Source organism: Miscanthus floridulus, chromosome 12, assembly GCF_019320115.1.
Source record: "Miscanthus floridulus cultivar M001 chromosome 12, ASM1932011v1, whole genome shotgun sequence".
In the NCBI taxonomy this organism is placed as follows: Eukaryota; Viridiplantae; Streptophyta; class Magnoliopsida; order Poales; family Poaceae; genus Miscanthus; species Miscanthus floridulus.
The window spans coordinates 68,733,723-68,877,366 of NC_089591.1; the positions used below are offsets into that span (position 1 = coordinate 68,733,723).

The window sequence follows — 143,644 nt, forward strand, 5'->3', positions numbered from 1 at the left end:
GTGGGACTAAATCTAACAATCTCCCCAATCACACATCAGTCCCAACTCTTCACATCACACAACCGCATGTGATTTCCGAAAAAAGTTATCCAGGCCTCGAGTCCAACGCTACTTGTCACACACATCCTATGTGACCTCCAAGACATTAACAGGCTCCCTAGTCACCATGTGACCCTGAGATATTCTAGGTCTCCTCAAGCCCAGGTCTATCGGAGCCAACAACATACTAAGGCGTTGGGCCTAAGTCAACCCAAAAGACTAATCTGATAAGGTGAGGGTTGCTCTTGCCTTATATGTTATACTCCCACGCCATCAACTTCTAATGTGGGACTAAACCTAACAGACTCTAACTACTAGGTGCCATCTTTTCTTACATTTTTTATACAAGCTATGCATCTCCTTCATCCTGGCTAGGTGGATCCATAATCTGAGAAAAAAGTTTGTTTGGTTGTCTGTTGAGTGGATGCAAACTGCATGAGTGGGACCGCATAAGATACACTGCATCCACCCATAAGGATGGCAAGTGAAGCTCATTTTGAGCGTATCCACCAGCCGAGATGATGGCATATTTTGCTTTTGCTCATGCAGGTTGCATCCACTCAGCAAGCAACCAAACAGGCTTCTTTCCCAGAATATACGTACAAATCCACCGAGCCAGGATGAAGGAGATATAGGCAATGAAACACACCCTTTGTGTATACTAAATCCAAGATATGAAGAGACATGATAGGTAGATGATGGGAGCGAAGACACTGTGATTGGATAAAAAATAATTTTGAAAAAAAAAATCATGCATTGGAAATATAGTTTATATGTGTAGTGTCTATATTATTTGGCAAGTATAGAAACTATCTTGTAGTTTCTAGATTAGAGCTGCCCTAAGTGAGCCCTAAACAATGAGGATGTAGTTAAAGGAGGGATAGGAAAGGACCATCCTAGAAGTTGATTTATTTTGAGATAACTTTTTTGCTAGAAGTTAATCTATTTTGAGACAGACAGATCAATCTTAAGCACGTTGGTACTTAACTTTCTACTCCACAAGGAGTATTTGTGTAGTACATGAAGGAGTACATTTAATGCATGTAGTTTTTTTATGCCTGGCTAGATCTTTGGCATAGCATTATAGGCTTGTCTAGGACCACTCCGCTCAATATAAGGTTTTCTTCTTTGCTCCAAAAAAAATAACTGGAGAAAGTGAGAAACCCACCAGAGAACAGAATATGTGGAGCATTTTTTTTTTTTCTGTTCCAACTTTCTGCTGCATGGAGTTGACTGCTCCAAAAAAATGGTGAAGTTGGGGTGAGTTGGATCCAAACTGACCTTGTATTATTGTTGAGAAACACATGCGCTGCTTCTCGATCTGGTTCTTGAACAAGTCAGGTGTTTATTTTAGACTGCCTCTTTTATCTTAAATTTCTAAACCCTGCTAGAAATATAATATTGCACTTGTCGAATCAACACCAGTTTTCCATGTCCACACTGAATTCGTAGTTAATTGACATTATGTACGGAAGCACATACGTACTCAAGTGATGGATCGATCGACGGGCGCGTGAATTCCACACCACCAGCTCATTGATCGATCTGCCCGGCATGGGCGCGCGCACCGCACAAGCACCAGCCTGCCGCGCTAGCTCGAGATCTCCGGCCAGCGAGCTAATGAGGTGCCGTCGTCGTTCTTTTGGCCGTCTTTTGACCGGTCCGTTGGGGCGCGTCGTGGTGGCCGATCGATCGGTCATCGGTGGAGATGCCCTAGTAGCTAGATCTTGGGCAGCTAGCAGCTGCGACCAGTGGTGGTTCCAAGGACGGTGACTGGTACCCAGTTGCGCTATTTTTAATCCGCGTGACAACTTTATTATTAGCTTTAAAGAAAGCTAGCTTAGCGATCCGGCGCTCTAGGTAAGCAAAGCAAGCAAGGTATAGTAGCCCCGGCCAGCACCAGCAGGCTCAACGCCAATTGTTTAGTCGTCGTCGCTAATTGTGCGCGTCATGGTCCCTAATCCCGACAAGCACGTCGCCTTTTCCCCAATGGCGTGAGGATAAGCCCGAGAGCGAGGGCTACTAATGGCGTGATTAAACCTAGCTAAATCCCTCGTCGAGTCCGCGACTGCTGAGACCAAAGCATGGCAAACATACGTATGCATGCGCAGGAGCGAGCGAGGAAGAAGACAGACGCCGCCACTGACGCTGCCGCCACTCCGGCCACCAGGAGGCGAGAGGCCAGTTTGGTAAAGCTAGCTCCATGTCGAGGACGACGGAGGCGAGCGCGTTCATATGGAATTATCGATGCATGCAATAATTCTGCAGCAACAGCAGGGTTAAATTCTGCTGATTCACACATCAATCAAGCGCAGGTCATATAATTTGGTTTCGCGCCACTAGCTAGTCTGTGTGTATTGGTTGGCATGTCGCTGTTTTCCGGCCACACAAGCTGAAAGCAACACCGGGAAAGTCCAACCTCCGGGGTGGCTGGTAGCCCCTGCCCATGGTCGTTCGTGATTTCGGATATGTCACCGAGAAATGCTGTCGGCTAGCCAGCTTCATCCCTAGCTAGGCGGCTTGCAGGTTAATTTCTTCTCCCTTTTCTTTTATCGAGTAGTACTACATCAGCTTGGAGACACAGCACGCACACCACACGCAACACCCACACACATCCATGTGTTGTACACCTAGGAACGCCCACAATCACTTGGGCTAACTCATATCCTCGAGAAAAAAAAATCATATGATTTTTTTTAAAAAAAAAGACAAAAATGGGGTAGTATAGAAAAAAAAACATGTGAACATAAACGCTTGAATCATAGAAAAGTATATATGTGAGCTTAGCTTTTTACGAAGAGTTACCTTATCATTCTCTCTTTTTTACCGAATAAAATGTTCTAGCTAGTTGTTTTAAAACTGTTGGAGCTGCCCTTATACTAAAAAAAGTGAGAAAATAACTGATCTTGTAGTTATATAAGTATTCATACCGTAAATGCCAAAATTAGTAATATCTAGAGAGCACGAAGAACACATCACAAACAATGCACGTGCGCTTGTATATATTGATATAGAATATTTTTTCTTAAACATATGTGTACTCTTCGCTATGTTGAGCTATATATGTGTGGCTTATTAGCTAAAACAACATTGTTGTGTGTGATAGACAAAAAAATATATTCTACTCCTCTATTTCAAATTATAGATCGTTTTGACTTTTATGGCTATATATTTTACTACTATATATATCTAACATAGCGTATATCTAGGCACGTAACTAAAATAAAGTTATATACCTAGAAAGGCTAAAACGACATATAATTTTGGGCGGAGAGACTATTATGTGTAGGTTCTATCCAAACCACACACTAGACAAAATTTTAGCTACTGGTGTGTAGAACTATAGAAGGAGGAGGATTAAGACCGTGTGTGTGGAACGTATCGTGCCTTGGAAGTCGATCACCACAATAGAGGTCTTTGTTAATCATGGTTGGATATAGCTTGTGTTTTGGCAACTGATTATGCTAAAGGCAGACATTCTTTTTTAAGTTTTTTTTGTTGAGAACAATTAAATTTGACCGAAGTTTCCCCGCCATCTGTGTGCACCTATGGTAATAAGTATCAGCCATATGCATTCTTGGATGTAGAGGATGGGATATGTTTAATTCCATCTTTCAAAATTTGTTGTCTCTGCTTCTTAATTATATATGCGATGTGCGTCCTTTCCTACTGATATATACTCTATTTGTAGATGCCCAACGGATTGGAAGATTCTGTTGTTCAATCATCAATGATGAGGATACTACTGCATACTTAATATAGTGTCACCAAGAAAGTAATAAGTTAATTAAAGGTATAGAAAATTCTACACTAACTCTCATGTTGGTACTAAAAGTAACTTCTAATTCTAGTTTATCTCTTCTTTGCCGGTTCTTTCTGCTGGCTTTAGTCACTGTTACAAGTAACTAGTGCAAACAATTCAGCCACATGACCTAACATATAGTTTATGTCCATTAATTCCTTGAATTAGCAGCTAGCACCATGTGTCGACGTTTATAAAAACACCACAAAATCTAGCTCCAATTCAAGTCAAATACTAGATTATTGCCACAAAAGTTCATATAACCACGGATAACATTAGATATGAGAAGGGGTTACCCGTCAAGCAAACTGCATAGAGTTACAGCCTTATGTTTCCTTTTTAATTATATATATTATGTGTCGTTGGTGATACAATCTAATGAGTACACGAGCACCTTGTTTAATTTATGTATACTATGTGTGCACAGAAGTCTAGACAAATCAACTATATTATCTGACTGGGAAGGAAACATATGGAAAGTTGGTTATCGTTAGACGCTTTTGTAGTAGGCAGTACATTATATTAAATGGTGAACAGCAAAAGATCATTTTGTAGGTTACTAGTACTTAAAAATATGGTAAGTACTACTTGATTACAGCCCACCAACATCAACATCATTTGTTGTGTCAATCTTTATTTTGTGGTCAATGTGCAAGCCACTTTTTTATCACCTACCCCACTGTGAATAATGTACATATGAGGGTAAAAGTGCAACTTGCAAGTTCGTGTGTATGAACTGAACATATGTTTGCTAACATTGGGCAAGAGTTTCCTATAAAAGTAGTCAAAAGTCATATTATATGGTTTTATGGTTGAAAGAAGCCAATATACACTTCACTAGTAAGTAATATATATGCATGTGCAGTGAACCAGCAAATATATATATGATAATAATAGTTAAATGAAGTACTTAAAAGGCTTATTATAATTTGTTTTTGTTTCAGTGAATCTTTTAGACTTCCAGAGAATCATCACTAATATTTACTCATTGAATTTTTTTATGATATTTTTTTATCAAACATGTACTAAGGATTAATGTATACAATATGTGAATCATTGTTGTTTAGATTTATCGTTGTATTTATTTGTGAGTTGTATAAGAAATGATTATATATATGCGAAGCATTTGCGCCATGTAACGTAGTGGCCAAAGATGTCCACTGATTTGAGACTTACACGACGATGATAAGTAAACTGGAACGGTTGTTCAAAGATCGATGAAGGCGACAAAACATGCCCCTAATCAGCATGCGCAATAAGCATCACAAAGTGACGACGACGCCAAATGAGAGGAAAATGAGAGCTCGCGCACATGTACGCACAACAAACGGCCGGTTATAGTTTATTAGGCATTTGGGATAACCGAGATTAAAGAAGATGAAAAGATTCTGCATAGACTTTGTTTGCCCGGAGGCGCACCACCTAATCATGTCGCCATTTGAAGCTAGCTTCTCTCCCTCCCCCACACCCACTATTATCAAAAGCCAATGAGCGATTAGTAGCTCGCGATTATTTTAGGGTTCAACGGCATCTTTGCCAGGGTGGATGGAACCTTTAGCTAAATGGCCACTAAAGATAAGCACTACACCTATTAATGACCTAAGTATATTTTACGCGTAGTAGCATATGGACGACCTTTGATAAAGTGACGACATTGGACATGAAATGAGGCGCAGATGGGAGGATGGAAGCTTAGTGCGATCAAGGGTGTTGACCTGAAGGAAATGCATGCGTATTTTTTACATCTATATGGTCGACAGAAAAAATACTAACCGACCAGGAGTTGATTGTGTATGTGCACACCCCTTTGTGATTGATAATGATTGATTTGTCACCCCTTTCAACTCCATAATTTAGTGATATAAATAAATTATTAATATGTCATGTCAAATCTAGCTAGCTAGCTAGCTATATATGTATTCAGCCCTGTCATCTCCAGCTAGATATCCGATCCCTCTCCACACATGACATAGTTTAGATATGTGTGGCTTAGCTTGCGGTTGCTGCTAGCTGTGGACGATGGATCGATGCTTGATTCTGCAAACAGAATATGTGACCAATGCAAATAGTTAAGTGGTACTATATGCTCTCTGCATCCCTCTCTAATATTACTATATGGTTAATTAATTTCTACTCAGGTCATCTATCATGTTCAATCCCTGTTCCAAGTACAATTATTAGTTAATTACTCCAACGCAGAGCTTAGTTTATAACTTGATGAACCATAAACACGCAACGCAATTACGAATTACGTACTACTGGAGTACGTACTACCGACGATGTGACTCTTGGCATACAGCTCGATCTATACCTCTGCCGGATCCGAATCCCACAACGTTATTCGTGCTTTCGGTTGGTCCTTATATGAACTACTAGCTAGCTACCAGTCGATCAGGACCTGGCGGCCACTGTGTGCGTGTGATGAACCGGCTGGGCTGGCCGTCCTGCCGGCAGCCAGCTACAATTGACCTCAAGCTAGCAGTGGAGTAGTGATGAGCCACAGATCGATCGTCCTCCACCATGTACGCACGTGATGGCATGGCGTTTGTGCATGCGGTCATGTGCGCGCGCGCGTCCCATCTCCGGACCACGCCTCCCAGCTAGCTCCGCGCGCGCATCCGCGGCTGCCGGCCGGCAGCCCGGCCGGCCGGGCGCGGCTCTCTCGAGATATTCGAGCGCCCCTAGCTACGACCTAAACGCGCGCGCGCGCGGGGCCACCACAGACGCACGCATGCGCCTGGAGTGTCCACGCAGCATCATGGAGATCGAGAGAGGAGGGGGGGTGCGCCGCCGGGCCGGGCGCTGCCCGTCGCACGTTGCGCCGTGCAGCCGGCGCGACCGCCGAGGTGGGCGCGCATGTGCGTGCATGCTGCGTCGTTCCACAACAACCCCCCACGCCTCGCCATGTTCCGCGCACTCCATTGGCCCTTGGCCGTCGACGCGGTGGTAGAGGACGACGAGCAGCCGTGCCCGTGCGCGCTCGTTAAAACTGCCTCAGCACCAGCACAGTGAAATGATGGTTGGCGCGTAAAAATGCTGCCTCTCCTCCATCATCCCTTTGGACCAGAGAGCGCAACATGTGGCGTCCTCACAAGTCTGGCCCAGTTGTGCTAGAATTATCTGGCCGTAGTAAGCCCAGTTCCCATCCAGACCAGTTATTAAGTTATTGGGCCTGTACATTATGGGCTTCTACCTCTAAAAAAAACACATTATGGGCTTCATGTCATTCTGATAGATTACCTCTGTTCCTTTTTTTTTTTTTTGATCGGAGATTACCTCTGTTCTAAGCTAAGACAGCCTGGACCCTTCTTGATTTTTCTGTCTTTTACCGTATTTATTTAGTACTATATGTCTCCCTATATATATAATAACTAAGAATTGGGATACCGGTCGGTTTATGGCACCTTGGCCGGCTGGCGGCGGATACTTTGGGATGTTCGTGCCGTACGGACAAATTGATCCAAGATGTGTATGCTACCTGTGGATCTCAATCTCATCGAACGTCTGCTTATCTATGACGTGCATGATGACATTTGGTTTTGTGTTACCACATACTGTCGGTGAGATTACCTAAGTTCAACTCTGGCATATGCCTGGGACAGTGGCGGAGCTATAGGGTATGTCGGGTATGCACCGGCATACCCTGCAATTCCGGCAATAGAGCAAGAATATATATATATATGTATATATACACATATACACTCATCTGCTGTAGTATACTAGAGCCGAGCCTGACTGCCTGAGCGTGTGCTAGTGCGAGCCGCGAACGAGCGTGAGGCCCAAGAAGGAACGCGGCCCATGTGGCCAGCGACGGAGACGGGACCAAGCAACAACGCCGACGCCAATACGGAATTACGGATCGAGGCAGCGCGTCGGTTGGACTTCAGTGTTCGCCCTGTCCTACACCGACGCCAATACAGATCGTTCACGCCGTCGTCTGTCGCCCTACCCTACGACGGCACTGGCCACTCGCCCTTGTGACCTCATGTCCCGTTCGGCCTTCGCCCTATCCTCCGACGGCACCGGCCACCGGCGTCTAGGTGAATTTGTGATCGGAATTGTTCAGGTGAGATTCAATCTTTGTTGTTCGACTTTTTAAAAAATTCATGTGTACTTTTAATTGCTAATTGCTTAGCGCTAAAATTATAGAATCATCTATCCCGTGGCGAGGTGGAGGATTTTTCCCAACATCAGAGTCAATCTAGATTGATCTTTTGTTTAGTACTCGTATCATGTGAGTGATCCATAATCGCATGTGAGAGTTCAATCGTGCAAGCATAATTTATTTAATTATTTGGCACTGTGTTCTTTGTAATATTTATGCAGTTATGAAGAGAAACGGGGACACTGCATCTCTTTTTCAGAAGCAGGCAGCAAAGAAGAAGGCAGCGGCAGCTACTGCTACTTCTAATCCTGATCCGGTTGAACCTGTGGTGAAAGAGCAGACTCATAAGAGAGTAGTTGAGAAAATTGTAAATCCTATGCCACCGCCACTGCCACCACCACAACCGTCTTCACTGCCACCAGTTTATAACATCAATCGCCTTCCACATGATCTAGGTGAAAGACGTCATATTCTAAACTATCCTGTTAATGATCAAGATGCAATTCGAAGAGCATATATTATTAAAGGTCCATTCAAACCTTTTGCACATGATTTTTCAAAAAGAAAGATTTCAGATAGGGATCGGGGATTCAACTATTATTGGATGTACAATAATGATTGGCTTGAGTATAGTATTAAGAAGGATGATGTGTTTTGCTTCATATGCTATTTGTTCAAGAAGGGTATTGGGTCAGACACATTTACTGTTGATGGCTGGAAGAATTGGAATATAGGAAAGAAAGCACTTCGCAAACATATGGGTTCTAAGGCACATATTGCAGCTCAAGAGAGATACATTGGCTTTACAAATCCCAAGGTAGCAATTGATTATAATATTGAGAAGTAGAGTGATGACGATTTTATCTTTATAAGAAAATGTTGACTTATTCACTTAGGTGTATCAAGTTTCTTTTGCATCAAGGGTTGGTGTTTTGTGGACATGATGAAAGTGAAGAATCTAGCAACAGAGGAAAACTTCATTGAACTTTTAAAATTTCTTGCCGGAAATAATGAAGAAGTGAAGAAGTATGTTTTGGACAATGCTCTAGGTAACTGTATACATTTTGTGACCGGAGCGTTTGAGAACTTTGAGTTTGTTTTCTTTGCACACTTAATTATATTATTCTTGGATATACAAATGAGTTATCTGAGTGTTTGCAAAGAAGGGACCAAGATATTCTTAATGCAATATCACTTGCTAATGTGGCAAAGAAAAGAATGCAAGAATTGAGGTCTAATTGTTGGAATAATTTTCTTGAGAATGTCACTTCATTTTGCGATAAACATGGTGTTGAAGTTCCTGCTATAGATGGTGATTATGTTCCTTATGAAAAATCAGCAAGGAAAGCTTGTGCCCGAAAGCAAACCAATGATGACTACTTTAGAAGAGATGTATATATTGGTGTCATTGATCAAATAAGTCAAGAACATGATAATCAGTATGACAAGATTAATATGAAGTTGTTGTCTTGTATGTCGGCCTTCAGTCCTTCCAAGTCATTTGCTTCTTTTGATACACAGAAGCTACGTAGACTAGCTGAGTTCTACCTAAAGAGTTCTCAAATAATAATTTGCTCAAACTTGAATTGCAACTAGATAATTATATTGATGACATGAGACAGGATGATAGATTCAAAGGACTATACAATATTGTTGATCTCTCAGTTAAGCTTATTAAACAAAGAGGCACAAAGTGTACGATATGGTTTATGAGCTCCTCAAATTGGTATTACTTCTATCTGTGGCAACGACAAGAGTTGAAAGGGTATTTTCTATAATGGTTTTTGTGAAAACAAAGTTAGGAAATAAGATGGGAGATAGTCTTCTGGATGACTGTCTAGTCACTTTCATTAAGCGGGATATTTTCTTTGAAGTTGATGAAGATAATATAATCAATATATTTATGTCTCTTCAAAAGCGTCGAATAAAATAGTCACAAAAATAGCATTGTAAGTCTCTGGTTCTCTTTTATGCCTTATTTCAATTATCGGTGTGGCTTTTGAACTATTTATACTATACTTAATGAATGGTTTGAACTTAATCCATTAATTTAAGCCTTATTGTGTTATTTAGTGCATATTACGCATATACCGAATCATGTTGTCAATTTTACAATTATTATCGAATTACTGAAATAGATTTACCGAATTGTATATGAAAATTTTTGGACGACATACCCTTAGACAAAATCCTAGATTCGCCACTGCCTGGGGAAATGAAAACCCGGAGAAGATGCCCAGCTTACATATAGTAGTTCTTTTGGCTAAACAGTGACAAATTTTGCCCTAGCTTTAATTCCACCTAACATGCAGAAAGCGGGCAAAAATTATTAGTTACTTTTAATAACTGACACGGATAGTTCTTCAAGATGCTTAATATCCATCCACCTCAAAAGCAAAAATAGAGTAGCTCTTTCTCTCGAATAGAATTCCATTGTTAACCAATGGACGCAGCTGAATAGCTGGCCACCACGTTTTGCACAGCACACCAATAGGCACGCCACTAATAATGTTTCTACTTGACTCTGTCCACTACTGTTTGTGTGATTACTGTGTCCTTTCTTATAAATATGTCCGAAACGGTCTTTTTCCCTCGGATCAAGTGTTGCTAACCTAACTGATGACGCATTACATACATCATGCAGCATGTATCAATGTCAAAATAATGTCAGTTGATACAAACTCCTATAGTAATAAAAAAACTCGTTTTCTGCTAAAAAATTGGGATCTAAAGCGGTATATCTTCGAAGCATATCGTCCCTGTTCGTTTGGGCTGGTTTGGCTTATAAGTCATGGTTAAAAGTATTAGTTGGCTGGTTTGGTGTGAGAGAAAAATACTGTTCATTGGCTGATAAGTCATGGACTTATAAGTCAAATACGATCCAGCGAACAGGCTGTACTGCCGGCCTCCAAAATACAAATAAGACTTTACAGCTAGAGACGAGGACGACAAGAAGGCACAGGCACTAAGACTCTCTTCGCTCGACAGAGATATTTGACCTCATCGACAACGTAACCTTAGTTAACTAAGGACCACGACGCAACCTGCATACCGTATGTATATTAGATGCACATGTATTTATATATGCTATATATGTTATCTCTGTTCCAGGACATGGAAACATACATGTAAAGTTGAATGCAACTCCGTTGGAACAAGCTGAAACATACGTATGCATTCTAGAAGCTAATGTCTGAGGGAGTTCTTGCGAGGACATGCTGCAGGCGAAGTAACCAAAGATCTATCAATATATAGCTGTACAGGACACTATGTACAGCTTGCTGGATAAATTATTTTAAGAACAGACACGGTTCTGCCTGTGATTGTTATGTTAGCTTAGTTTGATTACTCAGGAAAGATTCACTCGGCTTGTCTGAAACTTTCAGTCCAATGGCAGCTCAAAAAAGTCCCTAGTTTAAGTGTACTATCAGACTGTTAATTTAGTATTTACTACTAACTTGTCTTGGATCTTTTTCTTGCAAGTACATGTTTGCAGGACAGGAGGTCATCGTTATCTTCGTCACTATAGTACTATTGTACAAGTGTTCCTTTCTACTTATCTGCAAATTAATACTGATATTCTGAAGCTGCTGCCCTGGTTCTGAATGTAGGCAGCATTATGCCGGACTACCGGATGCTCTAGTATCAGCTGTTTATTCCTATGCATTTTAACTTCCCCGGTTACATGCATGCGTCTACCACAGAAGGCACAGAGAAACCTTTTCTCTTTTATTTAGTTTACTTTGTATGGGGAAAACAAATAAATTAAACTGGACAGTCCGTCAGCAAACGAGAGTCCCTGAACATAATCAAAAGATGCTATTCAGAAAGAGCATGACTCAAGGAACCAGATTAAGTAAAAAGGAGCAAATCAATTCCTTTTAAGATTGTTAGTGAATGCTAACCTGAAATTTTAAAGGTGTTACATATTAAACGAGCTGCTTGTTAAAGGTGTGATTTAGGAGTAGCATTATAACAAAAGGTAGCCTTTGCAGAGGATGTATACTTCTCAGTTCTCACCCTTGTAGACTTAGTAGTTATTGCAGAAATTCTTGTCTCTGCTGATTAGCCATACGGAATAGTAACAAAAACATAGGGCATCATGCAAGAACAGCTGCTAATACTGGTGATTCCAGAACAGAATGAAACATGGTACTTCATTTTCACCCAGATTCTAGACCTCATTGATCCCAACACAGATGCAAAAAACGTACTGCAACCAAACCGAAGAAGGCAGTGCACCACAGCTGTGGCTGGAGCTCCTACCCTAGCTATTCCAACTTCCAACGGCTGAGCCCCCAGAATCCACAGGTGATACAACCCATGGCAGTTGTGCACAGCCTTCTGCGTGTCTCACCTATGCAGACAGGAACAAAAGCACATAACACGGTGACACAACCAAAGCTCTCCTCCTCTTGTTGTCTCTTGTTCACTCCAACCACCCTGTGCCAGTAGGATAAATACCCGGCAACGAAACCGCCCGCATGTCTCGTCGCCGTGTGAACTGAAGAAAGCACGAGAGCTAGCTCCATCAATGGCGCCTACCAGCAGCGTAGAGCATGCACACGTAAAGCACATCACGTTGCACCAGTTCCTGAAGCAGCAACAGCTGCTGCAGCACCGGCTGAAGCCCGCCGTGATGTGGGGCTGGCCAGCGACGGCGGGAGCTATCAGTCGCCACGTGCCCGAGGACGTCGCGGAGGACGACGACGCGCTCGGCGGGGCGTGGCCGCCGCGCTCGTACACGTGCGCGTTCTGCCGCCGCGAGTTCAAGTCCGCGCAGGCACTGGGTGGGCACATGAACGTGCACCGCCGGGACCGCGCCAGGATGCGCGGCGGCCACCATGGCGGCAGCGCCTCGGCGCAGCTGCAGCTCGGAGGCGCCGCGACGTCGCTGGCCACGGACGAGACGCCCCACGCCACCACGGGCGCGGCGAAGTACGCGGTGCTGTACCCGATACTGAACTCCAATGCCGCCGGCGCGGTCCTCATTCCCAGCGGCGAAGTGCTGCTCTCCGGGCCGGTGGCGCTGGCGCCCGCGCACGACCGTTGCCACGTGAGTGATGATGATGACGAGGAGGAGGAAGACAATGACGTCGACCTGGAGCTGCGCCTCTGGTGGCCGTGATCGGAAACATCATGGAGAGCTGATTTTTTTTTTTGGTTGTCTTCGTGATGATGTGTGATTTTTTTTCTGTCTATTTCATAATTATTTCTCATCGAATAATTAATGGCATGGGTTTTGCGAGCTGCCATTGATTGGAAACGAATGCCCGGCGTTTTAGCACAGGGTGTAAGAGAAGGACAAACAGGCCTCCGAATGGCGGAGACAAGAGGAAAGAGAGGCTGGCAGTATTCAAATTTTCCCACATAAAAAGGCCCTGGTTGCCTCGATTTAATCAGATATATTTATTTACAATAATTAATATAGTCATCAACAGGCTGGTGTGGTTGCATAGATTTCCGACAGTTTTGGGGCCGGCTGCAAACTATGAAGTCTAGAAGCCCAGCGCACCTTGAATTGTTTAACATTCATGTAACTTACAAACGGTATTTATATGTAATAGCTGTATATTTTTATTTCAATTTCACTTCGTGGTGTCATGGCGGCACACCCTTCGGCTCGGTTCGCTTCGCTGAAAAAATAAGCCAAAATATTATTTCAGCTGATTTGTTGTGACAGAAAAATAATGTTTCGGCTGAAAAAAATAAGCTGAACAAGACGGATTATAAGAGAAACGAACAACACCTTCATGACTCAAGTAACCTCCTATTCTATATCTATACATAATAATAAAGAGGCAAAATTTCTTGCCGCAAATTTTTTCGTCAACTCTGATCTGGATTCTGTTTTTTTTTTGTCCGCTTATCCGTATCTTTTTCTTGTTTCGTATCTTTTTATTCCTTCCCGCGTTCGTGTTGGGCCCGTTCGCCTCTCTTCGTGCAAGAAACCCAGCTCACTCGTAGGCACGTGCAGCCACGCAGGCGCACGCCCCACCCATTGCACGCGTGCAGCGATAACGCGAGAGCAAGCGAAGCAAGTAGCCCCGTGCCTTGCTCCAATGCTCCTTAGCTCGATGACATCACGTTTACGTCACACCTAAATAAGTTTGTTTTCCTTTAGAAAAATAAATTAAGATATACCATCTAAATACCGATATAAATAAAGACATCCTTATCCGTCCATTCTAAGATCTATGGCCACAATTAAAAGAACCCATAACCCTTCGCGATGGACACGGTCCGTGGTGGACCGCACCCTCGTCCCGCCGCTAGTCCATGGCCCATGGACTGGGTGCGCAGCATAGTGCTTACCTATTTCTCAATCTCGCCCCTACCTTTATTCTATATGCACGCAGTGGCGGATGCACGATGCGGGATAGGGGGGCTAAAACAATAAAGATGTTGATTTGCATGAAGATTTAATGGTGAAATCAAGCTTTTGCTACAGTGATTAGGCTAGCCAGCTACCCTGCCATCTATAGTGAACTACAAATAGACCCTCATCAGATTAAAGACTACTTCAAAATAATGTTATAAGTATTTCGTTTTTACAAAAAAATTACTACTAATTTCATAATTACTTAAGATGACAATACAAATCAGTTTTCAATTAAAAAACATTTCCAAAAAGATTTAATGTTTGATTTTTGTGAGCAGATTGCAGATCTGCTGTGCTTCAGGCAACAATAATGCTTTTTCTCTATATTACAGGTTTATCTTAGCGTATCTTTTCGCTTGCACATATACATCATTTTTAATTAAAAACAAAAAAAATACAGGTACCAAATAATTAAAATTCAAATATTTGGGTGCATGACTAAATTAGTTTGTTTATACATTTTTACCGGTTTTCTACTACCTTTCTCTCTTGATAACGTTTACACATACTGATTCCTTTGATTTATAGGAAACGAATAACCACACAAGCTTAATCATTTGTTCTCCTAATTACGAAGGAATTGTTCAGCAGCGGGGCAATATGCATAGTTTCCGTGATTTGAGTGAACAGACTCGCATCTCTTCTTTGTGCATCTCCACCAACCAAACATGCAGGTCTTAAAATTTATTTGTTTCACTTAAGGTTGGATTAAGCCTAATTAATAAACTTGATAAACATAGATAGTGATATCCGAGAATCATAGCAATAAATCATGCGTCCCATTGCAATGCACGGGCATTTTTGCTAGTTTGTCTTAAGTTTTCAGGAACCTCGATGGTAGATGGATATTTCATTTCATGGAAAAACTAACAAGTCAGTTTCGATACGCATGATGAATTGTTGATGTAAACGAAATTGTTATTTGATGCCCAGTAGAGCTAACAAGAACAATTTGACAATTTTTCAGTAGGAGTTTCAAGTAGTATTCTCTAATCTCAGCACCCTCCTGACTCTGCACCCAGAAACTCATTACGGGCTAAATAGGGCACCACACAAGACACAACAAGAAGCTGCAAGGCGATAGACATCCGGAATCACGAAGCGTCTAGCGTCAGCACACAAATAGAAAGTACATTGACTGCATCAAGCTAATCAATACAAGTCCTTTGATTCCTCGGCTTATTACAGAACTACTACTTCAACACGACGGCTAAAAATTTTAAAGAAAATCGCACTAGTAGAAAAAGATACTAGTTGCTAATGCGATTGGTTAAACATACCATCCAGCTTCATCTCTCCAGTTTGCATGCAGACTTTTTCCCTGGATTTAAGTAAAAAAAAAAAAGTCCATGCCTTATCTTAACACTTCTTGGTCTGAAAATCGGCAAATTTTGAAAATTCTAACGGTGCATTCTGTCACACCTCATGAACCTGCAACACTATTGCTGCACTTTCTTTTCCTGAATGATGATCATGTAGCACTTTCACCTTGCACAAAACCATGTTCGTTCAAATCTTCCACCACATGCTCATTATCGCTCAATGAGGAAATCCCAATCTGCAAGTTCATTTGAATGAGTATCCAATTAGTTGACATCAAAAGTTTTAAAAGATACATGCATCCCTTTAAATCGATTTGATTTCTAACAGAATCCCACATGAAAATATTTACAGCAGAATTTACTGAGCAGCTGTTTTTTAATCAAATGAGTAACTTGTAAATTAGTGTGTAGAGTTGAGACTCGCGAGCAAAAATCATAACTCAAATACTATGTGTTCAGGAAGTTGAATTACATAAATAGAAGTTCAGAATTTCAGATGATACAAAACTGAAAAGGTACAAGTTCTTAGGATGGTTCTACTTCTGTTTTGTCTTTCAGAGCCTCATTTTCCCCATTGCCAGTGACGCGTTTCAACCGCGAGGCAGCTTTGTCAATCGCCAAGTTCAGTTGGCTTATCTTGTCGCCCAGAGTTTGACGAGTTTTCTGGATGCACTCAGCATATTAGCTATCAAACTTACCTGTCAAACAAAAAAAAGTAAGTACATTTGGGTCCATACCTCTAAACCTTCATCATAATATTGACCCTGCCGTCTTGGCACCCTCTGGAGGCCAGTTTCATCAGATTCGCTATCTTGTCCATTTTCATCCAACAAAGAATCCAATGTTCTGCTGATCTGCTCAAGTATGTTGAGCAGTTAGCAACCACTTTTCAAATTAGTAGTTATATGACAAGAAAATCTGGAAAAAAATAGCATCTAGAGCAAGATTAGTGTAGACCAACACAGATATTTCTTTCGTCAGTTATCAACTATTAGTAAGTAGCTCATATGCACAATATTTTAGTTAGAAATCTGCCATGGCGAATTAGAAGAATATATTTGAGTTTTTCGAGATCAGAAATTGAGAAACTTTCTTTCTGCCTTCAGGAAGACATTGCATTATAGGTTTCTGTTGGCTACTTCGAGCATTGCTAAGCAAATATGGTGATTCTACAGGCATCTTTTACAGGGATTTTCTGTACATGCACCAGTGAAAAGTACTTGAAGATTGGGTAATACCTGAGGAGCAAAGACATATCCAAGTGTTCCAAAGATTGCTCCCCCTATAAGAAACCCAGCCAAAAATCCTCCCCCACCTTTAGAATCTTCACTGTATAACAAGATAGTTACACAAATAGTATAAGCATGAAGCTGAAAATGTATTGCACACTATATGTGGATTTGGATGGACATGATCTAAAGACAAAGTGAAAAGGAGGGAAAAGGTAATACAGGAAGATGCTTTCAACACTTCTGCCAAAATGTTACAAAGTAATTAATCAGACCTAGTTGAAAGTGAATGTTGAACCAATTCAAGATGTTCTAATGTTATACCATGATCCAAGCTAGCTATCTTCAAGATTGCTTACATTTTAGCCTGACATGAACTGTTCAATTAGAATGAAACTTCAATTGCTAGTTGGTGTTCAATTGAAATGTGACTAGAGTAAAAAATGAGCATTGATAGTCACACTTGAAATCAACTCACATGTAGTTTCAGCTTAAAAGACAACTGAACTGAGCACTGTGCACTCTTGCCAGATCAAATAATGTTCGATTGTTGTGCGAGTAGATAGAAATGAACACTTAAAGCCATCAATTCTAAACAGACCAGGCTTAATTCCAGCTAAAAAAAAGATAACTGGATTGGGAACTCTTGTGCATCACTCTGTAACACTGTAACACAAAGTGTTGTATCTAAAGACGGAAATTAAGGGTAACTCTGTCGCCTCTGTGCCTATGTCTACATTCTGTCTACAAGCATATATGAAGAGAAAAAGTGCCATGGATTAAAAACACAACCTCTGTGCTCTGCAGATGGTTAACTTTCTACAATAATTTGTACTCTCAGAACTTGAAGGAACATGCAAGATGTAAACGATTTCTGTTTGACTTTAGCTTGTTGTTCCTGCAGACGAATGTATTTGTATGCACCGTACCTTGGACAAAACACAACAAAAGGAACGAAAAGTTAAAGACAATAAGAGCATGCAACAAATGCACCACGGATTCAATACAACTCACAAACCAATATCTAGCAACAAGCTCCACCTTGTCGCTAAGCAAGTAAACACAACATCTTGAATTATTTCGTTCAGAATGGGTCAAATTATCACTTCATATTACTTACACTGATAGTTTTCTGGAAAGTTCCCCAAAAACAAATAGCGAATTCGCTAACCTTCTATATATAACATATTTTGGCACTTTAGGGCCTGTTTGGATACACATGGCTAGTAGATACTAGTTGGGGCTAAAAATTAGCTCAAATTAGGTTGGCTAGCAAGTTGGCTAACAACTAGTTAAATACTTACTAAAAAAATAGTCCACTTATTAGCCCTCCTATTTGGATACACTAGAGCTAATTTTGGCTAACTTTGAGCTAGCTAGCAATTAGCCTTGTATCCAAACAGGCCCGAGTAGCACACGCTTCAATCAATTGCACTTAATTTCTTAACAGGACCACGAAAAAAAAAATCCCCCCATCCCCTTTCCCTCCCTGACTTACCTCCCCCTTCACAATACTTTTTCGCTGTGCATCTGTTCCTCACCAGTGAGGACTGCCGATAAAATACAACACAGAACTAGCAAGATAGCTACTTGAACCACTAGATCCTTAGCAGAGAGCGATTTAGTGATTCCTTAGACTGTGGGCAGTGGAGATGACCAAATATGCCTCCACGCGTATGCAATCTGAGCAAGATATGAGCTGCTGAGACTGGGGGGCACTCACCAGAGACAGAGAGGGCGGCGGAGGGAGCGGCCATGGCTGCCATTGGGTTCGGCGAAAGGGAAGCTGAAGCTTTGCCGAGGGAGGACGATGAAATCGGCAGCCTATCCTGCTGCCCGCCGGCTTCTAGCTGCGTACGCCGTACGTGGCCTGGCCTCCTTCAGTCCTTTCGTCAGGGCCCAAAAGGCCTCTCCGTTACTTCTCCGCGCCATGGAAACGGTTGTTGGGCCGGGTCTGTGAAGTTGGTTGCTCTAATTTAGGACTGGTAAGGTGTTTGCTTACTCGTTGCTCAAAAAAATAAAAGGTGTTTGCTTACTCATTAGGCCACTCATCCCTTGCTCTGTTTTAGATTTGTTCGGTGTTAGTTTGGGCACATTTAAGTAAATTGCAAAATATTTCTAACATTAAACAAATGTACTATAAAAATATATTCAATGATGAAATTAATGGAACTGTGTTTGATATTGTAAATGTTATTACTTTTTTATAGACTTAGTCAAATTCGAAGAACTGAACTTAGGATAAAACCAAAACCCTTTATATTTCGAAATTGAGGGAGTGCAAGTTTGTAATAAACACGTTAAGAACATCGGAATCAGATGGAGAACTTGAAGATGGGGAATATTTATTCTTTGAGTGTCATTACGTCCATTTTCTGTGGCAAGCAAGTAGTTTACATTTGTTCCATAGTTGGTCTAAAATGGGAGGCAACAAACATAATTACCTATATTGGCTGGTGGTGCTTCTCTTTGTTGGGCAATTTGACGACAAGGAACAAAATCATTTTTGACAATGGTCACCTAAAAACATTTTTGTGGGTTGTCTTTAGGGGGATACACTAGCTTCGGCTCTAGGCTCAATTACATCGCTCGAATGATTGCAAAGATCAGATTTGCGAGGCGTGCAAATTACTTGAAATAAGTGTCATATAGTTTTTGGCCCCGTTCGGATGGTATGGTTCTGGAGGAATTTGGATGGTTTGGAGGTATTCTGGAGGAATTTGTGAGAGAAAAATATTGTTCCGGATGAAAAAAGAAGCGGATCAAGCCGGGTTTAAGGGCACACGAACGGGGATAATGAATGGTCTTTTGTGTACCCTCTTAGTCTCTAGTTTAGAACTTGTAATAAGTTTAAACATTGGGTGTGTATGGACTATTTTCCATTATATAAAAAGGTAGAATCCCTGTCAACTAAGGGGCGACCTGGGATCCATTCAATAAGGCCTTGTTTGGCATAGCTCTCAAAACTAATTGTCCGTTGAATTCAGCAGGAGCTCTGCCAAACAGTTTTTTTGGAGAGAAGTGGTTTTATGCTGATTCCGTGAAGTGGTTCTCTGAAATGAACTAAAAGGCTAAGAACTTAAAAAAAAAAGTAGCTTCTCCTGATTCTTGAAAGTGATTCTCCTATCGTGATTTTAAGAGTTTATGCTAAATAATCAAAGAAAATCACTTTTAGCCCTAGAATCACATCTCTCACAAAAATTAGATTTCATAGAGAATCACCTACTAAAACTCTGGAAGGATCTGAGCAAATTCTTCTCGTATAATAAAGTTGATCCTTATTGGTAGATTCTCCGGTGATGGCGATGCTACCGTTCACAGCGCACACCATCGTTGTCAGGGCCCAAGCGTTGTAGAACCTGCCTGCCTCGTGCCAGTAGTACTAGTACCCTTTACACTGCCGGAACGTATGTGCGCCCCAGGGCGCCGGCCCGGGCCATACGCACGGTGTGTACACTGGTGGCAGCCCGGGTGAGGTGGGGAGCGGGGCGCGAGCGGTGCCGGTGCGCCATGCATGGCACGCGAGCGGCTGAGCGAGCACGCAGTAGGGTGTAGGGAGGGAGCCCTACGGCTGCCTCTGCAACTGCAAGCGTCTCCATCGACCGACGCCCGGCGCGTACGGCACCGCGCCTGCTCCGGTGTCCGGGCTGCCACGCCCACGCCATCGGGGCGCCCCTTCCCATGCGCGGCGGCCCGGCCCGGCCGGCGGGCGCGCCGCGCCCGCTCGCATTAGTAGCGGTGCACGGCCGGGCCATCAGCTTGCTGCGGGTGCGTACGTGCGTAGCAGCTCAGCCACTTGGAGAGAATCTCCAACGTACGTCCTGCGCCTGCTGCCTGGTCGCCGGCCGGCCGGCCGGACTGCTGGCCCGATCCATCTCGTCGGGTCGACGCCGTCACCAATGCATGCAAGGCAAAAGCTGCACCTGGTATCGGGCTCCTCGTGCATATGCAGGGGCCGTCTCAATCGCATTATGTTACGTGCATTGCTCGCCAACTTGTTGATCACTGTACTAGCTTATTAGTGCTAGTACGCACCACATGGCGGGGAGGACGGAATTAGGAATCCACTACGCCATGCTCCCGGCGAGAACATGCACGAGGTGGTGTGCTTTTGATTCGACTGTTTAGTTACCCGTGACGCGGTCCACATGGCACCGTCCTCGCACTGGCCGGCAGCTCTGCTTCGACGCAGGGAGGCACCGGCGCGTGAGCGCGCTGGGTTTTGACGTTTATTTTGTACCGCTCTGCAGACTGCACTGCATGCCGACCCTTGGATTTCGATACACCCAGCGAGCTGGGCCTCTCTCTGCACATGCACATCACAGATAATTTGCACCTCCTGCTCCTGCTTGGCCAGGCAATGGCGTGTAATTAAGCAGGTTTAATTGGCGACTGCTGGCCGGTTAAAGCTGCTCAAGCACAAGGATCGTGTACTACAATATGTATGGTTACTGTTTGGACGAGTACAGTACGTCGAAGAAATGTTACTGTATTCGATCGATCATGTACTACAATATGATAGGACTACATTCTTTTTTTTTTGTCAGCAGATATGGTCGAGGATCAGGATCCATGCATGTTAATTACTGTACGTTCTATAATTTGGGAACGAAGTACCGTAAGCAAGTACATAAAGGTGCGAGATAAAAAAAAGTACATAAAGTTGCACATATACCGAAAGTTGAAGCCTTCTAATGTAAAAATGGCTAGAGTACTGCTTGGAGCTTGGGCGTGCCCAACGCTATACGCTGGCTAGTAGCCATAGCGTCCATCTCAGCATCCAGTGTCCAAATCCCCAGCGTGTCAGGTTGCTTGCAGGAGCAGCGGAGGCCTCGTCTGGCAGTGCAGAAGCACTCGAGGCCATGTTTAGTTCCCACCGAACTCCCAACTTTGACACTATATAAAAAAAAGATTCTCCATCACATCAAATTTATGGTACATGTATAGAGTACTAAATGTAGATAAAATCAAAAACTAATTGCATAGTTTTATTGAACTTTGCGAGACGAATCTTTTGAGCCTAATTAGTCAATGTTTGAACAATAATTCACAAATATAAATGAAATTGCTACAATATTTGCCGTCACATCAAATACTGTGCAAATGCCAATTCCGACGCCAACTAAACGTGACCCTGGACTTGTGGCAAAGAAAGAACTCAGTGACACATCTTCCTAGGTAAAGCAAAAGCTACTCGCTAACTGCAGGTACAGAAACAGGATGTTAGCTTGCGATGAGATGAGTTTTCAAAGCACCGTCGCCTGTTCGCTAATGTTTATGCTGAAATATTATGAGATGAAAATATTATTTCATGGGTGAAAAATAGTTCTGAATAAGCTTAAGCGAACAGATCACATATCTTTTGTCATTTATAATGACTCTCATAGTGTGAAAATATTATAACAGTGTTACACATTTCATCGGTTGATGTTAAGTAGAGACAATGAGACTCAACATTTACTGACTCGAGCAGGGACTTGAATCGCATTTTTTGCTTCCTACAAATCAAAAATATAAATGAGGTTGCCAAATCATGAGCAAACATCCAATTTATAATTTGCTTCTTTCGAGCCATCTCACCATCATCATAGTGGCGTAGACTGCAGGTTCTTCTTCACTTGTTTTCTCCTCCAGTGGAGTGACATTAATCTTCCCTGCAACTGGCATGGTCTTTTTGGCCTCCTATAGAGTAGCATGTTGAAGCGGCGTCAACATTCATGTTACAGAGAGGGAAAACTAAGCAGTTAAGTCCACTAGCCACTATTAAAAGAGATAATATAAGTGCGAAAATATGGTTTCATCCACAGAAAAAAGGACTGTCCAGTTAAAATCGTTCTAATTTCCATCAAAGTAGAAACTATATAGCTGGGACTATAGATGTCCCCTCCCCCTCTCTTTCAAGTATCCATGATTTTTCTTTTTGAAATAAAAAGATGGAGAGAATATCTAACTTCAGTATGATACCTAGTTACCAGTAATTTCTACCAAGAAAAGGAAGCTGAAGTAACTTAGGTAGTTCCTTCCATATACTGAGTAACGGTACTTCACACTATAGCGTCTCTAGTACCCTCTAAACACTCGTAATTCGCTTTCTCTAAATGCCAACTAAGAAGAAACATGAATGAGTACCAAAAAAGATGCAACTGGACTGTATCAGTAAGGAATCTACTAAACCCTGGTGTCCAAAACACATCTATATTAAGTTTATCACTGTTGCACATCTCTAGTCACGGTTCACAAGGTAATAGCAATGTCAAACAAAAGGACTGGGGCAAGGGACACAAGTTCAGTCATCAGTCATCATGAGACATCGATTTATCAAGAAGTTCAGTTCCACGATGGATCTAGTTTTATCAGAAATCCTGACTAAACTATGACCGAGTACACAATTTATTAGGATTACGTAGGTTGTGTCTTGCTCCTATCGACAAAAAGGGCCATGGCAATGCACTTGTTTCAGGGAAGAAAAAAAATCTAGTAACACATACCTATCTCTGATGGACCTCCCATGTTACATATAATTCTTCTCCTAACAAGAACCACTACAATCTGTTCAGCTCTATTCCATTGTTACAAATATCTTTGTCATTGCCTAAACTTCATCGACCATATCCAAGCATCCAAAATCCAGATAAGTGTTCCACAATAATTGTAGATCACAATGTCAGAAGGGGGGAAATATACATTATGTGCCAAGTTCCAAGTGTGTCTAGTTACTCCATTTTTCATCAAAGGAAATAGATTTTTACAATTAATGGTAGCAAAATACTATCATCCATCAAAGGAAAACAAATGCAGTGCTAAAAGGCATGTAAAAACAGGCTCCACAAGGATGTTGACAAGGATATTCACATACAAATTGAAATGGTGCAAAAACTGCAAAGTTTATAACAAAAAGGCAACCAAAGACAAATTGTTAAAATGTGGGGTCACTGACTTGGACAAGATTTAGCAAAGGAGTATAAATACATCAACTATGAAGCACTTGCAAATCTTATGAAACAAAACAACACGCGTAAAGTAAACATACCTCCAAATCTTCAGCAGATGTACCATCCTCTGTGTCAGCCTCAGTGGTCAGAGATGAACTTTCATTGTTGTTTCTGCAATGTTCAACAAATAAGCATATTAGCAGGCAATTGAACGTCAGGTAGAATATACTACAGGATGAAAAAAGGTAAACATGTGCGAAAACCTGCTGGCCCCTGCATCTGTTGCAACTAATGGAACTTCTGTGCTTGTTGCAACAGGAACAACAGCAGGTACTTAGATCCACAATTTTGCACGTCAACAATTGAACTGGAAGTGTTCTCCACATTGTGTGACGGGGCAGCACCAGGAGGAACAGAGTTTGATGACCCATCATGTGAGCTGGGAGCAATTATACCAACAGCAGATGACGACTGATTAGCAGGTATAGTAGAAGGTTCAGAGGCAGCAGATCCGACAAGAGCACTAGCAGCTATTCCTGATTCTCGCTCAGGTTGTTGATTTGATGCCTTCTCTGCCAATTCACGTGCAACCTGAGAGAGAAAATAATTGCAGCAATAATGTAATTTTCGATTAAACAAATATAGATGGAGAAAAGAAGAGCAAGAAGAAAACCTTTAACTCATCAGGAATAGTCCATTTTGATTGCTTGGTCACTTTGTTGAAATAGCACCTTCAATTATAGAACAGTCAAAATATGGAAAGAAAATGGAGGATTCATTACCATATTGACATATAAATAAAAATATCTCAATTGGCACTTAATTCCAATATAAACTTACTTTCGTCCTTCAGGTGTAGTAAATTCTTTCCATTCGATTGAGGCATCAGCCCTCTGTTAAATTAACAAAACCCATTGAAATGCAAATTAATACAGCAAGGACACATTAAGTACATTACTTATATTAGAGAATGAACTTCCCTCAAATCAAGCAAAAAGAAACAAGAATGATTTCTTGGTCCTTTGCAAGTGCTGCTTAACCGAATTTAAAGAATCAATCTAAATACATAGAAAGCACAAAATAACGCAAAAAGGCCAAAGAGTGTGCATGAATTTGTGCACAAAAGCACATTGGGAATTGAACTCTTGAACTTTTTAGTGAAAGATGATATCAGGCACAAGCATAGGGCTAGCTAAACAGATCAAAATCATATGGCTAAGCTGCATGACTATAAGCAAACAGCACACTAACCTCCAAAGGTGTCAGTCAACTCAACTGGTTTCTCCCAACTTGATTGCCTTGTCTTCTTATTGTAGTAGTACCTAGAAAATGAAAGGGAAAAAATAAAGCAAACCAAATAAAGAGAAAATCAAAACATGAAATACTTAAATTACAAGAGCTTATAATGAAGTTAATGAAAGAAAGAAATTAAAAAAATACTAACTTTTTCCCCTCGGCTGCAGTGTGCTCCTGCCAGTCTGAAGAGCTAGGATCCTAGACAAGTTGACCTTGTCATTTACAAACTCAGTTATTCCAAAGTCAACGATATAAAATATTGAATAGTAGACAAAAACAATTGATGCATCAGAGGTTACAAAATTAGACAAAAATCAAGTGATGAAGCATAGGTCTGGCAATACTTACTGAATAAGGCCCCTGTTCGGCTTGCTGAATTTTGGCTGAAACTGGCTGAAAAACACTATTCTGACTGAATTGTTGTGAGAGAAAAACACTGTTACAGCTGAAAAAAGAAGCCGAACAAGCCGGATATGGGGTAAGCCGAACGGGGCCAGAGAAGGCAAAGTTGTTGGAGCTGACACCAGGCTGGTGCCTAGACTGCACTACAGGAGGCACATGAAGGTACATTCTTTCCTGCACGTGACCCAAACATAATTTCAAGGAACTCTAGATTTTCTGGTGGGCGATCTTTCAGGTTTCTGTATCCAGGTGTGCTTTTACGTTTCTGTAAAATAAATAAAATTATTCTTATTTATATTAAACAAATATTAGATGTTTTTTCTAAAGATTTAAAAGAAAAAGCAAAATTACCTTTAGGATTTTGTCCCACCACTTATTGTCCCTGTTAGCAACTGGTACTGCCTCCACTTTCTCTTTCCAGAAAGTGTAAATTCTTTTTGCAGAAAGTATCTTCTCTCCTACATTCTTTTCATCAGACGGTAGTCTTTTACCGTGGAGTTTTTGTGCTATCACCTTGTATGATAGTTTTTCTGAAAATTTCATTTCCTCAAGACAACATTCATACAACAGTTTTGTATTATATTTATTCCATTTGATTGTCTTTTTACGATATGTTTTGTGACATTCAAATCAAATAATCAAATAATTAAAAAAAACTTATATAACAGTGTAATAGATCTTCAATCAAATAGAAAAAGGAAGAGCAGCAAATTATGTCTTACAGAGGTGACGGGGAGCAGTTGGCTTGTCTGCAGTGCCTAGGACAGCCGAACCGGTGTCCTTCATGATCTTGACAGGACTGATAGTCTTCTTCTTCATAACATTTTCATGTGGTTCTATCAAAGAATCCTGCAAATGCCAACAAGTTAAAAGAAATTCGACGAAGTTCAAATAAGAACATTCAGCAAGTCACTTATTAGCAACTTTACCTCTTCTATATGTTTAGAATTGTAGGTACCCATCCATCAGTTCTAACATTAGGTATTTCACAGTTTTTCTTCCAGCAATATATATATAAGCAACGTGGTAGTATTTATCATCAATTAACCATAACACTTATTAGCGCTTATAAATAAATATCAAACCATATTTCCGCTCATTTCAGTGTAAATTTTATTTATTTGTTATTCACGTTCAAATAACGGAGGCACCACACTGTCGTTTGTGGTGATCAATGCAAGTTTGAAATAATTACTACTTGATGTTCGCATAGTGTATTTTGGAAACTTGACTTGTGGATTTCAGAATGCTTATTTTTGTTACTGTGGACTAAGAACATACAGATGTTGATGCTACTCCTAATCTTCATGATCGGTGATTACAGATGGCTATGATGCTACTAAAATCAGCATGTTTTATTATTAATCTAGAGATTTGAATTTACAAAATTCACCATACTACTAGTGTGGACGAAAATTTGACACTAGTCTAGAAAAAGAAAAAACGACATTAGGCAAAACTCAAAATTACTACTACATGATAAGGCTGCACACATCTAAAATCACTTACTACTGCTGCGAATATCAAATAAAGGCCAAATAAGTAGTACTACTTCACCGGTCCTATATATGTATATATATATATATATATATATATATATATATATATATATATATATATATACAATGGGGGATAGGCTGATAGCTGCCCCATAGGGGGTGACGGCTACCCATACCTCAGATCAGCGACAAGTGGCGCCATGGACTGTTGGATTGGTAGTCCTCTTTTGGCAAACGAAGTACATGAATGAAGCGTGTTTGGCCTTTTGTGGCTGGTCGTTTGCACCATATAATTAATCATTAGTCATATGAATAGTGTTTAGATATTTTCACCTACCCAAGATGCAGCAGGTTATTGCGTTTGTGGCTTTCATTGGCAAGGGTGAATTAAAAATTGAGAAACATGTGGGGCCCACCTGCCACTTATTTTTTAGTACAAAAGTATAATTTATGTACTTATTTTGTAGATAAAATCAAAATGCAAATTAGTTGCGCCCGAACGAATAAAGATTGAACACTTCATGGATAACCATGGATTAGAATAAGATGCAGACCAGGGGCGTGCCGGAAGTGAGCAATGGCTAAAGTGGACAGTGACTGAGGGACATGTGGGCCCTACGTGTCACTTATTTTTCTTTAGAAAAATTATAGCTTAATTTGGGTCTTATTTTGTAGATAAAATCAATACAAATAATATGATGCAAACAAAATACAAATTAGTTTGTGGTTTAGGAAATAGTATCGTCTACTACCTCCGTCCCAATTTAAATGCATGTGAGATTCAAATGGGCAAAAATATTGTAGCTGGCAAATTACAATTCTTACTCTAAAAAGTGCAGCTGTTGTCACTGTCACTGTTGATTGACGCAGCAGCGTGTGGAACCGGTGAATCAGGGGATTTTTTATTGTCGTGATCTGCACGAGAAGCATCTGGGAGCATCCGGAGTCCACGTCCAGACAGCCTCGGTTGATTTTTTTTTATTTTGATGACACAAGTGAACTTTTTTAATTTTTTTTGTCCCACTTGCGGCTGCTCAGTCTGACACGTGGATATGATAGCCTGCATTGTGACCCTTTATTTTGAGAAATTTTTTTAATGTTATTGCTGGACGGAGGGAGTAAAGCTTATTATCAATCAAACATCTACTCCGTAGCCTTTTCACATGCATTGAACGGGAGAAACACAGCTGGCTTGTTGGTGTGGTCCCCTGGCAAGAGAGAGAAGAGAGAGAGAGAGAGAGGTGAGAGGGGACGAGTACTAGAAAAGTCTTTCCCTTTTGTCACGACGCAGCAGCAGGCAACGAGCTTTTCATGAAGCTCATGCAGGTCTGCTCCATGGTGGGCTCTCTACGCGGGCATCCAGGCCCGCCTGTCAGTGAGCATGCGCCGTGTGGTCTCCAAATTTTACTGTAGCGCGGGCAGAGAGGACGAGCGGTGGTTTACTGCTTGGAGAAGGACGTCAGCTTTTTGAAAACAGGAGAGAGTGAGCAACCTGCCAACGTGAACATGAAAGTTTAGTGATAATCCTGCATGGGTGAGTTGTTGGATGTGACAATAGTGTTTCGGCTGGTACACAAAACTGCTGTGTACCAGCTGGTTCGGGCTGGTTTCAGCTGATTCAACAGTGTTCTGTGAGAGAAAATAAGTTGAAACAAGCTGATACAAGCGAGACAAGTCGAGCCGAACACGCCGAACCCCGAATTTTTTTTTTCTTCGGAACTTTGAAACGTGAATGGTGATTAGTTGGAGAATGTGCTAGCAATTACTACTGATAAGCAGACCACAAATAGACCGAAATCCACATGATAATTCCTACACGAGATGCAGCAGGTTATTGCAGTTTTAAATTAGAGTTTTAAACCTCTCCATAGATCCTTTCTGAGATCGAGTTAATTCCTCGATTCTTTGCTTTTTCTTACGCTTTTGATTTCCCAATTCATATTTTCTAATCCGTTTTGAAGAAGACATGGCTTGCAAGTTGGAACAATATAATTACACTAGATCAATTTGTGTACAAAGACAATGCACAAAAGATTAACTAAATAAAATAGGGGCTGGGCATGGAATTTATACCAGGCGATGATCTCTGTTTGGCGTCTCCGATCTGGGTCCGGCCATCTGGGATTGCGACTAGGTCTCAACTCTCGAGCGACCAACAACGGCGAGGGCGAGGAACAAGTCCAAGCGACGAAGCCACGAACTCACGAAGGGTTAGGAACTTACGTGAAGAAGAATCGCCAGCCACAGACTTTTCCGACTCACGATCGTGGACTCAATGTGTGGTGCTTTTCTCCGGTAGGAGTAGGAGGCCACGTTTATTGGGCCTGTGACTAATTTACTAATTAAAACAAGCCCACAATTATTATATATACTTAGGATACTTTGTAAATTTTAGGGCCCATGAATTTTTGGGGCCCAGTTCGGTCGCACTGCCCGCACGGGCCCCAGGACGCCATTGCTCGTGATAGATAGATAGATAGAAAAGCAAGCATCCTACTTGCAATTATATATGTTGAAAGCGTAACAGAATGTTTCACTTGCCTTCTTAAGGAAATCCTCCTGCTTATCTTCCATGGTGCAATCATGCCACAGGTTGACGACAGCATCGGCTCCACCAGTAGCAACCATTTCGGTTTTCATGCCAACAGCCAATGCCCAGACCCATGGAACAAATAATAGTGAGTTTGAGTCCCCTCCAGCAATGAGACAGAAAAGGAACTCTTCCCTCATGCATGGCAATGATGTCATACCTTCCCATCATGCTTATCATAAGTAGCAATGCATTCATTTGTCTCGATTGTCCATAGCTTCCCTAGACCATCACTTCCTACATTTAGGAACATCAGAAGAACAGAATCAACTTGAAATGATGAAATATACCCAAAGACTTAGCCTTAGATAGGAGTGCTTGGAAAACAGCTATTCACGTGCCTGAACCTTGATGGCTTCTGCTGGGTTTCAACTCTAGCCTACCCCAACTTGTTTGGGACTTAAAGGCTTTTTTTTTTGTTGTTGTTGTAGAAGAAGAAGAAGAACAGAATCAACAAGACTCCCTAAAGGCTCAAGATAATAACTTGGACGAACAGCTTATTTTCTATTACCACAAGAAACAACTTCAGTTCCACGTGAAAGGAAAGAAGCTTGCAGAACACTTATGTATGACCCTCAAATGTCTTCAAGCATGAGCCATCAACAATGGACCATATTTTGATTGTTCTATCACCAGAGGATGTCATGACACATGGTTCAACAGGAGAAAACTCAACTGATCAGATTCCTCTTTTGTGCCCCTGAAGGACAAAAGAGGACACTAGGTTAGGGAGTAGCCATATGCAAGCAGTTCGGTCCTACAAAACAAAATTTGATAATATATAATGAAAATCACATGATGTAAGCCAGATAAAAGCACATCTAAAAGAACTACACCCTCATTTCCAAATTATAGGTCACTTTAGCTCGGTCCTAAGCCAAATTTATAAATTCTGACCAAGTTTTAGGAAAAAAATATATAATTAAGACATTTCTGGTGGATTTAATGAAACAAATTTAATGGTGTAGATATAATGAATTTTTCAATAACCATGCTCAAAATTAGAGAAGTTTGACTTAGGACAAAACCAAAGTGACCTATAATTTGGAATAGATGAAGTATCATGCTACAATCTTACCTCAGAACCACTGCAAACAAGGCCATCATTAGGTGAAATTGCCAGAGAATTAATATCTTTATCATGTGCAGCTACAACAGCCTTTGCTTTAAGAGGGACTTCATCCTCAGCATCACCAAGGGCATCGTCCCAGGTCCATACCTTGATGGTTCGATCGCTAACAAAAAGATAATCTTAATAACAATTTTGGTGTCACTTCAATTTTGATGTCACTTCAGACAAACAAAGATCACAGAAACTGAAGAGCAAACCTGCTGCCACTCATAGTTTTTAAGGCGGTAAGGCGAGGTGCGGCGCTCCACCCCCTTCCAGACGCCTAGGCGAGTTAGGCGCGCGGCGAGGCGACGCCATACACATACTCTAACATACAGAGCCGCAGCGAGCAGAGGAAAGAGCAGAGTCGCGGAGCATAGCAGAGTTGCGGAGGAAGAGCAGAGCCGCAGCGAGCAGCAGAGGAAAGAGGAGGGGAGGATATACCTGCCAGTCGCGCGTCGCGGAGCAGAGCAGAGCAGAAGTGGACGGCGCCGGAGTCGGACTTGCGCGGACGAGCGGCCTCGCGCGGACGGGCGTCCTCGCGCGGCTGGGACGGGCGGCCTCAGCAGCGGAGCAGAGTCGCGCGGACGGGCGGCCTCGCGCGGACGGGACGGGCGGCCTCAGCAGCGGAGCAGCGTCGCGCGGACGGGCGGCCTCGCGCGACTGGGACGGACTTGCGCGGGGCAGTCGCCTGCGCCGCCGCCGCCGCCGGATTTGAGGTGCGTCGCCGCCCTCTCCTCTCTTCCTCTCTCCTTCCTTTCCCTCTCCTCTCTCGCTCTCTTAGACGCGATGGGGATTGGGAGCTTTGGCGGGAGGTGTAGGCGCGGCGCTGCTGCTTTTCCCGCGCGAGGGCGTCGCGCCGCTCTTTTCCCGCCCGCTCGAGCGCGCGGCGCCGCTCTTTCCCCGCGCCTTTTACGTCCGCGGCGTCCGCCTCAGCGAGAAGGACGACTAGGCGACGCCTTCGACCGCAAGGCGACGCCATACGCCGGGACGGTGCGGCGACAGCGACGCCGCGCTTGAAAATCCGCCCGGACAACTAGTCGCCTAGGCGACGCCTTAAAAACTATGCTGCCACTAACAAAATAGTTCTTTGTTTTCTTTGAGAAGGCAACAGAACCAACAGCTCCCAGATGGCCTTTGCCAATGCCAATACAGTTTTTTTCTTTCAGCATCCCATAACCTCACCTGTGTACAAAAGATCACACTCAAAAATAGGAAAAGCAGCACAAGAATGTACTCAACAGCAGTGAGGATTATCAAAAGAAACCACAAACAAAAACGTTAGGGTAAGTCAACATAGTTTTCAGGTCCAGACATCACAACTTACAGTATTATCCTTACTTACAGTATTATCCTTGCTCCCAGTTACAACAACTGTCTTCCCAGAAGCAGACACAGGTGCCAATGCAAACAACTATTTCGGTGTGGCCAGCAAGTACATAAGAACATGACATCGACGCCACATCATAAACACGGACCTGAATATGTAGGTAACGGTTTCATAAGTTTCAAGTGCATTAGCCAACAAGAACTGTGCAGACATCATTTACGAATAGCTCACCTGCTCCAAGTTGGTAGCTACAGCAAGATATTGTTCGTCCTCCCCGACAAACTTCAAGCCAAGAATCTCATCATTATACCCCTATTAGTCGTCTATATAGGGACAGTTCAAAGGTCCCATCATCAGTTCTTTTGGGACAATAGAACAAAAACTGCTGATCAGCAGTAACACATAGCAATCCTTGATCATTTGGCAACATAACAGCAGATGTAAAGCCCCTTCTTGTTTCCTCGTTCTCTGAGTTAACAGTTACATCAGATGTTTCCTGCTCGAATATGCAAAGACAACTATAGAAGACCAGAAAAGCCATTGATTGCATAAAAAAGGGCAGACCCAGTGCCGGAGGCTCCCACATGAGTGGGGTCTGGGGAAGGGATAAACCGAGACAAGCCTTTCCCCCGCAAAATCTACGGAGAGGCTGCATCGAACCCACGACCTGGTGACTCAGTGAGACAGCTCTCACCACTGCACCAGGCCCCATTGATTGCATGTACTACGGAAATATGCAAAGAACAAAGTAGGATATAAATGCAAACTAACGTACCTCTCCAAGCACCAAATACGCACGACCCCACGTTCAACAACTGTAAGAAAATAACCAGACACTTTCTCCTTTATATTTGCCACTTCTATGCCCAAACAAGCCAAGAACTCACTTCCTGATCCAATGAAGGAAACAGCTTCTATCATTTCATATGTCGGTATTGTCTTCTTTGAGCTGTACTTACGAATATCCCACGCGGTAACAATCTGCAGATGTTCCATATATTCAGAATTACCAGTAACTCCACACAGAAAATGCACACCACAGTAAACTCCTATGTTAGAAATATCAAAATTCAAGCAAAACAGGTACTCCTATGACCACCACTTTTTGAGCACAAAGGTCCACATACAAAATGGGACGAAAAGTTTCAACCTCTGACACTTCCAGTAAATTTTGACTGTTTTGAGCCCCACAACTTACTCTATATAGTTCTGAAGAGCTCATGGAGCCCTAAGAATATACTACCTCCGGTCACAAAAACATGTCGTTTAAGACAAAATTTGGTCAAACCTTAAAAACTAAAGACATCAATAACAATTACATTATTCAGTTTGGAAACATGTAAGTTATATGTGTAGATTTGTAATCAAAATATCTGCAAAATCTTTTAATTTGAAGGATTTTAAGAATATATTCTAGAAAAAAATGGCTGGACAAAGATAGACATCAAAGACTGTAAAGTCAAATTTGTCGAGCATTTTTTACCGTAGGGATTATGGATATATTTCAGTACAAGAGAAGTATAAATGTTTCACTTTAAAACATATGTAATGATAGCAGAATGGAAGCTCAAGAATACATAACAGACATGAGACCACTCATACCTTATCCCTCCCAGCGCTCAGCAATGTTTGTCCATCATCAGACAATGTCAATGAAGTGACTGCTGAAAAATGCTCTTTAAGCACAGCAACACATTTTTTAGTTTCAAGGTTCCACACTCGCACAGTGCCATCTTCACTTCCTGAAAACAACTGGAGATCCAGCACACAAAGATTATCTTGGGCTCACCAAAAGGAAGTGGAATACACTGCATACATGGAGGGAGGGGGGACCAGTAGAGCTCAGTAAAAGTAATACATTGATTTGAACTAACAAGCTCCCAGAGCCATTTTCAGCGATCCAGTTCAATAAAAGCACAATTCCTTATCTTCAAAAAATTGTCCTCACCAGAAGACTTTTTGGATCTTTGTGGAACATAATGGTCGTCACAACGCCTGTATGGCCTCTAAGGAAATGGGTGCAAAATCCACCATCCACATCCCATACGCAGACCTTCTTGTCTGCTCCGGCAGTTGCAAGCAAACCACCAGAAGCATGGCATGCCATGGCCATGATAGGACCATCATGTCCCTGTACAGCATAAGTTAAATACATTAGTTTACCTCAAATGGCAGTAAACTAGCATCGTATTAACATAATGGCATCAGCAAAATTTAATTGTATAAAAGATGTTGGCCTGTAGTGGTAAATCAGCCATACAGTCTCTAAGTTAACTAATTAATTAACACAACAATTAGTATGGCAGGATGAAGATCAAACAATGAAAAATTGAAAAGTTGTGCACATGCCCTGTAAGAAATTGGTATGTCTGATTATAACATCACGTTGATTAGTGGAAATAATAAAGGTATCCTTTATCTTTGCACAATTAACCAGAAAAAGATATGAAGGTAAAACTAAGACATTAAATTACAACATCCACATTTAATTTAACTTCGCACAAATCACAATTTATGAAAAGCAGTACATGAGGTCCAGTATTCTAGAAGTGTGCGATAAAATATTTTTTGTAAGGAAACTAGTAGAGTCTCGCTTGGAGGAATTCTGGAGGAATTTGGATGGTTTGGAGGAATGCTGGAGGGATTTGTGAGAGAAAAACACGGTTCCGGATGAAAAAAGAAACGGATCAAGCCGGGTTTAAGGGCACGCGAACGGGGCCTAATAGCAAAGCTCTTGAGAAGCTTCTAAAACTTCAATCCATTTAATTTCCCACTGTTACTATACCAATGAGGCAATGACCCCTATCCCTAGTTCCCTACCCAACACACTGTAACCAAGATATCAAACGAATAATGTTCCAGGATGAGGAGCTGGATAGCTTAGAATATGTGCATTTGACAGTTCTGACATTCACACAAGGATACAAGCTTCCTAAAATTGCTTGTTATGCCGTGCACTACATTCAAACTGTCGAAACTACTTCCAGAACTCCGAGATTTTTGTTATGCCGTGAATTAGCTCCGGATTACTTTATAGCTAGATACAGGGTCATCATCTAGCAGCATTCACATAAAATTGCTTTCCTGTGGTCGAATTCACTAATCCGTGCACAGCAATGTGGATACCAGGGAGCACCACGAAACACACGACAGCTCAATACTCACCTTCCAGCTGCGTATGCATGTTCGGGATGCGAGGTCCCAGACTCTAATAAGCCTGTTGTGGCCCGCGGCGAAGATGAGCCGTGAGTCGCGGGACAGCGCCAGCGCGGTGATGGCCTCCGAGTCGCCGTCGACGGGCTCCCCTATGGCGGAGGCGTCCGCGGCGGACACCACGCGCACCTCCCCACCGCATGCGCACGCGAGGAAGGCCTCAGCCTCGGCGCCGCCCTCGCCATCACCGCCGGGGGCGAGCCCGACGGCAAAGGGCCCGCCAGTGTAGAACTGCTGCAGGGAGCGGTCGCAGCGGTAGTTCTTCTTAAGAGCATGCGTCGAAGCCATGGCAGGTTCTGGCGGCCGCGGCAACGGCAACGGCGGGGGGGTCGTCGGAGCTAGGGTTTTGCGGCGGGGCGCGTTTGGTTGCCCGCATGCCCTCCGGCCAGGCCCGTCGCATGCACAGCCTGGCTGCCTGCCTGCCTCGTGCCAGTAGTACTAGTAGTCTACGGAGTAGTACCCTTTACAATGCCGGAACGTACGAACGGGCCATACGCGCGGCGTACGCTGGTGGCAAACGGGGTGAGAGGTGGGGGACCGGGCGCGGGCGGTGCCAGTGCGCCATGGCACGCGAGCGAGCACACAGTGTAGTACTCGTAGGTGGTGTAGGGAGCTCTGCGGCTGCCACCTCTGCAACCGCAAGCGTCTCCATCGACCGACGGCCGGAATTGAGGTACGGCACCGCGCCTCATCCGGTCCGGTGTCCGGGATGCCACGCCCACGTCATCGGGGTCGGGACGGGCGCCCCTTTCCATGCGCGGCGGATCGGCCCGGCGGGCGCGCAGCGCAGGGCCACGGACCGCGGTGTCGCGACGCGCACCGCGCGCATTATTGGCGGCCGGCCGGATGATGTGGCGGTGCACGGCCGGGCCACCAGCCTGCTGCGGGTGCGTAGTAGTACGTGCGTCGCAGCTGAGCCGCTTGGAGAGAATCTCCAACGTCCTCCTGCGCCTGCTGCCCGGTCGCCGGCCGGACTGCTGGTGCTGGCCCGATCCATCTCGTCGGGTCGACGTCGTCGCCAATGCTTGCAAGGCAAAAGCTGCACCTGGTATGGGGCTCTCGTACGTGCTGATGCAGATGCAGATGCTGGCCGTATCAATCGCAGTATGTTAACGTGCATTGCTCGCATCACCACATGATAACCACCACGCCATGCTCCGACGGGGACATGCATGCATGCACGTACGAGGCGCGGTCCACATGACACCATCCTTGCACTGCCCGGCAGCTCTGCTTCGACGCAGGGAGGCACCGCGCGCTGGGTTTTGACGTTTATTTTGTACAGCTCTGCACTGCATCTGCATGCCGACCCTTGGATTTGGATACACACCGAGCGAGCTGGGCCTTTCTCTGCACATGCACATCACAGATAATTTGCACCCCCTGTTCCTGCTTGGCGGATCAGAAACCCAGAGGCCAGGAAATGGCGTGTAATTAAGCAGGTTTAATTGGAGATTGATGGCCGGTTAAAGCTGCTCAAGTACGCATCGGACGTGCCGCGCTGCCGGCAGGGGCGGACCAACGGTGGGGGTGGGGGGCTAAGCCCCCTACCCATACCGAAATAGTGGAACCTCCATGAATTTTTAGATAAAGTTTTATAGTGTAGAAGGACTGAGACTTAAGATCCAGTAACAGTGTTGTTTAGTCCCCTCAAATATTTTCTGGATCTGCCGCTAGCTTCCGGTGAGGCCAAGCGGGCATTAAAATTGTGCCGGCCGACCGGTCTTTGTGTCTTGCAAACGCGTGCCGATATGGTACTGGTACAAGTCCACTGGTCTCCACTCTCCATTCGATCGCGTGGCACCAAAAACACACTGACTTCCAGTCGTCACGAGCCGCCCGGACGACCCGACCGCACGGCGCCATTGCGCGCACGCGCACGCTGCATAACAGAGCGGAGAAAGATTGGGTAACTGTTGAGGATTCGTCTACCGCACCGATTGCGAGATCCATTTTTCAGTCCTTGATCCAAAGAATAAGGCATGTAGGAGTTGTAAATAAATCTCGTCTCTCTTGCTCAATCCTTAAAAACATCACGCGAGAACACAAAGAGAGAAGTATATGGGGGGAGGCTATCACTTTGGTCGTCATTTATACATATAGTCCTTTTATATATGCAAAGTTTCTAAGGCATATTTGGTATATGTATGTGTGTGTGTGTGTGTGTGTGTCTATATATATATATATATATATATATATATATATATATATATATATATATATATACTCAATATAATTCTTATTTTTCGATGAGTCAAACAATTTAAACTTTGATTAAAATTATATAAAAAAGTATTAATATTATGATATAAAATAAACAACATTAGATTGCTTATGAAATGTATTTTCATAGTAAATTTTAATATTCATAGTATTTATTATAAACTTGGTCAAAGTTAAACTAGTTTCGATTGGCGCTAACCCTATAGTTGTATTTTTTTACGGAGGGGGTATGATTTCATCAATCCTCTAACTGATAAATTCTTAACACTCCCACACTCCCCCTTAGACGAATACCGTGACAAATGTGTGCCTCGTTAGAACTTGAAAAAATCAATAATAAAAAATATGGACAAAGGGTATATTATTGCCACTTAATGCACTTGCACATTGTTGCCTCATTACAATTTTACATGAGAAACTTTACGAAAACTCGTTAAGGAAAAGGAGTATAATTTCTTCAAGACATATCATGACTTTTGGGATCATATCACTTGAATTGTCTAGAATAATGGTCACGGGCTAATGTTCTTGGGAAGTTCTCCCCTGAACTCTGCGGAACTGTCCCTCTATGCCAAAGAATTCTTTCTACATTAAACATGTGTACAAAGAGCCTTCAAGGAAACAAAACTACTGCACAACAATAGGCAAGGACCATTTCATAACCTTATCTTACTTCTAAAACCCATGAAGTAAAATACGAAAGAACCGTACATAAACAATAAAACTTTCATTAACGATGTCATGATAGAGCCTTCAATGTAGACTTAGGAACTCACCATTAGAATAACACCTATGGGAGTTGGTTTCGTGTTTTAAGATGGTTTTAGAACTTTTAGTTCTGCTAGGGCAGCGACCACTTCTTGTTGCTTCGGATATGCAGAAATGATTTGTTCTTTGAAAAAAAATGCTTATCTCCTTTGTAGGTGGTACTTTCAGTTATCCATTGGCTCTGCACATGGGTTATGATCTAGGATCTTACTTTTCACATGCTTTGGTTGCAGCCCCATCGCAACAATTGGTACAAATAGTCATGGTGTTTTCTCCCAAGCACTTATCAAGTCTTAGGATTGATTAGTCATCAGAGTGACAGGTTCTTCTTTTTGTTTTAGACTGTGTGTTTTTTACGCAGAGGCTGCAAATATTATAAATTTCTACATCAACTCGATGTAATATTTGTGAATTAATTAAAAAAACTACGAAAATTTGTTGGGGGCCTCTGGCCCTCCCCACCTGGCCATTGTTGATGCCATTGGAAATTCTAGCGGCACGCATATTGAGAGCTTCACCATCAGGGCTCGTTCGTTTCAAGCGGAACGGAGCGTCAGAATCGATCCAGGCCGGAAGACAGCTGTATTTTATACCCGTCAACCATCACCGGAAGCGTTCCAGCTGAAAATCAGCCTAAACGAACGGGCCCTCAAACTGATTGTCCGATCACGCATCGGATGAAGAAGCCCAGTATGACAAGTTGCATAGGAAACATGCATATGCAGGTTACTGTCGGATAAATATCATCATGTTTGATCATTTCTGTTTTAGTATATTATGTTTGATCAATTCTAGATAAAAAATATAAATATTTATAACATCAGATAAATATCATTAGATTAGTTATAAAATATATTTTCATAATAAATTAACTCGGAGTCATAAATATGAATATTATTCACTAAAAACTTGGTTAAACGTGAATAACTTTAGCCGACACATAATCCATAATTGCATGTTTTCGTGTGTGTGTGTGTGTATATATATAACTCCACGAGAAACACAACAGACGAACACGACCGGAACGGCGTTTAGCGTGATTCGCTCGCTCGCCCCTAAAGAGTAAAGACACATGAACAAGCAAGATTATTGTGAATGTGCCATGCAGCACACGTACTTTTCCGATAGCCCTCGATTAATTTCCTCCGAAATAATTAATTATTGCTCAGTAGTAAAATGACAGTTGCTTAATAATGTTGACGCAGCGTACGTACATGCATTACGCTGCAGGGTGACTGACGATTGTTTCTAGGAGTCAGGACCCTACCAGATAGATACATGGTCCCTCCCTCCTTAAATGTCTGTCGTTTTTGTTTTTCGAGAAACAACTTTGACAAAATATATATTAAAAAATATTAATATTTATGATACATAATTAATATCATTGGATAGATATTTGAATCTATTTTTTAATAAATTTATTTAGAGATAGAAATGTTGCACGTATTTTCTATAAATCGAGTTAAAGTTATCGACATGTAAATTGTGAAGACTAACATTTAGGGACGGAGTGAGTAGCTGGTACTGATCATATCACACTGATCATGAGAGCCTCACCTTCTCTCATGCATGCATGGGAAATGCTGAAGATACTTTATTTGGGGATACCTTAATAATGTACTACTACGAATATTAGTAGTATATGCATGTGATCCGACCGATGGTTTTGCCTGTACTGAATGCATGCAAGACGGCAAGAGAACGAAACCACTGCATCTGCAGAGGATGAGATCGAGACGACAACGACCGAGACCTTTACATATGCTCAAGATTTGCGTGTGTGAAGTGGTTCAATAATCAATGTGCATATCATATGGCCTAAAACTAAAAGCTGGCTAAATTGTTATCCAAGTTGTATCCTATTGTGATATTTGTTTCCTAGTGTTCTGTGTCGTGTCAGCTAGTTGCCGCATGAGTCTGTTCATCGTGTGGTTCAATCCCACAAGACATTCCAAAGGGTATCTCTCTGTCGGTACTAGTTGGTACTATTGCTATAGTATAGTACAAACATACTCCGTACATTGCTAATATAGAATTTGCACATACAAACATATTGCTTATTGCTAGGTAGTACGTGCATATAGAGCCTAGAGTCTGCATCGCATCTACCAAAAAGTTGGCGGAGTAAACAAAGGTCGGCCGGAGTTGCTGTAGCTACCATGTGCCTCTACTACGACCACAAGAATAATGCTCAAGGCGACCTCCCACGTAGTACGTACGTTTCCATCGTTTTGAGCGTCTTGTGCATGATTTTTTGGTGCAGCATATATACACTGCGTGGGTTCGTGCAAGTCACGCTTGTTTTGTTAGTTTGTACCAAAGGTAGCTAGCTTGATATGTATGGTTACTGTATTCGATCGATCGTGTACTACATTGACAATGACAGGACTACCCTCTTTTTTTTTTTTTTGGTCCTGTTATGTAGCACTAGTTCAGCAGCATTTTTCAGCGAACGAACAGTATTTTCCTCTCATAATAATTCAGTATAAACAACAACATAAGATATGATTGGGGATAACGTTTGTACGTATAGCTAATTGCGTTCTATGATTTGGGAACGAAGTAAGCAAGTACATAATGACTAGATTAATTGCTCCTGGAGTTTATGTAGATAAGTGATCTGTCAGACTCCAAAAAGTGCGGTAGTACGCATACACAGCGCTTTATTGTGGCCTCCTTGTCTCGTTGTCGTTCTGCTCACTGTTAAACCATGTGCCTATGTTTGTCCTATACGATTTTCACCTTTTCATACATGTGATGTACTATTTTCGAGTAAACAAATGAAAAAAGTACTAATCCCCTAATTATATATTGAAAAACATTAATTTTTGTAAGATGTCACCGGATATATATATATATATATATACACACACACACCGTTTAATTAGTCACAAAATTAGAGAGTGCCTTTTTGAAACCCAACATGGTATAAAAAAATTAAAATAGAGCCACATTCAATATTTTGAAACTCCTTATCAAGACAAACTAATCCTTCCCAAAAAGCCAAATCAATATTTTATTAAAAAAATGCACGTGATTTAAATAATGATACTTTTCTTGACTTGAGCGAAAGGCGGGCCTGGTGCAAGCGGTAGAGTCTTACCGCCTGTGACCGGAAGGTCCCGGGTTTGAGTCGCAGTCTCCTCACATTGCACAGGCGAGGGTAAGGCTTGCCACTGACACCCTTCCTCAGACCCCGCACGGAGCGGGAGTTCTCTGCACTGGGTACTTTTCTTGACTTGAGCATCTACAAGAGTGCCATAAAAAATAGGCCAAACGCCATGGTTTTGTGTGATTGCAAAAATATATTTGGTGCAAAATAAAATAGTTCCTCTAAGAACAACTTATTAGTAATTTCGCTATCCACCTTGACATCCTTAGTCAATGCACGTGGGTCCATAACAATAACGACACACGGATTCTTCCTCCTCCTCTAGAAGCCCACGCCCTCGGCCTTTTACCTCCACTGCTAGCTGCGCCGCCCATCGTCCACCTGGCCCCTAGCTAGAATCAAAGGATTCGCTACCACCGTCCCTGCCTGATGTTGGCCTTGCCAACCGCCGGCGACCAACGTCACGCCATCGCCATCGGCTGCACCATCCACCAACTGCCCCCGTCGCATGGCCTCTGCCCTCCTCTAACCTCAATAGGAGGAGGAGGAAGATGTGGACCCCTCGCCCACGCCGCCGACTCCGCCTTTCGAATGTCTCTAGTCGCTCACTCGGTGGTGCTTCGCCACCTTGCTTGCCCCCCCCCCCCCCCCGGTCGAACTATCACCACCCATCGCCTCCAGGCCCCTTCATCTAAGCCTGAAGGACACTTAAGGTTCTCCGCCAACGGGCAAAACCCTAACTTGTGCAATTACCCTGTTCCAATCATGTATAAATAGATGCATGTCCGTGCGTTGGCAACGTCTTCAACACGTGCGCCAATTAAAGATTGTGCCTTTAGCCCGTGTCCGACAAGGGGCACACACAAACAAATTTTAGGATGGCGGCCATTGACCGACAAGGGGCACGCGCAGTCAGAATTTTGGGATAGCCGAGGAGAAGCGCAAAACTCTTTAAGATAAGAGGAACTTCTCCAATAATCCTTTTCATAAAAAGTTATACGTACAATATGATGCTAGTTTTTGGTGATGGGGCAAAGTGGGGCATTGATGGATTTAGGCTGTTGTTGGGTAGATACTTTTAGCAAAAGCCTATAATCAATTTGTACGATTTTGGTCCGGTGATAGAATTGCTCTTACTAAAGGGAGCATGCCAGTGCTAATACAGGGGAATGGTAGGCTTGGCATTGGCATAAAAAAACGTCACTGAGGTGAATATCCACGGAGGCTGGTAAATAAACACAGGGGAACGGAGCACAACAGCCGTAAAAACCACGGATCTGCTGGCACGGAAGAATTCCGGTCCGGTCATTCTGAGGGACTATACCAGCTTTGGGTCCCCTTGCTAACTTACTAGGCAGCATGCATCCATATACGGTTCGTTTGGTAACTTTCACTTGGCATTTATATGCACGGATACATGGTTCAAATACTTTCATTGGCCATACCAAGAAGGGACATCACCACACTCCCACACATCGAGCTGCGGCCAGAGCAGAAAATCACCCACGGCACAGAACAGAGGGGAGCCCACTGGCCACGCACTCATGCTATGCCTCCATAGAGTGGCAGAGGCGGGGTGAGGTGAGACCACTCCTCTTCCATCTCTCTCGCTTTCCCCCTCCCGCTCGCTTTTCAGCGGAGGAAGAGAGGCAGCGGCAGCAGTGAGAGAGAGAGAGAGAGCAAAACCGAGCCAAGGCCAGCAGATCACAGCTAGCTCCGGCCCGCTTCCCAGAGATTTCAGCTCCACCGCGACGTCAAAAGAAAGCGAGCTTTCGGTGGTAAACTGGTAATCTCTTGGAGGCATTGCGGCGGCGAGCGGGCGAGCGAGATCTGCCACGACGCGCCAGCTGCTGCAGAGGCCTGCCGCTGCCGCCGCGCCCATTGCCTGCCCAGTGCCCAAGCACAAAGCCCCCTCACCCTCAGGCTACTCCAAACTACTGCGCCGTCCACTGTCGCCCGCCCGCCCGCCCGCCAGCCACGCAATCTTATGCATGGCCTAGCAATCTGCGGCTTCCGACGTGCCGCGCCCACCGCCACCGCTGGAGAGTATAGACACGCAGATGGCACCAAGACCAGCACCGGCTGCCGGAGCTGCTGCTCGGTGCGGTGTCTCTTCTTTCTAGGGAGGGGGAGGCAACGAGGGCGCGCAGCAGGTGAAGAGGGCAGCCGCCGCTCCTAGCTGCGCGTAGCGTAGAGGCATAGAGAAGAGGCCGGACGCGTAGGTCCGTTGCAGCCTTGTGCGCGCGCGCGCTCTGGCCTCCGCCTAATCGCCGATCGACATGACGCTGGAAGCTCTGTGCACGACCAGCAGCGACGTCCTCGTCTACGACACCTTCAACGCCGCCGCCGCCGCTGCGTGCGCCGCTTCTGCGGGGACGGGGAGCTTCCTCTTCGGCAATGCAGCACCGGTGGAGGTGCCGCCGGCGTCCCAGGCGAACGGGGAGAACGGCGTGCAGCAGGTGCGGAGGAAGCGGCGGCGGCGGCAGAGGAGCACCAAGAGCGCCGAGGATGCCGAGAGCCAGCGGATGACCCACATCGCCGTCGAGCGCAACCGCCGCCGCCAGATGAACGAGTACCTCGCCGCGCTCCGCTCGCTCATGCCGGACTCCTACGTCCACCGGGTACGCGATCCTACTAACGCTACTATTCGAACCTCGATCACAATGGGATTCATAGTGCTTTTTTTAAAAAAAAACGGCGAAAGAATGTTTCCTTGCGAATCAGATATTCAGATAGTGGCACTGTTATTGTTTCCAAAAAAAAAAAAGTGGCACTGTTACCGTTTGGTCATCCCGTGACTTTTCTTCTTGTCAAATCACGCCTACGTGTACTAGTACTACCACCCCCGGCTGTTGCTTTGATTGATTTATTCAAATGTTTTTCACTTCTATATCTCAGGAGCTGAATTTTAAGATGTTTTTTAATAAAAAATAAAATTTTTGATGATGTGTAGAGCGATCAGGCATCCGTCGTCAGCGGCGCCATCGATTTCGTGAAGGAGCTCGAGCAGCAGCTGCAGTCCCTGGAGGCGCACAAGCTGGCGCTGAACCGGAAGCTGCAGCAGCAGCGCAGCGACACGGCGTCGGAGCGCGACGCGGCGCAACCGGCACCAGGCCGTGATGACCCCGCGTCCGCCGGCAACCCCGGCGCGGGCGCGGGCGCGGATGGCGCGGCGAGCAGCGAGGAATCGGCGCCGGAGCCGGAGCCGCAGGCGCCTCCGTTCGCGCGGTTCTTCCGGTACCCGCAGTACGCGTGGCGCCACGCCACGCCAACGCGGGAGGACGCTGCTGTCGTGGTCGGCGCGGGCGCGGAGGAGGCGAGCCGCGCGTCCGCGGTGGCGGACGTGGAGGTGGGCTTGGTGGTGGACGCGCACGCCAGCCTCCGCGTGATGGCGCCGCGGCGGCCCGGGCAGCTGCTGCGGATGGTGGCCGGGATGCAGGCGCTCGGCCTCGCCGTGCTGCACCTCAACGTGGCCACCGCGCCCGACGCCACGGCGCTCTACACGCTCAGCCTCAAGGTACGACGGCGACACTTTTCCTGATCAGTGACGAGTAGCAACGGTTTCTTGCTCCTTCTGTTCACGGACCAACCGTCGCCGTGAAAGCCTCATTATCCCTGCCTGAAATGGTGCATCGCCGTGCTAACATGCACTTTGGTCACCACTGCTACTATGCAAGTACATGACCAAATCCTCTGTCCCTTTATTTTTTTACACCAAAGCTCTCTGATACGGCACTTCAGTTAAGATTGCCAGATTAGTTTCTGTATTGGATACTAGTAACGACTAAATTGATCATGTTCATGTAGTCTGTGCGACTGTGCATCCAGCAATAGTGCATCTGTGCATGTACTGATTTGCACGTACTAGGCCCGTACTCGTCTTGGAAGGAAAACAGAGCCGTCTCCCATCTCTTGTTGCCTCATCATATACTAGAAAAACAAACAAAATGATGTCAGATAGTAGCATCAGGTCCACCGAAATTCAGGGAGAGGCATTTGCGTGACACCGCACTGCACCAGCGCAGAGGCAAACGCAGAGACCATTGTTCTTCACGCTGGCTTGTGCCTGCTGGGCCTGGTCTCCAAATACAAGACCAGTAGAACACAGTCCACAGTGGCTTCCCCTGCGAGCGCAGCACGACTGCAGCACAAGCCATGGGCGCTCGCTTTTGAGTTTTGACCAGAGATGCGGCCAGGGCGCGAAAGCTGTTTGCTGCGTTTGGCAAGCTGTAGCACTGGGCTTTTGACGTCCCTGTACTCCATCGTCTGAAACACCTTCAAATTCGAGCAGATAGGAGTACAGTGAAAAGGAAAGGTCGTGTGTTTTCACCGTTTCTTTTTACTAAAGGCTAGTACGTAAAGGAGAAAAGAACCATCACGGAGAATCTCTTGGGTATCTTTAGATGGCAAAATTTTCGACGAAATGTGACTGTAGCACTTTCGTTGTTATTTAGTAATTAGTGTTCAATTATAGTCTAATTAAGCTTAAAAGATTTGTCTTGTAAATTTTGTCTAAACTGTGTAATTAGTTTTATTTTTTATTTATATTTAATGCTTGTTAAAGATTCGATGTGACGAAGAATCTTAAAAAATTTAACATTTTGGAGTGGAACTAAGCCGGCCTTAGCGGAGCAGGCAGCTGGAGAAAGATCGTGTTGTGTGCCGCTGCCGCTGCCGCTGCCGCCGCCTTTTTCTAGTGCTGCGTGTTTCAGCAGAAGACTGATCGAGTATCATGTGTTTGTGTGCCCAGGAGCCGGACCCCCAACGCAGTAGGCAGAGGAGGCTTTTGCTTTGCACTTTTGCCTGACTTGGCGATTGATTCCATGTGTCACGAACATGTACTCATCTCCTCTCTCGCATGTGGCGCTGCAGGTGGAGGAAGGGTGCGGCCTGGCGACGGCGGAGGACATCGCCGCGGCGGTGCACCATGTCCTCTGCATCATCGACGCCGAGGCGAGCAGCAGGGCAGCCGGGCCTCTAGCAACCTAGCTAGCTAGGCAGGAGAAACCCACCGCCCGCCGACGAGGTCTGCCGGCGCAACACAATGCAGGCGAGCCGGGGGCATGGACTGCAGGGTGCCTGCTTTCGTTTCTTGTAAAGTGCAGTGTCGTGCGTGCGCGGCTGGCCAGCAGGACAGCCTGGTGGCGTAGGTATAGAGCATGTAACGGCAGGCAATAACACGCAGGTTCGTTTCTGGACTTGTGGTCGCGTTCGAGATTGCCGACGACATGCATGCTTGTGCGTGCCCTTTGTTAGGGCATGTTTGGTTCCCATAAGTCAGGTGACATATTAAGTTAGGCGACTGAAAATCAGTGACTTATAAGTCATGCATGTTTGGTTGTAGATGCCTTATAAGTTCATTAAAGGTGTGGACCCCACGCAAAAAAGGGTGACTTCTAAGTTTTAAGCAGGGGTGACTTATAAGTTGGTGGTGTTTGATAAAATAAGTCACTTATTTTACTTTTTAACTTATAAGTAGGTGACTTATTTGGAACCAACCCTTAGTTGATCTCCACCAGCTTATTGGGCCCTTGGATCTGCGTCTTGGTCGGGGGCACCCAACCCTAATATGGTTGGTGGGTTTCTGTCGCACAGCACTATAAAAAGAGAGGTAGGAATCAGGGCTCGAATAACGAGGTTGACCGGAGCCACCATGATCCACCAAAAGCTAAACCTAATCTGATCTAAAGTGAGTGCTGCCAGCGACGGGAAGCCGCCACCAACCTCACTGTTGCCTCGGCATCGCCACTAAGCCTGGGCAAAATACCCGATACCCATTATCCGTACCCGAATTACCCGAACCTGGACCCGAATTACCCGAACCCGAGGTACCCGATCCCAAATTCGGATAGCGATTTTGATTACCCGAAATTAGTTTGGGTAATTCGGGTAATATCCCCCGGTACCCAAACTACCCGAACTACCCAAAGATTTGTTTTGTCTTTGTATTCATCATGTGTTGTTAGCTGAACCATTTAACTTATCACTTTATTAGAATATAATTCTCTCTATTTGAATGAGTGACTGTAATATATTATTCTCTACAAATTGCTATTGAAATTCTATACAAATTGTTGCTGAAATTATGTATAGATCGCTACTGAAATTTAGTGTAGTTTGTTGTTTTCTGTAAATTTGGGTATATCGGGTAATACCCGAACCCGAACCCGAATTATCGGATACCCGAATTTGCGGGTAGTGTTTTTTGGGGGATAATATCGGGTAGCAATTTTTATTACCCGAATTTTGAATTACCCGAATTACCCGACCCGAAAAAATCGGGTAACCCGAACGCCCAGGCTTGATCGCCACTGGACCTCGCCACCTCTACTCTAGACTCCACCGCGCCGAGCTTCCTCGACACCGGCGTCCATGTGGCTACGGCGCAACTGCGTCAGCGCGAAGTAGAGGAACCCTAAGTAAGATGATTAAACCCGCTAGATCTACACCTAGAGTTTAAAACTTTCTAACAATGGTACCAGAGCCAAGGTTGTTAGTGTGTAGATCTAGTATGGGGTAAAGCATTGAAAAGAAATCAAAGAAGGAACAAGGGGTCGATCCGTTTCGGATTAAAACCATAACCCTAATCGGGTAAAAGTAAAGTGAAAAGAGCCAGGGGAAAGGTGCCGCACCACCGTCTTCGCCAGCGCGCGGCAAGAAAAGAACATCGGTGTTCGGATCTGAGAAGAGAATAGAAAGGGGTCTCAGCACTTTGAGTCAAACCCTAACCCCAAACCCAAATCGGTTCAACTCCAAAAAGAAAAGAAAGAAGATGCAAAAGAGAAGAAAGGGAAGAGGGGAAGGGGCTTATCTCGAAGATCTCGAATCAAAACCAAGAGAAAAACCGAATCGGGTTCAACTGAACCCTAACCCTAACTCACGACGAGGAAGAGGAAGAGAACGATTCGGTACAAATAGAAAAAGAAAAGAAATCAAATGAAAGAGATGAACCGAATCGAACAAAACGAAATAGGTTAATACTAACCCTAATGATTTCCTTACTGTTGACACCGTTTTTTGCACGTGTCAAAATAATCGGAGTGGACTAATCGGCAAGGGGAAAGTTATTGAATACTTTGATAGCCAATGAAAGCCAGTTTGTAAAAATGGTTGCCGATAGCTGGTGATGATCGATGGAAAGGTTGATTTGGACTCGGGCGTTGCCGATGAGGTTGGAAGATTACTGCCGATGAAACAGGGAGTATGCCGATGAAGGAAGACTTGAAGACTACTGCCGATGAAACAGGGAGTATGCCGATGAAGGAAGACTTGAAGACTACTGCCGATGAAGCAGGGAGTATGCCGATGGGAAGGAGGACAGTGAGATTTCCATCGTAATTGAGGCGGACAGGGAAATAGATAGGAGTTGATTTCCTTTTCTGTATTTGTTAGGTTATGATTCGTGTAAGAGTCACGTGTTTCCTTAGATATAGGATTGGTGTCCTAGTTGTGTTTGGTTGTGTCTCTTTAGATCAGGGTATAAATATGGAGTAAGGGGCAATGTAATAGACAATATCAATCAATATCAAAACCAACTTTTACTCCTATTTGTATCTACTTACTTTTCGGCGACTTCGTCAAATTTGCATATTTTTCCTTTTTACGAGTTCTCATTGATTCGGCGAGCTGCATCGCTTCAGTGCGACCTTCGGCGATTCTCGAGTTCCGCGTGAGCACCTCTTGGCCGTGACTTCCGGGCGTATCGCTGTTGTCAGGACCAAAGTGTTCGTATCTTCATCCTTGTCGATTAGCAGGTCAAATCGACTGGCACGCTTTGGATATCGATTCGGGTATTAGCCCTTTGTGTTTGCAGATCACTTTTGCATCAACACATCTTTTGGCACGCCCGGTGGGACCAATCAATCAATATGTTCAATTCCGAGATCGATCCAGGGAACATTATCGCAGTATCAGAAGAAGATCTCAAGGAAGAACAGAGGCAGGCTATGGAAAAAGCTGTAGAAGAATACAAGCAGCTTTGTCTGAGATCGTTTAGCTTGAACAAGAGTGGACAAGTCATCCAGAAGCAAGATTTGCCGTTGCCTCGGCAGGTTACCTTTAACTCCAATCCTGGTAAACTTCAAGAGATGGTTAATTCTGCAGTAAATCATGCTTTGATTAATCATTCCAATGTGCTGTCCAATACTGTTCATAATGCTGTGGTTCGAACTCTCAAAGAAGGACAAGCGGCACCACATTACGTTGGGCCTGCCTATCATCAACTAGAGCCGGCATCTGTCAAAACTCCATCGGCTCCTTCGGCCGTTGTGGGTACAGAAGTTATTTCCCCTCCAGTATTGGCAGGCTCACCTAATATTCAATCTACACCGATACAATCAGATCAGGTGTTACCAGGAGGGCGAGTTCAGCTTAATACAGATCTATCGGCATCAGCTATGTCAGGCCCTGTGTCTCAGAATAACCAGATTCCTACTAATTGGTGGGGATATGGCATGCCTCCAGAGTCATCTGCTTTCAATCCTAGATTACCTCAAGTATTTGATGCAGCAGGAAGAGCGCCTATATCATCGGCCGTTTCGCCGATGGCTCAAGTGCCTCAATACGCCGCAACTACTTCTGTACAACCAACTCCAGGAGGTTTCCAGATGCCTATGATTCAAACATTCAATTCAAGTCCATCGGCGAGCGTACTGCCGATGCAGCAGAAAGCCCCTGCTATGAGTCAAACTGGGGTTCAGTTCATGCCTCAAACCAGTTATAATTATCCAACAATATCAGCAAATTACCAGCCATCGGTAAGTTTTGTACCGATGAGTTCTAATAATGATTGGTCAGGACAGTTACCTGTTCAACATACAGTTCAGCGAAATCAGCAGGTTGCAGGGATTCAACAAGATCATATACAAGCTGGTTTCCAGAATCAAGCATCGGCAGCCCAGCCGATGAATCCTTTCCAACAGGTTAATGGACCACAAGTAACGGCAAATATGCCGATTGCTGGAGATCGTGGGCCACAAAGATATGTGGAGGGATGTCAGCAGGCACCTCCTGTAGAAATTCAACCAGTTCATCAGCAGGAGGCTGATGCTTTTTGGGCCGATAAGATAGCAGAGATTATGAAGGATCAGTTTAGGATAAAGCCCAAGGTCAATACTTATTCTTATCGGACTCCATACCCTCCTGCATACGATTTAATTCCTCTCCCAAATCGGTACAAGGTACCGGATTTCACTAAATTCTCTGGGCAAGATGATACATCAACAATGGAACATGTCAATCGCTTCATTATTCAATGTGGAGAGGCAGCTAACAGAGATGAATTAAGAGTTCGTTTATTTTCATCATCTTTGTCTGGATCAGCATTTACATGGTTCATTTCATTACCACCAAATTCTATTATTACTTGGGTTGATCTAGAAAAACAGTTCCATAAGTATTTCTTTGCTGGAATCCATGAAAAGAAGCTTACCGATTTAGTAAAATTAAGACAGCGTAATGATGAATCGGTAGAGAGCTTTGTACAAAGGCTACGAGATGTAAAAAATAAATGCTACAGCCTGGTGCTGGATGATCGGCAGCTTGCCGATCTGGCTTTCCAAGGGTTATTGTCACATCTTAAGGATAGATATGCTTCTCAGGAGTTTGAAAGCCTCAGTCATCTTGTGCAAAGGATCTCTGATCAAGACACTAGGGTTTTTGAACCTAAAAAGAACTGGAGTAAAAAGGTATCATTTGTTGAAGAAGTAGGAGATTCTGACTCTGATGAAGAACCAGTTATCGGCTTAGCTGAGTGGGTTAAGAATAAAAAGCCGATATCATGTCCCTTTGGTCAAAAAGAGCCAGAAAAGTTTACCTTTGATATCACCAAGGCCGATAAAATATTTGATCTTCTGCTTCAAGAGGGCCAAATTAAGCTGTCACCTAATCACGTGATCCCATCGGCAGAAGAGTTGAAGAAGATTTTGTACTGCAAATGGCACAATGCAACTTCACACAGTACAAATGAGTGCAAGGTATTCAGGCAACAGTTACAATCGGCTATTGAATCTGGGAGAATTAAGTTTGGTACTTCCAAGACCCAGAAGCCGATGAAAATTGATCAACACCCTTTTCTAGCAAATATGTTGGATGCCAAAGGAAAGACCAAGGTATTGACGTCAGAGGCTGCTGAGAAAAACGCATCAGTAGACCCCCAACATCGGATAACTACCGATGATGCAAAGAGTAAGGGTTTGCTAGGAGAAAGCAGTAGTTCCAAAAATCCTCCTCGACCTGGCAGTGTGATTACTCATCGAAGGCAGCAGGAGGGTTGGCGTCAACGTAATGACCGATATCGGCAACAGCAAGAAATGAGACGTCAGGAAGAGTGGAATCGACATAAAGATCATTGGAGATGTCCGTTCTTCATCCATTGCTGGGAAGAAGGTATTAAATTGCCAACTGTTGAAAATTGCCCTGAGTGTAATGGTTATTACGGAGTCAATCGTTCAGAAAGGAGGTTTCAACGTGGTAATCAGGGTTTGTCTATCAACGAGCCGATCAGAGGCAGAGCATCAGTGCATGATCGGCTAGGGGGCAGACTTAGTGTACATAAGAGGCTTGGTAAACGCGCTGGATATTTTCCAAGGAATCAAGAGGAGCTTGAGGAGATGGCAAACGCAAGAGTTCCCGATGAGGAAATATTCTACAGGGACCCTAATATACGTCGCGTAGAACCAACTAGGACTTGTTATCAGCCGGTTTGGAAGACCAAGTTTCCTCGATGGTGCCCAGAGGGTCTGACAAAGACGCAGAGAAGGAGGATGCAACGTGAGCGTCAGGAGGATTTATACCAGGAGGAAAATTCCTCCAATGAAAGGCCTGGTCATCAGCAGTGGCAGGTAAAACACAAAAATAAGGGACCATCGGCAGATGTTAATATGGTATTCATGTTGCCGATGGAGTTTCTGGCACTATCTGATAATGAGGAAGAAGTTGTTCTCTCTGATCAAGTGGCTCAGCTAACACTAGATCCAATGATGGCTGTTTTTGAGAAACCTACCGATGACGAGAGACAGCATCTTAAAGCTTTATTTGTGAAGGGCAGAGTTGATGGGCAGCCTGTGTCTAAGGTACTTATTGATGGAGGGGCTGCGATTAATATTATGCCTTACGTGATGTATCGGAAACTTGGTAAGGGAGATCAAGACTTGACCAAAACCGATATGATGTTGAAAGATTTTGAAGGCAATGTGTCACCGGCTAAAGGGGCAGTGTGCGTTGAATTGACCATCGGCAGCAAAACCTTGCCAACGACGTTCTTTGTTATCAACGGCAAGGGTGCATATAATCTGCTTCTAGGGAGGGATTGGATTCATGCTAATTGTTGTGTTCCTTCTACAATGCATTAATGCCTCGTACAGTGGATTGGGGATAAGATTGAGATCGTCCCTGGTGATTCTTCTTATATCATCGCATCGGCAGAATCAGATACTTATGAGCGAACTAAATGCATATCGGGAGAAGCTTGGGAAAAAGAGTTCCTTAGAGTTGCTGATTATGAAATTCCACCGATCCAAGCAGTCGGTTCTGAAGAGGAGTTTTAATGGATAGGTTTGCCGATGATGGAAAATTAGGTCAAGGGTTCACATCGGCAGATGATTTAGTAGAAGTAGATATCGGTGATGGTGACAGGTCGAGGCCTACTTTTATTAGTGCTAAGTTAGATTCTAAGTGTAAGCAGCGAATAACAGATTTGTTAAAAGAATATAAAGATTGTTTTGCTTGGGATTATACTGAGATGCCTGGATTAGACCGATCGATAGTTGAACATCGGTTACCTATCAAATCTGGATTTCGGCCACATCAGCAGCCAGCGCGCCGATGCAACCCTAATGTACTTCCTGACATTAAGGCCGAAATAACTAAATTAATTGAAGCAAAGTTTATTCGGCAATGTCGATACGCAGAGTGGATCTCTAATGTGGTTCCTGTTTATAAGAAAAATGGAAAACTTCGTGTTTGTATTGATTTCAGGAATCTCAACAAAGCCACACCGATGGATGGCTATCCAATGCCGATTGCTGATTTGTTGATTGATGCTGCGGCTGGACATCAAATTATTAGCTTCATGGATGGTAATGCAGGTTACAATCAAATATTCATGGCTGAGGAGGATATTCCCAAGACTGCTTTCAGATGTCCAGGACATGTGGGGTTGTTCGAGTGGATAGTCATGACGTTTGGTTTGAAAAATGCCGGTGCTACTTATCAAAGGGCTATGAACTTTATTTTTCATGAGTACATCGGCACATTAGTGGAGATCTACATTGATGATGTAGTGATTAAGTCTGGAGATATCACAGCACATTTAGCTGATCTGCGAAAGATACTGGAGTGCACAAGGAGGCATGGATTGAAGATGAATCCTAATAAATGTGCATTCGGTGTATCGGCAGGACAATTCTTGGGTTTTATGGTGCATCAACGGGGCATTGAAATCAGTAGGAAGTCTATTGATGCAATTAACAAGGTGATTGCTCCTGCCAATAAGACTGAATTGCAATCTTTGATCGGTAAGATTAATTTCATTAGAAGATTCATATCTAATCTGTCGGGTAAGATCAAGGCTTTCAGCCCACTGCTTAAATTAAAAGCTGATCAGGAATTTGTATGGGGAGTTGAACAGCAATTAGCCCTTGATGAAATTAGGAAATATTTATCAAATCCTCCAGTGCTAGTTCCACCTCAACATGGGAAGCCTTTCAGGTTATATTTGTCAGCTGATGATGCAGTTATCGGTTCAGCTCTTATTCAAGAATTTGAAGGGAAAGAACGTGTTATTTATTATTTGAGCAGAAGATTAGTGGATGCTGAGACGAGGTATTCGGCTATCGAGAAATTGTGTCTGTGCTTATACTTTTCTTGTATCAAATTAAGGCATTATTTGTTATCTGCTGAATGTACGGTCATATGCAAAAACGATGTGGTCAAGTATATGCTGTCGATGCCGATATTAAGTGGTAGAATCGGCAAGTGGATTTTAGCATTATCAGAATTTGAACTACGCTACAAATCAACTAAGGCAGTTAAAGGGCAAGTGATGGCTGATTTTGTCACTCAGCATTGTAACACGGTGGATTCTCTGGGGATTGCTCCCTGGACACTTTTCTTCGATGGGTCCACATGTGGTGAAGGAGCGGGTATCGGCATTGTGTTAATTTCACCTCAAGGAAAGAAGTATGAGTTTTCATTGCCGATTGTTGCTACAGCGACAAATAATCAAGCTGAATACCAAGCCTTGATAAAGGGGTTAGAATTGCTGAAGGAGATACGTGCCGATGTTGTTGAAATCTTTGGTGATTCTATGCTAGTTATAAATCAATTGGCTGGAATTTATGAATGCCGAAGTGAAGCTTTGATTTCGTATTATGAAAGATGTTTGCAATTGTTGAAAGGATTTAGAGATTTTCGTCTTGAACATATCTCTCGATTGCATAATGAGGAAGCTAATCGACTAGCTCAGCATGCTTCAGGGTATCAGCCTATTCAGGAAGTGCTAACATCGGCAGTTGATACCGATGACTGGAGGAACGAGATTGCCGATTATTTAAAGGATCCATGTAGAAAGGTTGAGAGACGTATAAGGTTCCAAGCTACCAAATATGTGCTCCTCGATGATGAATTATATTATCGAACTATAGATGGAGTTTTACTCAGATGTGTTAGCAATGATGAATCGAAAAGCTTGATGGGTGAAATTCATGAAGGAGTATGTGGGGCACATCAATCGGCTTTCAAGATGAAATGGATGATCAGAAGGAATGGGTACTATTGGCCGACTATTCTTGAAGATTGTTTTAAATATTTTAAGGGATGCCAGGGGTGTCAAAAGTTTGGTAATATTCAAAGAGCGCCTGCATCGGCTATGAATCCTATAATCAAACCATGGCCGTTTCGGGGATGGGCTATTGATCTCATTGGTCAGATCTATCCGCCATCGAGTAAAGGACATAAATTTATTCTGGTTGCTACCGATTATTTCACAAAGTGGGTTGAGGCAATTCCTTTAAAGAAGGTGACATCGGTCAATATGATTGATTTTGTGAAAGAGCATATTGTTTACCGATTTGGTATTCCTTAGACTATCACTACCAATCAGGGTACTATGTTTACATCAGGAGAATTTGATGAGTTTGCTGTAGGTATGGGAATTAAAATTTTAAATTCTTCTCCATATTATGCTCAAGCTAATGGTCAAGCTGAGGCTTCTAACAAAGGGATCATCAAACTCATTAAGCGCAAAATTGAAGAAAATCCTAGGAGGTGGCATACAGTATTAAATGAAGCCTTGTGGTCGTATCGGATATCATATCATGGTGCAACCAAAGTAACGCCTTATCAGTTAGTATATGGACACGATGCAGTATTGCCTTGGGAAATTAAGGTTGGCTCTAGACGAGTACGTTCTCAAAATCAGCTGACAACCGATGATTATGATACTCTTATGAAGGATGAGTTGGAAGATGTGGCGGGTCATCGGTTAAGGGCTTTAGTTAGTATTGAAGAAAATAAGAAAAGAGTGGCTAGATGGTATGACAAGAAGGTGAAAGTAAAAGAGTTTGCCGATGGAGATCTGGTCTGGAAATTGATTTTACCGATTGGGACTAAAAGTTCAAAGTTTGGAAAGTGGTCTCCTAATTGGGAAGGTCCATATCGGATAAATCAGTCTATTCCTGGTAATGCATATATTTTAGAAACCCTTGAAGGGGTTGTGTTTCCCAGAGCGTTAAATGGAAAATATTTAAAGAAATATTACCCTAGTATCTGGATAGATGCATAAAAGTATAAGTGCCGATAACAGTACTATCGGCTAGAATTATGCAAGGGTATCAATGTCTCATAAAGTGCCGATACAATAAATAAGATTACACGTTCAGCAAGGATTGGATAGCTAATATCGCACGCAGGCGAATCTGGTCGGCTTCTTCCATTTCTTTGATATCGTCATCGGCAGCACCTTCCACAGGCTTGAGTTTCTTCTTCATGGCTAAAGCTTTGCGAGCTTGGATATCTCTTTCTTGCTGAAGGGCTTTGACGGCATTGGGTAGTTGGCTTTCTTCTTGTTGAGCATGAGTTAAGGCTGCATCGATTTCTTTCAATTCGGCCAATAGAGCTGCCTTCCTTGCCGATAGATCCAAGATTTTCTGCTTAAGTGCAGCACCCGAAGTCTGCAAGTTGACGATGCCCTTGTGCTTCTCATCAGCGATTTGTTTCAGTTGTAGCATCTCTTCTTTAAGTTGAGCTTGAGCTGCTCTATCGGCAATGCGCTGAGCAGCCCGTTGATATTGCAGTTGATGGCTTTCTAAGTGAGCTGCTGGGAAGAGTATTTCTTCAACATCGGCAGGGACCTGGCCACGAATTGTTTTGAAAATTGCCTTTGCGGGGTCCGAGTCATCTACCAGTTGGGCGGTACCTTGCTGTAGCAAGTTCAGGAGGGTTTCCAACTTGGATTTAGTCTCTGCCGATATTGTTCCCAGTGCAAGGGAAGAACTTGTTTCCTCTCCATCGTCGTCAGAAATGTCAATGGCAAAGGAAAATAGGCTGTTCGGGGAATCTTGTTCCTGAGAGAAAGACAAGGAGATCAATCAGGGGTAAGTATGAGTATTGTAAAATCAGATAGGTTGATCGGTTTACCTGTTTCAAGGCAATTTCCTGTGCTTGACTGGAGGAAGCAACCTGGAGTATGTCGTGTGGATCGGCTGAGCTTGCCGATGGGATATCCTCTGTGACTTCATCGGTGGTGGGCTCTTGAGGTATGATGACCGATGACATTGGGGCAGATGTAGGGATCGGCATAGACCTTTGTCGTTTTGGCTGTGCTTCAGTATCTGTTGAAGCTTTGCGCTTTGCTTGGACATCGGCAACGATTGGCTGGGGGGCATCGACACTTGTTGGTTGTGAAGCTTGGGCATCTGGTACGTTTGCCGATGTACCCAATTGTTGCTGCAAAACAAGTGTGAGATATGATATTTAACAGATAAAATGTAAAGTCAAGAAGCTACCTCTGAAGGAGTGGTGCTTGATATCGGCGGGATTGCCGATGACGATCCCGTAGCAGCTCTTACCCCCTGATGATTAAGGTTAATATAGTTTGTGATCGGCATAAGTGAAAATAAACAAGGTTGTTACCTTAAAGGCTTTGACCAAGGTTGTAGCAGCGGCCGATGGGGTAGCCCTGGATGTAGCCAATTTGGACTTAGAAGTGATGGTCTTGGTACGAATCTTCTGGTGGGTCAAAGCGGCTAAGGTGGGAGCGTTGTAGCCGATCGGCGATGTTGGGGAAACAGGCCGGAGGTTGAAGGGTTTCCCACTTTTGCTCACCGATGGTGCTGGGTTGTTAACCTGTTACAAGGGAATCAGTTACTGATAAATGAAGGGAAAAGCAGAAGGGAGTTAAAGGAAACTTACCGCGTCGTCAGGGGTGGCATATTCAGGGTCGATCATGTGCCGATATGTGTGAGCAGAAGTCGCGAATAGTTGCTCTTTCCACTCTCGCCACCATTGCTTGTATGACTCGGTGATGAAAGATATTGGTGTCCAGGTGGATATATCAACATCTGTAGTATCGGCATCAGGAGAAAGTTGTACTACCTTGTTCCAGTCTGTTCCGCAGGTGATTGTTTCCCTGGGTTTGATTACATCGGCAAAGCAGAGTTTGATTGGCAGTTGCCCAAAAGCCAATTGGCGGGATACTGCCGATGGGTTGTAAAATTCATATGTAATGTTGGTGTTTTTCCCACTGCCGAATGTGTTTACTGGAATTGCCCTGGGAGTGATGATAGCCATCATGAGCTCATTATCTTGGTTCAGAGTGTCATCGGCAAAGTTGAAAAGAAGGGGGAATCTGTTTTCTTCGTCGATATAAGGCACCCAGGCCCTATGATCACGAGAAAGACCATTATAGAAGCTTTGAAAGAATCTGCCGATTTGGTCTTCGTTGGCTTCTGTTCCAGGAAGGACAATTATGGCTTCACCAAAATTGAGGGGTGAGCGTGTTGCCGATTCATCATCCCCGAGCACATAATCTTCAGCAATTTCTCGTGGGAATTGTTGAGCAAAAAAGTCCCATTGCAAACGTTTGTGCATATGGGCATTCAGCCACATGTTGATAAACCACCACGGGCCTCCCAGGTTGCCGATGGGTTCGCCAAGCAAAAGTTTCTGAGACACTTGGTGAAGAAGATGATAAGTGGAGCTCAGAAGGTATCGGCCAAGAGGAAACCTTACGCCATTAGCCAGAAGTTCAGCTGCAGGGAGGAAGGCGTTGGTTGGTCCTACTGATCGACCGCAGAAGATAAATTTTTCTAACCACATATTCAGGAATGTGGCATGTTCCCTCTGGCTAGGTGTCCCGGTTTTCTGGTATTCTTGAATATATCCTGTCCAACCGCCGATGTTACGGGTATTCACTCTATATTCAGGCTTTCTACCATAGATGGAGCCTTCATCGGCAGTTGAGATGTCCAAGCCAGTAAGCATGTGGACATCGGCAAGGGTAGGGGTAGCTGGGCCATGTCCAAACATAAAAGTATTGGTTGTATCTGACCAGAAATAAGCAGCTGCAATTATCATTGATTCATTTTTCTGCATATCGGCAATAGAGAGCCTGATACATTGGTCTAACCTTCGTTCTGCCCAGTATACTTGCATCGATCTATTAACCCTCAAATACCAATCTTTCCACCCTTTGGTGGTTTTGGGCCAAGATCGGAATGTGTCTTTCCACAAATTCAGAGAGAAATTTTGGGCTCTAAAGGGGATTCTGTTAACCTCTGCGTTGATCAGATCGGTTGGATCTGGGTTGCCCATTGGTCCAAGGCATTGGACGTGCGGCTGATCGGTTGGGATAATTAATTTGTTGCGCAGTTCCTAAGGTTATGGAATCCAGAAGACAGAAGAAAGGAAAAATCACCAACTGAATAAATTTGCAAAAAGATCAAAGTAAAAGGTAATGGAAGTGGAGCGAACCGCGGGGACGTCGAAGTTGATGGCCATTGTCTTGAGGAAGGTGGAGATACGAGCCGGGAACTTGAAGTTAGCGCCGGAGAAGGGTTCTTGTTGGTTGAGGTCGCGCGGTTGTTCGTCGGAGTCGCCGCCGGAGAGAGAGAATGCCAAGGATTGGAGGCTGAAGATAGAAAATGAGGGTTCCGGAGAAATCTATTTATAAGCCGCCCAGAATAAGGGTATTTTGGACTTATCTCTATGACACGCGCATATAGGTCAAGGCGGTGCAGAGGGATATGGTAACTATTCGCGCGATAATCAGGGGATTGTACAGATGAGTTGATAACAAGTAATCATGACTTGGAAGGGATATCGATACATGATATTTTAATTCTGAAAATGGCAGCATTATCATGTTAAGATCTTGCCGATGGGTTATTGTTTTGGTATCTCAATCATAATCAAGGTAAGAGTGGTTGGCGATTGTGCGATATTTACTGAAGTGCGTGAATCAAGATTAGATTTGATTGGATTTGATAACAAATCAAGTTTTGGCTTGGAGAATGAGTTACGGTAATTGGGCGAAGGCAAGCGTTATCTGGAGTAAATTTCGGAGCATTAATGGTTTTATACTCCGAAATTGGGGGGCATGTGTTGACACCGTTTTTTGCACGTGTCAAAATAATCGGAGTGGACTAATCGGCAAGGGGAAAGTTATTGAATACTTTGATAGCCAATGAAAGCCAGTTTGTAAAAATGGTTGCCGATAGCTGGTGATGATCGATGGAAAGGTTGATTTGGACTCGGGCGTTGCCGATGAGGTTGGAAGATTACTGCCGATGAAACAGGGAGTATGCCGATGAAGGAAGACTTGAAGACTACTGCCGATGAAACAGGGAGTATGCCGATGAAGGAAGACTTGAAGACTACTGCCGATGAAGCAGGGAGTATGCCGATGGGAAGGAGGACAGTGAGATTTCCATCGTAATTGAGGCGGACAGGGAAATAGATAGGAGTTGATTTCCTTTTCTGTATTTGTTAGGTTATGATTCGTGTAAGAGTCACGTGTTTCCTTAGATATAGGATTGGTGTCCTAGTTGTGTTTGGTTGTGTCTTTTTAGATCAGGGTATAAATATGGAGTAAGGGGCAATGTAATAGACAATATCAATCAATATCAAAACCAACTTTTACTCCTATTTGCATCTACTTACTTTTCGGCGACTTCGTCAAATTTGCATATTTTTCCTTTTTACGAGTTCTCATTGATTCGGCGAGCTGCATCGCTTCAGTGCGACCTTCGGCGATTCTCGAGTTCCGCGTGAGCACCTCTTGGCCGTGACTTCCGGGCGTATCGCTGTTGTCAGGACCAAAGTGTTCGTATCTTCATCCTTGTCGATTAGCAGGTCAAATCGACTGGCACGCTTTGGATATCGATTCGGGTATTAGCCCTTTGTGTTTGCAGATCACTTTTGCATCAACACTTACCCTAATCCTAACTGGGTGAAGCAAAGAACAAAAGAAGAGAGATTCGGCCTAGAAGAGGATCAAAGCCGAACCCTAAACCCGTGAAGACCCTCTGGGGAAGAAGAACAGTGGGTCGGATTCTAAACCCTAATCCCCAACACCGGTTTGGATAAGAGAAGTAGAATCCAAATCCAAAAGAAGGGGACGGGGAAGAAGAGGAAAGGGACCTACCTTGCTGTGTGTCGGGCTGACCCTTCGCCGGCGCGGGAGAAAAAGGCCGAGCCAGGGGAGCTGTTTCGCTCGGGCTCGGCCAAGCTGACGCCGTAGCTAGGCCGCTCGACAGCGGCACGCTCATCCGCTGGGGAGAGCGCACGTCGGCGAGGGGGCCAGTGACGGCACCATGGCTGCCCGCTCCACCGCTTCGCTCGCTCGGTTGCTGCTCACTATGCTGAGGAGAGAGGCGAAGAGAGAAAAAGGGCAGGAAGAGAATGATGCTAGGGTTATAGGGAGCCGACGTGGCGCTGGTTTTGATCGACCGAAATGGCCGCTCGGCCGTCCGATTCAATCCGATGGCGGAGAGTAGCCGGACCGGAGGCCGGCCCAGGCGGGCGCTGGCAGCCACGCGGCTTTATCGCCCTAGGCCCACGTTGTGGCCTTGGAAGGCAGCGTGGCGAGAGAGAGAGACGGGCCGGCCTGAGTAGAGCTGGGCCGAGCTGTTGCAAGTTTTGAGCCCAAGCGAAGGAGTCAATTTTCCTTTTTATTTTCCAAAAAATGTTTTATTTCCTGGAAAAAGGATAAATGGCTTAAAGAAATTATGAAAAGTGATCTTTCCTGTGGGTAAAATTCACTAAATTGAGATTATTTTTCGCTGCTAAAGAAATTATTTATTCTTCAGTTATTTTGAACCAATGTGATATTTAATTGGAGAAAAAGAGATTTTGACATGATTATGATGTTGTTATTTTCTAACCAATGTTGTGAATAACAATATCATAATTTTAATGATTTTATGCATTAATTCTATTTCTGTCCAACGGTGATGTAGAATTAGTGTGTAAGAACAGTTGAATAATTGGAGAAAAAGAGATTTATATATGATTATGATGTTGTTATTTTCTGATCAACATTGTTAATAACAATATCATAATTTTAATGATTTTATGCATTAATTCTATTTCTATCCAACGGTGATATAGAATTAGTGTATAAGAACAGTTGTATGTTTTAATTTTGACCAACATTGAAATTAAGGCATACAATTGTTGTTATTTTTTATGTTAGAAAAAGATTGACCTGGCCTTCATCTTGACTAAGGTGGACTGGGTAGTCACCTCACCGTATTCCACTGAGCCTGTGGCACCGGTGAGGGAGACAAACGAGGCTGATGCCGCTTAGGCAACTAAAGAGAGGAATTTTAAATCCTAAAAGATGTCCTATGACCTTGAGCATAGGAAGTGGGAAACTGTCAACAAGAAATGTTTGGCTATGATAAAGAACACGATTGAGCCTGAAATTGTGGGCTCAATCCTAGAGTGTGACACGGTCACTGAGTACCTCGATAGAATAAAGAGTTAGTTCATTGGCTCTTCAAAGACATATGCTATCCAGCTGATAAAGCAACTGGTGATAGAGAGTTACTCTGAAAATGGTGGCATAAGAGAGCACAACTATTTGTTATCACTATGTGATGATGTGAATGTTGTATACGATGATGAAAACATTGCATGCAACAATGAGAATGTATCCTCGTCTATAGATGTAAACAGAAAACAAAAGAGAGCTCACGATGCATCGTCGAAATTATGGCACTGTCGTTTAGGCCATATTTCAAGGGGAGAATAGAAAGACTAGTTAAGAATAATATTCTTCCTCCATTAGAGCTCTCAGATTTAGAACAATGCAGAGAATGCATAAAAAGAAAGTATATAAAGAAAATTAAAAAAGATACCAAACGAAGCGTAGGAATTTTATAGATTATTCACACAGACATCTGTGGTCAGTTTCCTGTAAAGAGTGTGGATGGTTATAATTCGTTCATAACATTCACAGATGATTACTCCCATTACTGCTATATTTATCCAATCAAAGAAAGAATAGAATCATTGGATAAATTTAAGATATTTACGGCAAAAGTTAAAAACCAACACAATTTAAAGATTAAGATAGTCAGGTCCAACCGTGGGGGGGAGTACTACGATTAGCATACCCCATATGGCTAAGTTCCTGGACCTTTTGCAAGGTTCTTACAGGAGAATGGCAAAGTAGCCCAGTATTCTATACCGGGCGAACCTCAGCAGAATGGAGTAGCTGAAAGTCATAATCATACCCCGATGGATATGGTGCACGGTATGATAAGTTACTCCACCTTACCGTTGAGACTGTGGATGGAGGCGTTAAAAACCGCCATTGATATTCTTAATAGAGTATCAAGTAAGTTGGTGTCCAAAACACCGTATAAGTTGTGGGACAGGAAGAGTACCCTCACTAAACCACTTACGTGTGGGGGGAGTCCTACTGAGGCTAAAGTATCTAACCTAAACATTAGGAAGCTAGATCCTAAAATAGTAAGTTACCATTTCATTGGCTACCCAGAAAAGTTAAAAGGTTTTCGTTTCTACTGTCCAGACAGACATACAAAGTTTGTGAAAACAAGACATGTTGTCTTCCTAGAGGATGAAATGATGAGGGGGAGCATGGTAGCTCAAAAAATTGACCTTGAAGAGAAGCAGGTGTATGCGCCGACTCCAATGACTCATGAGACATTTTTCTCACTACCTGCTGTCGCTGTACCAACAGTGCAAGATACTGTGGTGCTAGCACCTATTGTTATTTCACCTATGACAACAATGAATGACGATGAGGAACTCATTCTTTAGGATCCTGTAAAACCTATTACCACACATGAGGGGAGCAATAATAGCCTCAAACAGAAGATGTGCCAAATGTGGAAGCCCCTAGAAGATGTGCCAAATATGCCAAATGTGGGTTGCTGACTATGAAGTATACAACACCGAGAAATTTCAAATAGAGGATGATCCCACCTCATTTGAAGAAGCCATGAGAAGTGATCATTCATCAAAGTGGATTAAGGCTATAGAAGATGAAATGAAATCTATGAATGCCAATAAAGTTTAAGACTTGGAAATAATTCCTAAAGGTGCTAAAACAGTAGGCTATAAATGGGTCTATAAAATAAAACTTGACTCTCAAGGAAATATAGAGAGATATAAAGCGCGACTTGTGGCAAAAGGCTTTACGCAAAGAGAAGTGATTGATTACAATGAGACATTTTCTTCAGTCTCATGTAAGGATTCCTTTAGAATTATAATAGCATTAGTGACACATTACGGTTTAGAATTACATCAGATGGATGTAAAAGACGATATTTCTTAATGGGGACTTGGAGGAAAATGTTTACATGGCACAACCGAAAGGTTTTGTCATGGAAGGAAAAAACGAATGGGATGTCGCCTAAAGAAATCCATTTATAGATTAAAACAAGCTTCAAGACAGTGGTACTTGAAGTTTGATCAGACAATAAGGAATTTTGGGTTTAAAGAGAATGTTGAGGACAATTGTGTCTATGCAAAGTTTAAGAATGAGAAATTTATCTTCCTTGTCCTGTATATGGATGACACCTTACTTGCTAGTAGTGATGTTAGTCTACTACTAGAGACAAAAGAAGTTTTTGTCATCAAAATTTGATATGAAAGATCTTGGTGAAGCATTGTTCGTTCTAGGGATCGAGATTCACCAAGATAGAAGTAAACGGGTATTAGGACTGTCACAAAAGACATACATAGAAAGAATCTTAAAGAAATTCAGTATGCACAAATGTAGTCCCTCACCTGCTCCTATAGTCAAGGACGACAGATATGGGAATTTTCAATGCCCTAGGAACCAATATGAGATCGATCAAATGAAAGCGGTTCCATATGCTTCAGCTATCAAAAGCTTGCAATATGCTCAAGTATATACGCGCCCTGACTTGGCATTTGTTAACGGGTTACTTGGCAGATTCTAGAGCAATCCTAAAACAGAACACTGGAAATTAGTAAAGAAAGTCTTGCATTATTTGTAAGAAACGAAATGCCTCATGATGACGTATATGACGTATAGAAGATCTGATTCACTCCATATAGTGGGATATTTAGATTCTGATTATGCGGGAGATGATAAAAAATCCACATCTAGATGTGTATTCACTCTCGTAAGGGGAGCTATTTCATGGAAAAGCTCAAAGCAAACCGTCACTACATCGTTCACAATGTATGCTAAGTTTGTAGCGTGTTATGAGACAACGGGGCAGGTAAACTGGCTAAAGAAGTTCATACCCAGTTTGAAGGTGGTTGATGACATCTATAGACCACTTAAGTTACACTGTGATAATAATCCGGTAGTACAGTATGCTCACAACAATAAGTCAAGTGGTGCTGCCAAACACATTGACATAAAGTATTATGTTATGAAAGAAAAAGTCCGGGATCATGTCATAAGTCTTGAGCATATAAGTATCGAAAAGATGCTCGTGGATCCGCTTACAAAAGGCTTACCACCCAACGTGTTCAGAGAACATGTAGCTAGCATGGGTTTAAGGAAAAGCCTAAAATTCCTGGACAAAAGAAGGCCCAAAGTTAAGTATCTATTTCAGAACAGAGTGGTGTATTATAGCTGTTAAATCTATCGATAATTGACCGTGACGATGAAACATGCTCTATGCGTTAATCTATAATGGAATGAACAAAAGTAAATGATATGAAATTGAAAGATGGTAGTGAGATCAAGGGGGAGAATGTTAGTTGATCTCCACCAATAGGCCCAACGGCCTATTGAGCCCTTGGATCTGCGCCCTGATCGGGGACGCCCAACCCTAATATGGTTGATGGGCCTCTGTCGTACAGCACTATAAAAAGAGAGGTGGAGATCAGGGCTCGAACAACGAGGTTGACCGAAGCCGCCGTGATCCACCAAAAGCTAAACCTAATCCGATCTAAAGTGAGTGTTGCCAGCGACGGGAAGCCGCCACCAACCTCACCGTCGCCTCGGCATCGCCACCTCTACTATGGACTCCACCGCGCCGAGCTCCCTCGACACCGGCGTCCATGCGGCTACGACACAACTACACCAGGGCAAAGTAGAGGAACCCTAAGTAAAATGATTAAACCCGCTACATCTACACCTAAAGTTTAGAACTTTCTAACACCCTTGTCGCGTTCACTGCGATCGGGCGGCGGCGTCTCCCCTGAATTCGGCCGACTAGCAAGAATAGGAAGCGCAGGCCAGATGGAATCAAACATCAAACGGAGCCTATCCAATCCAAAAAAGCAAATAGGTAAAGTGGGGGTCCCACATGCTGGCTTTGCTTGGCGTGGATTATGAACCAATGTGGCGTCCCTTCCCACTTTGTGCACATCAGCACATGCCAAGGAATTTGCTAAGGTCGTGATTAGTTGCTTAAATTGATCTTAGTCTGCATTGGATCTTATGCAACACAATCCAAAACAACGTAAATGTGTGCAATGTTCTAGTGTTCAGTTGTCGTGCATAGGCCAAGCCATGTTTGGTAAAAAAATTCCCGTTGTCAATCGCGTTGCATGTAGCCTCCTTCATACTCTAATTGAGGTCGTAATGTTTTATAATTCTAGTGAAGATAGGAGAGGCGAGAATATTTTCTTTTCTCGAGCCTCATCGGTCTGTTGAAATAATACAATCAAATTTGGCATACTATCTAATGTTACATTAAACCTGCTTTGAGCACATGCAAGTCTGCATAAGAGCCTCTGAGAGCAACTAAACACATGTAAACTATATTGCACAAGTCTGAATACAACCTAATACAGGGAACCAAACAGGCCCAAAAGTATTTATGTAATTGTAAAATTGTTACACCCTTGCTTTAAATTAGTTGTCGTTCCAGATTTTGTGTTAAGTAAAAAATCTGTCTTTAACCATCAATTCCTATAAATTCATGCAGTTTAAAAAACATGAGAACCGTATATTATATAATTATTTTTATGGTGAATCTGAAAACACAATTCTTCAATATTAAACATTACAAATTTTATATACTAATAGCCAAAGATTAAAAAAAAACTTGACCGACAAAGCTACAATGACACCATATATATGGAAGTATGGAACAGAAGCCTTTCGGGGATTGACAATATTTATTTTATTTTTACAATATTTATTTTATTTTGATCTTTGATCCACATGTATAGGAGGTAATTGTACCCATACAAACAAAACCTTTCAGGGATGTGCATTTTTATTAGTGTTGAATTTTAGTTATCAATACAAATTTTATTATATGTCTTTGTAATTTTTTCGAGCCTGCATAATGACCTTGCTGCACTAGTTGGCATAGAGTATCTCCATGCCATTCTGAATCATACTAACAAGTCTTCTTGGGAAAAAAAAATCCAACGAGTCTCAATTTTGAAGTATGAATACAAGGTCCGCCTCTTGATGTGAGGCCCATATGCTGATTTGGCAACTCTAATCGACACAAAGTAGCTCCCTATTACATTGAGTTGTCTCCAATAGGTTGTAGTGTCTTTTTGACAAAGTTCTAGGGTGTGGACGTGGTCTTTTAATTTTGGGTTGGGCTGTCCTCATGCAAACTTAGGGCCTGTTCACTCGAACTTATCAGCTAGAATCTACAATATTATACTTTTATATACGTTATTTATTTTAAATTATAAGTCGCTTTAATTTTTTTAGTTCATCCATTTTACTATGGATGTCTCAAAAAAGTCAAAACGACTTATAATTTGGAACGGATGGAGTATATATCTTGTGCAAATCTATATGTTTTTATAGAAGACCCACGTGTGTTCAACTAATTAGTGGATTTAATTGGGTTAGAGTTAAACAATAAAGTTATGTAGTAGCATAAGTTAGGAAGAGAATCAATCTGTTATGGGTTGGATTGGTAAAAAATAGATTTGACCCATTGACAGACCTGCTCGCCGCCATCCATGGGCAGTCGGGAGCTCAAGTTCTTAATAGATGCCCGCCGGAGTATTCGGCTGAGCTGGATTATTTACTGTTCATACTGAGAAATATTGTTGATACTGAAATATTATGGGAGGAAAACACTGTCCCGGCTGAAAAAATAAGCCGAACAAGCCGACTTAAAGTGCAGCCGAACAACTAGGACCAAAACGTACAGCTTAGCCCATCCTGGATCACCAAGCTCCCGATCCCTACTGGGCTTGACCGAAGAGCATAATTTCGAACAATTATCCAAGTCTGGTTTAGCCTCGGAATCCTCATTCACAGAAAAATGAAACGAAAACAAAATCAGCCTCGCTCTTGTGCGGCGGACACCAAAAAGAGAGTCAGTTCAGCTCTCGGCGAGCCCACGGCCTTTTTGACTTTGCTTTGCCCTCCCTAGCGTCTCGCCACTGCGATTTCGAAACAAAGGCGGAAAGCGGGGGGAAAAAAGGAGGGACGGGCCGACGGCCATGGCCGCCCTCGCCGGCGCTGCGGCGCGCCTGCCCTCCACCAACGGCGTCGTTGCATATTGTAATGTAATCGGCTGCGCTAGCTGCTGCAGCAACCTATTACCTAGCTAGCGATAGCAAGCAAGCCAATGCGAAAGCCTAGCTACGACACTAGACCAGACGAAGTGCCGCCATCGTGTAGAACCTATGGCTCTTTGATTCTTTTCTGGCAAGTGTTGGTCGAGGCCGCATCAAGCGAATTGGAAGCATCCGAATTTCCGAGTGGAAGTCGGGCCGGAGAACCGAGAGGAGTCAGCGTAACAGTGCAGCAATCCACGTCGCGTTGCCGAGCGAGCCGGTCGCAACGATCCAAATCACCCGCAAGTGCGATCGCGACGGATACCGATCACCGAGAGGGAGACCACTCTAGTCTCGAATCTACCACGTCCGTTCTAAATTATGAGTCGTTTTTAACTTTTTGATTCATCTATTTTTCGTATATATTTAGCATAACAAAATAAATATACTAAAAAAGTTAAAACAACTTATAATTATAATTAGGAACAGATGGAGTACTCCGTAGATACATACTGTACAAAGGGTGCCAGCAACCAGGCGTCAGGTCCAGGTCCGTGTGGTGCGGGCCACTGACAGAATCAGACGACCAAACCCATGTACGTACCTATCTGCTAGTACTATGTAGGAGTACAGTAGTGTATAGTATGTATGTCCACACTTCAGTGTGACATATCAGTAGAGCCGTGTTTCATGGCAACCCCGAACTACTAAACAAACACCGAAAAAATCGTATTGGGCTCGTGGCTCCAGCACAAAGTTCTCATAGCTTGTTCTTTCTTTCTTTCTTTTTTTAAAAAAGGATAATGATAAATAAAGTTATAGCTGAAACGACCAAAGATGGCTCGTGTTGAATCGACCAGAGTACCACCAGACGTAACCTAACCCCAGCCATGGATTTGGAATATCAAACCACATGTTGTCCAGCCAGGGCATCGCCTAATATCTAAGATTCCAGCATCGTTCCTGTCACAGAAACTTCAGCATCTATATGCGTCAAGGAACAAACTAAAGAAAAGAGAGGCTATGGCTAGTGGACAGTGGTGCGTGGCCCGAATTTTTTTACTATTTGGCTCTTTTTTTTTGAAAGTTTCTCTCAAATAGACCTCTGGTGGAAACAATTCCAGAAATGGACCCTTGGCTCGGCGCCAGAGTGACTGGCGCCGAGCTCGGCGCCACGGTCACTGGCGCCGAGGTCCTGGGCACGGGAAAATGGACATGCTGAAATTTAAAGACTTAGCCAAAATTTTATATATCCATCTCACGGTAAATTTAGGGACTTAGCCAAAATTCTAAGTTGCCGGTGATTGTGAGGTAGGGTGAAGTGGTGAGAAAAAAACCCGAGACAGAGGAGAAATAAGAGGAAGAACGCTCGGAGAAGAAGTGCAGGCTGGGTTAAATGCAGGTGGCTCGGCGCCATTCAGATTGGCGCCGAGCTCGGCGCCAAGATCGACGGCGCCGAGCTCGGCGCCAAGATCGACGGCGCCGAGCTCGGCGCCAAGATCGACGCCAGTGACCGTGGCGCCGAGCTCGACGCCAGTGACCGTGGCGCCGAGCTCGGCGCCAGTCACTCTGGCGCCGAGCCAAGGATCCATTTCTGGAATTGTTTCCGCCAGGGGTCTATTTGAGAAAAACTTTCAAAAAAAAAAAAGACCAAATAGTAAAAAATTCACGTGCGTGGCCGATAAAAGGAACAGGTTTGTTTTTTGCAAAGCGGTGGGGGATCAGATTCTGATCGCCCGTCACAGGCTAAGATCTGAGTACGGATCATGCAGTAACACTGCGTGAGTATAATAAGAGTAATAACAAAATTAAACAAGTCATTCTAACCCCGGGACCGGGAGGTAAAGCAGCGTCGGTTTGCAGCTTTGTTGCTTGTTGCGAGTAAGCTTAGTTCATGGGTGACGGACCACAGGCAACTTCAGCGACAACAGAGCTATAGCACACATGCTTATCTGGTTATGCAATAGGTCCACCACTGCTATGTGCTATGATGATGGGAAATTCCAAACGCAAACGGGATTCCTGCATTTGTGTTAGTGCAAAGAAAGGGTCCCTCTAGCCCATTGCACAGTCAGTTTTCATACTATGTGCTCAGCATTTAGTAAAAGCGAAGGCTCAAACATTGACACGTCCATAAAAAAAACGAAAGGAGCAAAAAAAAAAAGACCCAAAAAATATGGCAGGGCAATACCAGAAGGCACCAGAAAACTGTTGGACTAGTCTTGTACTGAATTCACAGTAAGAACATGTTCACTGAAATAATGGAATGTGGGTCTTCTAGGATGGAAGAGCAAACACAGAACTGATCCAAGGCCTACCAACTAGAAGCAGAAGAGGCCTCACCGAGCAATGCAGACGAACTATTGGACCCTGGCATCACATGTAGGTCCCTGCTTTTTCCATTCGACATTCCATCTTGCAAGCAAACAAGGAAAGCCTGCCCAGTAAGCATCCTAGGTAAAAATCTGAAACAACTCTGAGCTCACATCGGAAGATCTGAATCCCTTCCCCTCCCACTCTTGCTGCTGAAGCAAGACCGGCCAGCAGGCGGCAACCGCTTCGTGTCCATGGCGTCCTGCAGTGCACGCCGGCTGCTGCGTCCGCCCTTGCTGTTCTCGCCGTGACACCGTCTTGATGTGCCGGCGCCACCTGCAAGGACGCCGCTCTCCCTGGCTGCCATGAGCTCGTCTTCCATGCTGGCCTGCAGAACGTCGGCGATGGACATGCGGATGTCATGGTCCGGGTCAGACGACGAAGGCCCCGACTTGAACTTCAGCGGCGGCGGGAATTCTTCTCTGATCTCAGCCTTGCCGTCGGCCTCGTCCATTCCCTCCGGACTACCACCATTTGCCTCCTGGTCATCACCATCACCATCTGTGCTGCCCGCCATGCTCTGCTGCTCGTCGCACATGATTTCCATGTCATCCATCACCACAACCACCTCATGGGCAGCGTCTCTCCCAACACTCTCGCCTGGACCACGGCTCTCGGCCTCCTGCGTCGCCATCCCCATGCCCACGGTGATGAAGGTGATGTTGGAGCGGCACAGAGGGCAATTGGAGTGCGACTTGAGCCACTTGTCAATGCATTGCTGGTGGAAGGCGTGGCTGCACTTGGGCAGCAGCCGCAGGCTCTCCCCGTCCCTGAACTCGCCGAGGCAGACCGAGCAGTCCGTGGTGTGGACCGAGGCATCACCACGCTTGTACTTGCACAAGGTGATCTTGCTGATCAAGGTCTCATCCAGCCCGGTCGACGGCGAGATGTTCCACGATTCCTGGCTCCTGGATTGTCCTTGGCCTCCACGGCGGCCGCCGCCGTTGCCACGGCCGCGGGCACCAGCACTTGAGTGGGAACTGAAGAGTCTGCCCCGGAAGGAACCCAAGGTGCCACAGTACCTGGAAATGAAGGTGTAGTAACTGACGAGGAGGAAGGCGATCGCCAGCACGCCGATGATAGCGATGACAAGCGGGGAGAAGACAGGGCCGGAGGAGTCGTCGGGGCTGGGGCCGCCGACGTCGAACGGCGGAGGCGGCGGGAAGATGAAGTAGCACCACTGCGGGCAGTACATGCTGCACAGGCCCTGGGAGCAATCTTTGGTTGGCTCATAGGGGACCCAGGTAGGCTGTCCCCCCGAGATTGCAAGCGGTGACGAGGCCATTGCCTCCCACCACGAGCTCTGGGCTCTGGCAGCAGTAGCAGCAACGGCAGACTGGGAGAAACGAGGCGAGACGGTAACTACTTCACTCCTCAGTCTCTGAGACTGAGTCTCCAGGTGCTATCTGTGAGCTTCTGGGATAAATCATTGTGATGAGAAGAGAGAGGACATACTAGGCGCCTTGGATCCATGCTCCTTTCTCGGTGTTGGGAACTGTGAGAGGATATGGGGAGAGATCAGATGACGCTGCTGGCTTTGAGACTTTGAGAGGCAGTGAAGCTTGTTTACAAGGGAAAGTATTTGGGAGGGATGGAAGGAGACGTGGAGATGGTGGTGGTTGGGACCTGATCTTATTTGCTTTTGTTTTTGGTGCTGCAGCTCTTCTTTCCTTTTTCTTTTCCTTTGCCCCTGCTGCTGTTGCTTTCTCTTTTAACTTCGATTCGATGCCCTCTTTGACACACTGACACACACAGATCAGATGAGGAAGACAAGATGGCCGTCTGATATGATAATAAGGAATGAACAGTAACAGGAAAGATAAACAGAATAGTACACGTCTGGGTCCTGGCACAACAAGATGGAGAAACAGTGCAATAGCATAGATGAAGCCTACCAGTGGAAGCTTCAGCTGAAAGAGGAAGGAAATAAAACTTCTTACTCTCTTAACGCCAAAACGTCTTAAATCTCATGGATTTTGTTGAGTGAAACCCAATGTTTGCACTCATTGCAAGGTTCTTTTGGTTTTAGTTAGAGATGTTGTAGGCTTTGATCAGTCAAATTAACTTAAACTAATACAGAAAATGAATATTTGAAAGCCTCACAGACAAAGAAACAAATTCCATATTCCATAAAACAATAAGTTGCTAAAATTTCCAAATTTTTTTGTGAACTGGTAAATATCCATTATCTTAATGTTGGTAGTGCTATTGTTTCCCCTCCAAAGAAAGGGACTGTCCTGTACCATAAACCTTGAAGTCTCTTTCAGAAATCAGGTTTTTCTCTCTTCAAGTCAAGTAACTAAAGATAATGATTACTCGCACTATTTCAACAGCTTTCTTTGAATTTACTTCTCTCTTTATGACACTAATCTTATTATAGTGTCAACATAGCCTTAATAGCTTACTGGTATGAAAGGGACCAGCCCTTACATTTTATGTGCAAGGACAGTTCAAACCGCAGTTATATATTTTTTTCCGAAACCGCAGTTATATGAAATTACTTTGAAAACTATGTTTTATGGAAATTTGGATTAAACGATCAGCATACATGCATACAAAACAATGTAACATTATGACATATGCAAATCAATCTAATGAAGGCACAAACCACATGGTGATGATCATCTTACAGATAAATAAGGGAGAACAGGTAACATTTTATCAAATCTAAGTTGGACAGAGAAAATTGACAGAAATAGTTGAAATATCAGAAGATTTATTTTTTATTTTGAAAAATCAGAAGAATTTTCCTCCTTTTGTGATAAGCAAATAACTGTCACGTTCGTTAAAAAAGAGAGCAAATGACTGCCACATAACAGGGATAGCAGATTAGGAGTGCAGTCATCCAAATGCATGACGGAAACATAGAGAAGTGACAAATTTTGGGACACATGTAGACATAGGGACCTGTATGGTTCCATTCAGTGCAAGCTAAGTGCTACCATATTCCTGGCTAACTTACAAAAGAACAGCCAATTTCACTCTTTCCCTTAATTAAGGAAAAGCCTTGGAGGAATATAAATTCAATTGTGATACTTTCTCTTTTAGATTCATGGTTCAAGGAATTTGAAGAGGCTAACGTGTAATGTTGTTCTCATTTGGAAGGCAATTGAATAGTTATGCATCTATATAACAAATTAAGATGTTAGTAACCAATGTGCAGAAGTTACACAAGAAAAGTTTGAACAGAACAGACCAAATGGTTTGCACGCCTAGCCATAAAGTAAATAAAACACAACATGAGGTGAGGCAGAATATTTTATACAGGAGGATGAATGATGTAGTTATGAAGAATATGGTCTGACATAAACAAGAGCGTTCGAGGAAATCATTGATGTCCATCCTGCTTCTGAAAGGAACTGAAACTGAAATGCAAAACGGGCATAACGTATAAGCCTTTCTTTAATATAAACAGTGACCTTATTCTGTGATACAGATACCAATAAATTACTGGAGACATCGATGTTATGCTGCACAAAAAGGACTACTTTGTGCATAATATATTACACTATATTTCTCTAGTCATCCAGTTGCTTCTATATATTACTATAAAAATTCTGGATATTACGTCTAGTGCTGAAAATGAATCAAGATGCATGACCTTATGACAGTATTGAGCTTCAAATTAATTTTTACCAAGAAACCAACTGGATAGTAGTTAGTAGATTAATCGTTCAGGACTCCAAAAGGTTAAAACAGGATAACCAAGTAAGCTGATTCTGTTTTCCATCACGAAGGACGTTCACTCCACAAAAGAATGCTATATTTTCAAATTCCTCTTTTCCCTGTTTGTCAGTGGAAATGGATTAATAGAAGGTTTGTAGGAGAAGACAGATGAAGTGGTGGACCAAAGAGGAACATGATCATCCCTTTTCCCCCTTAAGAACTAGTCCCACCAATAGGGATAGCTTTAAGACTTTGACCCCTTTGAGGTTAGAAAGAAAAAAAAAGATAAAATAAACCACCTGAGTTTGCTTTCACCCAAAAAAAGAAAGAAAGAAAGAATTTCAATTTGCATTGATCTGGTCCACTTTAGTCCCTTAAAATTTGTGGGAACAGCTGCTTTAAATTATGTGGAGTTAAATATGCTCCTCTTTTGCCACTTTGCTTCCCCTTGAACAGACACCAGGAAAAGGTAGTGTGTGCAAATCATAGTTGTACCCTTCATCATCACTATCTTACAACTTATCAAGAGGGCCACACTGAACTCAATTCTAGCTTTTTAACTACTGTTCTAAACAGTCTCACAGCAACAGCTTACACTTATTGTCTGTTTTAATGAGGTATTGAAACAATTTTTAACATACATCCCTTAGAAAAAGTTTGAGTTCAAAAGTTATCAATCTTTTTTAAAAGACTCAGACGGATTTAGTGTAATGATTTTCAACAGGCGTCTCTCTCTAGTTCCTTGTTTTGGTTGTGTTTAAGCCTATGGTGTAGCAAGCTATTGACGTGCCTGAACCGTGAATAGGGGCTCATGTTGGGTTTCAACTCTAGCCTACCCCAACTTGTTTGGGACTAAAAGGCTTTGTTGTTGTTGTTAAGCCTATGGTGTAGCTGGGCCTTACATGTTCTTCGCCTGGTCTACTGTGCTGCTGCGGCCAGGGCTGTTACTTGTGTTCTGTCTTAATATTGTCACAATAACATAACTGAAATTGAATACAATTGCAAGCTACAAGGACATTACTTCACCTGAAGTTAGAGCTAATGCCTTTTGTTGGCCTTTACCTTAGCAGGACCAAGGCAGACAATGATAATTGAGTGTGGATTATGATTGCCACCTCTTATTCCGCATCCATATATAAAAAAGGCAGGCACTAGATCTGAGTTCCCAAGAAATAACATATTAATAACTTGCCAATTAAAATATACTGCAGGAACAGAGGGTTTTTTTTTTTTCTGGATGCTCCTGGTATGATAGCGTATGACCCATGGCAAATTTCTCTCAAGCTTCAAATTTTAATACAAAGTGAACTGAGCATTATGGTTTTGCTTCCCTCATCATTATGAAATGAAATTGAACCTCAAGCTGATTACTGGCTGTTCATGCTGCATGAAACTACTCATGATTGCAAGGTAAATGATAAAATACATAAAATTTCAGAAAGCAGTATTCACAAGTAGCGAAGCAAACTACAGCACATCAAAGATTCCTCAAATGTGTATGATCACTCATAAGTATTCCGATGACGTCATGGAATTAAATTTTCATAGAAACAAATTAGTTCAAGTACCAACCATGAGTAGTAAGTGCAATTATAGGCACAATGATCATGCACTTACGCACCAGGTAGTGTAGGGAAAAACTTGTAACTGTACAACAAGGTTCCACATCTGTGTTTATATCAATAAGGTGGATGGAACTTTCTTCCCGTAGGCCAGTATAGTATGTTTGACTATTCCTGTTTATCTTCACCTCCATCCGTGCTGGCATCATCAACGCTCGCTCCTTCAATATTTACAACTTCAACTTCACTGTCGGCCTTTGCAACTTCAACCTTATCATCACCACTTTCCCGCCAATTCAAGCGTACAGGTCTTCCCATAAGTTCCTAAATAAAGGACAAATATAAATCTGATACCTTAGTGCCTTAATGTGCTTGTAGTTTAATACATCTTACATTCGATTTTATAAAAAGATGGAATGGCAAAATGGGACAGAGACAGACAATTCATCTAACTGCATGATAACACTATAGCAGGTCTGTTGTTGCAAGTCAATGGCAAGGGTCCTCAAAATTATTATCAAAAACAGATGGAGAGAGAATACAGTTGATAATTGATAAGGCATTTTTATTTTTATCTAGTGGAGGCATGTGACGGACGTATGCTATATATCTTCACAAACAAAAACGTAAGGTAGAAGTTTGTATGTAACACCTTTCCATCAAGCTCAGTGAGAGCAGCCTCTGCTTCTTCTTTTGTCCCAAAGGAAACAAAACCATACCCAGCTGCTTTTCCATTATCGAATATAATGTTAGCAGAAAGCGGGTTAAATTTTGCAAAGAATTCTTTAACATTGGGAGCCCTTGCTTTCCATGGAAGATTGGACACATAAAGCTTGTGCCTCTCTATAATGGTGCCAGGAGGAGGAAGCGGAGCTGGTTTTCTGAAGCTCTTTGAAAACTCCACCTTGATTGCCCGCCCCATTACATCCTAGAAAATATTATTCTCAATGTTAGTATCTTATTTTGGAGAAATCTTTAGGTGTCAACATTTTAATGATTAGCTCAATGATGATGATACATGACTGATAAACTCGGCCCATGTTATAGAAAACTCAATCATGAAGTGATATTATTACAAGTAAATCCATGTCCACGTAAAGTGCGAGCCGTTAATATCCACTAAGTTGCTGAAAGCCTCAGTGGAGGAGAATGCAAGTGAGGTCAATGGATTGGATTCCCTAAGACGCAATTTATATATCATCTTCTACTTCACATCTACTCTGTCTATCTGATGCTCAATCGTGAAACTACAGCATGGTGCAAACCAAAGACATCAAGGCCGCGCTCACATGGGAGTTAAGCTTCTCAGCGGCGGTGGCTGCCTCCTCCGCCGTCGACATCGTGACGAACGCGAACCCCCTGTTTCTGCCATCCTTCCCCTTGATGACCTGCCAAACAAACGCAACGAAAGCTGAATATCGCAACTGGAAATTCAAACTCGGACACCCTAAACGCACGCGGGCCTCAACGGCTCTCCAGGGCACGCGGCATTGCGTTCACGGAAATCGATCGCGCCTCCCACCCCCACCTCGACGTCCTTGACGGTGCCGTGTTGCGCGAATAGCTTCTCGATCTCCGGCGCCGGGAAGGACCAGGGCAGGTTGGCCACGTACAGCTTCCGCCGCTTCTCCCCCTGCTCCTCCCCCTCCTCCGCCACGGGGGCGGCGGCCTGCGCCTCTGGGGGCGAGGACGCCGCGACGCGGACGCGGACGCGGACGCGGAGGCGGAGCCGCGCCTGGTGCAGGCGGCGAGGGGAGCGGAGCGGAAGGAGAGGAAGGGCAAAGTGGGCAACCCGCGGCGCGGGGAGCGCCGCGCCGGGGCTGGGGCTGGGCTGCGCGCGAGCGAGAGCGCCATAGCGAAGCGGAGCGTGCGGCGCGGGTTGTTCGGGCTGGGAAGTGGGAAGAGTTTGTGGGGCTGGCCGGCTGGGCGCCTGGGCCTCGGGAGGCCGTTGGACTGGCTGAGGACGCTTCTGCCCCTGACCTGACCGTGACATTTTTGGGCCGGCTTGGATTTCGTTTCGGAATAATGTGTGGGTGCCTGCGCTCGCTGGATAATGTGAGCGGGGGCTGAGAATAGATGGCGTTCATTGTCTGTGGACGCCCAACACTGCACATTTCACCTGAAAAAAAAAAACGCCACTGCGCTTTCATCATTCAGTACCTAAAATTCGCAAGTGGCATTCAGGTGCGATCTAGAATTCGATCTGCTTTTTATCAGCCCTGTTTCTTTGTTTCTTAAGCTATGGGCAGCAGCAGGTCAGCTGAATTCATGATTTGGTATACACCTTGAGGGCTCCGCCAAGTTCTTCGGGAGGCAGAACTGGGAGCTGGACATTCCAAGCCTAGTCCTCCGTATTTTTTGGATCTTGTCACGTTGGTCAATCTATTCACGGGCTCTACTATTTGAGGCTCAGAGAGATCAGAGATGGGTGATTGAATGATTCTTTCTCGGACAGGTGCATTTACTGATACATGAACAAAGATAATAAGGTGCGCCAGAACTGGTCCCTTGTCTCTTGAACAATGCAGCATCTCTGAAAAAGATAAGCGCCATTATGCGCACTGTAGCAGCTAGGCTAGCCCTAGCAGTCTAGCAGCATCTGCTCTCTTCTCTACCACGCTGGCCCTATTTATGTATACATTTGTTTCCACGTACTAGGGCTAATATGTACTAGTACTTTCTAATATTATGGGGTGTTTGTTTCGAGCTACTAAACTTTAGTAGCTACTAAACGGTTTAGTCACTTTTAGTAACTCTAAAGTTACTAGAGAGGACTAAAGCTCTTTTAGTAGTCTGTAGTCATAGCGTTTGGTTAAAAAGTTACTAAAGTGACTAAAAGCTACTAAATTTAGTAGCTACTAGGCGAACCAAACAAGTATCGAATTGGAGTCTTGTGCAATGTGGCAGGTTACTTCTAGTAGGATGAAGGAACCTGATGGTGAGTTGGGCCCAGAGCTTGAAAAGGCCAAGGCCTTGTTTAGTTGGCGAAACGGTACTGTAGCACTTTCGTTGTTATTTGATAATTAGTGCTCAATCATAGTCTAATTAGGCTTAAAAGATTCGTCTCGTGAATTTCGTCTAAACTGTGTAATTAGTTTTATTTTTTTATTTATATTTAATGCTTCATGCATGTGTCCAAAGATTCGATGTGACGAAAAATTTTGCAAAATTTTGGGAACTAAACACTACCCAAGATCCACTGCCTTCTTCAAAGTAGGAACATGGTAAATGCAGAAACTGGAAGCCAACGTGAACTTCTTCATTGACGAGCTAGTGAGCTCGCTCTGTTACTGATGATGTAACCAGAATTGTCCATGCTTGCTGAGCTTTTTTTTTTGGTGTGTTCTGAAAAAAAAAACCAATAACATATGAAAGAGAGTACTAGAGATTATATGATGATTGCCATTTGATTCAGGCCTAATTTCGTAGGACCCAGAAATCATTCAACCTTTGCTGCTTTCTTAAGCAAGGAGCTTCCTGGCAGCAAGGCCTGATTCCTGGGACCTAGTCCGGGCCTAGAACCCTTTCAACGTCTCCTCTTGAACGAGACGCGCACGCACTGGATGACTGGACGAAGAAAAATCTGACACCACTTGTTGTCCTCAACAAAGTCGCTCAGCCTTTCAGAATTTTCCTCGTTATAAATTTCAGGCCGAAGCGGGGGCAGAAAAAACCGACCTGTGCCCTGTGATGTGAACTGTGCTGACCTGCTGGGACGAAAGCGATCTCGGTGATGTGCCATAAACACGAGGAAAAGCCGCGATATTGCCCCCGCAAATAAAAGGTGGTTTGATAGGAGTTTCGTTAGGGTTCCATCTGATCCGCTCGAAAGGGCACTGGATTCGTGTCGTTGTGCATTATACACGCCCTTTTCTTCATGATAGGCCTCACTCGTCGTTGCGGTGCGGGGATTGCTCAGAAGAATCTCTCCCCACACACACTGAAGCACAGCGTTGTCTTCTGTTTTATATCGCTCTCTCTTTTAGCAAAAATTTGTTTTATCGGATGATCCTCTCTTTCCTCATGTTGCTGTTGCTGCTGCTACAAACTTATCGGATCAAAAGCGGGTGCTCGCACGAGGCGGCGGAGTGGGGGCAGTAGTACTGACTGTCTGTCACCATACCACTAGGCAGCTCCATTATCACGGTGAATTGGAGGAGGATAGGAAGCAGTGGTGGTGGGCATGAAGCCGCCCACTCGCCGATCGATTCCTCTCGCCTCGAAAGCGTGTGCTGGGTGAGCATGAACCGTACGTACACCCTCGTGACACCGGCCACCACCACCACTCCACCAGGAAGCAGCGAAGAATTGAAAGGCCCTTTTCTCAAATAAAATGAGGAGCTTTGAAAGCCATTGATTGTCATGAAGCCTTCCCGGCCATTGTTTGGCAAAATTCAGTAGAGAAGGAAGCTCGTACGCCGAACGTTTCGCGGAAAGGAACCGAGCAAGTACGGTGGTGTGGCCCTCCCCGTTGCTTTCTTCGTGGAAAACTGTTCGGCTGAGCTGGATTAAAGCTGGCCAGTCGTTTTCAGCTAATTTGTTGCGAGAGAAAAATACTGTTCTGACCAGTAGATAAACAGTGGTTTGTGAGGAGGAAGCAGGCCGGCTCCCGCCAGCCGAACGGACCGAAGTAAGGAACTCCCCAGATATCCCCCGGAACCATGACTCGCCAGCGATTCGATCCAATCCACATCCAAATTTTCTTCTGCCAGTTGATCTACATCTACGAGTAGTATCTACTACCTGCCATGGCCCATCGGAGGGGCCTGCCTGGTGAGTCCCACGGTAATTTGGTGCCGGCCGGCCGCAGACCGTAGCGACGACTGGCAAGGAAGACACGGCCGTCCGATCGCGTCACGGACGGCCGGGTGCGAGGCCGAACCGGGGTCCGTACTCCGTAGCGACGGATGGGGGCAGGAAGCGAGTGACATCACGCGGCGGCAGAAAGTCCTCGGCGTGCGTGTGCGTGTGCGTGTGCGTGTGCGTGTGCGTGCGACGCGGGGGGCGGGTGGCCAGTGGTGGGTGGGTGGCGGCGTTTGCCTATGGCAGCATCACGCGCGGGGGCAGGGTACGGTGGTGGGTGGTGGCCGCCCTGGTGGGCGCGGCCGCGCGGGCGCATTTTCCAGCCACTTCGCCCGCGCGGCGCGCGCGAGTGGGACGGACGGACGCCGCACGAGGCGCGGCGCAGGCGGCACGGCAAGCATGGACGTGCTCACCCCCACACTCTCCTGTCCGCACACACACAGTGCCAAAGCGCACTTGCGCCAGCAAGCATCCCCTTGGGAGGCCGGCCGACAGGGCCGACCGGGGGCGCCCTCCACGTTTCGCCTTTCTCTGGATGAGGAGACGGATTCTTTAAGGGGAATTCCCTGCGTGTCATTAAAAAAAAGATTGTAATACCCTACGAATTCTTAGAAAAGTTTAGCGGTCTTCAGCGTTAATGCTTAAACTTTTTTGTGCTCTTTATGTCACTGCCGTCAGTTTGAACTCTAACGCCGTCAAACTGCAGGTGTGAAAAATCGAAAATACCCTTAAGTTTAAATATGTCATTAATTTTTTGAGCATCTTAACGATTTCAAATGAAAAAACTCAAAACTAGAAAGTTGCAGATGTCGTCGAGATCTATAATTTTTATTTAAAAATTATCTTCATTTAATTCCGTAAAAAAATGATTTGATACGATTAATATATCTTAGAAAACTCATATTTTTTACGAAATTAAATGAAGATAATTTTTATATGAAAATTATAGATCTCGATGAGATCTACAACTTTCTAGTTTTAAGTTTTTTCATTTGAAATTGTTAAGATGCTTTAAAAAATGACATATTTAAATTTAAGGGTATTTTTGACTTTTCGCACCTATAGCTTTATCGTATTAAAGTCTACGAAGGGTATAAAAAAGTTAGAACAGAGACGTTGAAAACCGCTAAACTTTTTAAGGACCCACAGAGATTCCCCCTTCTTTCAAGCCCGGAAGCCGCACGTGGACCTGCCAGCACACGGATCATTGGGCGCCGTACAGACCCATGGATCTGGGCTGCTAGATCGATCCGTCTTTATTGCGTCGACTGAGAGGGAGAGGGCCCTACCGCGGGCGAGCTTGAATGCCCGAACGCCGGTTGGGCGGGTGGTGACTACTCTTCCGTTTCCGTATGGGCGGAAGGAAGACATCCGGACGGCCCGCCCAGCGGCGACGATGGCCTAAGATGGCGACAACGTCGGCATCGACCGGCCGCTGTCCGGGCCGAACAGCGGGTCAACCAAAGTTAGGCAGGGGGCACGGCTCAGCTCGCCGTACCGCAGCGACGAATCACATTCCATTGCTAGCACCAGCCCCCCTGCATTGCACTTGCACATGTGCACGGTGGATTCTAGCATCAGACACCAGGCGGTGGATGGTACAGAGAAAAGAGGGGCGGAGGAGAAGAGAAACCACCATCAAATCAAGCAACACAAACCCTTGACATTGAAGGCCATCCAGGAGCAGCATTCTTATCCTTTTATTACAGGCAACAAGGCAAACACGAATATGAACACTCCTACCATTCCCCCATCTGTGACAGTATATGTATATGTACATTTCTACTGCTATATCAAGCACCGGTAAAAGTAGAACTAGGAAAACACCTATAGGTAAAACTTGCAAAACTTAGTAGTGACGACAAGAGTAACTGCTACAACTAGCTCGTTTCCTTTTAGAGGCACCAAACCCAAACCGTTGTTACTACTGTATTTGGCTGGCTATGCCTATGTATGTAGACCGGTCGATCCGGCAAACACCTATAGATGGTATGTAGAAATGCGTATGCTACAGTGGTGTACCGCTGTGTTCTGTGGATGAGGGCGGCCGCGTGGGCCGGCCGGCCGGCATCGGAATCGGACCCGCGCCTTTGGTGGTCTAGAACTCCATGAGGCTGCCGAACGGCGACCGGTGCGGCACGCCCTTGCGCCGCTTCCCGGTGCGGAAGCTGTTGGCGGTCGCCGGCGGGGTCGACGGGGTGAAGCTCTGCACCACGCTGCTCTTGTCGCTGCCGCCGCTGGTGCTGGTGGACGAGTCGTCCTCCGACTCCGACTCCGACGCCGCCGCCGCCGCGCCCCTGTGCTGCTGGTGCTGGTGCTGGGCCTGCTTCTTCTTCTTCTTGACGGCGGCGTGCTTCTTGCGGATGCGGAAGTCGCCGGAGGTCCCGACGATCTGCGCGGCGCGTCCACGGGACATTAGTGCTACGGTGTTGTTATTGCAAACCACACGTGCGAAGCGGGGAATGCCAGCTATAGAACAATGGGGTGGCCTTGGATTGGACTGGCGGCGGGCGGCGTACCTTGCAGCCGAGGGAGCAGAAGCGGAAGGTGTCGAGGAGGCTGCGCTCGCAGACCTCGCAGGTGTTGGTGACGCCCTTGCCGGGCCTCGGCTGCGGGCGCTCGTTTAGGAACACCACGCGCGCGCTGTTGATGATGTAGGTCTGCACACCGGTGATGTCCAGCACCTTCTGAATCTCCGACACCCGGATCACGTCGTGGTAGGAGGACCTCCGTATCTGCACCACCACCACCAACCGAACAGAGCATGCATCGCCGTCAGCAAGAAGCCGCAGATGGAACAGGCACATTTGCTGCCACTTCAAGAAAGTCAGTTATTCTCATCTTTGGATTTTTCGCCCTAAAACGTGAAAGGAAAGATTGGCCGTTGCAACCTTGGATGCAACTACCACAAGTCTCCGCGACGGAGGAGAGACCGATAACAAGAAGAGTCTTTGGATGGAACCACGGGCGCCGGCCGGAGCTGCCGTTTCTTTCCAAGAAAGGGCCCGGCGCCTGGTGCTCCAATCCGACGCCAAGAAATGCCACTTTTCCCCCCCGGGGGGTGTGCCCACCTGGATGGCGTGGTGGTCGCGGTGGTAGGCGAGGCACTGGGAGCAGAGCGCGCCGTTCATGCAGTCGAGGCAGTACATGTTGCACTCGCTCTTGTGCGCGTCCGCGTGCAGCTTGCATTGACCGAAGAAGCTCGTCCCCAGCAGCGGCTTGAGCCACGGCGGCCACCGCTGGTTCTCCGCGCCGTCGCACCCGCCTCCTCCCTGCCGCATTCGATCCGGCGCCGCCATTAGCGCCAGCCCAATCCAACACAGAGCAAAGAAACAGGGCACCGAAAGAAAAGGAGTACAAAAGAGGGTGTGCTATCCACGTTACCACGGTGCCGCCGCCTCTGAGCGGCGATTCATCGTCGATTGCCATTTCCAGCGATCCACAACCAAAACTGCGAGGTGCAGAGCAGGGAGAATGTGGGTGTGGAGAGAAAGATAGAGAGTAGGGATAGGGGGGATTTGGAGTGGGAGAGAGGGGGAGGGAAGACGAGAGGAAAAGGCGAAGGCTTTGGAAGAAAGAAGTGGAGGTAGGAAAGCTGAGGTGGTAAATTACCAACAGGAAACGACGCTCTTCTGTGTTCGTGTCATGCCCGGTCGAGGCCGAGCTCGTCCTTATCCGCTCCCCCAGCCGGATCCGGTCCGCCGCCCGCCAGACCCGTTCTGCACCGTGCCCTATAAATTTTGGCTGCCTTCCCTCACACAGGTCAGCTGTCACGCTTCAGGTTCAGGAGATGTAAAACCTGGTCCATCAGATTGCTGTTGCTTCACGGTGCTCGATGCAGATATCACAGTGAAAGAAGCTCACTGCACACTGCAGTGAAAGTGTGAAATCACTGCATGCCAAGTCGTGCTGTCGAGTGGAGTTTTCGTCCGAGCTGCTGCAGTCAATCGAGGGCACGCAGCCATCAGCAGTGACGTCGAGTCTTGTTCCATCTGGTTCCGGGCACTGGTCACACAAGTCACAGCCTGAGACCCGATCCGACCCGGCCCGGCACACATGTCCTCGTTTTCTCACTTTGTTGGTGTTGTTTGTTTATTGGTCAGAATACCTGGTGCTTTGTGCGGTTTCTTCGTCACTTGCTCCACCAATGCTGCTGTAGCCTCTAGGAGGCGCCCATTCAGGGCGGTGGCTAGTGCAGATGTGCCAAAGCACCCAGCCACGATTTTCCCGCTGTGAAAAAGTTACCACTAGCCAGCCACGCCGTTTTCGAGTCACGCCACCGGCAAGCGGATCAACCACGGCCGCACCGAGGGAGCTTCACCTGGCCAGGCGCCCAGGCCAGGGGAGGCGCAATGGGGCATCCGCCATCCGCGGCACAAGTATAAACCGATCACCACCGATGGATGGGCCGGGCAGGAGGGGATCAGATGCTCGCTTTCACATCCTCCAGTGTTTTTCAATTTCGCTTGACAATTTCACTCGAAGTCTACGCGCACCCTGCAGTGCAGTTGCTGCGTTATTCACGCATGGCGACGTGTGATGTAAGCCTGATGTATGATCATCATTTATCATCCCCCCTGCTTCACGGTCTCAATTTACGGGACGAAGCAACCGTATGCTACGAAAGCTCAGAAACGGCCAATGTGAGTGTGTGTGGAAGCTACGCGAGCCTAGCTAGGGTTACCATTGGCTCGTTCGTCCGTCCTTTTTTCTTGGGTGCTACAGGAGTGGAAGCATGCATATGCATGGGCACTGATCTGGCTGGACAGCATCGCGGTTGCGAGGAAAGGCTCCTCGAGAGCTGGCCGCCGGAGCGTTCGAAAAGGCTACGGCGTGTCTGGTTAATCATGCCGTGCATTATTCGGGATCCCGTGGCAGCCATTCATAATCGTCGTGTGGAAAGATGCCTGTTCCTGTTCTTGGTTCCGGCGGGCTGGGATGGGCATGCATGGGACCCCGGACACGGAGGAGAGATCCAGCCAGGAAAGAAGGGCAGCTCAAATATGCACCCATGCCGCGGGCATCCCCCCATCATCCTCATGTTCGTTTCGCTTATACGCTGTACTTTATCAGCCAACAAATAAAATTTTTCTCTCACAACAAATCAGCCAACCAACAGTACTTTCAGCCATGGCTTATCAGCCAAGCGAATACACCCGGTTCAGAGCATCATAATTGCAGTGCAAATGCAATGCTCGATCGATCGATCCATTGAGCTTTCGAACCAAGAGAGCGGGCCAGTAGGATTACATGATCACGTACGTATTCACGTTCATAGCGGCATGGAGCAGAGCTAGAGGCGTAGAGCTCCGTTTTATGCCAACGTACTGTGTAGTTGGAAGCAGGCCCGGTGCGGACCGGTCGGACGGAACACTTGTAAAGGCAGCGGAGCCAAGCCAAAGTCTTGCCGCTTTGGACTTTTGCTCCAGTAAAAAACGGATGGGATGACTCTCCATTTGCCCTGGAAGACTTTTGTTGCGCTGGGGGAGGACGGAGACGACCATGTCGTGCTGCTGATTTCATGGCGGCTGCCGGGTTGTTGGGGCAACGTCAGTCGTCAGTAGTATACGGCCAAGCAAATCAAATACTCCAGCACTGCAACGAAATTTTATTCTACCGGCCGCCTGCCTGTCCTTCCATTCCTTCCAGGACTCTCGTCGCCAGCTCCGGAAGTTGCAGCCGTAGCCGTAGCCGTAGCCGTCATGGTTCAGTAAAAGTGTGGGAACTGGAGCAACCAGAGAGCGAGCACCTGAGGTCACCGCCGGTTCGCCCGCTCTCGGTGGTGCCTGAGACCGACGGCACCCAGCAGCGACAGATAGTCCGTAATAAACAAGGCAACAGCGAGGCCGCGTGACGCCATGATGGCTCCGTTGCCTGCCGCAAGGAATGGCTGTCCTGGCGCCGCGCGCGCGGTGCGGTGGCGGGGACTTGCGTGGCCCGGGGATTAGTTAACCGTGTCTTCTCCGCCGCTCCGCGGCCGGCTGGCTTCCTGGGACTTTCCCGGGTCGTCGTTTCTTTCTCTTCTCGCCATGGCAATTCCCGGGCTGGCTGACACGCCGCCGGCGCGGGCGCTCGTTGCTTCGTTGGGGCGGGCGCCGGGTGCTTCACTTCCAAGAGACGACTTGCCAAGTCTCAAATCCGTCAAGATCGTTAAGTCTGCTGACGTACGGCGACGTGCACGCTCCCGATCGGGACTCTGCTGCTGCGGCCTGCGGTGGAGCGCCCAGTCGGACACTGCCTTTTGTCTCGAACTGCGGCTGCGCATGTACGTATGCACCACGTCCTTGTTCGTGTACATGTGCGCGGTCGTAGCTGATTGAATTGTTTCTGTTGAGTTGAGTTGATTTGCACGTACTCCCTTATAATGCATATAAGGCTGTGTTTAGTTCTCAAAAAGATTTTAAAGAGCTACAAGCATACATCGAATCTTACGATACGTGTATGGAGCATTAAATGTAGACGAAAAAAACTAATTACACGGTTTGGTTGAAAATCGCGAGACGAACGTTTTAGCCTAATTAGTCCACGATTGAACACTAATTGCCAAATAAAAACGAAAGTGCTACGGTAGCCAAATTTCTAAATTTCACGAACTAAACCCAGCCTAACTGCGCGGCTGTTTTGGTCAGGTCTCGTGCGATGCAAAGTCCAAACCGGGACCTGTTCTTCCGCACTACTAGGATACGAACTTTTGTTGACCGAAAGCAAAACGATTGAACACCTGGAAATCAGCTGTGTGGAGTCGAGGTACTAGTATGCTAGCGCTACAAATTTCTGCTTCAGATAATAGGGCCAGCCAGCATCCGAGTTTTTTTTATTTTATTTTTTGGCCTCAGCCAGCATCCGAGTTGACCCGGCGACGGATCGACGCCGCTGTGCACCTGTGCCGGAGCCCGGAGGCGGAAGAGGGAGACGGATGCCTGTTGCCTGTTGGTGAGGTGACTGACGGCCGGGGAGCCGCCACGCGAGGGGCATGAGGGGTCCCGTGCGCGGCCTCACGTGTCGCTCGAGCACATGGCTAGGGAATCGGCCGGCACGGCTCGCGCACCGGGGCGGGCACAGCGACGTCCCCCCGTTCCGCCACGTTTATTGGCTGAACCTTCTGGCGCGCTCCGCGTCTGCAGCCTGGGAACAAAATAAAAACGCATCCACATCGTCTTGCCTCGGGACTCCCGCCACCCCCTGCCGGTGCCGGGCCACCTACCGTGGTCCTCACGGCTTGCCTGAACAGAGCAGTAACAGCGACCGGTGGTTTTTCAATGGTCAGGTTGTCCTAGGCAGACTAGAGAGATTGTGCTTGGAGGAGAAGCCGCATGTAGTTATCATCATCATCAGAGCTCTTTGAACTGAAGCATCCGTTCCCACGCAACCGAGGCTTAACTGTAGCGGTAACGGTACACTACTGCGCTTGAGTTGTGAACTTTAAGGATTGTCAAAGCTTGATCCTTTTCTTGTGGCTGTTGTGAACGAAATTACGGGGACATAGAATGAAGGATTCGTTCCGAGGATTGCGCCGATTCCAAGGAAAAAAAAAGGAAACTTGTCGGTGTTTTGAGTTACCTAATAGTAAATTTTTAGATTACGCGTCAGGCTTGATGATGTGCCCGGAAGGCACAAATGTTATACTGGTTCGGGCGGAATGTCTCTACGTCCAGTTCGCTGCTGCTCGTGTTATCGACACTGAAAGTTTGTAGTAGGGGTTACAGACAGGCGAAACAGAAAGGATCCCAAGTCTCTGATGTGTGCGTATGCTGCTAAGGCGTATCGAGCCGTGTCCAGTCGTATACAGCCGTGCCCTTTATGGGCGTCCTGCTTCCCCTTTTATAGACAAAGGGGAAGAGCAGGTTACAGAGAAAAAGAGAGAAAAGCTAAGGAGAAGAAGGCTTTCAGGACTGTCTGGTCTTTCTTCTCCTTTATGCGGGTCCGACGATATTGTAGACGGTGACAGGGACGATTCCATGTCGGGCTCCTGTTCACCGTTGATGCCACGCCCTGACGACACAACGAACCGACGTGCTGGTCAGTGGCCATACGGGGTGTAGACAGTATAGTGACCACACGTCCGTCACTGTGGGCGATGTGGATTCCCTAGAGTGACATGTCGTGGCCATAGGTCACGTCGAGACGTGCCTGCTCCCTGCACGGTGCCAGAAGTTTGACCTTGGGTTGTACCTTCTAACCCGTAGTGGTTGACGGCGGTACAACCTTTCGTCGGGAGCCGCGCCTGAGGGGTCGGGTGAGACGGAGCCCCCCGACCTAGAGGCGGGGCAAGACGGAGCCTGCCCCAAGTGGTAGGGCAAGATAGAGCCCCTGACCCAGAGATCGGGTGAGGCAGAGCCCCTGACCCAGAGGCCGGGTGAGGCGAAGCCCCCGACCTAGAGGACGGACAAGGCTGAGCCCTTGACCCAGAGGTCGGGCAAGGCGGAGCCCGCCCCCTAGTGGTCGGGCGAGCCGGATCCCGTGCCCCAGCGGTCGGGCGAGGCGGAACCTACGCACCTGGGGGTTGGTTGGAGCTATAGTTGTGCACTTGACTGCTCGGATGAATCAATGTTGATAATTATTAGCTCCTCCTCGTCGGATACCCTAGTATTGGTCCCCAACAGTAGCCCCCGTGTGATTCGGGTAGAATCGCCCGGAGGATTTTTTGACTTGCCAGTGGGTGCGCGCGAGCGCACCCAATAGGTGTAGCCCCCAAGCCTACGGAGGAGTAGAATACTCCTTCAGAGGCTTTTTCAGATGGGAGGACTCTGAGGGCCTTAGCCTTCTTTTTGTTGCCCACGACGTGTTCTAGGGACAACGATTCCTTTCATCATGATCGGACCTCTTGTGGGTTTAGCCGTGAGATTTGGTGGATCAAAAAAGGTCTTTCTTGATTCCGACCCCTACGGGGGTCTGATCGACCTACCGTCGTTCTATGACCACGAGTTCGGTCTCCTTGCGAGTCTAACTTTCCTTGAGCCCCCGCACGTAGCAGGGTTCGGTCGAGAGTCGGCTCGTTTTGTGATCGTCTTCCCTCAAATGTTTTTTGTGATAAAAATGGAGGGGCTGAGCCGTGCCATGATTTTTCTCTATGGACGAATCATGGTGCTCGATGAGCTGTTAATGGGCTAGTCCTAGTGGGGCCCAGCATCCTGTTCGTGGGGGTCCGGCTTGGGTCGGGTGGTGACCGACTCCAGATTCTCAACGGTCAATCCATATAGTTCTTGGGTCAAAAACCATGGATTGTATCCGGCCAAGACTCGAACACGGGCCAGGATGCCATGTGGCGCTCGTGCGCCCAGGTACTGGCTGCTAGCGGGCCCACCTCTTTCCACCCCTCACTCTAAAGGTGCCCGGAGCGGTTGTCGAACCCGTCAGTGGGCCAACCTTCGAACTCCTAGGCATAAACGGGTCGTAGGAGCGTTTTCAGCTCTGTATCCCTCTTACCTGTGACCGGTAGTGGCCCCTTCAGGGAGGCAAAACATTCGGCGCATTTTCCGAGGGGACAGCCAGAGGTTGCGTGCATGGAGATCTAGGCAAGCGGTTGGTTTCCTCGCACCCGTCGCCCCTATAAAACCAAAGGGTTAGCCCTCCGTGTTTCATACGCATGCCTGCATCCTTACCTCCACAGCCACGCCACCACCGCCAGTGCTAGGGTTTCCTGCCTTCGCATCTCCACCGCCGTTGAGCTCACATTCATTCGCCCCTACTTTCCAATGGATCCGTAGTGCCGCTCTGACATCACCTTCCAGTGCATGGAGGGCCTCGTCCATCATGGTCTTCTTTGCGCACAGACCATGTCCGAGGAGTGGTTGCTGCCTGGCAACGAGGATGCACTATCGCCGCCCAATGGCTATGTGGCGTCATTCGCCCTACTTCCACGAGCGTGGGCTCACGACCCCCTGCCCACAAATTCCTCTGGGGGCTGCTGCACTTCTACAAGATTGAGCTACAACATCTCAATCCTAACGGGATCCAATACATGGCGGTGTTTGTCGCGCTGTGCGAAGGATTCCTAGGGATCAGTGCTCACTTTGACTTGTGGAGGTATTTCTTCACCGTCAACCTTTAGAAGAAGAGGGAGAAGGGCAGGCAAGCAGGAGCTGCACATGCTGATGGGGTGCACCGGCATCCAGCTTCGGAACAATTAGGTCAGCGAGTACCTGTCCATGTGGCTCTCGATGTCCAACAAGGGGTGGCACTCGCAATAGTTCTACCTCAAGAACGCCGCCGACGCCCCTCTGCTAGAGTTCACCGAGCGCCTGATCGAAGAGGCCCCTGGAGCCAGTGGAGGAAGTGGGGTGCATCTCAGAGAAGGAAAAGAAGAGGATCCGAGACCACATCACCGCCATCCATATTCTGAAGGAGAACGGCCTAAAGGGTCAGGCATCATCGGGGCTTACCATGCGAGGAGAGTGGCGCCACCGATGAGGCGCGCACTCTCGCTATACGCGATGGTGCCCAAGGCATCAGTTTGGCGGAATGACGCTCGTCGAGGGAACGCTCCCCAACTCCTGAGATCGTGCAACACATCAAGGAGGTGATGGAGCTCTACGGGATGATGTGGGTGTTGCTCTTGACTTTGTCTACCCGGTGCTAGGGCATCCCTCGATGTGGCCGGAACTAGGCTACATCGTTTTCGTAAGTTTTCCTTTCTCCTGCCTCTGCTTCAGTTGATTTCCTGACCCATGAGACTAACTCTAAGAGGGGCAGGACTAGCCGAGGGACCTCATCCTCATGGATCACCTGGCGCCGCTGCCAAGGGTTTTGGCTGTGAGGGCGGCGAATCGCACCAAGCATGAGTGGCTAAGGAAGGTGAAGGAGGACAAGAAGAGAAAGAAGCAGCGGAAGCTACGGGCACGGGGAACGAGGGGAGGATACTGACAACGACGATGATGGCAACAACAACAAAGTGATGAAGGAAGAAACGCTAGCCGACGATATTGAGTGGGACAACCTTGAGAACGCGGATGCATTGATAGGCATCGGTTCATCGTTGTAGGCATCAGGACCCTTCCTATTCCACGGAGGGAAGGGCACATCAGGGGAACCGGTAGGGGCGGGCCATTTTGATGATGCCCCCTAGGAACCGATGGAGGCGGGACACACCACCGGCCTACCCTAGGAGCCAACAGAGGTGGGTGGCTCCACCGTCATGCCCCAGGAGCCAGCAGAGGTGGGCAGCTCCAACGTCGTGCCCTAGGAGCTATCAAGGGCGAGCACCTCTGCTTAGGAGCAGAGGGCGAGCTCAAAATGGCCCCATTCTGACGAGATGGAGTAGGGGTCGGGGGATTCATCCCCTGAACGCATCTGCCGCTCGATGGCACCAAGGTGAGCTGTCAACTCCTTTGTTTTTCCTATTTTAATCGGACTTCATCGTGACTTATGTTTTTCACTTCTTGCAGCGTTGGCAGGCATCGGAATCCTTTGGTGTCGGTGCTGAAGAAGAGCGTTGCCCTCCAATCAAGACGGCAACCGTCAACTGGTGTCGCGCCCAGGTCGGGCGGGGGCGGCGTCGGTGTGGCCATTTTGAAGAAATTTGAAGAAGACATGGCTTGCAAGTTGGAACAATATAATTACAATAGATCAATTTGTGTACAAAGACAATGCACAAAAGATTAACTAAATAAAATAGGGGCTGGGCATGGAATTTATACCAGGCGATGATCTCTGTTTGGCGTCTCCGATCTGGGTCCGGCCATCTGGGATTGCGACTAGGTCTCAACTCTCGAGCGACCAACAACGGCGAGGGCGAGGAACAAGTCCAAGCGACGAAGCCACGAACTCACGAAGGGTTAGGAACTTACGTGAAGAAGAATCGCCAGCCACAGACTTTTCCGACTCACGATCGTGGACTCAATGTGTGGTGCTTTTCTCCGGTAGGAGTAGGAGGCCACGTTTATTGGGCCTGTGGCTAATTTACTAATTAAAACAAGCCCACAATTATTATATATACTTAGGATACTTTGTAAATTTTAGGGCCCATGAATTTTTGGGGCCCAGTTCGGTCGCACTGCCCGCACGGGCTCGAGGACGCCATTGCTCATGGGTGGTAGAATACACCGTTTGTAGCAGAATATTATATATATATTTATATATAAGCAAGCATCTTACTTGCAATTATATATGTTGAAAGCGTAACAGAATGTTTCACTTGCCTTCTTAAGGAAATCTTCCTGCTTATCTTCCATGGTGCAATCATGCCACAGGTTGACGACAGCATCGGCTCCACCAGTAGCAACCATTTCGGTTTTCATGCCAACAGCCAATGCCCAGACCTATGGAACAAATAATAGGGAGTTTGAGTCCCCTCCAGCAATGAGACAGAAAAGGAACTCTTCCCTCATGCATGGCAATGATGTCATACCTTCCCATCATGCTTATCATAAGTAGCAATGCATTCATTTGTCTCGATTGTCCATAGCTTCCCTAGACCATCACTTCCTACATTTAGGAACATCAGAAGAACAGAATCAACTTGAAAGGATAAAATATACCTAAAGACTTAGCCTTAGATAGGAGTGCTTGGAAAATAGTTATTCACGTGCCTGAACCTTTATGGCTTCTGCTGGGTTTCAATTCTAGCCTACCCCAACTTGTTTGGGACTTAAAAGCTTTTTTGTTGTTGTTGTTGTTGTAGAAGAAGAAGAACAGAATCAACAAGACTCCCTAAAGGCTCAAGATAATAACTTGGACGAACAGCTTATTTTCTATTACCACAAGAAACAACTTCAGTTCCACGTGAAAGGAAAGAAGCTTGCAGAACACTTATGTATGACCCTCAAATGTATTCAAGCATGAGCCATCAGCAATGGACCATATTTTGATTGTTCTATCACCAGAGGATGTCATGACACATGGTTCAACAGGAGAAAACTCAACTGACCAGATTCCTCTTTTGTGCCCCTTAAGGACAACAGAGGACACTAGGTTAGGGAGTAGCCATATGCAAGCAGTTCGGTCCTACAAAACAAAATTTGATAATATATAATGAAAATCACATGATGTAAGCCAGATAAAAGCACATCTAAAAGAACTACACCCTCATTTCCAAATTATAGGTCACTTTAGCTCGGTCCTAAGCCAAATTTATAAATTCTGACCAAGTTTTTAGGAAAAAAATATATAATTAAGACATTTCTGGTGGATTTAATGAAACAAATTTAATGGTGTAGATATAATGAATTTTTCAATAACCATGCTCAAAATTAGAGAAGTTTGACTTAGGACAAAACCAAAGTGACCTATAATTTGGAATAGATGAAGTATCATGCTACAATCTTACCTCAGAACCACTGCAAACAAGGCCATCATTAGGTGAAATTGCCAGAGAATTAATATCTTTATCATGTGCAGCTACAACAACCTTTGCTTTAAGAGGGACTTCATCCTCAGCATCACCAAGGGCATCATCCCAGGTCCATACCTTGATGGTTCGATCGCTAACAAAAAGATAATCTTAATAACAATTTTGGTGTCACTTCAATTTTGGTGTCACTTCAGACAAACAAAGATCACAGAAACTGAAGAGCAAACCTGCTGCCACTAACAAAATAGTTCTTTGTTTTCTTTGAGAAGGCAACAGAACCAACAGCTCCCAGATGGCCTTTGCCAATGCCAATACAGTTTTTTCTTTCAGCATCCCATAACCTCACCTGTGTACAAAAGATCACACTCAAAAATAGGAAAAGCAGCACAAGAATGTACTCAACAGCAGTGAGGATTATCAAAAGAAACCACAAACAAAAACGTTAGGGTAAGTCAACATAGTTTTCAGGTCCAGACATCACAACTTACAGTATTATCCTTACTTACAGTATTATCCTTGCTCCCAGTTACAACAACTGTCTTCCCAGAAGCAGAGACACAGGTGTCAATGCAGCAACAACAACAACAACAAAGCCTTTAAGTCCCAAACAAGTTGGAGTAGGCTAGAATTGAAACCCAACAGAAGCAATCAAGGTTCAGGCACGTGAATAGCTATCTTCCAAGCACTCCTATCTAAGGCTAAGTCTTTGGGTATATTCCATCCTTTCAAGTCTCCTTTTATTGCCTCTACCCAAGTCAACTTCGGTCTTCCTCTGCCTCTCTTCACGTTACTATCCTGACTTAGGATTCCACTACGCACCGGTGCATCTGGAGGTCTCCGTTGCACATGTCCAAACCATCTCAATCGGTGTTGGACAAGCTTTTCTTCAATTGGCGCTACCCCTAATCTCTCACGTATATCATCGTTCGGAACTCGATCCCTTCTTGTATGACCGCAAATCCAACGCAACATACGCATTTCCGCGACACTTAGCTGTTGAATATGTCGTCTTTTCGTAGGCCAACATTCTGCACCATACAACATAGCAGGTCTAATCGCCGTCCTATAAAACTTGCCTTTTAGCTTCTGTGGTACCCTTTTGTCACATAGGACACCAGACGCTTGCCGCCACTTCATCCACCCTGCTTTAATTCTATGGCTAACATCTTCATCAATATCCCCGTCCCTCTGTAGCATTGATCCTAAATATCGAAAGGTATCCTTCCTAGGCACTACTTGACCTTCCAAACTAACATCTTCCTCCTCCCGAGTAGTAGTGCCAAAGTCACATCTCATATACTCAGTTTTAGTTCTACTAAGTCTAAAACCTTTGGACTCCAAAGTCTCCCGCCATAACTCCAGTTTCTGATTCACTCCTGTCCGGCTTTCATCAACTAGCACTACATCGTCCGCGAAAAGCATACACCTAGGGATATCCCCTTGTATGTCCCTTGTGACCTCATCCATCACTAAAGCAAATAAATAAGGGCTCAAAGCTGACCCTTGATGTAGTCCTATCCTAATCGGGAAGTCATCCGTGTCTCCATCACTTGTTCGAACTCTAGTCACAACATTGCTGTACATGTCCTTAATGAGCCCGACGTACTTCGTTGGGACTTTATGTTTGTCCAAAGCCCACCACATAACATTCCTTGGTATTTTATCATAAGCCTTCTCCAAGTCAATAAAAACCATGTGTAGGTCCTTCTTCTTCTCCCTATACCGCTCCATAACTTGTCTTATTAAGAAAATGGCTTCCATGGTTGACCTTCCGGGCATGAAACCAAATTGGTTCATAGAGACCCGCGTTATTGCTCTCAAGCGATGCTCGATAACTCTCTCCCATAGCTTCATAGTATGGCTCATCAACTTAATTCCCCGGTAATTTGTACAACTTTGAATATCCCCTTTATTCTTGTAGATCGGTACCAATATACTTCTCCTCCACTCATCAGGCATTTTGTTCGATCGAAAAATATGGTTGAACAGCTTGGTTAACCATACTACAGCTATGTCCCGGAGGCATCTCCACACCTCGATTGGGATACCATCCGGTCCCATCGCCTTACCTCCTTTCATCCTTTTCAACGCCTCTCTGACCTCAGATTCTTGGATTCTCCGCACAAAGCGCCTATTGGTGTCATCAAAAGAGTCATCCAACTGAAAGGTTGTGTCCATATTCTCACCTTTGAACAATTTATCAAAATACTCTTGCCATCGATGTCGGATCTCATCCTCCTTTACCAAGAGATGCTCCCTTTCATCCTTAATGCACTTAACTTGGTTGAAGTCCCGTGTCTTTCTCTCACGAACCCTAGCCATCCTATAAATGTCCTTCTCTCCTTCCTTCGTACTTAAATGTTGGTAAAGATCCTCGTACGCTCTACCCTTTGCCACACTTACAGCTCGCTTTGCAGTCTTCTTTGCCACCTTATACTTCTCTATGTTGTCCACACTCCTGTCATGGTACAAGCGTCTATAGCATTCTTTCTTCTCCTTAATAGCCCTTTGGACTTCCTCGTTCCACCACCAAGTATCTTTAGCCTCGTGTCCCCTTCTTTTGGTTACTCCACACACCTCTGAGGCTACCTTCCGAATGTTGGTTGCCATCTTGTCCCACATATTGTTTATGTCGTCTTCTTCCTTCCAAGAGCCCTCTTTGATAGCCCTTCCCCTAAATACCTCTGACGTCTCCCCTTTCAGTTTCCACCACTTTGTTCTTTCAATCTTAGCTTGTTTATCCCTACGGGCACGCACCTGAAAACGAAAATCTACCACCAAAAGCTTATGTTGAGAAACAACACACTCCACTGGTATCACCTTGCAATCCAAGCATGCTCGTTTGTCCTTTCTTCTTGCGAGGACAAAGTCAATCTGGCTACAGTGTTGTCCGCTACTGAAGGTCACTAGATGAGATTCTCTCTTTCTAAAGAAAGTGTTGGCTATCATCAGGTCAAAAGCTACCGCGAAGTCCAGAACTTCCTCCCCCTCCTGATTCCTACTACCATACCCAAAACCTCCATGAACTGCCTCGAAACCTGCGCTTGTAGTACCTACATGCCCATTAAGATCTCCTATAAAAAGCTTCTCACTACTAGGTATAGCTCTAACCAGGCCATCTAAGTCTTCCCAGAACTGTCTCTTAGCACTCTCGTCGAGGCCTACTTGGGGAGCATACGCACTAATTACGTTCAAGACCATATCACCCACGACAAGCTTGACTAAGATAATCCTATCTCCTTGCCTTCTCACTCCCGCCACACCATTCTTGAGGCTCTTATCAATCAAAACTCCTACTCCATTTCTATTCGCGACTGTCCCTGTGTACCAAAGCTTGAAACCTGTATTGTCCACCTCCTTCGCCTTCTGACCCTTCCATTTAGTCTCTTGAACGCATAATATATTTACACGCCTCCTAGTCGCGGTATCAACTAATTCTCTTAACTTACCTGTAAGTGACCCTACATTCCAACTACCTAAACGGATCCTAGCTGGTTCGACTAGCTTCCTTACCCTTTGCACCCGTCGACTCTGAATGCAAACAACTATTTCGGTGTGGCCAGCAAGTACATAAGAACATGACATCGACGCCACATCATAAACACGGACCTGAATATGTAGGTAACGGTTTCATAAGTTTCAAGTGCATTAGCCAACAAGAACTGTGCAGACATCATTTACGAATAGCTCACCTGCTCCAAGTTGGTAGCTACAGCAAGATATTGTTCGTCCTCCCCGACAAACTTCAAGCCAAGAATCTCATCATTATACCCCTATTAGTCGTCTATATAGGGACAGTTCAAAGGTCCCATCATCAGTTCTTTTGGGACAATAGAACAAAAACTGCTGATCAGCAGTAACACATAGCAATCCTTGATCATTTGGCAACATAACAGCAGATGTAAAGCCCCTTCTTGTTTCCTCGTTCTCTGAGTTAACAGTGTTACATCAGATGTTTCCTGCTCGAATACGCAAAGACAACTATAGAAGACCAGAAAAGCCATTGATTGCATAAAAAAGGGCAGACCCAGTGCCGGAGGCTCCCACATGAGTGAGGTCTAGGGAAGGGATAAACCGAGACAAGCCTTTCCCCCGCAAAATCTACGGAGAGGCTGCTTCGAACCCACGACCTGGTGACTCAGTGAGATAACTCTCACCACTGCACCAGGCCCCATTGATTGCATGTACTACAGAAATATGCAAAGAACAAAGTAGGATATAAATGCAAACTAATGTACCTCTCCAAGCACCAAATACGCACGACCCCACGTTCACCAACTGTAAGAAAATAACCAGACACTTTCTCCTTTATATTTGCCACTTCTATGCCCAAACAAGCCAAGAACTCACTTCCTGATCCAATGAAGGAAACAGCTTCTATCATTTCATATGTCGGTATTGTCTTCTTTGAGCTGTACTTACGAATATCCCACGTGGTAACAATCTGCAGATGTTCCATATATTCAGAATTACCAGTAACTCCACACAGAAAATGCACACCACAGTAAACTCCTATGTTAGAAATATCAAAATTCAAGCAAAACAGGTACTCCTATGACCACCACTTTTTGAGCACAAAGGTCCACATACAAAATGGGACGAAAATTTTCAACCTCTAACACTTCCAGTAAATTTTGACTGTTTTGAGCCCCCCAACTTACTCTATATTCTGAAGAGCTCATAGAGCCCTAAGAATATACTACCTCCGGTCACAAAAACATGTCGTTTAAGACAAAATTTGGTCAAACCTTAAAAACTAAAGACATCAATAACAATTACATTATTCAGTTTGGAAACATGTAAGTTATATGTGTAGATTTGTAATCAAAATATCTGCAAAATCTTTTAATTTGAAGGATTCTAAGAATATATTCTAGAAAAAATGGCTGGACAAAGATAGACATCAAAGACTGCAAAGTCAAATTTGTCGAGCATTTTTTACCGTAGGGATTATGGATATATTTCAGTACAAGAGAAGTATAAATGTTTCACTTTAAAACATATGTAATGATAGCAGAATGGAAGCTCAAGAATACATAACAGACATGAGACCACTCATACCTTATCCCTCCCAGCGCTCAGCAATGTTTGTCCATCATCAGACAATGTCAATGAAGTGACTGCTGAAAAATGCTCTTTAAGCACAGCAACACATTTTTTAGTTTCAAGGTTCCACACTCGCACAGTGCCATCTTCACTTCCTGAAAACAACTGGAGATCCAGCACACAAAGATTATCTTGGGCTCACCAAAAGGAAGTGGAATACACTGCATACATGGAGGGAGGGGGGACCAGTAGAGCTCAGTAAAAGTAATACATTGATTTGAACTAACAAGCTCCCAGAGCCATTTTCAGCGATCCAGTTCAATAAAAGCACAATTCCTTATCTTCAAAAAATTGTCCTCACCAGAAGACTTTTTGGATCTTTGTGGAACATAATGGTCGTCACAACGCCTGTATGGCCTCTTAAGGAAATGGGTGCAAAATCCACCATCCACATCCCATACGCAGACCTTCTTGTCTGCTCCGGCAGTTGCAAGCAAACCACCAGAAGCAAGGCATGCCATGGTCATGATAGGACCATCATGTCCCTGTACAGCATAAGTTAAATACATTAGTTTACCTCAAATGGCAGTAAACTAGCATCGTATTAACATAATGGCATCAGCAAAATTTAATTGTATAAAAGATGTTGGCCTGTAGTGGTAAATCAGCCATGCAGTCTCTAAGTTAACTAATTAATTAACACAACAATTAGTATGGCAGGGATGAAGATCAAACAATGAAAAATTGAAAAGTTGTGCACATGCCCTGTAAGAAATTGGTATGTCTGATTATAACATCACGTTGGTTAGTGGAAATAATAAAGGTATCCTTTATCTTTGCACAATTAACCAGAAAAAGATATGAAGGTAAAACTAAGACATTAAATTACAACATCCACATTTAATTTAACTTCGCACAAATCACAATTTATGAAAAGCAGTACATGAGGTCCGGTATTCTAGAAGTGTGCGATAAAATATTTTTTGTAAGGAAACTAGTAGAGTCTCGCTTGGAGGAATTCTGGAGGAATTTGGATGGTTTTGAGGAATGCTGGAGGAATTTGTGAGAGAAAAACACTGGTTCCGGATGAAAAAAGAAACGGATCAAGCCGGGTTTAAAGGCACGCGAACGGGGCCTAATAGCAAAGCTCTTGAGAAGCTTCTAAAACTTCAATCCATTTAATTTCCCACTGTTACTATACCAATGAGGCAATGACCCCTATCCCTAGTTCCCTACCCAACACACTGTAACCAAGATATCAAACGAATAATGTTCCAGGATGAGGAGCTGGATAGCTTAGAATATGTGCATTTGACAGTTCTGACATTCACACAAGGATACAAGCTTCCTAAAATTGCTTGTTATGCCGTGCACTACATTCAAACTGTCGAAACTACTTCCAGAACTCCGAGATTTTTGTTATGCCGTGAATAAGCTCCGGGTTACTTTATAGCTAGATACAGGGTCATCATCTAGCAGCATTCACATAAAATTGCTTTCCTGTGGTCGAATTCACTAATCCGTGCACAGCAATGTGGATACCAGGGAGCACCACGAAACACACGACAGCTCAATACTCACCTTCCAGCTGCGTATGCATGTTCGGGATGCGAGGTCCCAGACTCTAATAAGCCTGCTGTGGCCCGCGGCGAAGATGAGCCGTGAGTCGGGGGACAGCGCCAGCGCGGTGATGGCCTCCGAGTCGCCGTCGACGGGCTCCCCTATGGCGGAGGCGTCCGCGGCGGACACCACGCGCACCTCCCCACCGCATGCGCACGCGAGGAAGGCCTCAGCCTCGGCGCCGCCCTCGCTATCACCGCCGGGGGCGAGCCCGACGGCAAAGGGCCCGCCAGTGTAGAACTGCTGCAGGGAGCGGTCGCAAGCGGTAGTTCTTCTTAAGAGCATGCGTCGAAGCCATGGCAGGTTCTGGCGGCCGCGGCAACGGCAACGGCGGGGGGGATCGTCGGAGCTAGGGTTTTGCGGCGGGGCGCGTTTGGTTGCCCGCATGCCCTCCGGCCAGGCCCGTCGCATGCACAGCCTGCCTGCCTGCCTCGTGCCAGTAGTACTAGTAGTCTACGGAGTAGTACCCTTTACAATGCCGGAACGTACGAACGGGCCATACGCGCGGCGTACGCTGGTGGCAAACGGGGTGAGAGGTGGGGGACCGGGCGCGGGCGGTGCCAGTGCGCCATGGCACGCGAGCGAGCACACAGTGTAGTACTCGTAGGTGGTGTAGGGAGCCCTGCGGCTGCCACCTCTGCAACCGCAAGCGTCTCCATCGACCGACGGCCGGAATTGAGGTACGGCACCGCGCCTCATCCGGTCCGGTGTCCGGGATGCCACGCCCACGTCATCGGGGTCGGGACGGGCGCCCCTTTCCATGCGCGGCGGATCGGCCCGGCGGGCGCGCAGCGCAGGGCCACGGACCGCGGTGTCGCGACGCGCACCGCGCGCATTATTGGCGGCCGGCCGGATGATGTGGCGGTGCACGGCCGGGCCACCAGCCTGCTGCGGGTGCGTAGTAGTACGTGCGTCGCAGCTGAGCCGCTTGGAGAGAATCTCAAACGTCCTCCTGCGCCTGCTGCCCGGTCGCCGGCCGGACTGCTGGTGCTGGCCCGATCCATCTCGTCGGGTCGACGTCGTCGCCAATGCTTGCAAGGCAAAAGCTGCACCTGGTATGGGGCTCTCGTACGTGCTGATGCAGATGCAGATGCTGGCCGTATCAATCGCAGTATGTTAACGTGCATTGCTCGCATCACCACATGATAACCACCACGCCATGCTCCGACGGGGACATGCATGCATGCACGTACGAGGCGCGGTCCACATGACACCATCCTTGCACTGCCCGGCAGCTCTGCTTCGACGCAGGGAGGCACCGCGCGCTGGGTTTTGACGTTTATTTTGTACAGCTCTGCACTGCATCTGCATGCCGACCCTTGGATTTGGATACACACCGAGCGAGCTGGGCCTTTCTCTGCACATGCACATCACAGATAATTTGCACCCCCTGTTCCTGCTTGGCGGATCAGAAACCCAGAGGCCAGGAAATGGCGTGTAATTAAGCAGGTTTAATTGGAGATTGATGGCCGGTTAAAGCTGCTCAAGTACGCATCGGACGTGCCGCGCTGCCGGCAGGGGCGGACCAACGGTGGGGGTGGGGGGCTCAAGCCCCCTACCCATACCTGAAATAGTGGGAACCTCCATGAATTTTTAGATAAAGTTCTATAGTGTAGAAGGACTGAGACTTAAGATCCAGTAACAGTGTTGTTTAGTCCCCTCAAATATTTTCTGGATCTGCCGCCTAGCTTCCGGTGAGGCCAAGCGGGCATTAAAATTGTGCCGGCCGACCGGTCTTTGTGTCTTGCAAACGCCTCAGCATCCGGACAGAGATTTGGCCACAGATTCCGTACGTGCCGATATGGTACTGGTACAAGTCCACTGGTCTCCACTCTCCATTCGATCGCGTGGCACCAAAAACACACTGACTTCCAGTCGTCACGAGCCGCCCGGACGACCCGACCGCACGGTGCCATTGCGCGCACGCGCACGCTGCATAACAGAGCGGAGAAAGATTGGGTAACTGTTGAGGATTCGTCTACCGCACCGATTGCGAGATCCATTTTTCAGTCCTTGATCCAAAGAATAAGGCATGTAGAAGTTGTAAATAAATCTCGTCTCTCTTGCTCAATCCTTAAAAACATCACGCGAGAACACAAAGAGAGAAGTATATGGGGGAGGCTATCACTTTGGTCGTCATTTATACATATAGTCCTTTTATATATGCAAAGTTTCTAAGGCATATTTGGTATATGTATGTGTGTGTGTGTATATATATATATATATATTGTACTCAATATAATTCTTATTTTTCGATGAGTCAAACAATTTAAACTTTGATTAAAATTATATAAAAAAGTATTAATATTATGATATAAAATAAACAACATTAGATTGCTTATGAAATGTATTTTCATAGTAAATTTTAATATTCATAGTATCTATTATAAACTTGGTCAAAGTTAAACTAGTTTCGATTGGCGCTGACCCTATAGTTGTATTTTTTTTACGGAGGGGGTATGATTTCATCAATCCTCTAACTGATAAATTCTTAACACTCCCACACTCGCCCTTAGACGAATACCGTGACAAATGTGTGCCTCGTTAGAACTCGAAAAAAGTCAATAATAAAAAATATGGACAAAGGGTATATTATTGCCACTTAATGCATTTGCACATTGTTGCCTCATTACAATTTTACATGAGAAACTTTACGAAAACTCGTTAAGGAAAAGGAGTATAATTTCTTCAAGACATATCATGACTTTTGGGATCATATCACTTGAATTGTCTAGAATAATGGTCACGGGCTAATGTTCTTGGGAAGTTCTCCCCTGAACTCTGCGGAACTGTCCCTCTATGCCAAAGAATTCTTTCTACATTAAACATGTGTACAAAGAGCCTTCAAGGAAACAAAACTACTGCACAACAATAGGCAAGGACCATTTCATAACCTTATCTTACTTCTAAAACCCATGAAGTAAAATACGAAAGAACCGTACATAAACAATAAAACTTTCATTAACGATGTCATGATAGAGCCTTCAATGTAGACTTAGGAACTCACCATTAGAATAACACCTATGGGAGTTGGTTTCGTGTTTTAAGATGGTTTTAGAACTTTTAGTTCTGCTAGGGCAGCGACCACTTCTTGTTGCTTCGGATATGCAGAAATGATTTGTTCTTTGAAAAAAAATGCTTATCTCCTTTGTAGGTGGTACTTTCAGTTATCCATTGGCTCTGCACATGGGTTATGATCTAGGATCTTACTTTTCACATGCTTTGGTTGCAGCCCCATCGCAACAATTGGTACAAATAGTCATGGTGTTTTCTCCCAAGCACTTATCAAGTCTTAGGATTGATTAGTCATCAGAGTGACAGGTTCTTCTTTTTGTTTTAGACTGTGTGTTTTTTACGCAGAGGCTGCAAATATTATAAATTTCTACATCAACTCGATGTAATATTTGTGAATTAATTAAAAAAACTACGAAAATTTGTTGGGGGCCTCTGGCCCTCCCCACCTGGCCATTGTTGATGCCATTGGAAATTCTAGCGGCACGCATATTGAGAGCTTCACCATCAGAACGGAGCGTCGGAACCAATCCAGGCCGGAAGACAGCTGTATTTTATACCCGTCAACCATCACCGGAAGCGTTCCAGCTGAAAATCAGCCTAAACGAACGGGCCCTCAAACTGATTGTCCGATCACGCATCGGATGAAGAAGCCCAGTATGACAAGTTGCATAGGAAACATGCATATGCAGGCTACTGTCGGATAAATATCATCATGTTTGATCATTTCTGTTTTAGTATATTATGTTTGATCAATTCTAGATAAAAAATATAAATATTTATAACATCAGATAAATATCATTAGATTAGTTATAAAATATATTTTCATAATAAATTAACTCGGAGTCATAAATATGAATATTATTCACTAAAAACTTGGTTAAACGTGAATAACTTTAGCCGACACATAATCCATAATTGCATGTTTTCGTGTGTGTGTGTGTGTATATATAACTCCACGAGAAACACAACAGACGAACACGACCGGAACGGCGTTTAGCGTGATTCGCTCGCTCGCCCCTAAAGAGTAAAGACACATGAACAAGCAAGATTATTGTGAATGTGCCATGCAGCACACGTACTTTTCCGATAGCCCTCGATTAATTTCCTCCGAAATAATTAATTATTGCTCAGTAGTAAAATGACAGTTGCTTAATAATGTTGACGCAGCGTACGTACATGCATTACGCTGCAGGGTGACTGACGATTGTTTCTAGGAGTCAGGACCCTACCAGATAGATACATGGTCCCTCCCTCCTTAAATGTCTGTCGTTTTTCGTTTTTCGAGAAACAACTTTGACAAAATATATATTAAAAAATATTAATATTTATGATACATAATTAATATCATTGGATAGATATTTGAATCTATTTTTTAATAAATTTATTTAGAGATAGAAATGTTGCATGTATTTTCTATAAATCGAGTTAAAGTTATCGACATGTAAATCGTGAAGACTAACATTTAGGGACGGAGTGAGTAGCCTGGTACTGATCATATCACACTGATCATGAGAGCCTCACCTTCTCTCATGCATGCATGGGAAATGCTGAAGATACTTTATTTGGGGATACCTTAATAATGTACTACTACGAATATTAGTAGTATATGCATGTGATCCGACCGATGGTTTTGCCTGTACTGAATGCATGCAAGACGGCAAGAGAACGAAACCACTGCATCTGCAGAGGATGAGATCGAGACGACAACGACCGAGACCTTTACATATGCTCAAGATTTGCGTGTGAAGTGGTTCAATAATCAATGTGCATATCATATGGCCTAAAACTAAAAGCTGGCTAAATTGTTATCCAAGTTGTATCCTATTGTGATATTGTTTCCTAGTGTTCTGTGTCGTGTCAGCTAGTTGCCGCATGAGTCTGTTCATCGTGTGGTTCAATCCCACAAGACATTCCAAAGGGTATCTCTCTGTCGGTACTAGTTGGTACTATTGCTATAGTATAGTACAAACATACTCCGTACATTGCTAATATAGAATTTGCACATACAAACATATTGCTTATTGCTAGGTAGTACGTGCATATAGAGCCTAGAGTCTGCATCGCATCTATCAAAAAGTTGGCGGAGTAAACAAAGGTCGGCCGGAGTTGCTGTAGCTACCATGTGCCTCTACTACGACCACAATAATGCTCAAGGCGACCTCCCACGTAGTACGTACGTTTCCATCGTTTTGAGCGTCTTGTGCATGATTTTTTGGTGCAGCATATATACACTGCAGTGGGTTCGTGCAAGTCACGCTTGTTTTGTTAGTTTGTACCAAAGCTAGCTAGCTTGATATGTATGGTTACTGTATTCGATCGATCGTGTACTACATTGACAATGACAGGACTACCCTCTCTTTTTTTTTTTTGGTCCTGTTATGTAGCACTAGTTCAGCAGCACTTTTTCAGCGAACGAACAGTATTTTCCTCTCATAATAATTCAGTATAAACAACAACATAAGATATGATTGGGGATAACGTTTGTACGTATAGCTAATTGCGTTCTATGATTTGGGAACGAAGTAAGCAAGTACATAATGACTAGATTAATTGCTCCTGGAGTTTATGTAGATAAGTGATCTGTCAGACTCCAAAAAGTGCGGTAGTACGCATACACAGCGCTTTATTGTGGCCTCCTTGTCTCGTTGTCGTTCTGCTCACTGTTAAACCATGTGCCTATGTTTGTCCTATACCATTTTCACCTTTTCATACATGTGATGTACTATTTTCGAGTAAACAAATGAAAAAAGTACTAATCCCCTAATTATATATTGAAAAACATTAATTTTTGTAAGATGTCACCGGATATATATATATATATATATATATATATATATATATATATATATATATATATATATATATATATATATATACACACACACACCGTTTAATTAGTCACAAAATTAGAGAGTGCCTTTTTGAAACCCAACATGGTATAAAAAAATTAAAATAGAGCCACATTCAATATTTTGAAACTCCTTATCAAGACAAACTAATCCTTCCCAAAAAGCCAAATCAATATTTATTAAAAAAATGCACGTGATTTAAATAATGATACTTTTCTTGACTTGAGCGAATGGCGGGCCTGGTGCAAGCGGTAGAGTCTTACTGTATGTGACCGGAAGGTCCCGGGTTTGAGTCAGTCTCCTCACATTGCACAGGCGAGGGTAAGGCTTGCCACTGACACCCTTCCTCAGACCCCGCACAGAGCGAAGGTTCTCTGCACTGGCTACTTTTCTTGACTTGAGCATCTACAAGAGTGCCATAAAAAATAGGCCAAACGCCATGGTTTTGCTGTGATTGCAAAAATATATTTGGTGCAAAATAAAATAGTTCCTCTAAGAACAACTTATTAATAATTTCGTTATCCACCTTGACATCCTTAGTCAATGCACGTGGATCCATAACAATAACGACACACGGATTCTTCTTCCTCCTCCTCTACAAGCCCACGCCCTCGGCCTTTTACCTCCACTGCTAGCTGCGCCGCCCATCGTCCATCGTCCACCCGGCCCCTAGCTAGAATCAAAGGATTCGCTACCACCGTCCCTGCCTGATGTTGGCCTTGCCAACCGCCGGCGACCAACGTCACGCCATCGCCATCGGCTGCACCATCCACCAACTGCCCCCGTCGCATGGCCTCTGCCCTCCTCTAACCTCAATAGGAGGAGGAGGAAGATGTGGACCCCTCGCCCCCGCCGCCGACTCCGCCTTTCGAATGTCTCTAGTCGCTCACTCGGTGGTGCTTCGCCACCTTGCTTGCCCCCCCCGGTCGAACTGTCACCACCCATCGCCTCCAGGCCCCTTCATCTAAGCCTGAAGGACACTTAAGGTTCTCCGCCAACGCCCAAAACCCTAACTTGTGCAACTACCCTGTTCCAATCATGTATAAATAGATGCATGTCCATGTGTTGGCAACATCTTCAACACGTGCGCCAATTAAAGATTGTGCCTTTAGCTAGTGTTCGACAAGGGGCACACACTGTCGGGGACCTAATACCGGGGTACCCAAGGAGGTAGAACTAATAACCATCGAACGTTAAAAACTCCCGGGTGGACAAGGGCGCTACTACGCTTCTTGTCCAAATGACGGGAGTTTAGTTCCGCCTCGCCCGATGCCCGTCACCAGCTCCGCCTCCCCCGACGGCTGGGGGACAGCTCCGCCTTGCCCAAGGGCTGAGCCCCGATGGCTGAGGGCTAGACCCCGCCTCGCTCAACCCCTGAGGGCTAGACTCCGCCTCGCCTGACCCCCAAGGGATGGACTCCGCGTCACCCGACCCCTGAGGGATAAACTCCGCTTCGCCCAACCCCCGAGGGCAGGGCTCGGCCTCGCCAAACGGATAAAGGCTAGGCTCCACCTTATCCGATGACCAAGGACGGACCTCGCCTCACCGATGTTTGAGAGCTGGCTCCGCTTTGCCTGACGACTGCTTCCTGCTCTGACCCCGCGACTCTGACCCTACGACCAGGGCTCGCGGGAAGCCTGCTCACCGCTCTTCTCCGACTAGCGCACTGAGAGCCGACTGGAGCCATTCGACCGGGGGCTCCCTGTTCAGAGGGAACCAGAAGACATGTGGAGAAAGGCAAGGCATGGCTCATAAGTCAAAACCACTATACTAGAGTCCATACCCTGTGCCCTGACAGGAAAAGTACTGCCAGGGAACGACGGAATGGGTGCTTTAGACCCTTCCAGGCATAGCAGAGCCTGAATAGTGTTATGGGCGCGTGCTCTTTGCCCTACAGAGTTGTGGGCGCCGCCTTCAGCCCTCGGGCATGGAACCCAATGTAGACATACGACAACCACTACGGTCTAGAAAAAGACTCGCTTCCTCCATAAATGATGGATATGCTATCACCACGATATGATCCCAAGGGAGCGTCACCTGCTTCATGGCCCCTCGGGTCCACCAGATCGGAGTATTCACTTCAGCCTTCGAATGCCCCCTTCGACCAAAAGGCTTTGCCCATAGCACTGCTTCCTGCTCTGACCCTACGACTCCAACCCCGCGACCGAGGCTCGTGGGAAGCCTGCTCACCGCTCTTCTCCGACCGGCGCACTGAGGGTCGACTGGAGCCATCCGACTAGGGGCTCCCTATTCGGAGGGAACCAGAAGACGTGCGGAGAAAGGCAAGGCATGGCTCATAAGTCAAAACCACCATACCAGAGTCCATACCCTACATGGGGCAGTACTCTGTAGCCATCCTGACATTCTACAGTGGCATCGATAGTATTGTAGGCGCTTATCATCCTTTCGCACCCACCGGAATGGACAACAAGGCTTGGTAGACATGAACAACAAGGCTAGGTAGCGTACGTATCTAAGCCCTCTCACTTATAAAGCTGTCCCCTTCATCTATAAAAGAAGATGTGCTTCCTTCAACGAGGGGACGAACTCTTGATGAACAACACACATCACACACAGTCAAGCTACTATCAGGCTCTTGACATCCTTTCGACCCTTCCATCAGAGACTTAGGACTAGTCCCTCTCTCGACCGTTTATACCCCCTACTATGAACCATTTTCGATGCTAATAACACGAGGAGCAATAGACTAGACGCAGGGACATTTAGCCTGAACCAGTATAAATCTTGTGTCCATTAGCGCACCATCCGGGCCTAACGTGCATAACTATAAATTTACTTGCCGGTGCTTATTCGAAACACCAACAGTTGGCATGCCAGGTAGGGGCCTTTGCACGTTCCAAATCAGGCCTCGGATGGCTAAGCACGCAATCAGCTGGGTCCCAGGCGCACGTGTGCGTTTTGGTGACCTAGATTTCATTGTCACACTAGGAGGAGAGCTGGCACTGGCATACATGGCCGTCCAGTCTCTCTCTCCTATCAACTTCAGCTACCGGAGGCTTGAGGGCTAGCCCGGCATCTTCCTTGGACCCTAGTCATCCAGAGAGGCCCCATGCCACATCACCCTCTCTCTGAAATGCTCCACACGGCACGCCTCGACGACGTTTCCCTTTGGCCTCTACAACGCTACGGCAACCGCTGGCCACCTTCTGGCACTATGCATGGTTCAACTGCCAACGAATAGTGAGTTCATGGGGGCAATTGAACACGATCCAAAGACACTCCACGTGCTCCTCATGGAGGAACCAGAGTCGTCCTCTAGCTCTGACTCCAGTAGGGGGAGCCATCACCCTTCCCGGGAATGCTTCATGGCGTAAACCCCTAAGGGGCACATCCAAAGCATCTCTAGAGAGGAGGCAACCCCCCCCCCATAGTTTGCTCGAGCCAGCCAGAATGTTGCCACCGTGGCAATGCTCCTACGTGACCTGCTCGAGCCGAACGAGCCTCATGGACGAGCAATCCACCAGAACCTCCGGACACTATTGGAGACCGCCGCCGTTCAACAAGCGGAGTGCTCTGTATCACGACGCTGACTCGTGACCTAGCTCCCTGTCTAGGGAATAAGGATGTAGCAGATGGGGCACTACACCCTATCATCGCCACAACCACCGATTGCGGCACAAGAAGCCACAACCACACCTCATCTTGACTTGATGGCCACCCCATGCCGACCGCCTATCTATGCGCAGCTTGGACCAAACCAAGACACGCGCAGTGTTGGTCGGAGTCCCAGCCCTAATACTCTAGAACCACGGACCTTTGTCCAACACTCCCAGCAAGCGCCTTTTCTGCTGTGCTTCAACAAGGGCCACGACAAAGGCAAGGCCAAGCGTCAGGATCAAGATGAAGGCCCCTCCACACAGAGGGAAAAGAAGAACAGAAAGGATCGCCGTCGACCGGCCAACTCCGCGTTGGCCGCCACGGCAGATTACTTAGGCACTCAGCCCCAACAAGACCCTTTGGGCCACTTCCACGATCTCATGGAGAGCCCGTGCACCAACCACAACTATCCTATCAACCATCTCTACAAGGACTACCAGCTCCTCAGGCGCCTGCTGAGGTAGGCCGGCAGGCCAAAGGAAGAAAAAGGCGAGGAGACAGCGACCGAAGAAGGGGGCGTAGCAGACAAGGATCCAGATGACTGGAGCACAAAGGGATCCGACTAGAAGCCTATCGATTGAAGGACAACAACAACGACGCTCTCTTCGATGACTTTGGAACATCTATGTCTTTTCTTCTCTTCCTAAGTTTTAGTCTTACCTTTACTTAGCGAATGCTCCTGTAAGAGCGCCCGACCCGAACACTTTTTGGCTCGGGGCGCTCGGGGGCTCAACTAGGGGGCTCTACTACCCCTTTGTTTTTGTTTTTACCCTAAGTACTCTTTTGGTTTTGTATGAAGAAACTCTTTCTGATCTGAACAAAAGGGTAGTTCGTTCCTTTGTTTTACCTTACGTAACTTTGCTTTAGAACATTCCAACTGATCGCACCTCACCTTTTCCTATAGCTATGATCGGCCGAGCCTCATGGGCCACGCCCCAGGCTCGCAAAGTTGTGACCAACGGAACAAACGGGCAGGTACGAGATAGAAAGAAATTTAAAACAAAATTATGCTAAGGGAGAACTAAGGAACGAAAGGGAACAAGCTTCCCCGAACGGAGCAACTCCATCACAAAAACAAAAACCGATTATAGTCATTAAAACACACACGAACATTTTACACAGGGGTTCCCCCACGAACTTAAACTTTTTACATTTACTAACTACTTGTATTTAAAAAAGGTATTAAACCGACCCGGTGGCATCTGCTGACGGCGCGACCAACGAAGGCACAGGCTGCTCGCTCTCTGGCAGCATGACGTTTGACCTGGGGTCCCTCGAGGACTGGCTTCCATGCCTAGGCTCAGCCCAGGAAAACAACATATATTCCATGGGACGGCCCAAAAAACTAAAACACAGTAGGCCGAAAGGGTAGTCCAGTCATCGACCGGAATGTCTACCCGTAAGAACAGGCGCCCACTATCGATGTTTGACCACCGATAACCTGCCATGGGGGTCCCTGGGGCAGTATTGTTCGGGCTTCAACGTATGGTTAACTCGATGGTTAACGCAAGAGACAGTTGATTTATCCTGGTTCGGACCCTTGATCGTAGATCGAGTAATAGCCCTACGTCCAGTCAGTGTTTTCCTTTTCATTGGATTGATCGTAAAGTGTTATGTTGTATAATTGTTGTCTGCACCCCCTATCCTAGGAGCCCTGCCCTCCTTTATATAGTCAGGAGGCCAGAGTCCTAGTCGGTTTATAATGAGAGTTCCTAGTAGGATTACAGAATAATACTGCTACTAAGATTACAGGAGAAGAATCCTAATTAGACTAGGTCTCCTCCCTTCCTTGCAGGGTATCCCATGGGTCCTGCACCGACAAGCCCCCAAGCACTTCATGGTTGAGTTCTGAAAGCCTTGTCTTGTTCCTTCAAGTCTCGTCGAGCAGGAACAAGCGTCGTCCGAGTGCTTTCTTGAGCGAAACCGTGTAGCGCTTCATGAGATCTTTGCGTGGTGTGTGCCTTTTTGAAGAAAAAAGTACTCCCATTTGGATGTAGCCCCCGAGCCTCTTGCTATTTGGCACAAAGAGCTTTAAGGGTCTTTTCTTGAATTCTCCCTGACTCTTCGTCAAAAGGTTCCTAAGGATATACCCGTTTTCTTTGTTGAAAAGAGCTCAGATTTAGCTATGTTCGGGTTCTTTTTGTCGAAAAGAGCTCGGATATAGCTATGTCCGGGTTATTTTTATCTTGTGGCCTTGAAGTTGTCTATCCTAAAGAAATCTTCTGAATGATGTGCGCTTTTTTGAAAAAAGGGCACTCACTGAGTGTAGCCCCTGAGCCTCTTGCTATTTAGAACAAAAAGTTGGAGGGTCTTGAATCTGAGTTGTTCGAAAGAACTATATACCTTTCCTTTTGCAGCCCCCGAGCGTATATCCGGGTTGTTTTGTTTAGGAAATACTCAGATGCAGAGTCTTGGAGTATTCTCTAGTAGTTTGCTATTGTCAGATGTAGTTGTATGGTGGTGGTTGAGTTTAAATGCCTTTTGTTTATGGGTTATACTGTGTTGGTATATTCTTTTGAATATGTTCGTCTTTGAGTATTGTTCCCTCTCGCCTGAGTCTTCCATTATTGAGCCCTGTCTTTTCACTGTGTCCTTCATTAGGCTTATTTCATTGGTACTCCTAGTCCATGTGCACCGCTCCTTTGATCTTATAAATACCCTCCCGGAGTGCTTGTTTTCATCCATTGAACATTCTGTTGAAACCTTCGTAGTTATGAATATGGTAGTTTGTGAAGTAGAGCAGCCCCCGGGCGTGTTTTGTAGTTCTTGTGTGTCTTGTCATAGCTGGAGGAAGTCTTGTGATAGGGATTAGAGGTAGGCTAATCCTGCAGCAGCAATGTACCAAGATGAACGTGGCAGTAGTTGGAGGAAGTCTTGTGATGTGGGCTTCATTCCTTCATCTGGTAGTTCTGGGTTGATTCTCGCCACTTGTCTTGAGACTGTCCGATGTAGATCAATACCATATCTAGCATCACACCGGACTTGGGTAGATAGATGTCTATCGGCCTTCTCTGCTCCATGTTGTCCTGCCGTGCCGCTAATTTCTGCCTTGGATGCACTGCGTCCGTCCTTTGAAGAAAATAGTGTAGCCGATGGCGGCTTGTCCTTCCAAGTAGCAATTTGGGACACATAGTCATTCCAGAGCCTAGCCATGTCCATGTTCCTTTTTGCTACTTTGCTTTTTGCGGTACTGAGTTCGTTGGGTCTTGTAAGATTTGTAATCTTCTATTTTTGAAGTCGCTTGTAATGGAACGAATCTTGTCTTCTGAGTTGTCATTTATTTTTCTGCTGTAATCCCTGTTGTTCATGAGATTCCTGAGTTCTTTCCGTAATAACTGAGTTCTTATGTTCCTTGTGAGGTAGCCCTTCTTTTCTTCATGGTTGACGGGTTGTTTTTTGCTGTAATCTGATAACTCCACCATAGTGCTAGATGGATAAGTCTAAAATCTGCCCGTTGAATTGTACCGTTGTGTGGATTTGTGCCCTCCGTCATTTTAGCTATGTCCATAAATGGACTGTTGCATTCTCACACGGTGCTTTAACGGGCTTGGTGGGTCATTTTTCTCGCTGTAAAATATATTTAAAGACCCTTTATCTTCTTTTTCTTTACTGCCCTTCTCTTGCCTTGAAACCCTAGCTCTGAGAAATCCGCCGTCGCCATTGCTGCTGCCATCTTAGTGCCGCCGTCCAAGCTTTCTCTTCCCCTAGTTGCTTTTTGCCTCCGTTAGTACATGGGTAAGAAGAAGGCCACGAGCAAGTCCTAGGCAACCTTCGTGGATGAGGAATCATCACTTTCCATGATTGAGAATCAGGAGTTTGTGGCCATGAGGGCTGTCCAGAAGTCTTGGCCGGCTCCGACGACGACCGAAGATCAACTTTGAGAACTTGTCAGCGATGGTTTGATCCAGAGCAAGGCCATTGCTGAATGGAGAGTTTCGGGCGAGCATCGGGTCCCTGCTCTATGTCCTGGTGAGATCATTCTTTTCATCTCCTTTATTCGTGCTGGACTTTGCCTTCCTGCCTCCGCCTTTCTTCATCAATTTCTCAACTATTTTGAGATTTGCCTGAATCATCTTGCTCTTAATGCAGTCCTTCACCTTTCTATCTTTGTTCATCTTTGTGAAACTTTCCTTAGAATTCCCCCCTCTCTTTCTCTCTTTCGTTACTTTTTTCGCCTAAAACCCCAACCCCGTCGTGAAGACACTAGTGTTTTTGGTGGCTGCGGGATTCAATTTCACCAGGGTCTTAAGAGCAAGTTCTTTGACTATGACCTGGTTGATTCTGTAAGGGATTGGCGTGCCGACTGGTTTTATGCCATCAATCTGATCTCTTCTCTCGCTGTCCACTCTAGATCTAGTCCCTTGGTTAATGACCGATGGGATAAGAACCCTATGACGACGACTAAGGTTCGGGCAATCTAGCCATTTCTTAATAGGATAAGTCTCTTGAAATAGTAGGGCTTGACCAGCTTTGGTATTGTCTTGAGCTTTCTTCATCGCCGTGTTTAGCCTCTGAAGGAGCAAGAGCACCTTGGCTTTGTGTACTCTAGGGCTGAGGATCCTTCACGCATGGTCCTAGCCCTTGAGCTGACCGACGAGGAGGTACTCAAGCATCTCTAGAAGATGCTGAAAGGAGCGAGTGTTTTCCTGCTTACTGTCCCCGAGTTCTCTACCAACAGTCCGCCTTCAGCTGTAAGTTGTTTTCTCTTCGTGCGGGTACTTTTTGTATTTCTTCTGCTTATCCATTTTGCTTAATTTTTCTTGTCTTGTTGTTTTATTCTTTTCATAGGAATTGGGGCGCAACTTTGTTGACTCGATCCCTCTTGATGTCCTCCCTGCCGTGGTGAATACTAGGGAGAACCTTGCTGGGGCTTCTGTAACCAGTAAGTTCCCAATCGCCACAGCGTTTCCTGGAGTTTCTTCATGAATTTGTTGATGTATATAAAGAATATGTTCCTCATCCAGTCCCTTGAGGTCCTCGTAGCGTCTCAAAGAGGGGGCAAATGGATGGTTCCTCATCTAGTTTGCCTGCTTCCAAGAAGTCTCACCGACCAAGTACTCGTCCAGATACTCCAGTTGTAGCTAGCATGCTCTTAGGTGAGCAATTAATACTATCTTTCTCTTTGTCTTCTTGTTTTTATCTTGAACCATGTACTTTTTGTACTTTTTTCAGCTGGTGCCATTGTGGCCTTGGTCGAGACCAAGGAAGAAGAGGACGATGATGCACCCCTTATCATGCAGCGGTGAGTTGTTTCCATATTTTCCTACTGTTGAATCCTTCCTCTTTGTTTTGACTTTAGTCTTGATCTGTTTGTAGTAATCGGTCATCGGGTATGGGTTCTTCTGAGGCTCCTATGCTGGTTTCTTCAACAGCTCTGGTGCTGAGTTCTTCGGTAGCTCTGGAACCGAGTTCTTCTGTAACTCTGGTACCGAGTTCTTCTGGGGCTCCGGTACTGGCCATACCGCTGCTGCCGCCGAGTGGCGGGGATATTTTTGCCACTGTGGTTCCCCCTGTGAGGTCTTGTTTTTGTTTTGTGAAGAAGAAGATAGCTAGGTGAGTGGATCATGGCTTCGTCTCTTTGCTTATGTTCTCCTTTTCTCTAGATCTCATTGGCGAGTTCTTTTATCAACTTCTAGGCCTTCGTCTTCTCTTGTTTCTCCATCGACTTCTTGCCAGCCCTCTGTGGTGCCAACGAGTACTGAGCCTTAGGACTCACAGCGCACTATCAGTGAAGTGGTTGTGGGGGCGACAAAGCTTTCTAGCGACGATGTCGCTGCTGACTTGGTTGCCCCGGAGGTGACCGTGGCCATAGCGGTGGGTCCTTCTAAGGGATTGGCCTTGGCTTCCCTGGAGATTGCTCTGGCCGTGCCTCCTTTGCCTTAGCTGGCTTCTCCTTCTCCTTCTCTTGCCTCTGGTGGTCTGCCTTTTGCTGATGATGTGGTGCAGTAGTTTGATGCCACTCATCGACTATCGGAGTTAACTGCTGCCTAGGGAAGCTTATCGACCCTTGCGACTTCTTTTGGCGAAAAGCTCCAGGTAAGTTTTTCTACCGTTCCTTCTTTGGATGTTCGCTTTTCTTCTATCCTTATGCTTTGTTTTTCTTTGTCTCTTTTTGCTCGGTCCTTCTCTCATGATCATACCAGCTTTTTTTCTCGTCTGAAAACAAGAAAAAGTTGTCTTCCGAAGTGAGCGCCCTGAAAGCTGATCTTGACCTCCTCCAAGCCAAGATGGAGGCTGAGCATCAAACGCATCAGGAGGAGGAAAAATCTCTTCGTGCCCAGGTTGTTGAGACTGAGAAGCAGAGGGATGCTGCTTTCTAGGTGGCTCAAAAGAATTCAGAGGCCGTGAAGAAAGAGTGCAACGGTATTGCGGGTTCTTTTTTGTTTCCTTCTGCATTCAAACTCTCTTTTCTGCCGACTTGTTTTTTGTTGCCTTGTCCAGTTCTCCGGGTTGAAAAGTAGAAACCCTCGGAGGGCATTGATGAAATAAAGACTCTTGTTCATACGAGTCACAACAAGGCTGAGGAGGAACTTGCGCTTGCTAAGTTGATTAGGCATGGAGCTGATAGAGATCTTGTGCAGGCTCAAAAAACTATTGAAGACTTGTCTGGCAAGTTGGCGACGGCTACTGAAAACTAGAAAGCTTTGTGGAAATCCTTTCGTTTAGTAGCCGACGTTCTCCGAACTCTAGCGGATGATGGGCAATCTTGGGCTCAGTTGATTCCTCGAATTCTGACTCGTTTCTAAGAGTTCGTGAAGAGGTGCGCCCAACTATGTACCAAGAATGTCCTGGCCTAGGTCCGAGTTCTTGCTCCAACGGCTCCTTTGTCCAAGATAGCCAAGGAAGCTGACAGTCAAGAATACATTGATGCCGTTGAGAGGATGGAGCCTGAGGTTGAAGACTTAGCTAGTAGAATTGTAGATAATCTTAATATTGTTATCTCTCCTCCTAAGGATGATGCTTGATGTATTTGACCTTTATGCCCGTGCCTTGTAATATGACATTATACTTCTTTTGAATGAAGATTTTTTGTTGATGTCTTCTTTGCCTGGATGCCTTGTTTATTCCTTGGATGATTTGTCCAATTGGTCAGAGTTACTTGACTTGCCTAGTACTTTGTCTTGCTTTCGTCTTTGCCTTGTAAACAACTCTATGCGCTATCTTGACAAACTTTCTTGATTTGTCGAGTACTTTTCTGTCCCATGTAAACAACTCGCTATATATTGTGTTGATGACCTTTCTTGATCTATCGAGTACTTTTCTGTCCCATGTAAACAACTCGTTATATATATAGATCTTTGTGTTGACAACCTTTCTTGATCTGTCAAGTGCTTGTCTGGCCTTCTTTTGTGCCATGTAAACAACTCGTTATATGTAGATCTTTGTGTTCTTGGGTATCTCCAGTGTAGCCCCCGAGCCTCTTGCTATTTGGAACAAGTAGCTAGAGGGTCTTGTCTTGAAATTGTTGTGGTCTATGCTTAGGCTTAGTTTCAGTCGTTTTGCTTTTTGTTTCGGGTGTTAGCTTGTTAGCTACCCTCATCGGCGGGCTCAAGCGTGTTTTCAACTATTTTGCTCTCAGCTGGGATGCTTAGGCGTATTTTCAGACATTTTGCTTTTTTATTTTGGGTGTTAGCTTGTTAGCTACCCTCATCGGCGGGCTCAAACATTTTTCAGCTATTTTGCTCTTGGCCGGGATGCTCAGGCGTCTTTTCAGCTATTTTGCATTTTATTTCGGGTTTTAGCTTGTTAGCTACCCTCATCGGCGGGCTCAAGCGTCTTTTCAGCTATTTTGCTCTCGGCCGGGATGCTCAGGCGTCTTTTCAGCTATTTTGCATTTTATTTCGGGTGTTAGCTTGTTAGCTACCCTCATCGGCGGGCTCAAGCGTCTTTTCATCTATTTTGCTCTCGGCCGAGATGCTCAAGCGTCTTTTCAGCCATTTTGCATTTTATTTCGAGTTTTTAGCTTGTTAGCTACCCTCATCGGTGGGCTCAAGCGTCTTTTCAGCTATTTTGCTCTCGGTCAGGATGCTCAGACGTCTTTTCAGCCATTTTGCATTTTATTTCGGGTTTTAGCTTGTTAGCTACCCTCATCGGCGGGCTCAAGCGTCTTTTCAGCTATTTTGCTCTCGGCCAGGATGCTCAGGCGTCTTTTCAGCCATTTTGCATTTTATTTTGAGTTTTTAGCTTGTTAGCTACCCTCATCGGCGGGCTCAAGCGTCTTTTCAGCTATTTTGCTCTCGGCCGGGATGCTCAGGCGTCTTTTTAGCCATTTTGCATTTAAGAAACAACTCAGAGAAGGCCATGATGAAACATACGTTTGTCGAGAGAATCATCTTTATTGATCATGAATATTGATGTGTCACAATGATACATATGTTTTTGGTGAGCGCTATCTTTGTTGATCATGAACGTTGATCTCTTGTGTCTTGTATACATATTTTCCGTTGAGTTGTTTTCATGCGTAGAATCTTCGTAGCTGACTGATATGCCATGTGTTGTTGACTTCTTTTCCGTCTTCAGTTATGAGCTTGTATGTGCCTGGTCCGATGACTTTTGTGACGATAAAAGGACCTTCCCATGGACTGAGTAGTTTATGGCGTCCCTCAGTTTTTTGTATTCTTCTTAGTACTAGGTCTTCGACTTGTAATGATCGAGACTGGATATTTTTGTTATAGTGGCGCCTTAGTCCTTAGAGGTATCTTGCTGATTGTAGGGTAGCGTTTACTCTGACTTCTTCTGTACTGTCGAGTTCTAATCTTCGGGTGCGTTCTGCTTCTCCTTCGTCATATTGCTCTATCCTTGATGACGTCCAGATCAAGTCTATAGGTAGTACGGCTTCTGATCCGTACACCAGGAAGAAAGGTGAGTATCCGGTGGCTCTACTTATTTGAGTCCATAGCCCCCATACAACCTTGGGTAATTCTTCAATCCATTTTGGTCCATAGTCTACTAGTTCTTCATACAGTCTTGGTTTCAATCCGGCTAGTATGAGTCCATTAGCCCTTTCTACCTGTCCGTTGGCTTCTGGATGTGCGACTGATACGTAATCTATGCTGAAACCGCAATCCTGTGCCCAACTTTTGAATTCTGTAGCTGTGAAGGGAGAACCCAAATCTATGATGATTCGATTGGGCATGCCGAAGCAGTGCATAATGTCTTGGATGAACTCGACTGCTTTGGCTACGCTGTATTCAATCCACTTGGTGAACTTGTCAATTGCTACAAAGATGTACTTGAATCTGCCTTTTGCTTTCTTAAGAGGTCCTACTTGATCCAGCCCCCAGCAGGAGAAGGGCCAAGCAAGTGGTATGCAGATGAGGTTGTGGGCTAGCACATGAGCCTATCTTGCGAACATCTAACAACTTTTGTATCTTCTGATAAGTTCTTCTACGTCTTTCAAAGCGGTTGGCCAGTAGAAACCAGTGTGAAACTATTTGCCGACTAGTATTCTTGAAGCGGCGTGATTTCCACAACAACCTGAGTGTATTTCGTCTAGGATTTGTTTGCCTTCTTCAAATGAGACGCATTTTAGGAGTACTCCTGATGATGTAGCTCTTCTGTAGAGCTTGTCTCCTACTAGGACATAATTCGTGCTTCTACGGATAACTCGTGTGGCTTCCTGTTTTTCCGCTGGCAACTTATTCTCTTCCATGTAATCAATAAAAACATAGGTCCATGAAGTGGTGATTACCAAGATCTGGTTGTCTTTGGCATAGATTTTAGGGGTTATCTCACCGGGTTGTTTGATAGAGGGAGCTGATAGCTCCTCTATGAATACACCTGGTGGGACCTTTGCCCTGTCTGATCCGAGCTTGGCGAGGACATCCGCTGCAATGTTGGAATCCCGCAGGACATGTAGAATTTCTAATCCTTGGAAATGTTTTTCGACTTTTCAGATTTTAGCACAGTAAGCACCCATGTTTTCTTTGGTGCAATCCCAATCTTTGTTGACTTGGTTGATGACTACTGCCGAATCACCGTATATGAGTAATCACTTGATTTCGAGGGTAATTGCCACTCATAGCCCATGGATGAGAGCTTTGTATTCTACTTCATTGTTGGTAGCTTGCCATACTATCTGAAGGACATACTTGAGTTGTTTTCTGTCCGGATAAATTAGGAGGACGCCTGCACCAGCTCCGCCTAGATTGAGTGATCCATCAAAGTACATCTTCCAATGGTCAAGGATGGTGGTTGACAAGGGTTGTTGAATTTATGTCCATTCAGCAACAAAATCAGCAAGGGCTTGAGATTTAGTCACTTTCCGTGGGGTGAAATCGATGTTGAGAGCACCGAGTTCAACTGCCCACTTGGACATGCGCCCTGTTGCGTCTTTGTTGTGTAAGATGTCTCCAAGTGGGAAATCTGTCACCATGGTAATCTTGTGGCTTTCGAAATAGTGGCGAAGCTTGCATGAAGTGATCAATAGGGCGTAGAGTAGTTTTTGCACATGCGGGTACCGGATTTTTGATTCTGATAGTACTTCGCTGATGTAGTATACTGGGCGTTGTACTTTATACACGTGCCCTTCTTCTTCTCTTTCCACTACTATTGCTGTGCTGACTACAGTAGAAGTTGCCGCAATATATAGAATCATGTCTTCGTCTTTCTTTGGCGGTGTTAGGACTGGTGAGGATGTGAGGTATGCCTTTAGTTTCTTGAAAGCTTCATTGGCTTTTTCTGTCCACTCGAACTTGTCTGTCTTCTTTAGCAATTTAAAGAAAGGTAACCCTTTTTCGCTGAGCCTTGAAATGAAACGATTGAGTGTCGCTATGCAGCCTGTTAGTTTTTGTACATCTTTGACGCTTCGAGAAGGGCCCATCTCTGTTATGGCTCGAATTTGCTTGGTGCTTGCTTCGATTACGCGATGACTGACCAAGAATCCGAGTAGTTGTCCTGAAGGAACTCCGAATACACACTTGTTTGGGTTCAATTTCCACCTCCACTTTTTCATATTCTCGAAGGTTTGTTTCAAGTCTTCAATCAGTGTATCTGGGTTCTTTGTTTTTACAACCACGTCATCCACGTATGCTTCTACGTTTTCGCCGATCTAATCACCAAGGCATGTTTGGATAGCTCTTTGGTAAGTGGCTCCAGCATTCTTGAGTCCAAACAACATGGTCTTGTAGCAGTAGGCATCGAATGGAGTGATTAAAGATGTCTTGCTCTGGTCTTGTTCCTTTAATGCGATCTGGTGGTATCCTAAATAGCAATCAAGGAAGGATAATAGGGCAAATCCTGCTGTTGAATCAACTATCTGATCAATGCGTGGTAGCCCAAACGGATCTTTTGGGCAGTGTTTATTGAGATCTGTGTAGTTGACACACATGCGCCACTTGTTCGTATTCTTTTTCTATACCAGAACTGGGTTTGCTAGCCAATCTGGATGGAGGATTTCTCTGATGAATCCAGCTATCATTAGTTTTGTAATTTCCTTTTTAATTGCTGCCTTCTTATCGGGAGAGAAACGTCGTAGTCGTTGCTTCACAGGCTTGGAGCCTTCATTGATATCAATTCCGTGCTCAGCCAACTCTCTTGGGACCCCTGGCATGTCAGCTGGCTTCCAAGCAAAGATATCTTTGTTGTCCCAAAGAAAGTTGGTGAGCGTGAGTTCCTATTTTGCGAGAGGTTGGCGCTGATGGTTGCTGTTTTGGAGGAATCGCCGGTGCCCAGGTCGATTTTCTTGACATCGGCTTCTTTTGGCGGTACTAGGATGTCGGGCTTTTTAGCCGGTATCTCTAGTTCTTCTTAGCTTATTTCTGCGGCAATAGTGGCTATTTCTTTTCTTCCATTGTTGGCTTGTACTTTTGCTGCAATTTGGATTGCTTGAACATCACAGTCAAATGCACGCTTCAAATCACTTCGAAGAGAGAGAACACCATTAGGCCCTGGCATCTTCAGTAATAGGTACGGATAATGTGGTATTGCCATGAATTTTACTAGTGCTGGGCGCCCAAGGATTACGTGATATGATGAATCAAAGTCTACGACTTCAAACTTGATGAACTCTATACGGTAGTTTGAGGGAGTTCCAAAGGTAATCGGTAGGGTGAACTCCATAAAAAAGTGTGCTTATTTGTGTGATCATCCCAACAAATTGTAGTCCCATCTTCCTTAGAGTTTCTAAAAAAATAATGTTGAGTCCGGCTCCTCCGTCGATTAGTACTTTCATAATAGTCATATCGGTAATGGTTGGATCTAGAACCAGTGGGTAATGGACTGTGTTTCCTACGCTGGTCCATTGGTCTTCTCTTGAAAATTGGATTGGATACTCTGACCAATTAAGATATCTTGGTGTAGCAGGTTCCGCTGCCATGATGGTTCGTAATGCTAGTTTTTCTTGATGTTTGCTTCTAGAATCTGGAACCCCGACAAAGATTACCACCATTGTCCCTCTGGATTTTTGGAATCCCTTGGCTTCAAGGTTGTCTCCTTCTTTTTTCTGATTATCTTCTTTATTATTTCCCTTGCTATCTTTTCTAGTGTATCTTTCATTGAAGGTGTAGCAATTTCCGATGGTGTGCTTTTCCATTAGGGTGCAAGGGGCAATGTATGTTCTTGATGTCGTCATATCTTCTGGGCTTGGTAAATTTCTTTGATTTGTTAGCCATAGCTACTGTGTTGTCTGGACCACGCTTTCTCTCCTGATGTCTACTATTTTGTGGAATTTGCCTGTCTGGGTTGTCTCTGTTGTTTCTATCCAAGAATCTTTCTCATATCTTCTCCTCTGCCGTAATCACCTTTTCTACTGTTCTTCTGAATTCTTCATTATTTCTTGAGTTTTCTTTGCAGAAGTCTTGAAATTGCCACCTAGCCATGATTCCATGAGAGAAAGCTTTGATTACTTCTCATTGTGTGATGTTATGTACTTGAGCTCGTAGTTTGCCAAATCGTTGATAGTAATTTCTGAGACTTTCACCTCCTTTCTGCTTGAGTCCTTTTAACTCTGCGTGGGTGATTGGATGTGTAATAATTCCTGTGAAATTTTTACAGAAAGCTCTTTGTAAGTCTTCCCAATTCCTAATTGATCCTAGATTTAATTTGTCAAACCATTGATGTGGCATAGTTTCTAGGGCCATGGGAAAGAACAAGGTTTTGATGTCATCGTCTCCTCCGGCCAATTCAATCAATTGTGAGTAAATCCTGAGCCATTGCTTTGGTTCGGTCTTGCCGTCATACTTGGAGTGGTTGGACGGCTTGAACTTGTGAGGTAGTTGTATTGAAGCAAGTCTGTTTGCGAAACAAGGGAATCTATCATGCGTTTTGGCTTCTGTGTATTCTGATTCAGCGCCCCCTTCTTGCCAACTGTCGTTTTGGTGAGAGTAGTTCTGCGTGGCTATCTGAGTAGGTGCTTTGCTTCTGGCCTTCCTTGGTTGTTCGACTCGGTTGTTTTGACTATGATTTCTTTGGCTCTCTCCGTTGTGACTTCCACTTGGTCCAAGTCTTTTGAAAGCAGATTTTCTTTGATTTTGATCTTTCTGTTCACGAGATGTTGCCCTTCTGTCATTTGTTCTAAGGACTGTCGATCGGAGAAAGTCCTGGAGCTGTTCTTGTTTTTCATTGGGATATAAAGTCGCTCTGAGTTCTTCTAGTGCTTCTCGGATCTTATTGTAGGGTGTATTCATTGCTCGTCCTTCTTTGACCTCTCGCTCAGATTTTCTTCTGTTGTACTCGGCTAGTTCTGCCTCATATTTGATCCAAGTGTCCTTTCGCTGCTTAGCACGGCATTGATGTCCTTGTTTCAGTTTGTTCTTTATTTCTCTTGCTTGCCTCTGACTCTCAGTCTCACCATCGTGCCCCTGGATAAATGGTGATATGTTAGATTTGGATTCATCTGAAAACCTCATGTCCGGTACTTCTGGGGGGATCAATGGTGACTGAGGACGGCAAATCATGAATACTTCTCTAGCGTGAGTTATTCTGTCATCATCGTTGGTTTCTGTGCTGCCAGAGCTGTTGATAACTTCAGTGGAGGTTTCAAGGTCATAGATCGAATCTCCTTTTTGGTAGGGTAGAGTCGCTGTTGTCGTATCATCGACTAGTTGGATGCCATCATCTTTAGGAACAGTACCTGGCCAGTGAACAATGTAGTCTTCAGATGTTATAGTTAAAACGAGGCCTTCCTGGGCTCCCTTTAGTGGCATTCTAAGCACTGGATCGAGAAATCCTTTGGGCCGTGTCTAATAAGACGTTGCTATGTTGTGGAGTCCGAACGGAAGAGGACCCAACTTCTTTGAAGTACTCTGAGTGTACTCCAAGTAGTATTCTTGATTGGTTGACGTCATGTTCCAGAGCCTTGTTAGAAAAGAACTCAGTTTTCTAAAAGAACTTAGAAAAGACCTCGTCTCGGAAGCGGAACTTGAGTTTGAATCGGATGCATGAAGTCGTGGAATCTGAGTTGGATTGGACATTACGAGCCGCGCGAATCTTTCGGCAAGCTGATCTGTCATTGTCGCTGAAATGGAAAAGTCCTGATGATGATCTGAATCTTCGAGGAGATGGCCTTGGAGCTTGCCCTCATCGTCCACCTCGCAGATCCATGAGCCGAAGATGAAAGTTGATCCCATCGAGAAGATCATGCTGTCGAGGTCCATCGAGCTCTTAGATGCAAATTCACCAAAATCCCTTACCTAGCACGTTAGCTGTCGATGTTTGACCCCCGATAGCCTACCACCGGGGTCCCTAGGTCAGTATTGTTCGAGCTTTAACGTACGCGGAACTCGACGGTTAACGCAAGAGATAGTCAATTTGTCCTAGTTTGGGCCCTCAATCGTAGATCGAGTAATAGCCCTACGTCCAGTCGGTGTTTGTCTTTTCGTTGGATTGATCGTAAAGTGTTGTGTTGTACAATTGTTGTCTGAACCCCCTATCCTAGGAGCCCTGCCCTCCTTTATATAGTCAGGAGGCCAGAGTCCTAGTCGGTTTACAATGAGAGTTCCTAGTTGGATTATAGAGTAATACTGCTACTAAGATTAAAGGAGAAGAATCCTAATTAGACTAGGTCTCCTCCCTTCCTTGCGGGTATCCCGTGGATCCCACACCGACACCCACTCATCAGCTTCTTCGGCCCACCTTTTTGACCCGAGCACTCGCTTCAAGCACTGGCCGTCTCCAAGCAGTCTCTCCAATTGGAAGGCTTGGCCCAAAACGCTACTTCCTGCTCCAACCCCGCGACTCTGACCCCGTGACCGGGGCTCACGGGAAGCCTGCTCACCGCTGTTCCCCGACCGGCGCACTAAGGGCCAACTAGAGCCATCCGACCAGGGGCTCCCCGTTCGGAAGGAACTAGAAGACGTGCGGAGAAAGGCAAGGGGCCGCTAGAAACTCCCATACGGCATCAAGAAGTATTTGCAGTTTTACTACATGTACTACTACGACCGTCGTGCCAAGCTCTCCATCAGCAATGTCCGGGCATGTACATGGGCCAGTTCGTCTACTACGGCCGCCGCACCACGCTCTCCATCAGCAACATCCCATCGTGTTGTGGGATCTTCGAAGGCACCGTCATCTACAACATCGAGCACCACGCCGACGAATACGGTGCCCCTCCACCGGGGCGTTTAGGGACTACGCCATCATCATCAGCTCCAACCCCGACAATGGCTTTGGGAGAGGAGGCGCTTCCCACCAAAGGAAGGCCGCAAAGAACGACGGCAAGGTTGACAATGCTCGGTGCCCTCCAGTGGCCCTCCTCAATCGGTGGTGGTGGTGCGCCCACAGCAAGGGCAGCTCGCACCATCTCATCTACGTGGGATGACCTCCAGCTCGACATCACGCTCTAGATTCACAAACAGACCTATGAGTTGTTCTCTCCCTCGCATCACCCTCTCTTACTCAGGAACTGCCACATTCAGTGGAAAGGAAGGAGAAGTGGTGGCGGCTCAGAGGCTGGCTAGGAATGGGGTGAGAACTCCTCTCCCCCTCCCTATTTAAAGAAGGGGCACAATAGTGGAGGAAAGGCGAAAGGTTGGGACAAAAACCTCTCTGCCTTCCCCTATTCAATACAAATGTGAAATCAATGCCGATAGAAATCTAAGGGGACGCGTCAGAAATGATGGGACGCGCTCTAGTCGATGGGACACCGCTTGGTAAGTCAGAACATCACCCAGGCATGACCCACCACTAATGCACCTTGGGCACAAGAACCGAGGCACACTCACCTGCAGGCAACTCTCCGCTTCCACAGGTAGGCCCATGGAACAACCCAACGATGGAACCTCCCTGCAAGGGGAGTCCAATGGGCCTCCTGGGTCAATCGGGCGGCCCAGGCAAAACAACAAACGAACAACCAATTGAAAGATAAGTACCCCTGTTTACTTACTTTGAGTATTAAATTCTTTACTGGGCCTTTGACCCCAGCAATGGCAGGGGCACGGATATCGTTCGGGGGTTGCTGAGGGCGCATGTTTGTTTAAACACCCTCTTAGCCCGACCCCTCCTTATGTTTGGGAAACGAAAAGCATGGCATGTGGGAATACAACAATGAGTACAACTGGACGAACCACCAGATCCTATGCCCCGACGGCTATGGTGTTTTTTTCACCAACATAATCGCGTTCACAATTCCTCACACTACTAGCCTTAGCTCCCACCTTCCCGAAAAGGAGTTTGGAGGGGTCCGCCTACAGAACCCCCTTCAGGGGGAAGCTGACAGATCGCTTAAAAGCCAATCGTATGGCTCGGATTGCCACCGAGAGACGGAAACAAAAAATCGCGATACTTATGCAGGTTACGCTGGCCTCGTCGCAAACATCGGACCCGAACCTAGCACAGACATGTCTGGTAGGAGCTTCCCATGGCTCGTACCACCAACGTAACGTTACCGACCCCTGATTTCATCTCGATTAAACTATATGTTAAATTCATGCATTCAAACATTGCATATGCAAACCCTTGCATTTCAACGCTTCATGTCGCGCCATGAAGCGGTAGCCGCCTCATTCAATATGAGCGACGCCTGACCGGGGTTCAAAGGCCGGCCCACAAAGGGCTCAAGGCCGCCTCGTGTCAAACAGAGCCAGGGGAGAAAAACCAAAATAAGCCCCAGCGGCCTTGCTCAACCCCATTCAGAAGCAGACAGGGACATCTCGACATTTCTCATTCGATTCTAACCTTAAGCCAAACCCACAGAATCTCCATCGAGGAGAGGCCAACGGGCCACCTGAGCCCAATGAACGGCTCGGGCATCTGTCAGGAGGCGGGTTTAGAAGTAGTGGAATGCCACATGAGGGCTCTGCCGACCCTGTCAGCGAATGATAGATCCGGATTCCACACGAACATACCCGTTAGCGAGCTCATTGAGCGTGACACTCGAGCCATTGAGGCAAGTGTCGTCAACTCAGCCCCTCTAGCTGTGGAAACCAAGGACGGGGTAGCACGCGAAAACACGGCCGACCCCTAGCAGACCCTCAAGGGCTCAGGGGCTTGAGCCACTTGATCTAAGATCGAGAGACCAAGGTTCGATGGCTGACCAGCGAAGGGTCTGGGGCAGCCTCGCGTCGAACAAGAGCTAGGGGAGAAAACATAGATGAGCCTCAACGGCCTTTGCCCGACCCACATTAAGGCAAATAGGGTCATCTCAATCTTCTTGTTCAATCCAGCCTCTAGCCGAGCCCATAGAAACCCCATTGAGGGGGAATCTGTTGGAAGGCAGGCAAAGGAGCAATGGAATGCCCCCCGAGGGCCTTGCCGACCCTGTCATGAAGCAAACGGGATCGGATTCCGTCTAAACATCCCCGTTAGTGAGCTCAGAGCACACGGTCACGTGGCAATCATCAAAGTCCTAAGGTAAGAGGTACGAGTAAATACAAACGTAAGTTCACCTCCCTCGCTCTGATCTCTAGTAACATCTGACCCCAGCAACTGCAAGGGGTTGGATCTCACTCGGGGACTGATAAAGGTATGGGAACCTCCTTTCTTTTCTTTTCGAGAAAATGTTACATTTGACCTCCTCTTCGCATCAAGACCAGTGGTAAGGTTCGGTGGAACAGACTGGTAAGACCACAAAAGGCCTATGCCCAGATAACTACGGTAATTTTGCTCACCAGCATAATCAAGTTTCCCCTAAAAAAACCTCGGGCCCTATGGTCTTAACAAACGGAAGGGTCGATTGTCTAAATCTTTTTCATCGCAAAAAGAGAAGGTAAGATCAAAACAAATGAAACGAGACTTATGCAACCATTTCCAGGACATAAAAGCACTGACACTTATTCACATGTTATGAATAAGTATTTATCAAACCAATTCCACTAACTACTTTCGCGAAGGGAGAACCTCTTCTTTCAGCTTGTCCGCCAGGTTCTGTGCAAGGGGAGCCACTGCCTTCTCCATCTCATCTAGCTCAGCATCTTCATAGACAGGCGTGAAGCCTTGGCTCATCACCCCTAGGTTGATCTCCTAAGCATAATGGGAATGGGCGACAGTGAAGGCCTAGGTGATCCCGAGGCAAAAGGCGCTCTCCTCAAGCTGGCCCACGTGTGCCATGATACTAGCAGCACGGACCGCGAGGGAACCAGCCCCCTCCTCTTGCGTCACCCGTAGGTCATCACAGACCGCCAGGACAGTGGAAGATAGGCGATCATACTCATCACCTTTGACTTGAAGCCCCCATGCCTCGGTGAGATTGGCACGCAGACCAGCAGAAACTTCCTCGGCATCCAGTCATCGGGCCACCTCGACTCCAAGATCTGTCCGGCGTGCCTTGGCCTCCCGACGCGCTTCGTCGCGCTCTCGGGTGGCCCGATCGACCACCACGACATCCTGGTTCGCCTTCTCCTACAACATCATGGACCTCTCCTTAGCCTTTAGCTTGAGGTCTTGCTCCATCTACAGCTCCGCCAGGAGCTCACCAGCCCGCTCACTAGCCGCGGCATTCTTCTGCAGCAGCTCATCTCGCTCCTTTTGGAGCCTGGCGATCTCCTCCTCACCGGGCAGTTGCCACTCCTCGGTGGCAGTCAATGGGCAAAGGAGGCCTCGGCGGACGAGGCCCTCCAAGCGCCGAAGGGAGATGTTGGATTTGTATCCTAGGTCCATTACGACAACGGGAGCAGCACGGGGAACAAGGCAGTAGCGAGTTTGATGGCAGAGGCAGTATGAGTGCAAGAGGCGTAGGCGATTGGCGGTGGAGGCTGAGGACGCAAAGGCGAGGAGGCAAAATGCGGAACCCTGGGGCGAACCCTGTGGTTTTATAGGGCCGGCAGATGCAAGAAGGGCAGCCATCTGCCTCGATCTCTGAGCCTACCATGCACACCGCCGCGTCACGTCGCGGGACATGCGCCCATGATCCCTATCCTCTCCCACCAAAATTGCGCTGGACAGTTCACCTTCCTGAAGCAATCGGACTCTTTTCCCATAGAGGGGACATGGACCAGAAAATCTCTTCTCTGATCCGTCTAGACCCATAACGACCGGGGGTCGGCCCAAACCAACTCAATGGCCACCCCAATGAAGGATAGGCCCGCAAGAAGCCAGAACTCAATGACGCAAGCATCACTAGGGCCTTGATCCGCAGTTGGGTTTCGGTCAGGGCGGTCCTAAATAAAATTACCGTGAACGGAATACCATGTTTTCCTTAAAAATATCCAGTTGACAAAAAACCAAGTCTTACAGCCTTACCCGCGGAGGGTCCGATACTACCCCCCGAGCAACTCTACTCAAATCACTCGAGGGCTCGGGGGCTAAACCCATCGGGTGTGCTCGCGCGCACCCTCTGGCGAATTGACTCCGATGAATTCGAATACATCCCCCAAGCGACTCTACCCAAATCACTCGGGGGCTTGGGGGCTACTGTCGGGGACCTAATACCGGGGTACCCAAGGAGGTGGAACTAATAACCATCGAACGTTAAAAACTCCCGGGCGGATAGGGGCGTTACTACGCTTCTTGCCCGAATGATGAGAGTTTAGTTCCGCCTCGCCTGATGCCCGTCAGCCAGCTTCGCCTCTCCCGGTGGCTGGGGGATGACTCCGCCTCGCCCAAGGGCTGAGCCCCGACGGCTGAGGGCTAGACCCCGCCTCGCTCGACCCCCAAGGGCTAGACTCCGCATCGCCTGACCCCCGCGGGATGGACTCCGCGTCGCCCAACCCCCGAGGGTTAAACTCCGCTTCACATGACCCCTAAGGTCAGGGCTCGGCCTCGCCCAACGGATAAAGGCCAGGCTCCACCTCATCCGACGGCCGAGGACGGACCTCGCCTCGCCGATGTCCGAGAGCTGGCCCCGCTTCGCCTGACGACTGCTTCCTGCTCTGACCTCGCGACCGGGGCTTGCGGGAAGCCTGCTCATCGCTCTTCTCCAACCGACGCACTGAGGGCCGACTGGAGCCATCCGACCAGGGCCTCCCCGTTCGGATGGAACTAGAAGACGTGCGGAGAAAGGTAAGGCATGACTCATAAGTCAAAACCACTATACTAGAGTCCATACCCTGTGCCTCGACGGGAAAAGTACTGTCAGGGAACGACGGGATGGGTGCTTTAGACCCTTCCAGGCGCTGCAGAGCCTGAATAGTGTTGTGGGCGCGTGCTCTTCGCCCTACAGAGTTATGGGCGTTGCCTTCAGCCCTCGGGCACAGAACCTGATGTAGACATACGACAACCACCGTGGTCTAGAAAAAGACTCGCGTCCTCCACAAATGACGGATATGCTATCACCACGATATGATCCCAAGAGAGCGGCACCCACTTCATGGCCCTCGGGTCCACTAGATCGGAGTATTCACTTTAGCCTCCGGACGCCCCCTCCGATCAAAAGGCTTTGCCCACAGCACTGCTTCCTGCTCTGACCCCACTGAAAGGATTAAGATGCCCAAGAGGGGGGGTGAATTGGGCTAATTCTAAATTCACTTGCAATAATCAAATCCTACGGATAGCCCAATTAACCCCTTGTGCCTAGAAAAGTGTTTATATCAAACTAATGCACAACAACCTATCAACCTATGTTCCAAACTTACTCTAGCAAGCAATTCTATGGATGTAAAACAAGTATTGAATTGCTCAAAGTAAATACTCAAAGTAAGTGCTCAAAGTAAGTAGAGAGAGAAAGGAACGCGGCGATGTTTTGCCGAGGTATCGGAGAGTCGCCACTCCCCACTAGTCCTCGTTGGAGCACCCGCGCAAGGGTGTAGCTCCCCCTTGATCCGTGCAAGGATCAAGTGCTCTCTACGGGTTGATTCTTCGACACTCCGTCGCGGCGAATCACCCAAAGCCGCTCACAACTTGAGTTGGGTCACCCACAAGCTCCGCCGGGTGAACACCAAACTCCCAATCACCACCAAGCCATCTAGGTGATGGCGATCACTAAGAGTAACAAGCACGAACTCTCACTTGACCACGCGAAGCCTAATGAGAAGATGGATGCACACTTTGCTACTCTTGATTTGCTAGTGAGGCTACTCTCTTGGATTCTCAAATCACAAACACCTCACTAGGATCTTGCTCTTCTTGGCACTCACAAACGTGTTTCTCAGCTGTTGGAATGAGCAAAGGATACTCCACTCACGAGTGGAGCTTCTATTTATAAGACAGCCTGAAAAACGAACCGTTATGAGCTTCTGCGGGATGACCGGACGCTCCGGTCGTGATGACCGGACGCTCCGGTCAGTTCAACCCGCGAACTAGCATTCAAGTGATGACCGGACGCTGTCAGGGTCCGGTCAGTACCGACCGGACGCGTCCGGTCGCTCTTGGATGCTTACTGTAAACGACCAGACGCTGGATACTCAGGGTCCGGTCACACTGACCGGACGCGTCCGGTCACACTTTTCCAAGTCTGGACCCTTACTGGAGTCGATCGGACGCTAGCCCTCAGCGTCCGGTCACACGACCCTCTAGCGTTCGGTCACAACAGACTCAACCACCTCAGTCAAACGAACTGACCGGACCCTGCAGCCAGCGTCCGGTCGCACCGGAGCCAGCGTCCGGTCAGTGTTTGACCCTCCATTCACTTCCAACTTTTGAACATATGTGAATGAAGTTTGCTCCAAAGGATCTTAGGCATTCATAGGAGCTACCTAGAGCTAGTTTTAACAAGTGTGCACCACACCTAACTCACTAGACTCAACTAGGTCAAGCTACCCGTTCAAACCCCCCTTCATAGTACGGCCAAAGGAAAAAACAAAGTCCTAAACTACTCTAAGTGTCTCTCCAACTTCAATCGACACTTAGAACTAGTTATCCTTAACCTTGTCGTCCATCCTTTGAAAACCGAAACAATTTCCATCGTAGGGGCATGACAACCTCGATTGCCCAATCGATCTTCATTACCATGACCTAACTTAATTGCCTCTGCAAAACACACGTTAGTCATTGTAATCTTGTATTGACATTAATCACCGAAATCCAACTAGGGGCCTAGATGCTTTCAATCTCCCCCTTTTTGGTGATTGATGACAATACCACCTCGAGTATGTTATGGAGTGAGGTTTTTGATGGGCTTGGTTCATATAAGCTTTTGTCAATAAGAACAAAAAAGTTAGTCAAGCTTATATGACCCAAGCCAACACAATGTACTCAAAGGATATGAATTAAGCATGAGTACAAATAACAAAGCTCATTTGCTTCGAAGTAGAAACGCGGAAGCAAAAGCAAATGAGCATTCCACAAGTGATATGACATATAGATAAAGCAAAGTAGAAATCACACATGTCAAATATCACAATCATGTAGATAGCACTATCACATGTATATATAATAGTATGCATGAAAGAAAACACACGAATGCATAAGTAATAGTGTATCACACAAATAAAACTCCAAATGTATATAATAAGCTAATACTAGATAACTAGCTCCCCCTAAACTCGCTCCCCCTAAGTCTACATACTCAAACCCTCTCCCCCTTTGGCGTCAAACACCAAAACCTAAGGGTCGGTCGGCGGGGCTGCAGTGGACGAGTCGGGCGCTGAAGTACGTGGAGCAAGGTGGAACTGGGCGCCATCATCATCTGACCCTGAGCTCTGAACTGACTGACCCTCTGAAGCAGGAAGTGTCGCTGAAGCGGTCTGGGTCTGAGCTGGGGCTGGTGCTGCCTGTGAAGCTGCAAGTATGTCTGTCGTAGGATCTGACGAGGCGACAGAAGAGGGGAGCCTCTGAGTAGTCATGATAGCTGGAGCTGCTGTAGATGGACCGGCAGTATGCATGTGAGGCGGAGTAGGCATGCCGGTCAACTCGCTGAATGATGCTCCAAGACTCCTGGAGACTGACGACTCAGGAACGAATAGCGAGGAAGTCTGCTCTGGTGAGAAACCCGTGTGATAAGGAGTGAACTGCGGGGCTACACCAGGTGAAGCTAACCACTGGGACACCTGTACAGGAGGTGAAGTAAACTGAGCTGGAGGCTGTCCCTGACTCTGAAGCCCGATGGGCTGTACTGCTGGAGTCGTCGAAGTGGTAGGAGGCTGTGCAAGCTGGGGCGAAGTCTATGGCAGTGGAATCCCAATGGCTGTCACTACATGCTGCATGAATCCCATGAGCTGCTGCTGCATGAGTAACTGCTGGTGCTGAAGGAGCTGCTGCTGCCGCTGAAACTCGTCCTAACGAGCCTGAAACTGTGCGAAGTTTGTAGCTGTCTCCTGTGCCTGTCGTGTCTGATCCTGCTGCATCCGCTCAAGAATAGCAATGAGAGCGGGGTCTGTCTGAGGAGCAGGTGGAGCAGAACTGGAGCTACCGGCCTCTGCATCGTGTCTGCGTGGAGGCATCTGAGGTATAGGCTGGTAGTCGTCGTCAGAGCTATCACTATACTCACTCACTCCCTGCTGTGCCTCTAGCTCCTCCTCAGTGGCTGCAATCCCTCTGATGATCTCGTCCTGCTGAGCTGCAGACTCTGGCACATCGGGGCGACGGCTAGGCTGACTGGGTGCCTGAGGAGTGGCGTGTCTGATCCTCTGTGATAGGTTGTAAGCTGGGAACTCTGTAGTGGCACCTGTATACTCATCCATCATGCCAGGGGGCTTATCAATCACAACTCTGCGGATGAGGAACGTGATCCAGTGAGCATAGGGAAGCTGCCTGCGACCCTTGAATCCCTCAGCAATAGTATCCTCCATCTCTGAAAGGAGGTCCCAGATGTCAAACACTGTCATCTGCATGATGGCATTGAGAAGCCAGAGCTGTAAGCGAGTCAGGCCCTCCCTGTATCCCAACCTGGGAAGCAGTGTCCTCCTGATGATGGCCTCTAGTATCCTCGCTGAAGGAGTCAAGTCACTGGGGTTCCTGCTCGACCCCTCACCAAACGGCTCCTTGAAGCAATGGCGCACTAAGTCTGTAGGGGGCACCAACCCTCCATGAGGATGCCTGGGAGGCTCCTGATGTCCATAGCAAACCTCATGCATCCTTACAGGCTGCTCCTGTAGTCTCAGTATCTCTCTGGCCCTGCTACTCGTCACTCTATAGTCTTTGCCGTTGAAGGCAAAGTGAATGAATCTGTGATGAGGATCGATGTAGAGCGAGGCATAAAACTGACGAACCCAAGAAGGTACATATATCCCTGTCCGTCCAATCAGATCTGACAGTCCTGGCAGATATGACAAGTATTGTCGAATGCCCTCTCCGGCTACTGCCACAATGGACTCTATCGGACAGACCCTCTGTGATCTGAATACTGCCCCACTGTTTAGATATGCATTGTAGAAATCCTCCTGCAGTGGCGTGTAGAACCCATCAGCTGCTCTCTCATCCCTCCTCGGAGGGAACCAAACCTCAAACTCAACAAACCGCAGCTGCTGAACCTGCCTGGCTGTAGCGGCCCTCAAGTCGAGGTGAACCACTGGAGGCGGACCCTGTGGTCTGGGCGGAGGGCGTGAACCCCTGCGCCGTGTAGCTGGCCTCGGTGGAACTGCAGCACTGGTACGACTCGAGCGGCGTAGCTGAGGTGCCGGCTCAGTCTCCTAACTCTCCTGAGTCTCCTGGGCTAGCTGAGGCTCTGCTGGTGGAGGCTGCTGCTGTGCTGACGGACCCTCCTCAATGGCAACCCGTCGTCCTGCAAACGTGGTAGTCCCTGCTGGACTACCATGACGACGCTCAACCTCCTCAATCACAGCTCTGACTGCGGGTGAAACTGGCTGATCTGCAATGACAACTCCGCTGTGGGTGCCACCTCTCTCGGCATGCTCTGCGGCCTCTGCAACAGCTGCTGCTCTGGCTGTCTCTGCGTCGGGGTACTTCCGCTTCTTGGATGTTACTTGCTTGGTTGATTTGCCCTTGGATCCGGCTGGCTGACGAGGCGGGGGCCTCCAATCATCATCACCTGGACCACCACCAACATTCTTGGTGCGAGCCATCTGAACTGACAAGATGATGAACTGTCGCTGATGAAGATCAACTGTCAAACTGCTGCTTTCGAGGCTTGGCCTCAATCCTTACTCGCGAGCTTGGCTCCGAGTTTACTGCCAACTGCCAATTGAACCACAACGGAACCGACTCGCTGCACGATAGAATAGATGGATATATAAATAAATACCATATGTCTAATAGATGCGAAGACCTAGCAGAGAAAGCAATGTAGATGTGAAATTGAATCGAATGGCTTTCTACCAGACGATCAGCGAACCGAGAAGAGGTAAGATGTCACGCGGGGGATCCTCGGAACCGGGCTAGGGTAAGGGTGAAAGTCCTGAAAGTAATGGTGAATCAGAGACTACAAATTGATCCAGGTCACCATTGTATAGATCAAGATTGAGAAAAAAAATTTCATACTAAACAAAGGAGATAGTAGGGCTAGGGCTCACAAATTGATGATCAACAGATCGGCGCAAGAGGCAACGATGGAGCGACGAGCTAGGGCGCGAGAAGCCAGGAGCACGGCATGGAGGCGAGCAGGCGCGGGGCTCGGTGATGCGCGAGGCCGGGGCGCGCAGCTCGGCAGCGGGCCCTGGGGCGCTGCAGAGGCGCGGCACTGAGCAGGCGCGGAGGCCCACGGGACGGCGGCGTGGCTTGGCGAGGGGACCGAGCGCGGTGGCGCGAGGGACGGCGGTGACTCGGCGAGGCTGCGGCGGCGCGGCTGCTCGGGCTAGGGCACGGCGGCGGCTTGGGCTAGGTCACGGCGGGTGACAGAGGATGCGGTTAAGTAACCCCCAAGAACGTGACAGAAAAGGAAACAGGGAAAAGAGTCCTTAAGATGCGCGAGATCCACTGACCGGACGCTCCGGTGGTAGCGACCGGACGCTACCACCCAGCATCCGGTCGATTCCAGAGAGGTCCAAATCCTCTGGAATTGCGACCGGACGCGTCCGGTGGTCCATGACCGGACGCAGGCAGGGTCCGGTCAGTTTAACTTTGTCATCCTCCGATCGACCGGACGCTGAGCCCTTTCTGACCGGACGCACAGACGCAGCGTCCGGTCACTCCTTCAACAGCAGTTCACCTCCTATGAACTGACCAGACGCTGGACAGCAGCGTCCGGTGCAGCGTCCGGTGCACCTTTTCCAGCAATCCTTCAACCTTCCTTTGCGCTGCCTGTTCCCAATCAAGTCCCAACTTGAATAAGATCCAAATAAACACCAATTGGGACTGATGTGAGTGACCTCTCTCAAACCCTCATATTTTTCAAAATATTTTGCCTTAGGCTATAATTCTTTTTAAGAAACTAGGCAACAAGAGGGCAAATGGAACAAAACGACAAAACAACATTCATGCATATGTAATGCTTGTAAGTAAATCTAGTTGCTTGTCAAGTTTGATCCATGGTTAAGCTTCTTCACACGCTTTTCGGCGGTTATCTTAACCATGTTAGACAAGCCCTATATGCATTGCCACAAATTAAACATGTTGTATTTTACAATGAATGCAAGGGACAACACAAGCTCAATTTTTAGTGAAGTTACTAAAATCAAGTACATTGAGCTCATTCCGCAATCTACAAAATGTAGCTTCATCTAGCGGTTTAGTGAAAATATCCGCTAATTGATCTTTGGATCTTACACCTTCTAATGATATATCATTTTTAGCTACATGATCTCTTAGAAAGTGATGGCGGATATCTATATGCTTGGTGCGAGAATGTTGAACCGGATTATTTGTAAGTTTTACCGCACTTTCATTGTCGCACAAAAGAGGTACTTTCTCTAGAACTACTCCATAGTCTAGTAAAGTTTGTTTCATGTATAATATTTGTGCACAACAAGCACCCGCGGCAATGTATTCCGCTTCGGCGGTGGACAAAGCCACACTATTTTGTTTCTTGGAGGACCAAGACACAAGTGATCTTCCAAGCAAATGGCACCCTCCGGATGTGCTCTTTCTATCAACTTTGCATCCGGCGTAGTCCGAATCGGAATAGCCAATTAATTCAAATAAAGCTCCTTTGGGATACCAAAGGCCTATGCTTGGTGTGTGCTTAAGATATCTAAGGATTCTTTTTACGGCAATTAAATGTGTTTCCTTAGGACTAGCTTGAAATCTAGCACACATACACACACTAAACATGATGTCGGGCCTAGATGCGGTTAAATATAACAAGCTACCAATCATAGAACGGTAGAGAGTTTGATCAACCGAGTTACCTCCCTCATCTAGGTCGAGATGTCCATTGGTAGGCATTGGGGTCTTGATTGGCTTACATTCATCCATCTTGAATCTCTTGAGAAGATCTTTTGTGTATTTCTCTTGAGAGATGAATATGCCTTCTTTCATTTGCTTGACTTGAAAACCGAGAAAGAATGTAAGCTCACCAATCATTGACATCTCGAACTCCTTAGACATCAATTCACCAAATTCTTTGCATGAGTCTTCATTTGATGATCCAAAGATGATATCATCAACATATACTTGACAAATGAAGATATGCCCATCAAGCTTCTTGGTGAATAGTGTAGTGTCGACCTTCCCAATGGTGAAGCCCTTCTCAATAAGGAAGTCCCGAAGGCGCTCATACCAAGCTCTTGGGGCTTGCTTAAGCCCATATAGTGCCTTGGACAACCTATAAACATGATTAGGATATCTAGGGTCTTCAAACCCGGGAGGTTGATCAACATAGACTAGTTCATTAATAAAGCCATTTAAGAATGCACTTTTCACATCCATTTGATATAGTTTCATTTCATGATGTGATGCATATGCAAGAAGGATACGGATGGCTTCTAATCTTGCAACCGATGCAAAGGTTTCTCCAAAATCTAAACCTTCAACTTGAGAGAACCCCTTTGCCACTAGTCTTGCCTTGTTCCTCACAACAACACCTTGATCATCTTGCTTGTTGCGGAACACCCACTTTGTTCCAATGACTCTTGCATCTTTTGGTCGCTCTTCAAGATTCCAAACTTCATTGCGAGTGAAGTTGTTCAACTCTTCATGCATGGCATTGATCCAATCCGGATCTTTAAGAGCATCTTCTACCTTGGTAGGCTCATAGCAAGAGATAAAAGAGTGATGAGCAATAAATGAAGTAAGCTTTTAAGATCGAGTCATCACCCCCTTTGTTGGACTCCCTATGATGAGATCTTGTGGATGATCTTGTAGGAGAGGTGTATTTCTTCTATTGACCACTTGAGGAGGAGGTTGTGGAGCATCAACATCTTGTGCTTGTACCACCATTTGCTCATGGGAGATATGAGTATCTTCATTTTCTACTCTCCCAACTTTTTCACCATCTTGTGGTACATTTGATGAAGAGGGTTGATTAATGACTTGTACATCATCTTCATCATCTTTTGGCTTGATGTCTCCCACCGGAATATTCTTCATAGCCTCCCTCAATGGTTCATCACCTACATCATCAAGATTCTCATGTGCTCCTTGGGAGCCGTTCGATTCATCAAATTCCACATCATATATTTCTTCAACCAAGCCGGTGGCATGATTAAATACTCTATATGCTTTGGACTTCAATGAGTAACCAACAAGAAAACCTATATCACAACGCCTTTGAAACTTCCCTAGGTGTTGCCGCTTCTTGTAGATGTAGCACTTGCAACCAAACACCCTAAAGAAGGAGACGTCCGGCTTCTTCCCATTGAGCAACTCATATGGAGTCTTGACAAGGAACTTTTGAAGAAATAGGCGGTTGGATGCATAACATGCGGTGTTGATTGCTTCCGCCCATAGAGCTTCGGGGGTGTTGTACTCATCTAGCATTGTCCTTGCAAGAGTGATCAAAGTCCGGTTCTTCCTCTCAACTACACCATTTTGTTGAGGAGTATAGGTTGCGGAGACTTCATGTTTGATTCCAACTTCATCACAATAAGCTTCTATATTTGTGTTGTCAAACTCTTTGCCATTGTCACTCCTTATCTTCTTGAGCTTCACTTCAAATTCATTTTGAGCTCTCTTGGCAAACTTCTTGAAACAAGATGCAACTTCGGATTTGTCATGAAGGAAGAACACCCATGTATATCTTGAATAGTCATCCACAATCACAAGACAATAGAGATTTCCTCCCAAACTCTTGTATGTTGTTGGTCCAAATAAATCCATGTGTAGGAGTTCTAGCACTCTTGTGGTTGACATGAAAGCTTTGGTTGGATGAGTGTTTGTAACTTGCTTGCCGGCTTGACATGCACTACAAAGCTTGTCCTTCTCAAACTTCACATCCTTCAACCCTCTCACCAAATCATTCTTCATAAGCTTCTTGAGTGAGCTCATCCCAACATGAGCAAGTCTTGTATGCCATAGCCACCCAAGTGTTGTTTTGGTGAATAGGCAAGTCTTCAAGTTTGCATCTTCGGAGGTGAAGTCAACTAGATATAAGTTGTTGTATCTAAATCCATTGAATATCACTTGATTGTCATCTACCTTGGATACAACCACCTCCTTCTCGGTGAATAAGCATTGAAAGCCAAGATCACACAATTGCCCAACGGATAGCAAGTTGAAGCTCAATGAAGCAACATAGAGCACATTGGAGATGGAGTGATCATTTGATATTGCCACTTTGCCTAATCCTTTGACCTTGCCCTTTGAATTATCTCCAAATGTTATTTTCTCTTGTCCATCTACCTCTTCATCTAGTGAGGTGAACATACGTGGATCACCGGTCATATATTGAGTGCAACCACTATCAATAACCCAATGACTTCCACCGGTCTTGTAGTTCACCTACACACAAGAGATTCAAGCTTTAGGGATCCAAGCTTGTTAAGAGCCCTTCACCTTCTCAACAAGTGACTTAGCCACCCAAACTTTCTTAGGCCTACTCTTGTTGGGGGGACCTAAGAACATGACTTTCATCTTTCCACTCGAATCTTTTCTAAGCATGTAGTGAGCATTGAAAGCAAAGGGTCTAGCATGCTTGGGCAAGGGTTGTGGTGGTGGAGTTTGACACTCATGAGCAAAGTGACCTTCTTGTCCACACTCAAAACATCTCTTTGGCTTTGGCTTTGGCTTTGATTGTTGGTGTTGAGCTTGAGCCTTCTTCTTCTCTATACTTGCCATATATCCAATGCCACTTCTATCCATCTTCATGACGGTATTCATGAGTAGCTCACTTTGGAGATGCTTGCCTCTAGCAAACTTGCTCAATCCCACCTTGAGATGCTCTTTCTCCATCTTGAGCTTCTTATTCTCTTCCTTGAGAATATCATTGTTCTTCTCCTCCTTGAGTTTCTTGATTTCTTCTTTTAGCTTCTCATTCTCAAGGATCACCTCTTTGTCATGATCAAGAGTTTCTAGCACAATGGTGTTGTGACTTTTCATCTCTTCAAGATCTTTCATGAGCTTCTCATTGTCACTCTTGAGCTTGACAAACTCATCATAGTCATTGCACTCAACCACTTGCTTGCCCTTGCTACTAGATCCATGCTCAATGCTTTCATCAATTAAATCATCACATGAGGTAGCTATATCAATCTTAACAACATGGTTAGTAGCATCATGTGGCTCATTTGGTAAGAATTCTTGTGCAATAATAAGGGTATCATAATTGATCTTTAGAGTTGTATATTCATCTTTTAGCTTATGGTGACTAGTGACAAGCTCATTGTGCACCCACTCAAGTTTATCATTTTTATCTTTAAGCTCTTTCTTAGAAGATTTGAGCTCCTTGAGTTTGGATGATATAGAATCATTTGTTTCTTTGAGCTCATCATTAGCCTTTTCTAATGTATCACACTTAGCTAAGAGTGAATCATTTTTAGCATTAAGTTTTTCATTTGTAGCTCTACTCTTTCTAATGATCTTAGTATATTTTCTTAGTATTTTGACAAGATCATCATATGTAGGTAGTCATCATCATCGCTATCACTATCATCATCACTAGCATGTTCATCATCACTACTATCATCACTCTTAGTTACCTTGCGTTCACCTTTGGCCATAAGGCATAGGTGTGTAGAGGATGATGGCGATGGTGGCGGTGAAGATGCAAGATCAATAGCAATGGCGGCCACCTTTTCATCGTCACTCTCATCATCGGATGATCCACTTGATGAATCAATGTCCGTGAGCCAATCACCGACAATGTAGGCCTTGCCACTCTTCTTCTTCTTATAGAAGTCCCTCTTTTTGCCATCTCTCTTCTTGTATGGCTTGTTCTTCTTCTTTTCATCTTCATCACTTGAATCATCTTTCTTGCCCTTGTTCTTGAACTTGTCTTTCTTGGGCTTTGTGCATTGATGAGCTAAGTGGCCAAGTTCGTCACAATTGTAGCAATCCATCTCGGAGATTGGCTTTCTTCTTGAGCTTGTGAAGAACTTCTTCTTCTTGCCGTCGAACTTGATGCCACTCTTGTTTAGCCTTTTTAGCATCTTGGTGGTCTTCTTCACCATGAGGGCAAGGCTTTCTTCATCATCTTCATCACTTGAGCTCTCATACTCAAGTCTTGCTTTGCCCTTGTCTTGGCTAGCTTTGAATGCTAAGTCCTTCTCTTTCTTCTTTGTAGAGGATGAGCCATCTTGTGGTGTGATGTGCATGTACATCTCATGAGCATTGATCTTTCCCAAGATTTGTGTCGGTGTAGCGGTGGAAAGATCACCTTGATGTAGCATGGTCACAATGTGTCCATATTTATCAATGGGGAGGACACTCAAGATTTTTCTTACAACATCGGATGGTGACATTTGAGTAAGTCCAAGCCCATTGACTTCCTCTACAAGAACATTTAATCGAGAATACATCTCATTAGCACTTTCTTTGGGAAACATCTCAAAAGAATTTAGCTTTTTAATCACAAGATGATAGCGTTCCTCACGCTCACTCTTGGTTCCCTCATGGAGCGCACAAACGTCCGACCATAGAGCATGGGCGTCTTTGTGGTTCCTTACACGATTGAACACCTCTTTGCAAAGGCCTCTAAAAATGGTGTTGCGAGCCTTTGCATTCCATTTCTCATAATTCACTTCATCACCTTGAAGTTGTGCGGCATTCCAAGGTGCGGGGAACCCTTGAGAGGCGGCTCTAAGAATTCCAACATCTAGAGCTTCTAAGTATGCCTCCATGCGGATTTTCCAATATGGAAAATCATCTCCCTCAAAGATAGGAGGAGGTCCATCCCCGTGAGACATCTTGCTCTAAGCGATTAAGCTTAAAAACGTGAGCACGAGGCTCTGATACCAATTGAAAGGATCAAGATGCCCAAGAGGGGGGGTGAATTGGGCTAATTCTAAATTCACTTGCAATAATCAAATCCTACGGATAGCCCAATTAACCCCTTGTGCCTAGAAAAGTGTTTATATCAAACTAATGCACAACAACCTATCAACCTATGTTCCAAACTTACTCTAGCAAGCAATTCTATGGATGTAAAACAAGTATTGAATTGCTCAAAGTAAATACTCAAAGTAAGTGCTCAAAGTAAGTAGAGAGAGAAAGGAACGCGGCGATGTTTTGCCGAGGTATCGGAGAGTCGCCACTCCCCACTAGTCCTCGTTGGAGCACCCGCGCAAGGGTGTAGCTCCCCCTTGATCCACGCAAGGATCAAGTGCTCTCTACGGGTTGATTCTTCGACACTCCGTCGCGGCGAATCACCCAAAGCCGCTCACAACTTGAGTTGGGTCACCCACAAGCTCCGCCGGGTGAACACCAAACTCCCAATCACCACCAAGCCGTCTAGGTGATGGCGATCACCAAGAGTAACAAGCACGAACTCTCACTTGACCACGCGAAGCCTAATGAGAAGATGGATGCACACTTTGCTACTCTTGATTTGCTAGTGAGGCTACTCTCTTGGATTCTCAAATCACAAACACCTCACTAGGATCTTGCTCTTCTTGGCACTCACAAACGTGTTTCTCAGCTGTTGGAATGAGCAAAGGATACTCCACTCACGAGTGGAGCTTCTATTTATAAGCCAGCCTGAAAAACAAACCGTTATGAGCTTCTGCAGGATGACCGGACGCTCCGGTCGTGATGACCGGACGCTCCGGTCAGTTCAACCCACGAACTAGCATTCAAGTGATGACCGGACGCTGTCAGGGTCCGGTCAGTACCGACCGGACGCGTCCGGTCGCTCTTGGATGCTTACTGTAAACGACCGGACGCTGGATACTCAGGGTCCGGTCACACTTTTCCAAGTCTGGACCCTTACCGGAGTCGACCGGACGCTAGCCCTCAGCGTCCGGTCACACGACCCTCCAGCGTCCGGTCACAACAGA

General features: G+C 45.7%; 6 protein-coding genes, 3 long non-coding RNA genes and 4 pseudogenes across 14 annotated transcripts; 3 read left to right on the plus strand and 10 right to left on the minus strand.

Annotated features, from left to right (window-relative positions):
* The first annotated feature begins 8,169 nt into the window (after positions 1–8,169).
* Positions 8,170–8,793, plus strand: LOC136496063 (uncharacterized). Its single transcript, XM_066491793.1, has one exon. The coding sequence runs from the start codon at positions 8,170–8,172 to the stop codon at positions 8,791–8,793; it is 624 nt and encodes a 207-aa protein (XP_066347890.1).
* A 3,687-nt stretch (positions 8,794–12,480) lies between these two features.
* LOC136496652 (zinc finger protein GIS3-like) lies at positions 12,481–13,074 on the plus strand. Its single transcript, XM_066492380.1, has one exon. The coding sequence runs from the start codon at positions 12,481–12,483 to the stop codon at positions 13,072–13,074; it is 594 nt and encodes a 197-aa protein (XP_066348477.1).
* A 2,322-nt stretch (positions 13,075–15,396) lies between these two features.
* On the minus strand, positions 15,397–18,736 carry LOC136497557 (uncharacterized; annotated as a pseudogene).
* A 2,696-nt stretch (positions 18,737–21,432) lies between these two features.
* LOC136497204 (uncharacterized) lies at positions 21,433–24,152 on the minus strand. 2 transcript variants are annotated; one of them, XR_010769243.1, is made up of 4 exons: positions 24,075–24,152; positions 23,910–23,982; positions 22,460–22,561; positions 21,433–21,775 (listed from the first exon to the last, which is right to left on the minus strand). It is a non-coding gene; the product is annotated as an uncharacterized lncRNA (long non-coding RNA). The 2 variants fall into 2 exon arrangements; XR_010769242.1 differs by lacking the exon at positions 21,433–21,775 and adding an exon at positions 21,820–22,377.
* Positions 24,147–25,075, minus strand: LOC136497203 (uncharacterized). Its single transcript, XR_010769241.1, has 4 exons — positions 25,063–25,075; positions 24,652–24,704; positions 24,485–24,542; positions 24,147–24,402 (listed from the first exon to the last, which is right to left on the minus strand). It is a non-coding gene; the product is annotated as an uncharacterized lncRNA (long non-coding RNA).
* LOC136497202 (protein TORMOZ EMBRYO DEFECTIVE-like) lies at positions 25,066–101,170 on the minus strand (annotated as a pseudogene).
* Positions 27,126–31,646, minus strand: LOC136497201 (protein TORMOZ EMBRYO DEFECTIVE-like; annotated as a pseudogene).
* Positions 31,727–35,769, minus strand: LOC136497200 (protein TORMOZ EMBRYO DEFECTIVE-like). Of its 4 annotated transcripts, none has more exons than XM_066492982.1 (7): positions 35,205–35,769; positions 33,988–34,170; positions 33,642–33,791; positions 32,815–33,020; positions 32,271–32,507; positions 32,055–32,187; positions 31,727–31,894 (listed from the first exon to the last, which is right to left on the minus strand). In XM_066492982.1, the coding sequence occupies exons 1-5, from the start codon at positions 35,538–35,540 to the stop codon at positions 32,456–32,458; spliced, it is 927 nt and encodes a 308-aa protein (XP_066349079.1). In that variant the 5' UTR covers positions 35,541–35,769; the 3' UTR covers positions 31,727–31,894; positions 32,055–32,187; positions 32,271–32,455. The 4 variants fall into 4 exon arrangements, with proteins under 4 accessions (XP_066349079.1, XP_066349080.1, XP_066349078.1 ...); XM_066492983.1 differs by having other exon boundaries at positions 32,037–32,187; XM_066492981.1 differs by having other exon boundaries at positions 31,727–32,187.
* Positions 42,858–46,726, plus strand: LOC136498001 (transcription factor bHLH96-like). Its single transcript, XM_066493921.1, has 3 exons — positions 42,858–43,976; positions 44,309–44,872; positions 46,228–46,726. Exons 1-3 carry the CDS (start codon positions 43,635–43,637, stop codon positions 46,342–46,344), a joined length of 1,023 nt encoding a protein of 340 aa, XP_066350018.1. The 5' UTR covers positions 42,858–43,634; the 3' UTR covers positions 46,345–46,726.
* LOC136495346 (uncharacterized) lies at positions 56,663–57,388 on the minus strand. Its single transcript, XR_010768975.1, has 3 exons — positions 57,360–57,388; positions 56,992–57,300; positions 56,663–56,918 (listed from the first exon to the last, which is right to left on the minus strand). It is a non-coding gene; the product is annotated as an uncharacterized lncRNA (long non-coding RNA).
* LOC136497194 (E3 ubiquitin-protein ligase Os04g0590900-like) lies at positions 70,234–75,734 on the minus strand. 2 transcript variants are annotated; one of them, XM_066492978.1, is made up of 2 exons: positions 75,394–75,734; positions 70,234–74,030 (listed from the first exon to the last, which is right to left on the minus strand). In XM_066492978.1, the coding sequence occupies exon 2, from the start codon at positions 71,948–71,950 to the stop codon at positions 70,775–70,777; it is 1,176 nt and encodes a 391-aa protein (XP_066349075.1). In that variant the 5' UTR covers positions 71,951–74,030; positions 75,394–75,734; the 3' UTR covers positions 70,234–70,774. The 2 variants fall into 2 exon arrangements, with proteins under 2 accessions (XP_066349075.1, XP_066349074.1); XM_066492977.1 differs by having other exon boundaries at positions 75,358–75,734.
* On the minus strand, positions 75,858–77,747 carry LOC136497195 (28 kDa ribonucleoprotein, chloroplastic-like; annotated as a pseudogene).
* On the minus strand, positions 82,340–84,317 carry LOC136497450 (protein RGF1 INDUCIBLE TRANSCRIPTION FACTOR 1-like). The gene is made up of 4 exons (XM_066493246.1): positions 84,081–84,317; positions 83,768–83,968; positions 83,216–83,431; positions 82,340–83,088 (listed from the first exon to the last, which is right to left on the minus strand). Exons 1-4 carry the CDS (start codon positions 84,123–84,125, stop codon positions 82,795–82,797), a joined length of 756 nt encoding a protein of 251 aa, XP_066349343.1. The 5' UTR covers positions 84,126–84,317; the 3' UTR covers positions 82,340–82,794.
* Positions 101,171–143,644: the final 42,474 nt, after the last annotated feature.

Coding starts and splice junctions, on each gene's coding strand:
- LOC136496063 (XM_066491793.1), top strand. CDS start 8,170: ATGAAGAGAAACGGGGACACTGCATCTCTTTTTCAGAAGCAGGCAGCA.
- LOC136496652 (XM_066492380.1), top strand. CDS start 12,481: ATGGCGCCTACCAGCAGCGTAGAGCATGCACACGTAAAGCACATCACG.
- LOC136497200 (XM_066492982.1), bottom strand. CDS start 35,540: ATGGCTTCGACGCATGCTCTTAAGAAGAACTACCGCTGCGACCGCTCC. Junction 33,792..33,987: donor AAGATCCAAAAAGTCTTCTG/GTGAGGACAATT, acceptor CTGGATCTCCAG/TTGTTTTCAGGAAGTGAAGA. Junction 33,021..33,641: donor TGAGCGCTGGGAGGGATAAG/GTATGAGTGGTC, acceptor GAACATCTGCAG/ATTGTTACCGCGTGGGATAT.
- LOC136498001 (XM_066493921.1), top strand. CDS start 43,635: ATGACGCTGGAAGCTCTGTGCACGACCAGCAGCGACGTCCTCGTCTAC. Junction 43,977..44,308: donor CGGACTCCTACGTCCACCGG/GTACGCGATCCT, acceptor GATGATGTGTAG/AGCGATCAGGCATCCGTCGT. Junction 44,873..46,227: donor TCTACACGCTCAGCCTCAAG/GTACGACGGCGA, acceptor GTGGCGCTGCAG/GTGGAGGAAGGGTGCGGCCT.
- LOC136497194 (XM_066492978.1), bottom strand. CDS start 71,950: ATGGCCTCGTCACCGCTTGCAATCTCGGGGGGACAGCCTACCTGGGTC.
- LOC136497450 (XM_066493246.1), bottom strand. CDS start 84,125: ATGGCAATCGACGATGAATCGCCGCTCAGAGGCGGCGGCACCGTG. Junction 83,969..84,080: donor TCAGAGGCGGCGGCACCGTG/GTAACGTGGATA, acceptor CGAATGCGGCAG/GGAGGAGGCGGGTGCGACGG. Junction 83,089..83,215: donor TCTGCTCCCTCGGCTGCAAG/GTACGCCGCCCG, acceptor CGCGCCGCGCAG/ATCGTCGGGACCTCCGGCGA.